Source organism: Gorilla gorilla, chromosome 15 (genome assembly GCF_029281585.2).
Source record: "Gorilla gorilla gorilla isolate KB3781 chromosome 15, NHGRI_mGorGor1-v2.1_pri, whole genome shotgun sequence".
NCBI lineage: Eukaryota > Metazoa > Chordata > Mammalia > Primates > Hominidae > Gorilla > Gorilla gorilla.
The window spans coordinates 77,155,441-77,280,000 of NC_073239.2; the positions used below are offsets into that span (position 1 = coordinate 77,155,441).

The 124,560-nt window shown below is 38.7% G+C and overlaps 1 protein-coding gene across 3 annotated transcripts; it reads left to right on the top strand.

Moving 5' to 3' along the window:
- Nucleotides 1–40,903: 40,903 nt before the first annotated feature.
- Nucleotides 40,904–87,964, top strand: PPM1A (protein phosphatase, Mg2+/Mn2+ dependent 1A). 3 transcript variants are annotated; one of them, XM_063697874.1, is made up of 7 exons: nt 44,819–44,954; nt 45,658–45,759; nt 77,631–78,484; nt 80,235–80,352; nt 84,415–84,523; nt 86,008–86,065; nt 87,063–87,964. In XM_063697874.1, the coding sequence occupies exons 3-7, from the start codon at nt 77,651–77,653 to the stop codon at nt 87,090–87,092; spliced, it is 1,149 nt and encodes a 382-aa protein (XP_063553944.1). In that variant the 5' UTR covers nt 44,819–44,954; nt 45,658–45,759; nt 77,631–77,650; the 3' UTR covers nt 87,093–87,964. The 3 variants fall into 3 exon arrangements, with proteins under 3 accessions (XP_004055302.2, XP_018865578.1, XP_063553944.1); XM_004055254.5 differs by lacking the exons at nt 44,819–44,954; nt 45,658–45,759 and adding an exon at nt 40,904–41,204; XM_019010033.3 differs by lacking the exon at nt 45,658–45,759 and having other exon boundaries at nt 44,814–44,954.
- Nucleotides 87,965–124,560: the final 36,596 nt, after the last annotated feature.

Genomic DNA, 124,560 nt, shown 5'->3' on the forward strand with positions numbered 1-124,560 from the left:
AAAAGTTCTAGTCCTTGTTGTGTTGCTAATTAGCTTCCTGCCTCCACCCCCACACCGACACATACACCCACCCAAAATATTGTCCTTATTAGTCTGTTACCCTGGCTAAATTACAATATTACAGATTCATTCCTTCAGGTTAACTCTCTTTCTGAGATGTGACTAGCCCTGGTGACGTACTACTTGTCAGAGTATTGATTATTTGCACTGTTTTGAGATTTTAATTCCTCTTAACCAGGAACATTGCCCTGACAAGATAGGAGTTGTCATGGTTCAACAGGGAGCCAGGAATAGAAAGCAATGTTATTCTGGAGGCTGAAAGGCTGTGAGAGGTATGTGTGGTGAGGGACCACAGCTGACAGAAACAGGCTATGGGGAGTAGCTTGGGTATCTCTGGTGACAGAGAGTGGTGAGAGGGGAAGCTGAGAGGAGGAAGATGGTCCTGTGGAGGGAATGTGGGTAGAGCCTCCTCTACTTGAAGTTTTCCCAGCGCTGGTGCTGGGCTCAGCCAAGGATTCTAAAAGAAGGCCTTCCTCTGGGGATCAGGAAGGGAGAGGGAACATGAAAAGAGTCTGCCCCCTTGACATTGACCCAGAGTCTCCACGAGTCATTGGAAAAGACGCATGAGAAGCTGCGTCTAAGGGCATGCAAACATATACACACAACACCATAAAAGGAGAAAGCTTTTTAGGCTTTCTTCAACTCATCAGGCTTGTGAATTTCTTCAATAAAAATCTCGGAACATCATGGCTCTACCAAACCTTTGCCTATTTGTCATTGCCACAGTGATACTGACTTTTGAATTCCAGTACCAGGGGAAAAAGATGTGTGTGTGGTGGGGGGAGGAGGGCAATAGTATCACCTTTTATGTAAATTCTTACTTGCTCACACAAATACTTTCATTTTTTTTGTTTTATGGGGGTGTGGATGGAAAAGTTCCAGTGTTTTTGCTGATTATAGAAGCAGTGAATGCTTACTCTAAAAAAAAAAATCAATGACGCAAAGAAGAGAAATTCTGTCACCCTACCACATTGTAGTGTGTCTCTTCCAGATTTTTTTTCAAATTGGATCACACTGTTCTGCAATTGGCATTTTAACTTAACATATACAATAACTGTAGCATTCCCTCTCATCTATTAATGTCCATAGTATTCCATTATATGTATGTACCATAATTTATTCAACAAACCAAGCTGATAAACATTTAGGTCATGATAATTTTTTATTATATATCATCCTTGTATTAATTATTCCCAATGTATCATAATTTCATAAGGGAAGAGGAACTAAATGACACATGTATAAAGTTTTACTATACATTTTCCTATTTCTACAGTTTGTTTATATCTTTTTTCATGTCTTTTGCTGGTATCCAGCTCTTTGTAGAAACCTCTTAAATTTGTCCTTTGTTCTTTGTTCCACTTCACAATTGGTAGAACACGGGTCAATAGGGAGCTCAAAGGTTCTCAAATTTGGGGCATCGTGTAATCTTTAGATCTTAAAGAAATCTTTCTAGGAGGAGCAGACATCAAGCTACTGGCAAATGAAAATTCTATGTGAAAAGACTACCTCAACAAAGGAGTGAAGTTCTATGTCCTCGGTGTTCTGTCATATAATTACATTTTCATTATGATTGTTCTGGTAAAAATGAGTCGGGGAGAAAAGTGTACCGTTTTAGGCTTGATTACCTAGGATCACATGAGAGTACCTGGGAAGGAGTTGCTGAGACCAATGACTACCCTTTGAACCAAACAATGTATATGAAGATCAAAGTTTGGGTGTAATCTCTTCCGGGGCCACTTGGCTGCATTTTTCTTCCTCAGCACATATTGTTCCCTGCCAGAATTAATACATGAGAGCTGAGATTATAAGAAGCCCAACCAAGACCACGTGCATGACATCAGGGCAGATCTATTGGCACCACTCAAAGATCGGAGCACAACGTCCGAGCAGATTAGAACACATTACACTTAGTTCGTAGACTGCAGGCCGCACTGAGAATCGGGCCATAGTGACTATTGGAAGATCAATAGGAGAAGAAATAAAAAGAAAGAAAGAAATAGAAAATGTGCCCAGTCAGGGCAGGAGGGTCTTTCAAATCTCCCAAACTGGGGTCATGGTCATCCATGACAAGGTTGGGGTGTTGCTGCTGAAGAAAGCACAAATTCAACTGATGGGAACTCAATAAAATACGTGCCCAGCATCAACTGAGTCTTTTCTCTTCCTCAGCTGACCTTGTGCTTATATTCTGTGGGCTTTCCACAGAATTCCTGTCAGGGACTTTCTTAAACCTCCTCCAACCCCCACTGAGGCTCCAGATCTGCGCATCTTTGTGTTCTTGTTCTCTCTCTCTCTCTCCCCTTCCCCTGTTTCTATTTTCTCTTGCTTCTTCCCTTTCCTTCCTTCATTCCCTTCATCCCAGTTGCTGGAAATCCATTGGCAAATGAGACTTATATTACTTCTTTCTTTGAATGTCTTCTCTGTTGCCTACAAACTCTCGAAGTATTTCTTCCTTCAACTATGTTCTAATTAAAACTGTCTTAGTATCTACTCACCTTATCACTCTTGTTTCTCAGTGAGGTTTCAAAGATTAGAAGGTGGCTAGAGTGTATGTGTATGAGTGTGTGTGTGAGAGAGAGAGAGAATGAATGCGTGTGTGTATAGGAACCATTGGCTTTACGCAATATAGATGGGAACTTCCCTATGACTTGAAATGGGACCTTAGGCTCTAGGGCAGGGTTTCTCAACTCTAGCTGCTCATTAGAATCACTAGAGCAGTTTTTAAAAATCCCCATGCTCAGACAGAATCCCACACCAATTAAATCAGAATCTCTGGGTGTGGGACCTGGAATCATTCCTTTTTAACAGCTCCATAGCAATTCCAAGGTGCAGGCAAGTTGAAACCCTCTTCTCTAGGAGAAGTTAATGTATTAGTTAACCTGCTAGAATTAATGACCTCTCACTCATTGTTATCATTATCAGGTGGGAGCCTTGATGGTTTATGCCAAAGCCCCCACCAATAGAAATGTGGCAAAATTCTGACACTGCTGGATCTGAACCAGTGGCTTTCTCAGCCCCAGGTAAAGCATCTTGCCAACGTAAACCTAATTCTGTTAGATAACTGGATTTTACCGCCGGTGCTGTGAACAGCTCATTCCCTGCTAAGGTGGAAAAGGTCTCGTGTCACAGAAGTTACATGGACCCCTTGGGCTATCAGGGCTCTCCACTGTCCAGATTCTTGTGTCACACTTGTGTGTGTGCACACGTGTGTGTGTGCTTGCGTGTATGTGTGTGTGTGTGTTTTCATGTCCTTTCTTTTCAAAGTGGTTATTACCAAATTTGACCCAAAAAAGAAAGAGGTGATGGAGTGTGGCCATATAGTCTTGTCTGTTTCTATTTGCCTTAATAATTTTTTGACGGCATCATGTCACTTAATAGGCACTTATTTTCTAAGCTATATAGATATTATCTTGCTCAATTTCAACACTTCTATGAGGTAAGTATCATTTCCATTCTACAGTTGAGAAAACTAAGGAGCATGGAGATTAAACTTGCCTGAAGGCAAACAGCTAAAAAGTGATAGAACCAGAATTTGAATTCAAGTTGATCTGACTTCAAAGTCCAGGCTTTTAGACACATTATATTGACTGTTAGAGTATTTTTTGTGACCATCCATATGCCCTTTATCCAATAGCAAGTATTAGTAAAATGTGCTTTTTACCTTAAGGAATTCCAGATTTATTTTTACTGATCAGACCCGTAATTATGGGTTATGGATCTCCACAAATGCACAGTGGTCAAGGTTGCTAAGGTAATGCTGTGCCCAAGTTGAGTGCCTAATAAATGTTTGCTGAAGGATAGATGGATGGATGGATGGATGGATGGATGGATGGATGGATGGATGGATGAATGAATGGATAAGTCAATGCCGGAGTGGATAAATAAATGAATGAGGTACCTAATGATAATCTACATTATCTTCCCCATTAGATTAGACTCCTTAAAGGGAGGGATAGGTCTTGTTAACTACTGCATCTGTGCCTAACATAGTGCCTGACACTTACCAGGTGTTCATGTAAGTATAGAAAGCAGTGGAAAAATAAATAGCAGTACAGACCACTGGACCAAAAATTACTCTGTTGATAGAATTTGAAGCAAATAAATTGTATCTCAATATCTTTCCATAGAGTAAGAAGGCCTAAATTCAGGAAAATAAGGATACCAAAGAGGTAGCTGAAAACTGAAAAATGTGGGAAATTCTTCATGTAGTCTCTAAAAGCAAGAATCTATACATTTCCCTATATTTGGAAAACACAAATTTTAAAATATATTTTCCAGTTTGATTGTATTTCTCAGTGTTGTGTATGCAAAGTTTCAGGGTTATACCCACCCACACATGAGAGCTATAATCACAGTGTACTTCATGTGTAGAAAGGAAAGTGGTATTTTCTCAGCACAAAGAGCTTGGAAATCTAATAAGCACCATAACCCTCAGGGTTGAGAAGTAGAACTGTTCTGTTTGTTGTTCTCCAGAGCCACTTTCAGACATTCCTCCTCATTCCATTTTCTTATAAAAACCTCTTCTCCTTTTAGGCTTGCACTGTATGGACTACACCACGCCCCACCCACCATGGAATAACAAATTGCCGATCTCCCTTTTGCTTCCTACTCAAATTCACTGAAGAGCCTGACTGACAGCCATCTTCTCTACATGGCTCCTGATATTACCCTTGAAGTTCATCCAGTAGCCTTGCATCTCAGTTCCCTACCCTCCTAATTCCTGATGATCTCCATTCCTGCACAGCTACCCATGGCCATGGTCACCCCCTTGTGCTTTTCACCCCCCAAAATTCATCACATTACAACCCAAAGACATTTTTTTTGTTAAATTTATGGAGTACAAGTGCAATATTGTTACATGCATAGATTGCATAGTGGTGAAGTCAGGGCCTTTAGGTATCCATCACCCAATTCACATAAATTGTACCCATTAGGGAATTTCTCATTATTCATCTTCCTCCCACTGCGTTTCTCTTCTGAGTCTCCATTGTCTATCATTCCACACTCTAAGTCCATGTGTAAACATTATTTAGCTCCCACATATGAGTGAGAGCAGGTGATATTTATTATTCTGTGTCTTACTTGTTTCACTGAAGATAATGGTGGCAAGAATGTACACTGGGAAAAGAACATCCTTTTCACTAAATGGTGCCGGTAAAATTGGATTCCAATATGTAGAAGAATGAAACTGAACCCCCATCTCTCACCAAATAAAAAAAAATCAGCTCAAGATAGGTTAAAAACTTAAATTAAGACCTGAAACTTTAATAATATTAGAAGAATAACTACAGGAAACTCTTCTGGACATTAGTCTAGTCAAAGAATTCATGACTAAGACCTCAAAAGCACAGGCAACAAAAACAAAAATAGGCAGATGGGACTTACACTAAAAAGTTTAAGTTTCTTCTGCACAGGAAAAGAAATAATCAACAAAGTGAACAGACAACTTGCAGAATGGGAGAAAATATTTGCAAACTATGCATCTGACAGGGGACTAATATCCAGAAATTACAAGGAACTCAAACAACTCAACAACAAAAAATACAAATAATTCCATTAAAAGGTATTAAAAGGTAGGCAAAGGGCATGGACAGACATTTTTAAAACAAATCATAAATTCGAACATCTCATTTGTCATTGTACTAGTCTGTCTTCATGCTGCTGATAAAGACATACCCGAGACTGGATAATTTATGAAGAAAAAGAAGTTTAATGGACTCACAGTTCCACAAGGCTGGGGAGGCCTCACAATCACAGCGGAAGGCAAAGAGGAGCAGTCACGTCTCACATGGCAGCAGGCAAGAGAGAATAATGAGAACCAAGCGAAAGGGTAAATCCCTTATAAAATCATCAGATCTTGTAAGAGTTATTCACTACCAGGAGAACAGTGTGGGGGAAACCACCCCCATGATTCAATGATCTCCCACAGGGTCCCTCCCACAACATGTGGGAATTATGGGAGCTACAATTCAAGATGAAATTTGGGTGTGGACACAGCCAAACCATATCAGTCATCCATTATCTCTTCCTTCCAGCTTTCCTGCTTAGCTTCATTAGATTTTTTTTTTCTTTTTTTGAGAGAGGGTCTCACTTTGTTGCCCAGGGTAGAGTGCAGTAATGTCATCATGGCTCACTGCAATCTCGAACTCCTGGGCTCAAGCTATCCTCCCCACTCAGCCTCACAAGCAACAGGTGCATGCCATCATGCCTAGCTAATTTTTTTTTTTTTTTTTTTTTGGGTAGAGATGGAGGTATTGCTATAATTCTCAAGCTGGTTTTAAACTCCTGGGCTCAAATGATCTTCCTGCCTCAGCCTCCCAAAGTGATAGGATTACAGGCATGAGCCACTGTGCCTGGGTCAGGCTTTTTGATCTATGATCCTTTCCACTTTTTTGCCATCATGCCCTTTTGCCTTCCCTTCTCCCACACCAGCTTAGATTCCTGAGCCCAGCATTACAATCATCCTATTGCAAATATGCTAGGCTTAATTGGCTTTTTCTCCTTTCACAGCATCTGCCTACAGAACCCCCAGTCCTCCCCTGTGTCAATGCCTAAGCAGCTGAGCGTGGCCATAAAAATCACAAAACCAATCCAGATTTGTATCACAATAAAATCTTAATTATAGATATCAGCAGGTGGTCTACATAGCCCAGCAATCTTACCTTTGTTCTCTAGAAAGCTTGAGCTCCCATTCTCTGCCACTGCTGTTTCTCTGACTCACTCTCAGAAGACTACCTATTGCAGATATTGTAGAATTGTCTTTGTTTACAGAATCCTAATTTTATTTGAGTGATGCAGAATGAAGTTTGGGCTAAACCAGCAGTTTTTAACCTGTGTTATGTGAACTCCCAGTGGAACACAAAGACTTTCCAAGGGAATATGGGCACAGATACTCAACTACCTCTAGCAAAATTTAAAACAATTTTGTACATTTTTATAAACCTATCCACCTGAAAATGCACCTGCCAGTTTTTGGTTCGTATCTTCCTTTTCACAATTACCCTTTTCCACCTTACAGAAGAAATTCATACATTTCTCCCTTCTTAAATCTTACTGTGGTGCATTGTACATTAAAGCTCTGATGTACTTAATCAAGGGAGTGTGTGTGTGTGTATGTGTGTGTGTGTGTGTGTATGACAGGGTCTCACTCTGTCACCCAGGCTGGAGTGCAATGACGTGATCTTGGCTCACTGCAGCCTCGACCTTCTGGGCTCAAGCAATGTTTCCACCTCAGCCTCCTGAGTAGCTGGGATCACAGGCATGTGTCGCCAGGCCTGGCTTATTGTTTGTATTTTTTGTATACATAGGGTTTCCCATGTTGCTCAGGCTGGTCTCGAACTCCTGAGTGCAGGTGATCTGCCCGCCTGAGCCTCCCAAAGTGTTGGGATGACAGACATGAGCCACTGCATTTGGCCTAAATCAAGGGATTTTTCTAACTATTGATAGCAGAGAAGAATTTTGAAAGTTAGGCAACTCCTCACATATTTTTAAATCAACATCTAACCACTTTTATCAGAAGTTTGAATGGTTAATAAAAAGGTAATTACTGATAAAATTGAAATTACTATTAAATAATAAAACTCTTGTACCACTCTTTCAAATGTAGCTAGTAGAACACAAATACTGTAGTGATTTAATACCAACTGTTATTCATTTAAAAAATAAACAGGTTCTTCTTTAATAATTGGACACTTCACTCATTATTTTTCTTCTTGAACACTTTGTTTCAGTAAGGATCATCTCGATGTGGCAGGGAGAGCTCGTGTATGAGTTAATCTGACTACGTGTTCTGTAAGTCCAGTAATGCATTTTATGTGCTTTGTTCACCTAGATATGCTCAATGACCAGAGAATCTACATCTAAACCCTTAAGCTCAGCATTACCCTCTGCACTTTTAAGCATGTGCAGCAAAAATTCAGCAAGCTTTTTCGGCCACCGACCCCATGAGCCCCACTGCTTGGCCTGGGCACACCCAACAACTCCCCCCCTGAAATGTCGGGATGGTACACCCTGCTTCTGTAAAGTGACATCTTTCAGATACTTGGTGGCTTTTTGTATATGCATACCCCTGATGGCCTGGGCAGTTTCATGAGTGTTCTGAAAGTGAACACAAAGATTTGAACCTCTTGATTTGCATAATTTTGTGGGATTTTCTGGGTCAAGTGAATAGTGAACTATTTTCACAGATCACCTCAGGTCACTTAGGGGAAGAGCAGTCTCATCATATTTAACTTCTTAGCAGTACTTGACACTGTCAACTACTAACCAATTATCAAACCACTCTCTTCCTTTGGCCCCTCTGAGACCATGCGCTCTAAGTTTCCTACCACCCCTGTGGCCTCAGGCTCCTGTCCTGATCCCTTCTTCTCAGGCCATTTCTGAATGTTGGGGCTCCTCAGGGCTCTGTACTGAGCTCAATCTGTTCCTCGTGCTCTGTTTTGTCATTCCAGGATGATCGCATTTACATAGGCTGCTGATTCAAATATATATCTCTAATCTAGTCTCCTTGCAGAGCTCCAGGTTTGCATAGCTAATTGATAACTTGAATTCTCTATTTGGAGGTCTCAGAGACATCTCAGATTTAAGATTTACAAAACCAAATTCTTAATCCTTGCCTGCTCAAATGTGCTTTCCTTTGGTCTTCTACATCGATAAATAAGATCTTCACCTACTTAGATGCTCTAGCATGAATACTGGGTGTGTCATCCTTGATATAGCCCTTACCTTCAACCTCACCTCCCTCCTTCAACCCCACCTTCAATCCTAACTAAGCCATCACTGAGTCTCATAGATGTATCTCTCTAAAATATTCCCTGTAATCCACTTATCTTTGTTTCCGCTCTCACCACAATCCAAGCCATCAGACTTTTACAATAGCTTCTTAACTGGTTTTCCTCCATGCTTTTTCTTTCTTTCTTTCTTTCTTTTTTTTTTTGACAGGGTCTTGCTCTGTCAACCAGGTTGGAATATAGTGGCATGATCATAACTCACCGTAACCTCAAACTTCTGGACTCAAACAATCCTCCTGACTCAGCATCTGGAGTAGAGGGGACTACAGGTGCATGCCACCACACCCAGGTAATATTTTAATTTTTTTGGAGAGACAGGGTCTCGCTATGTTGACCAGGCTGGTCTTGAACACCCAGGCTCAAGTGATCCTCCCACCTCAGCCTCCCAAAGTGCTGGGATTACAGGCAGAAGCCACTGTGCCTGGCCCCTTGATCCTTTTTCTAATCCATTCTTCACATAGGAACCAGGGCAATGGTTAAAAAGATAAATTTGATTGTGTTATTTCCCAGCTTAAAACCCCTCAATGACTACCCACTGCACTTAGATAAATAAAAATCCTCCATCCTCAATATTGCCTACAAAACATTGCACAATTTATCCCTACTATCCCGATCTTATGACATATCTCTCTCCTTGGCTATGGCCCTACCACGTTAGCCTTCTTCAGTTCCTGGAGGGTGCCAAGGTTTTGCTTACTCAAAGCCTGCTCAGTGTCCAATACTCTTTACCAGGCTTTACCCTCTAGTCTAAATGTAAGTGTCATTTCCTCAAAAGTCCTTTTCTAACCTCCCAATCCAAGTCATACTCCATTTTGATACACAATGTTTATCATTAGCCATACACATTTCCCTACTTATTTGCTATTTCGAACAGTGCTGCTATAAACATTTTATGTATGTGTGAGAGTTTCTGGGGCAGTGCTTTTCAAACTGTGGGTCCCAATTCGCTGGTGAGCTAGTAATATCAATTTTTAAGAAAACAAGAAGGAAAAAAGAAATTGAAGAAGATAGAATAAAAATACTACAGCTATTGCATGTAACAAGCATTAGCTTTGTTTTATGAAATTTTTATTTCAGGGTGTGTGTGTATTGGATCACAAGGTAAAATGGATTTATTACTGCAGGTCAAAGTAGAAGAAGGTTGGAAAGCCACTAATTCAGGGTATATTTTAGGAATGGATATCTTGGGTCATGGCCTTTGATTGTAATTTCAAACACAAATATAGAAAATTAGAAGATTCAGAGGATATATTATATATTTATACATACATATATTGCACTTTGCTCTTGGTTTACTCATGCTAGTTTCCATAAACTTTTGCTCACAGTAAAGGTACTTTTTTAAGGGGAAAATTCTTAGAGTAAATTATCTTACATATATTTTCTAAGGGGTGAGTTATTTATGTAGAAATCAGTGTTGTTTAAGCACACAGAGCAGTGACAGAAACCAGGAGGTCTTAAGTTTTTGGATGCATTCTCTTTTCATAACTTTCTACATCACCAATTTACATTACAGCTAGAAATAAATCCTCCATGTTTATTTAAACACTAAAAGTGCAGAACACATTTATTTTATTGTATAAAACTCTACTGGAAAAATCCTGGCTGCTTAGGATAGTAATCCCCAATCCATGGACAAAATACCATCTCCATGTGCTGTTTTCTATTCTTGTGCCATTCGGTGCTGCCCTTTAACCTACCTTTACTGCACAGCAAAGATCTGTAACAGAGCCAATCCTACCCAGCCAGAGCAGACAGCTGCCTCTGTGTAGATCTTGAAAGGAACTGCAGGGCAATCTACGCAGAAGCATCTCCCTACTGCTGACTTTTCACCATTAGAGTGACTTGTTTGATATCAACCAGATGACCCTTGTTAAAATACAAATATCTTAGGTAAAAGGAGGAAGTCACATTTTTAAACTATCATCCATTAGCTAGTGAATTGGTTTATTGGATTAGTTTTAAAACCAGGATCAGGATCTTGAATGAGTGAGATGAAAATAATTGACAGGCTAGGCCAAAGAAAACCAAGAGGCAACAACGGCACCTTTAGTGAGAGGGCAATCTGAGTTTCCCTGCTGAAACTGAAGAAAGAAGAGCTAGAGATAAACTCTCCCTGCTTTGCAGTTTGCCCTGCCTGTAAATACTAACTCCGTTATGATGGCGCCATCTTGGAAGCACCATGAATCACAGCAGTCAACGTTTCAGCTCTGTTCTATCCAACCTCAATCACATTCTCTATCCATTGTGAGGCATCAGGCATTGCTCCATTCTTGCATTCAAATACAGCTACTCAGAGTCAATGTTTGGAACACAGAAACCATCCAGGTTTGGATACCCATCTGGTTTATGTGTCGCCCTTTTATTTCTATTTTAATTATATTTGGGACTGTCCTGATCCTTCTTTTAGCCAGTTTTGTTTTTTCAATCAACTCCAAATAGAGATTCCACTTGAGCAAAACCAGTACTGCCCTGTAGCTTAAGCCAGAAATGAAAAGAGGAATGCTGGATTTAAAAAGCAATAAAAGAAAACAAATCCAGACAGGGAACAGGTCTGTTTCGTGGGACACATCAACCTTACACCACATTGTCAAAGTCACTTTTTATTGAAGAAGATAAACAGCAAATTTTTTTTTAGATGAAACCCCTCCGTGGCTGATGTAAGAAAGAGGTCTTTTGGTAAAAATAGCAGTAATGACAACTTTAGATTGCCATTTAGATTTAGGTCCAGGTTTAGATTGCTGTGCCAAGATTCAGTTGTAGGGGTGAGTTATGAACAGGCCAGCTGCTCATGTATTCAAGTGGATTTTGCTCCCGGAAGCCCAGGGGCTCTGCATTTGGGGGCAGGCTGAAGACAGGCAGAGTTCCTCGCCTTCAGAGCCTGGAACTTCTACTTCCCCATCACTTACTCTCTGGCTAAGCTTTGATTAAACTCATTCACAGTGAGGTGTAAATGACAAAGGAGGTTCCTTGTTTGGTGTTAAGCCTCCTCCCACTAGAAATTCATAATGCACATTAGCATATTAAGATGTTGAGAAGTTCTACTGAGAAGAAACCTGTCTAATTTTGTTTTGCCCGAAGTGTCCAATTTGACCATGGACCTCTTTTTGGCTTCAGAATAACTACTAATATTTTGGGGAGCACTAGCATTGTGACAACTATACTCCTTTCAGTTAAATGATTGCATTTCTCATCCATTCATTCTTTCAACAAATAGCTACTGAGACCTAGTATGTACCAGGCACTGGTGAGTAAAACAGGCACCTTCATGGAGTTTACATTGTTTAATGTTTGTCTCATCCATGGTTTGTTGTTTAATTAATTAACAAACATCTTTAAAATAATCTCACAAGTGAGAACAAAGCTGACCCAGGGGAGCCCTTAAAGGTTCTCTTCAAGGTGACTGAGGAGACCTGGAAGCTGGTGCTAACTGGATGAACAGAGTGGAGGCCTGAAGGGAACAGCATTCTAGGAAGAGGGAACAGCAGTGACAAAGATCATGGTGGTATTCAAGGAAGCAGAGTGCGGGTACCATTCCTGTTTGAGGCTAAAGAGGTACATAAAAGCCAGATCATGTCAGAAAATTGTTGAGGAAGGATTTCTTTTGGCCCAAGGGTCCTTTCTCAGTGCAGCTGAAATCGCAGCACCTCTGTGTGTTGGGCACTTGCCAGGTCCCAGGTAGGGGCTGTGTCAGGTCACCACACAGACAGGCATTAGTGCCTCTGTTTTTCAGAGGAGGAAACAAAGGTCAGAGAAGCACGTGGCCTGCCAAGACCATCGAGCTCCTCAGGGGCAGAGTCAGGATTTAAATCCAAGTCTGTCTGAGTCCAAAGCCACGTGCCAAACTAACAAGCTGCTGAAGACTGCTGTCTGACATTACCGACTCCCTCCCCAAAGCTGGCGCTTCTGTGGGATTCCAGACTCTGGTGGAGGGTGTAGCAGGGAAATGACAAATGCAAGTGTAATGTTTCATGTCAGAAAGTATAGCAGTGGACCAAAAGGTAGCCATTCTGAGTACCAAGTGTGGACACAATTTTCCTTTTCATGCTTTAAACTAGCCTGTTGTCCCAAGCACAGCAGGGAAAGCCAGAGCAGCCTTTGGAAGTCCTGGTTTCCTGGGGCTCTGAGTCCTGAGATGTGGTAGTGGATTTTAGATACCCCAGGAGCACAAGCCTGCGGCCCCCATGGGCCTCTGTGCCAGCACCCCAGACCCCAGACTCCTGAGAAGTTCCGGGACCCCCAGGGAGATGGGTTGGTGATACCAGTGAGGCCTGAGAAATTCACAGCTGCCAAAGAGTACTTGAGCTGGAGGTTGGAAGCCGGGGAGTTGGTTTCAAGGCCTTTTAGAAGCTCTTAGAGTCTGGCATCCTGTTTCATGTGCAGAGTGAAAGCATGTCCTCAAAAAGCCCTGGATCTGCCCTACTTCCTCTCTGGACTTTCTTGAATATAGAGTGGCAGACAGGGCTAGAACCCCATTCTCCTGACATTCTCTATACCATACACTTACATGTGTGTATGTACATGTCATACATACAGGCATGCACACACACACACAAAACACACACACACACACAATTCTTTCCATCTCCACACAAAACTTACTATAACTTGTGTCTGCATTTCAGAAATCCAGGAGTCTCTTATATCTGATAACGGTTGAGGGTCGCTATGTCCCAGTGAACTGTCATCTGGGGGGATGAAATAGCTCCCAGGGTACACTCTCAGTCTAACCAAGTTGATATTCACTGGCCTATACTGAGAGACTCCTAGGGGGACAACTACTCTCGATAGGTCCTCCCTGCCCTTCAGAACATCACTGTCTCCAAAACAATCCCTTTGTAGGGCACAGGCTTTGAGCACACATATACTTGAATTTGATTCATGGCCTTGCTGTATGACCCTGGCAAGACCTTCGGCCTCAGTTTCCACATCTACAAGATGAAGATCTAATTCCCTCTTCATGGGGTTGTTGCAGCAACTAAATAAGCTCTTATAAGTAAAGCAGTTCACACAGTGCTGGGCACATGGTAAACTCTCAGTAAATAATAGCAGTTATTTCTATATAGATTGCCCAGCAGAACTCAAGGGCTCAAGGTACATAAGCAGGTGGGACTAGCGGGAAAACCTGCAGCAGTGTAATCTCTGGCTCTGGCCACCCCACCCTTTCCCACCCTGATCTTCAATCAAATCTAAGGGTCCTCGAATAAACTGACAAGTGGCCTAGGCTCTCTGCCATCTCTTTGGGCCAGGGCATATCTACAGGATTGAGGACACATAGGGTAGTAGATCAGGAATTACCTTCGCGGTAGTCCTTTCTTCATCTTTTCTTGGCTGTTTGATCTTAGGCAAATCATTTACACTCTGCATCTCACTTTTCTCATTTGTAAAATGAGAATAGTAATGACATTCTCCCTACAGGAAATTTGTGCAGATTAATGAGATAATGTAGAAAGGGTGCTTAGGGTGTAGTTATGTTTTATGATGGAGAAAGAGAACTGATAGTTCAAAAGTGTAGCCTCTGCTAGAAAACTTCCAGTAACAATGAGTTCACAGAAAGGTGATTACATTGTTACTCAGTTATAATTGTTTAAGGTTTTCCCTTTACATTAAATGGGTATCTGTTCATTTCAACCTTGACACATGTGGATTTCATAGGACAAACTCCAGATCCCTAAATTAGAATTTCTGAGGGACAGGGCCTGAACTTGTAGAGTTAAAAGCCCCAGTTTTAACTGTGACAAGCCAAGACTGCCCACCACCGGACTATGGACCAAGAATGACCTGGAGTTGGGGCAGAACTCTCCAGGGCTAACACTAATATGACCAAGTTCTGTGGATGGCAGGGACAGAAACATAACCTGATTCAAACTGTACGCTTAAATAGAAGTTTGGCTGAAGTGGGAAATGTCCCACTTAGGAAAGTTTATTAGGAAAATCTCCAAATAGCTTAGACCTTCTGGATTTGTCTGACTTCTCCAAATGACCTCACTTTAATTTATTCCTCCAATTGTCACCCCCAGGTATCTCCTAAGTGACTTGAGATGAAACAGGGAGAATGGCCACAGAAAGGTTGGCTGAAGGATTAGAGAGATTGTACACCTTCAGACTCAGGGGCTGTCAAACAGTGACAAACATAGTGAAGAGTGAGTGAGGAGATTTCCCTCGTGTACCCCCACACACACCTTAATTGGTATCTGCAAGTACTTGCACTAAAATGGGCACATTTTAAAGCAGAAAGAAACTTTAACCACTATTTAGTTTGTGGGTACATAAGAGATTCAGCTTATAGGTCAAGAAAGTGTTTTGCCCTATAATGTGTTTTGTACAATAAGTTATTTAAAGCATAAAATGTAAGCAATACAATTATAAGGAAAATATACTGACTTCTATTACAACATTCTTTTTCCATGCTCTTCATCTTGGAACATATTTACACATTGCCATTTTATATAAAATTATGTTATTTCCCTAGGAGATTGAGAGCTCCTTGAGGGAAGGGATCAGTCCTGATGCAAATTTACACAGCATTCTGAGTATTTGGAAGGTACTCATCAAACACTTGATGAAATATTAAATATCGTGGAACTTGTACTTTATGTTGCTAAACCTAGATCCAAGATAGGGCTGGCCTGTTTAGAAGTTACCACCCCAGCACCTTTTGCCACACTATGACAAAACAATCCTGGGAAGCCCCCAAATTTTCTCTGGCTGCTTACCAAGTTTCTCTTTCTGCTTACCAAGGTAAGTTTCCACTCCCATTACCTAAGTGACAGGATATGTGGGTCTCTAGAGACAAGGCTCATGGGATTTAGTTTCTCTTTTCCTTTTCCTTGCAGTGCAACATGTACAACATTGGCTGAAAAAATACTTTTTATAGAGGGTGAGTTAAATTGCAGATAGGTGGTGTCTCTACTCAATCGACCAGGTATAGATCTGGGGCAGTAAGCAGTCTCTTGACGGCTACTGTTGGCAGGATCCTTCTCAGAGCAATCCTTCGAACGCAAACCTGTCTTAATCATTTATTTTGCTTCTGCCATTTTGTTTTGAGATCCCTGATTTCTGGAGGAAGAAAGTTACTTCTGCCCAAGACCTGAGTTTCTCTCCTTATAGCCCCTGGAACCCAGCATGAACCAATCCCTTAAGTGTCATTGTGGTACAAGGCCAAAAATCAAGGCACTTGATGTTGTGTGCTACCTTGACATCTTGTAAAATCTGGAGGTACTTGAATGGCCTAACTGCAAGTTCCCCTCCTCACTCTGCTCTTGTAGATGAGGTCTCCTATCTAAACAGTCTTCGTTAAAGTGGCCAAGAACCATTCCTGCTTATCCCTGAGTAGTGGGGTTCAGTCCACAGTATTCAAAAAAGCAAATCACGTCCTCCTGTGGGAATCAGGAAGCACCACATCCTCTTGATCCTAGAAAGCTTGCCTCCAACAGCCCCTCTCTGTTCACTCTGCTCCCAAGTGCAACCCCCATGCGGCCCTGCATGGCATCCAGTGTCCTCCCGGGCTGTAAGCATATGTGACTAACATACTGCTGCTGATCTCATCGGGCTGGTGTTGGGGGTTGGGTGTTTTGCATTCCCGTGATCCTAGAGCAAAAAACCTTCCCTCGTCAATGAGGTGAGGAGGAGGCGATTAAAACAGCTATGGCCACACCGTTCCTAAAGTGAATCCTGTGAGTATTAGTTCTTGTGCCCCTTCTTTAGCACCCCTAAGCTGCACCTATTCCCTGCAGATTTTTCACTGCTTCTGCTGCCCTTCTGGAGTGCTAGGTGCTGCATGTCCCACACTTTCCCACCTCCAGTTCTTCACAAGCAAGTGACCACCACCTCTTACTCTACCAACACCGACAGTGAGGGGAAGCTTCAGAAACAACTTCTTCAATGTCAGTAAATAGAAATGATCGCTTTCCTTCTCTAGCAACATTAATGTTCTCCAAGTCCTCTTTAATATTTTACTACATTTACCCTGCCACTCTGAGGGTTATCCACACATATTCTGAGAGTAAAGAGAGTTTTTGCTGTGGAGACTCAACTGTCTGTCAAAAGGATAGTCAGCTAGTAGTAGCCGTTTACAAAAAAAAAAACAAAACCCCGCTACTCTGAGAGGCCACTTACTTTTTTCACTTTCTTGCAATGCTTAAGCTGACTAAAATGTGCTCATGGTAGAGTACATTATCAACTGATTGATCTACTTCTTCTTTTTCTTTTTCTTTTTCTTTTTCTTTTTTTTTTTTTTAAGATGGAGTCTTGCTCTTGTCGCCCAGGCTGGAGTGCAGTGGTACAATCTCAGGTCACTGCAACCTCCGCCACCCAGGTTCAGGCGATTGTCCTGTCTCAGCCTCCCCAGTAGCTGGAACTACAGGCACATGCCACCACGCCCTACTAAATTTTTGTATTTTTAGTAGAGATGGGGTTTCACTGTGTTGGCCAGGCTAGTTTCAAACTCCTGACCTCAGGTGATCCGCCTGCCTCGGCTTCCCAAAGTGCTGGGATTACAGGCGTGAGCCACGGTATCTGGCCTGATCAATCTACTTCTAATGTTCGGTTTCTGCAGTAGGCCTTGACATGTCCTCAGGAGCCATGAAGGGAAAAGAACATCATTCCTGTGTTGCATCAACTGAATTGTGGTGGCTTCCTCCTATATTTTAGGATGTAGATCTTCCTTCTGCAGCTTTATGACCATTTAATCAGTTCACCTGAAGATTAGAAAATTAGATTTATTTAGATTAGTCAGAAAATCTAGGTGTTTATTTATCTAACTTCGGACTAGAGAAGGCCTAAGTTTAAAAGCAAAATAAGAAAACATAAAGTTTACCTATTTTGTAATAGGTAAACTTCTGCAGGCCAAAATTTAAAATCCCTACGTGAAGTTAAAGGTCAAATTGGGGAAAAGATGAAACATATGTATCTGTCAAAGTGTTTCTAGCCTTACTGTTAAAAGAGCTCTTACCAAAAAGATAAAGATAAATTCCCCAATAGAAAGCTCACTATTCCAGTAGAAAAGTCATTGTAATATATGATTAGGTAATTTACAAAAGAATCACAAATTGCCAATAGGCCTATGCAAAATGTTCATCCTCTCTAGCAAACAAATGCATGCAAATTAAAGTAAGAGTAAGGCACTATTTTTGCCTATCAAACCAACAGTGAGTGGGCTTTCCTATCTTGTGAGTCTTGGTGGTAAGATAGACAGGGCTCATGACCCTGGAGGGACAAACACCAGATACTTTCATTCCCACCTCCTGGGCCTGGGCACTCAGATGTGACAATCTAAGATTGTGTGTCTTTTGCTAGTCATGCCGAGAAACTGGAAGACAACAGAACTCTTTCTGGCTGCAGCAGCAACATCCAGTTTCCAGGAGCTGCCAGGGCAGAGCTGCCAGCGTGGTGTATGGTGTCCAGTGTCCAATAACCAGGCCCAGTGCCAGCAGTGGCAGGCTCTCATTAGGCCTCAGTGGCAATGGCAGAGGAGTCCTCGCTGAACTGGATCTGCAGCAAAGACTTGGCTGGGGCTCTGGCTGCACAGGCTTCCTGCATTCCTGCCCATTTTCTAAGTCTGAGGCTCTAGCTTTCCTGACAAACCTGTGGGCTGCCCAATACTTTGCATAAATAAATTCTTGTGGTGGTGTCTGTTGCTTGATTGATATAGCAATATAAAGAGAAAGCTCTCCAACCTAGTAATTTTACTTCTTGGGACATACCCTACGTAAATCATTAGAAATGTGCACATTTATTTTTATTTTTATTTCAGTAGATTTAGAAGTACAAGTGGTTTTTGGTTACATGGATGAATTGTATTGTGGTGAAGTCTGGGCTTTTAGTGTACCCGTTCCCTGAATAGTGTGAAATGTGCACGTTTAAATAAAAGGATATTTTTCAAAGCCCTGTTGAGAGTAGCAGGAACAAGGAAAAAATCTGAATGTCCTATAAGAAATTGATTAAATGGATTATAATATGGAATATTATATAGCAATTAAAATATTGTTCTTAAAGGATACTAAAAGACATGTTAAAATACTCATATGATATAAAATTAAAAAGGAAAATGTTCAACAATCATCTAATTTTTCATAAATAACCAAAATGCTAATGGTTGCTTTCTCTTGAATATGGTAAGTTTTACTTTCTTTATACTTATTTTGTATCTCCTAATCCTCCATAATGAGCATGTATATTTTCACCTTCATCAAAAAAGTAAACAAAAGCTATATTAGAAAAAATATATTTATCTGAAACTGTCAAGTGGACTAATTGGTTTTTTGTTTAGTTGCATGTTTGCTTTTCTCAGTTCGGTAATAGATCTTCAGCTGGCAAAGGAAAGGGAAGATTTGCTGTACCTTTTTCACAACAACCCAAAGAAGTGTCTCAATAAAACAACGGTTTTAACTTAGGAAACTGAATTTTTAAAAAATTAAAAGGTAACCCAAAAGTCATGTGTCCACCCAGGGCAGGATTTTTGAACTGGGGGAAAGATCAGAAGATAGGTGTGTGGACTGAGGAGAGGAGGGTGGAGGGACAAAAACTCCTAAAAACCTGGGAAGCACAAATATATTGTCATTCTCCACTGTGTATATTAATTGTCTTTGCTTTATGCTGATGTTGCTCTTAATAATATTCCTTACGATGCCAGGGCACTTTGTGGTTTATGAAGTACTTGTACTTTCTCATATATTGTTATTAGGCTCATTTTACTGGAGAGAAAATTAAGCCCTAGAGAACCTAAATGATTTGTTGAATGTCTCACATTTATTATGTGGATGAACTGGGCCTAGAAACCAGGTCTTCTGTTCTTTTGACTCTTCCTGGAGGTGGCAGAGCAAAGTGGTTGAAAGCTTGGGCTTTGGAGCCAGACAAACCTGGGTGTGCACTCAGCTCTACCACTTCTTAATTGTGCGAACTTGGAGAAATCGCTTAGCCCCTCTCAACTTCCATTTCCTCATCTGTCAGGTGGGGATAAAAACACCTACCCTGGACAGTCCCTACAAGAATAAAAGGTAACTGCTATTATTATTACCCCGCCCATGCCCTTGACAAGCCTTGCTTTTAGTCTCCAGGTCAAATTGGATCCACATTGTAGGTTAAATTGTGCCCCCCAAAATTTATTTGTTAAAGCCCTAATTCCCACCTCAGAATGTGACCTTATTTGGAAATAAGGTCTTTGCAAATGCAATTAGTTAGGTTAAAATGAGGCCTCCAGAACTGTGACACACAAATTTTTGTTGTTTATGTCACCTAGTTTGCAGTACTTTGTTATAGCTGCCCTAGGAAGCTAATACAATCCCCTACTCAGTGTGGCACTGGTGATGTCAGTGCCTACTCACAGTTCCACGGAAGTTTTACCGTTGCAATCAGCTGCCCTCTATGACCCTTTCTTTCATCCAACTTTATTGAGCAGAGAAAGGTCCTCAAAATGGAAATTCATGAGTGCTGGAGAAGTCCAAATCCTAGGTTTTAAAAAAATCAATCTGATTATAAAGATCTAATTAAAAATATACCTTAATCAGAAATGAGCTAAAAGTTGCCATTTGTGCTTTAATGGTCCATCTTTTCAGAGTGGGCTCTCCCTTCAATCGGTGCTTACTCTGGAGCAATAATTCTCAACGTAGAATGTCTAGGAATGAAGCTCAGGAAAATGTATTTTTGGAAAGCTTTTCAAGTGATTTTCATGATCAGCTGGTTTTCTAGAATAAAAATAACATTATTTAATTACATTTGAAAATATCACCTGATTGCAATAAACAGCAAACCAAGACCCTAGAGAAGTAAAGTATATGGATTCGTTTCCTATTGCTGCTGTCACAAATTACCACAAATTTAGTGGCTTAAAACAACAAAAATTTGTTATCTTACAGTTCCAGAGGACGGAAGTAGTAATATCTGTCTGCAGCACCCTGTTCCTTTGAGGCTTTAAGGAGGAATCGACTTCTTTGCTTTTTCCAGCTGCTAGAGGACTCCTGCACTCCTTGGCTTCTGACTACCCCACAACCCCTAAATTTCTCTGACCTCTGCTTCCATCATTATGCCTCCTTCTCTGACTCTGATCCTCCTGCCTTCCTCTTATAAGGACACTTGTGATTATATTGGGCCCACTCAGACAATCCATTATAATCTTCGTGTCTCAATATCCTTAACTTAATGACATGTACAAAGTTCCTTTTGCCATATAAGGTAACATATTTACTGGATCCAGGGATTAGAATGCGAACATTTGAGCAGGATCATTATTCTGTTTACCATGGTACAAGAAAGTTGCTTTTTAAATTTTTTATTTTTTTTCTGAGTTAAAGAAGGATTATTGTTGTTTTGAGGTTTACATCCTTTTTGCAATTCTGGACTCTTGGACCTTTGGTCATTTATAGGCCCATCCTCTCTACTTTTCTAATTTTCAGTTAAGAACTAGCATTTTTAAAGTAATGATTTTAGAATAAACTTACTAGTATTTGGATGTCTTTGGAAAAAAAGAGAGCAGAATCTTTTAGTCCATTTTTGTTTTCAGAATTACAGAACCTGAGTTTCGAATGCCACAGGAATTTTCTAACTATTTCAAAGGATGCTGTTAAATTTTCTAAAATATATTATGATGAAACTTATTTTTACCTATATATTTTGGGGGTAGGAAGAACTGTGTTGCAAAAAAATTTTCAAGCATCAGTATATTATAATATTGCCAAGCAAACATGTCTTACATCACAGTTTCTATGGGTCAGGAATCTGGGTGTGGATTAGCTTGCTCCTCTGCCTCCAGAGCTCTCATGAAACTACAGTCAAGGTGTTGGCCACGGCTTGCAGTCATCTCAAAGCTCGACTGGGGATGGGTCCATTTCCAAGCTCATTCAGGTGGTTGTTGGCAGGCTTCCGTTTCTCCCATGTTGTTGCACCAAGGGCCTCAGTTCCTCATTGGCTGTTAGCCAGAAGCAACCCTTAGTTCTTGCCAAATGGACCTCTCCATAGGACAGTTCACACCATGCTGGCTTGTTTCATCAGTGCAAACAAGCTAGAGGGTAGAGAGTTTCAGCAACACAGAAACCACAATCTTTTGTAACCTAATCTTGGAAGTAATGTACCATCAAGTTCACAATATTCTATCTGTTAGAAAAGAGTCACTAGGTCCAGCACACACTCAGTGGGGAGGGAAATTACACAAAGATGTGAATACCAGGAGATGAGGATGGTTGTGGCCATCTTAGAAGGCTGTCTACTACAGGCGCTAAATAGAAAGACAAGAGTCTACTCCAGACGACCTCTTGGGCCCCTCCTATTCTATTACTTCATGACACTTTCCCCTCTTTTTCCTAAATTCTAGCTGTCCATAACACTGGGTTTGTCATTATTGCTGCAGGAATGGACGCAGCTAGCTTTCTGATCCTGTCATTTCTAATAAGTTTTTAGATGCTGATATACTCTGCAATGAATTCCTACTGTGTGCAAAATGTTATGCCTCTATGACTGCTGCCTTCCAGTCCAAACTCCACATTTCCATCAGTGTAATCTTTCTAAAATGCTTAGCTAATCCTATCATTTCCTGGCTTACTCTTGAAATAACCTACTGACGGTCTTCACTAAAACCTTGACATGGCAAGCAAGAATCTCGGTTACTAAGACCCACCTATCTCCCATAATTTTTTTATTACTTTACCTCCCATTCCTACATAAAATAACAAGGGATTATTGAGTTATTTGAAGTTGCTCCGGGACTTCATAAGTTCTTTCCCAATCCTTTGTACAATATGCTGTTTCTGCTTGAAATCTATCCCCGGACACAACCACCAACTTTGTCCTCCCTGTTAACTTTGATTCAATTCATAGTCATATATGCATATTTATATCATAGGACTTTATATAATGATTGTATGCTTTGTGACTGTTTGCCTTATTCTGATCTCAGAGGAGTCTGTATGTTTATTTCACAATGCTCTTTTAGCACTCGGCTCTTTCTCATCTTATCACACTACATTGTAATTGCTCATGTATTCATCAGTTTCTCCTCTACAGAAGAGTTCTTCAAACTGTGGGTTGTGACTTGTTAGTGAGTTGTAAAATCAAACTGTAAATTATAACCAAAAGTTTTAAAAACAGTGAAATAATATGAAACAGCAGTGTGTATACCATGTAGTAAGGGTGTCTATGTAGTTTCATTTTCAACTTTGTATGTTTATAAGCCTATAAATATACAAATATTATGTATGTGTAAAGTGAAGCAATTCCCCCACCACCACCAAACATATTTGTTTGGGCTAGGTTATAGTAAAAAAAGTTTGAAAAACGCCGTATTAAATTGTAAACTCTGTTGGGCTAGAACCATGTCTGTCTTGTCCTTGATTATTTTCTGGCCTTGGCATATGGTAGGAATTCAATAAATATTTGTGACCAAATGACTGAACAAACAAATGAATAAAAACCTTATGATTCTGGTCCTTTAATCTATTAACATGGTGTCATACATTGATTGGTTTTAAGATGTTAAAACAAACTTGCATTCCTGTGATAAATTCCAAATAATTACAGCTATAATGATTATGACTCTAACCATTTTTGCATGCTGCTGGATTTGGCTTGTTAGCACAGTCATGTGTCACTCAGCAACAGGGATATGTTCTGAGAAATGCATCATTCAGCGATTTCCTAGTTGTGTGAACATCATAGAGTGTACATACACAAACCTAGATGGCATAGCCCAGTGCACACCTAGGGTATATGAAATAGTCCGTTGTTCATAGGCTTCAAACCTGTACAACATGTTACTGTACTGAATACTGTAGGCAGCTGTAACACAATTGTAAGTATCTATACATATATAAACATAGAAAAGGTATAGCAAAAATACAGTAAGAGATAAAAAAGTGTACACCTGTATAGGGCACTTGTCATGAATGGAGTTTACAGGACTGGAAGTTGCTCTAGGTGAGTCAGTGAGTGAGTGGTGAGTGAATGTGAAGGCCTAGGACATTACTATACACTACTGTAGACTACAAACACTGTACACTTAGGCTATACTAAATTTATTTAAAAATATTTCTTTCTTTAATAATAAATTAACCTTAGCTTACTGTAACATTTTTACATTATAAAATTATTTTTTTACTTTTGACCATTTTGTAATAATGCGTAGCTTAAAACACAAACACATCCTACAAACAAAAATGTTTTCTCTTTATATCCTTATTCTATAAGATTTTTCCTATTTTTAAATTCTTTTAGTTTTTACTTTTACACTTTTTTTTTTGTTAAAAACTAAGACGCAAACACACACATTAGCCTGGGCCTACACAGGATCATCAATATCACTGTCTTCTGCCTCCACCTCTTGTCCCACTGGAAGGTCTTCAGGGGCAATAACATGCACGGAGCTGTCGTCTCCTATGATAACAATGCCTTCTTCTGAAATACTTCCTGAAGGACCTGCCTGAGGCCGTTTCATATCTAACTTTGTCGTTTTTGTTTTTTATGAGTAGAAGGAGAGCACTCTAAAATAATGATAAAACATATAGTATAGTAAATACATAAACCAGTAACAATTATTGTCATTATCAATTATTATATACTGTACGTGTGGTATACTTTTATATGACTGGCTCTATATAGGTTTGTTTACACCAGCATCACCACAAACATGTGAGTAATACATTGTACTACAACATTATGATGGCTACATGGTCACTAGGCAATAACAATTTTTCAGCTAAGACCACGATCCTATATGCCATCCACTGTTGATAGAAACATTGTTAGGCGGCACATGGCTGTATTTTTTAGGGTTTTTACATCTCCATTCATAAGGAATATATATTTGTAATTTTCTTTCCTTGTGATATATTTGCCTGTTTTTGGTATCACAGTGATACTGGCTTATGGAATGACTTGGAAAGTGTTCCAAATGTTCTAGTTTTTGGAAGAGTTTGTGAATGACTGGTGTTAATTCTTCTTTAAATATTTGGTAGAAGTCAACCATGAAGCCATTTGTTCCTAGGCTTTTCTTTATAGGATGTTTTTTGGTTGCTAAATCAATATTTTTACTTGATCTAGATCTATTCAGATTTTATATTTCTCCTTAGATAAGTTTCCATAGTTTATGCTTTTCTAGAAATTGGCCCATTTCATCTAAACCATTGAATTTGTTGGCATACAGATGTTCATAGTATTCCTTTATAATCCTCTTTATTTCTGTAAAATTGCTAGTAATATCCTCTATTTCATTTCAGATTTTAGTAATTTGAGTCTTCTCTCTTTTTTTTGCCAGTCATGCTAAAGTTTTTCAATTTTGTTGATCTCTTTGATGAGCCATTTTTAGGTTTTTTAAAAAAATTTTCTCCTTTGTTCTTCTATTCCCTAGTCACTTATTTCCATTCTAGTCTTTATTATTTCCTTCCTTCTGCTTGTTTGTGGCTTCATTTACTCTTCTCATTTTAGAGTCTTAAGAGCAAAAGGAGGTTATTGATTTGAGATTTTTCTTAATTTTTAATATAGACTTCAAGCTACAAATTTCTAAGCACTGCTTGAGCTGTATCCCAAAAACTTTGGCATGTTGTATTTTTGTTTTCAATAATCTCAAAGTATTTTATAATTTCTCTTGTGATTTATTATTTGAACCATTGACTAAGAGTATGTTGTTTGAGGCCGGGCGCGTTGGCTCATGCCTGTAATCCCAGCACTTTGGGAGGCTGAGGCGGGTGGATCACGAGGTCAGGAGATCAAGACCATCCTGGCTAACACGGTGAAACCCCATCTCTACTAAAAATACAAAAAATTAGCTGGGAGTGGTGGTGGGCACCTGTAGTCCCAGCTACTCGGGAGGCTGAGGCAGGAGAATGGTGTGAACCCGGGAGTCAGAGCTTGCAGTGAGCTGAGATCACTCCACAGTGCTCCAGCCTGGGCGACAGAGCAAGACTCCTTCTCAAAAAAAAAAAAAAAAAGAGTACGTTGTTTGAGTTCTACATATTTGAGATTTTTTTATATTTTCTTCTATTATTGACTCCTAATTTCATTATATTGTGATCAGAGAACATCCTTTGCATGATTTCGATTCTTTTAAACTTATTGAGACTTGCTTTATGGCCTAACATATGTTCTATCCTGGACAATGTTTCATGTGCACTTGAGAAGAATGTCTATTTTGCCGTGTTGGGTAGAGTGTTCTATAAATATATGTTGAGTCTACTTAGTTTATCTTCTTGTTAAAGTCTTCTAGGTTTAATTTATAGTGTTATTTATGTTTATTTGAATGCTCTTCTGTCTAGTTGTTTTATGCATTGTTGGAAGTGGGGTATTGAAGTCCCCAAATATTACTGTTGAACTGTTAATTTTTCCCTTGCATTCTGTCTGTTTTTCCTTCATATATTTTATGGATTTGTTGTTAAGTGCAAATATGTTTATAACTGTTATATCCTATTGATGAATTGACTCTTTTATCCTTATAAAATGTTCCTCTTTGTCTCTAGTAATAATCTTTGTCCTAAAGTCTATTTTCTCTGATATTAATATACCCTCCCCAAGTCTAATTTCCTTACTGATTGAACAGTATACATTTTTCCATCTATTTACCTTCAACATTTTTCGTGTCTTTGAATCTTAGGTGTCTCTCTTGTTAACAGAATACAATCTGATTCTGTTGGTTTTTTACCCATGCTACTAATCTCTGCCTTATTTAATGTAATTACTGAAAAGATAGGATTTATGCCAACCATTTTGCTATTTGGTTCCTGCATGTCTTATGTCTCTTTTATTTCTCTATTCCTTCATCATTGCCTTCTTTAACATTAAAGAGATACTTTCTAGTATACTATTTTAATTCCTTTGTCATATCCTTTACTCCATATGTTATTTGAGTTATTTTCTTAGTGATTGTCTCAGAAGTTACAATTGACATCTTAATTATAACATCTAATTCACATTAATAGCATCTCACTTTTAATTGTACGGAAAAACTTTGCTTCACTGCAACAAAAGCCAAAATCGACAAATGGGATCTAGTTAAACTGGAGAGCTTCGGCACAATAAAAGAAACTATCATCAGAGTGAACAGGCAACCTACAGAATGGGAAAAAAATTTTGCAATCTACCCATCTGGCAAAGGTCTAATATCCAGAATCTACAAGGAATGTAAACAAATTTACAAGAAAAAGAACAAACAACCCCATCAAAAAGTGGGCAAAGGATATGAACAGACACTTCCCAAAAGAAGACATTTATGTGGCCAACAAACATGTGAAAAAAAAGCTCAGCATCACTGATCATTAGAGAAATGCAAATCAAAATCACAATGAGATACCATCTCACACCAGTCAAAATGGTGATTATTAAAAAGTCAAGAAGCAATAGATGCTGGTGAGGCTGTGGAGGAATAGGGATGCTTTTACAGTGTGCAAGACAGTGATTTATCCTTTCTCCTTTGCAATGTTATTATTATACAAATTAAATCATTATACATTGTATTCTGATCAGCACTGGTTCATAATTATTGCATTATGCAATTGTTATTTAAATCAGGATAAAAAGCATTATATGCAAAAAATACATTTATACTGTCTTTTATATTTACTTATGCAGTTACCTTTTACAGGTGCTTATGGCTCTTTATTCCTTCACATGGACTCAAGTTACTTTCTAGTGTCCTTTTGTTTCAGTCTGAAGAATTCCCTTTAGTATTTCTTGTAAAGATGGTTTTCTAGCAACAAATTCTCTCAAGTTTTGTTTCTTTTTATCTGAGAATGCCTTCATTTTTCCTTTATTTTTGAAGTACAGTTTTGCTGGATATAGAACTCTTGGTTAACAGTCTTTTTCTTTCAGCACTTTGAATATGCCATCCCACTGCCTTCTGGCTTGTATATTTTTAGAAAAGAAATCAGTGGTAAATCTTACTGCGCATTGCTGTATGTGGTAAGTCATTTCTCTCTTGCTGCTTTCAACATTCCCTCTTTGCTTTTGGTTTTTGGCAGTTTGATTATGTTGTGTCTATCTGAGTTTTTTCTACTTGGAGTTCATTAATCTTATTAATTGTAAACATTAAAGTTTTTCATCAAATTTTGGAGGTTTTATGCTTTTTTTCAAATGTTCTTTCACCCTTTTCTCTCATTTTTTAATGCGACTTTTATTAAGAATATACTGGTCCACTTGATGGTGTCCTATATATCTCTGAGGCTCTATTCATTTATCTTCACTCTTTTTTCTTTCTGTTCCTTAGACTGGGTGATATCAATTGATCTATCTTCAAATTCACTGATTGTCAAATATGCTACTGGAGCCCTCCAGTCAATTTTTAATTTCAGCTACTATACTTTCAACTCCAGGATTTCAATTTGTTTCTTTTTTTATAATTGCTAACTCCATTAATATTCTTTTTTTGGTGAATCATTGTTCTCATGCTTTCTTTCAGTTCTTTAGACATGAGTTTCCTTAATTCTTTGAACATATTTTAAATAGCTGATTTAAAGCCTTTGTCTAGTAAGTCCAATATCTGATCTTCCCTCAGGATGGTTTCTATCTGCTGTTCTGTTTTTTTTGTTTTTTTGTCTGATGTATGAATTATACCTTCTGGTTTTATTTCATAGGTGATGGTTAATTTTATGCATCAACTTGACTGGATCATGAGACGCTCAGGTATTTAGTAAACATTATTTCTGGGTGTGTCTGTGAGGGTATTTCTACATAAGGTTAGCATTTGAATCAGTAGACTGAGTAAAGCAGATTGCCTTCTTGATATGGGTGGGCATCCTCCAATCTGTCAAGGCCCTGAGTAGAACAAAAAGACAGCTGAAGAGAGCATTTTCTCTCTGATTGACTGCTTGAGCTAGAACATTGGTCTTCTGCTGTTTTCGGATTGGGACTTACACCATCAGCACTATTAGGCCTTTGGACTCAGACTGGAGCTACAGCATCAGCTTTCCTGTAGATGGCAGAAATCATGGGATTTCTCAGCCTGCATCATAGCATGAGCCATTTTCTTAGGCTAAACACACACACACACACACGTCCTATTGGTTGTTTCTCTGGAAAACCCGAATACACCATGTCTGGTAACTTTTTGTTGAAAATAAACATTTTAAATGATATAACATGGCAACTCTGGGAATCAGATTCTCCTCTCTTCCCAGGGGGTTGCTGCTGTTTGTTTAGCAACTTCTCTGAACAAATTCTATAAAGTCTGCATTCTTTGTCATGTGTGACCACTGAAGTCTCTGCTTAGTTAGCTTAGTAGTGCTAATCCTGGGACAGAAACTTCCTTGAATGCCCAGAAACAATAAGTCTCCTGGTGTTTGTAAAGGGGCTCTGTGTACATATTGGGACACACTCAGCCAGGCAGTATACAACTCTGCCTTAGGTTTTATTTCCTGCTTGTGTAGACCCTTAAAGTTAGCCAAAGGTGACAGCTTAGGGCTTTCTCAGGTCTTTCACGACCATGTACACATCCCTGGGCATACACACAGCTTTAAACATGCACATAGCCTTCTAGATTCTCAGGAATGTGCCTGGCACTTTTCAAAGCCCCTGTGGACACATCATTCCCCAACTTTTATTTTTAAGCTTTTTGGTTAGCCTATTGTTTGCCTCAGCTGTTATCTATTGCTTCAGGTTTCCATGACATTAAACAATCATTGAACATTTTTGATAAATATTCCCAGGATAAAGGCTGTTTGTGCTGAGCAAGCTCTGAGTCATGTCAATAAAGGCAGCCTTGAGAATGGGGTCTTCTAGGGAACCACCAGGCAGGTCAAACAATGACAGTTCTCTGGAGATGGGGCTTTGAAGGAGCCCCAGTCCTATTCCGCACCTTCCAGTGGTTGTCAGGCTGCTAATTTTTGACTTAATTGCAGGCTGTTCATTTTCAAGCATACCATGGAACTGGGAGAGGGCATGTATGGAGTGTGGAAATAAGATAAGTTAAAACACAACAAAGCTCACTGTTCTTACCATTATTCAATGATTTTTCTTGAACAAATGTTTCTGATATTGCCACAAGCCTATAGCTAATTTTCAGAGTTATGAAAAAAAACTGGTTGTGACCATTTTGCCAGTGTTCTAATTGGTTTTATGAAGAATAAGATTTTCTAAGGTCCTTAGTCTGCAATTTTCTCTGTCTTCTGTTAGTTAGCACCTTCTAACACCTAACCTCAGTTGTCCCCTAGTGCCACTTCTGCCTTATTCTATTATTAACGCAGTTACAAACACATACCTAACTTCAAGGAAAATGGGCATCTATTCCAACTCATCATGGGGAAACGGAATTGCTCTTCTAGAACACGTATGTTCTAGAACACATGTGTTCTAGGAGCATACGAGACTAGAAATATTGTTGTGGCCATTTTGGGAAAATAAGTTTGTCACAGTCTTCCCTCTAGCCATAATAATTTACAACTCTCCCATAGGCAAAATTCCCAACTCTAAAGAACCTCTAAAATCTTATCTGCTTTATATATTTTTTAAAAAAACAGCAAAAATTGGAATCAGACAGGGTTCAAATTCTATCTACTCATTTTCTCTACAAATTTGGACACGTGGCTTAACCTCTGTGAGCTTTTGTTTCTCATCTGTAAAATATAGGTGATAACACCTACCTTGAAGGGATATTGTCAGGTTGATAAAGATTCTAGCAAATGGCAATTGGTCAATAAATTATAACTATTATTTACATTTCTTGCCATGTTTAATAGAGTTTGACACACTATGTTTTCTTTGTATATGTGGTGTTTGATTAACTTGGCTATTTTCAGATGTTGTGGGTTATGATTTACATCATCTAGAGAATTTTATTGAGAAGTCAGTGAAAATTCTTGCTCTTAGAGGCTTCCAACTAACATTAAATAACCAAGAAAGATATATCCAAATGAGATAGAATTACAAGGAGTACTTCATGGGCTTTTAAACACCCTCTTGTAACATTGCCTTTGGGAATTTTAGTGTAGGACAGCAGAAATTTTATATGTTGTCAATTCAATGTGTTACTGTATTTCAGTTTTTGCTTTTCAATTTAGGCAGAACTGACATGTGATGATGATTTTAGTGATGACAGTCTAAATAGTCTGACTGCCTTTAAGCCAATATTTATGGCTACATAACCCAGATATGATACACATGACTCACCAGGCCATATAAGTCACTGGTATTTTATATCAAGCCAAGATTTTTCTTTTGGCATCGCATGTTTCAAGTACTTACATTGTTCCCTTTAACCTTTCCATGCTTTTATTGTGATTGACAACACAAAAGAGTTTTGTGTATCTTGCCTACTTGGACAAAGGTCAGTACTTTTATGTCCCCCAAGAAACATACATACAGTTCTTTAAAAGTTTGGATGCATATATTTTATTATTTCTTTTAAGAACCTAGAATTGTCATAAGTATCATTTGAACAACAAATTATTTCCAACAGATATTTATAAAAGCGTTTATATGATATATATAAGAGCCTGGTACATAGTTTGCAATATAGTAGTCCCGCCTTTGGAGTTTCATTTTCCATAGTTTCTGTTACTTATGGTCAACTGTGGTACAAAAATATTAAATAGAAAGTTCCAGACATCATTGGCTCCTGATATTCAACCATTGACATTGTCATAGCTTGATGATCTAGAATCACCCAAAACAGATGATCCTCCTTCTAATGCATCATGAGAAGGTCAATAGTAGCCTAATGCTGTGTTATTCACCTCACTTCATCTTCTCATGTAGGCATTTTATCATCTCACATCATCACAAGAGAAGGGTGAGTACAGTACAATATGATATTTTGAGAGACAGGGAGAGAGAGAGACCAAATTCATATAACGTTTATTACAGGGTGTTGTTATAAATGTTTGACTTTATTATGTTATTGTTGTTAATCTCTTACTATGCCTAATTTGTAAATTAAACTTTGTCATAGGTATGTATATATAGGTAAAAACATAGTTCATATAGGGTTCAGTACACAGTCTCAAACATCCACTGAGGGTCTTGGAACAGATCCCTGCAGATAAAGGGGGGACTACTGCCTATTTTTTACATTCCCACCTACGTTTGATGATGTTTGACACATAGTAGATTCTTTTTTATTTTTCTTTCGAGATGGAGTCTTGCTCTGTGGCCTAGGCTGGAGTGCACTGGCATGATCTCAGCTCACTGCAACCTCCACCTCCTGGATTGAAGCGATTCTCCTGCGTCAGCCTCCCAGGTATCTGGGATTACAGGTGCCCATCACCATACCCGACTAATTTTTGTATTTTTTTTTTTTTTTTTAGTAGAGATGGGGTTTCACCATGTTGGCCAGGCTGGTCTCGAACTCCTTACTTCAAGTGATCCGCCCGCCTCAGCCTCCCAAAGTGCTGGGATTACAAGCATGAGCCACCACGCCCGCTGACACATAGTAGATTCTTAACCAATGCTTGGTTTGATGGATTATTCTTTCTGGTGGCTTATGATTTACACCATCTAATGCATAGGCTGAATTTGACAGTGTCATGAAAGTTGCTGTTTTGGTTCATTCATATAGAGTCTACAGATCCTGCAGCTATAATATAATGGCCATAATAACTTTTATTATGAAATATTTATTAGGTGGCTAAAATGTACTAGTTATAAAATTAAAAATAAAATTAGTTATAGTTCTTTTCCAAAGGGCTATTCTGGGTACCTTGAAGATGACCAGTATAGACTGTGATGGTTAATACTGTCAACTTGATTGGATTGAAGGATACAAAGTATTGATCCTGGGTGTGTTTGTGAGGGTGTTGCCAAAGGAGATTAACGTTTGAGTCAGTGGGCTGTGAAAGGCAGACCCATCCTTAATCTGGGTGGGCACAGTCTAATCAGCTGCCAACACAGCTAGAATATAAGCAGGGAGAAAAATGTGAAAAGAGAGACTGAACTAGCTTCCCAGCCTACATCTTTCTGCCATGCTGGATGCTTTCTGCCCTTAAACATTGGACTCCAAGTTCTTCAATTTGAAACTCATACTGGCTCTCCTTGCTCCTCAGCCTGCAGATGGCCTATTGGGAGACTTTGTGATCATGTGAGTTAATACTTAATAAACTCCCCTTTGTGTGTATATCTATTCCATTAGTTCTGTCCCTCTAGAGAACCCAGACTAAGACCATTAAATGAAATAAAGAAAATCTAGGCTGGGAGCAGTGGCTCATGCCTGTAATCCCACTACTTTGGGAGACCAAGGCGGGTGGATCACCTGAGGTCAGGAGTTCGAGACCAGCATGGCCTACATGGTGAAACCCCGTCTCTACTAAAAATACAAAAAAATTAGCAGGGCGTGGTGGTGGGCGCCTATAATCTCAGCTACTCTGGAGGCTGAAGCAGGAGAATCGCTGGAACCCATGAGGCAGAGGTTGCAGTGAGCCAAGATCATGCCATTCCACTCCAGCGCAGGCTGACAACAGCAAGATTCCATCTCAAAAAAAAAAAAAAAGATCTAATAGCAACAAAGACTCAACACATGAAGTGTATGTATTTGTTTCATAGGTCCATGAGCAAGAACAAATCTGAGTACAGTATGTAAGAAGTTGAATTCATCTTTGGCATTATTGAGGTCTTTACTAAATCCTTTCTTAATTTATTTTACCCTATCTCATCAATACATGTTAAGGCAGCTTGCTTCCCAAGTATTAAAACTTGTCTCTGCAAAGGATCTTGAGACTTTCATATCAAGATGAAAATATCTGCCTTAGGTAAAGCCACCTTAACTATCATCCTCACTGGATAGCACAAGGCATAAATTAATTTACAGAATATTAGTCTTCAGACTTCAGATGTGTTTGGGAGAGTACTGAGAGGTTCTTGGAGACTATTTTGGGGGTAACAAGTATTGACCTGAAATCGAACCACTTAAGTGAGCTTCTATTTTACCTACACTTAACCTGGCCTTCCCACAAGATACTTCTTGCAACATTTTATGAAATTTACCAAGCAAGGTTACTTGAGTTACTGGCAAAAATATCCATATATATTAATAGTTCCCAGAAAATGGAAACATGAACCCCAGTAACAAAAGCTCTGTAAAAGACCACATTCCTACCACCAAAATGTAATCTCTCTATGTCATTTAAAGCTGAAAGCAAATTTCACCTTCTCTTTAAGGATATATTAAACTGACATGAAAGGATTTTTCTGCCTCCACTTTTGCTTTCCTAAAATCTCTTCTCTAAAGTGCAGCAAGAGCAATACATAGATCGGATCGTGTCATTACTCTGCATAAAAACCGCCAGTGGTTTTCCATCACACTTAGAATAAAATTCTTAAAAATCCTTACTGTGGCCTATAGGCACCCTGCCTATATCATACTCTCCTTCCCTCAGCATGCCGAGACATCTCAGAGTTGTCTTTCATGGACATGCCCAGCTCGCTTCCACCCCAGGGCCTCTGCCCTTTCCTGGGATATTCTTCCCCCAGATCTTCTAAGGTGGCTTCTTCCTGTCAGTCAGGTCTGCCCAGGTGCCACCTTCTCTCATAGGCTTTCCCTGAGCATCTAAAGTAACCTCTCCTTCAGCCCCTCTCTCACCTTGCCTGCCCATGTCATACTCTGCTCTGCATTCTTTACAGTACTTATCTCTCTCTGCATTGACCTTCTTTGTTTTCTGTTGACCTCGGGTAAACACCATGAACGCTGCCTCTCTTCACAGTATCTCCCTCATCTACAGCTGTGCCTGGCATATTCCGGAGGCTCAACATCTACTGAATGAATGAAATACATGGTGACTCAAGTTCTATAACATAAAATTACAAATACTATATAAAATATAGAAATAGGGCTTGCAGTCTTTCTTTTGAAGCACTATAAGAACAATCTAGAGCTTGGATTCAGAACCAAATGGTCACCTTTGGTACAGATGGCATGAAGGAGAAAACTCACACAAAAGGGGTCCAGCAATGGTAAGGGAGGCAGATCTTTCCAGCAGAGGATCCTTGTCTTCCCTTGATCCCTTGTAGGTCATAGGTACATGTTCCATTCACAAAGCTGAAGGACTAGAAGTTAAAACAAGTCTTGAAAAGAATGATTTTTGCCCTATAACCAGCAATTCTAGAGTGAATCTATAACTAAGCCCATATAAAACATGGGATGGATAATGTCAAATCATTTACAATGTATTATTAAAAATACATGGGCCAGGTGCAGTGGCTCATGTCTGTAATCCCAACATTTTGGGAGGCCAAGGCGGGCGGAGGTCAGGAGATTGAGACCATCCTGGCCAACATAGTGAAACCCCGTCTCTACTACAAAAAATACAAAAAGTAGCCAGGGCATGGTGGTGGGTGCCTGTAATCCCAGCTACTGGGGAGGCTGAGGCAGGAGAATCGCTTGAACCCGAGAGGCGGAGGTTGCAGTAAGCCGAAATCGTGCCACTGCACTCCAGCCTGGTGACAGAGGGAGACTCCATCTAAATATATATATACACACACACACACACACACACTATGTGCTTAAAAGTAAGTTATGTTTTCTTTTTGTCAACTTTTATTTTTAAGTTCCGGGGTACATGTGCAGGATGTCCAGGTTTGTTACATAGGTAAATGTGTGCCATGGTGGTTTGCCGCACAGATCAACCCATCACCCAGGTATTAAGCCCAGCACCCATTAGCTGTTCTTCTTGATGCTCTCCCCGCACCTCACAGGCCCGAGAGTGTGTTGTTCCCCTTCATATGTCCATGTGTTCTGCTCGTTCAGCTCTCACTTATAAGTGGGAACATGCAGTGCTTGGTTTTCTGTTCCTGCGTTAGTGTGCTGAGGATGACAGCTTCCAGCTCCATTCCAGAGTCTACGAAGAACTTAAACAAATATACAAGAAAAAAAAATTTTAAAGTGAGCAAAGGGCATGAACATTTTCTTATGTATGTACACATTGTTGGGTCAGGCAACGTGGTAGGTGCATTGTGTACAGGATCTCATTTATTTCTGCAAGGTAGTTGATATACCCTATTCCAGAAGAGGAAACCAAGTCTGAGAGAGGTTAAATAACTAGTCTACAGCCTAGGCAAAAGGGAGATGATCTTTGCACTCCAATTCATGCAGTGGTCAAGGGGTATCCTCTTTGATTCCAACATGTTTAGAATGTTTTAAGGTTATTATTTTTCTGAATGCCTTCAAATGTGACAAGTATGCTCTACTGATCCCTATTGTGTCAGACCCAGCCTGATCTAACATTTATATTACCAGCCTGGCCCCAGCCAAAGGAGCTGGAGTTTTCAGATTCTGGTGCTAACCTGAATTCTACCTACCACTTCTTTACAAAGAGGCCTCTGCCGTGTTTGTACCAGCGGCAGGATGACTTGAAGCTCTCCATGGACATGCGGTGGGGGTGGAGGTGTTGATGGATATTGTCTTGGCTTTTGCCTTATGTGGGATTTTTAAGAAATGTGCAGGAAAAAAAAACAAACAGGAAAGTGTATTAGGAGAAGTCAGGATAGAAGTTTTCCTCACGTGGAGAGAGCAGGAGAATGGAGGAAGTGACTGCTGGAAGCAAAACTCTAAGAAAAAAACAATTTTACTTGGAGCTTAAAAAAGATTTTGCTTTGTAATGTGCATTGTAACTCTTTTCCTATCTCCCCAAGGCATCTTTGGTAAAGATGTCATTGTTGGGCTTTTTGTTTTCCATGGCATAATGTACTGAAAGGGCCTCAAGGGGAAAGCAAGTCATCTCTGGAAAGCTTAGCCAGAATTTGCAACAGAAAGAGTGGGAATTTTGGAATCAGGTCCTAGGCTTGCAAAAGAGCTCTTTTTCACAGCCTTAGCTTCCTCCTTTGTAAAATGGAAAAAAAAATAGTTTCTTTTTTGCAAAGTTGTTGTGAGAATTAAATAACACTCATGAGGGGCATTGTATGGAGCTTGGCACATTCTAGGCCCTCTTTTTATATTGAACTAATATGATCTTCTCTGTAATTCCCATGAATTAATTCCAGTTCTATTTTGCAAAACATTGATTCTTTAACCTTTTTCATGTAATGGTGCTCCAGTTTGTCTAGATCCTTCAAGAAGAGAAAATGCATATCATCATCTTTGTATCTAGTTGCTCTCAAGCTTAAAATGATGTCATTTTTCAATTATTGCTTTTATTATACAGTAAAAACATATTTAGAAGAGACTCAAGATAAATATTAAAAGTTAAGCTAGTTACTGAACAAATTTCTTAAATATTTACGAAAGATAAGATCAGCACACATTTGACCATGGCAGCTTTTCTAAAGGCAAAGGATCTAATTTGGTGATTAACTAACCATATTGAGCACTCATTAGGTGTCAGGGATGTACCAGTTCTTCTACTGTATTTGGGTGTTTTTAATTATGAATAACCAAATACAAAAATCAAAGTAGTTTAAATAATGAGGAGCATTTATTATCACTCTTAAAAATAAATTCCCAAGGTGGGCAATTGCACGGATGGCTCAATGGCTTTACAATGTGAAAGATCCAGCCACTTGCTATCAATTCTTTTCTCTACATTACCTTGGTTCTTTGCAAGATAACCTTGAAATTCCAGGCTCACATATAGAAATAACAACATATGGCTGAGGAAGGCATTTTCTCTCCTGTGATTCTTCTTATCAGGGAAGAAAACCTCTCTACCCCCTCAAGACTTCTCAATTTCCTTTATCCAGAATTGGGCTACCTCTCTATGTCCCCAGGCAGTGCTTCTCAATTTTTTCACACCATGACACAAATACAAAGATAAAGTTTTTGTGACACAGAGGGGTACCTGGGTAATGTTGCTTGTGGCCAGTCATACTATCCCAGGGCTTCAGCAGCTCAGCCTCACTTGAATGTCCCAAGGGCTTAAGGGATCCATACCTTATCACATCTATGACCCATCTGAGACATACCAGGGTATGCTGGCACATAGATTGGTATGCTCTGCTCTAAGCTACAAGGGAGGGTGAGAGAGCATGCATCCATATACATGCTCTAGTGAGAGAAGGATCTGCCAACGAGGAGGCTCTGCCAAGTAGTAGGAAGTGGTGGGGCAACCAACCGCATCAGTCATCTTTTCAAGGGTGCCTTCATCTATTCTAATTTTCACAACACATTTTAGGAGGAAGTATTCTGTGGAGGATAAAACCAAGGCTTATAATTTAAATGACTTGCCTGAGGTCACAGAACCAGTGAGTGGTTCAATTGACACAGCAGATGCAGATCCAGGTGTGTGCTGGGAAATGTTTAACAACCACCTTTCCAAATGTAGTTCCAACATGGCTATAGGTTAATATTTTCATTTAAGATAAAACTAAAACAACAAAAATGTGTGTTAGAGCTTATTAGTCAATGATGTGACTTCATTGCTAAATTGAATGTTTTTATGCTATTCACCATGTAACAGTTATAGACACTACATGTCTTTTACATTTAATCTGCATAAAACATTTTCTCTGTCACTTAAGCCTAGACCAAGCTTGTCCAACCCTGGGCCTGTGGGCCGCATACAGCCCAGGATGGCTTTGAATGCAGCCCAACACAAATTCGTAAACTTTCTTAAAATGTGAGATTTTGTGTGTGTGTGTGATTTTGTTTCGTTTTGCTTTGTATTAGCTCATCAGCTATCGTTAGTGTTAGCGTATTTTATGTGTGGCCCAAGACTATTTTTCTTCTGCCAATGTGGCCGAGGGAAGCAAAAGATTGGACACCCCTGGTCTAGCCCACAACCAACAAAGCAATAAGTGAAGCCCTCATCTGTGGTGTCCGCTGATAAAGCTACCAAAGAAAACTCACTAAATGTGGTATTGGGAAGAGATGTACAATTACATATAGGGAATTTCCACCATGCAGACACAATGCATATAAATTGCCTAAAGAACAAAGACAATATTAAAATGTATTAACATAATTTGGAAGTGATGTTTTTATCACATACTACCTTTGTTTAAAATTTATTTCATTGGAAGTTTATATAACTTAATTTTTATTTCTATTTTTATATTTATTTATTTATTTATTTATTTTTGAGATGGAGTCTCACCTTGTCACCCAGGCTGGAGTGCAATGGCGCAATCTCAGCTCACTGCAACCTCTGCCTCCTGGGTTCAAGCAATTCTCCTGCCTCAGCCTCCCAAGTAGCTAGGATTACAGGCTCCCGACACCACACCTGGCTAATTTTTGTATTTTTAGTAGAGACGGGGTTTCACCATGTTGGCCAAGCTGATCTCAAACTCCTGATCTCAGGTGATCCACCCACCTCAGCCTCCCAAAGTGCTGGGATTATAGGCATGAGACACTGCACCCAGCCTATATCATTTAATTTTTAATAATGAGTATTTAACAAACAGCAGGCAAAATTTCTGAAAATTTAATAATCTGCTGTCATGAGCCAGTATAGGCCAGCTCTCCACACCACGGACTGGAACTAAGTTCAGCACTCTTTCCACTCCTGCTGCCTTTACTACCAGCATGTAAAAGCAATGATGCTCAGTATCGTACAGGGGAAAAACCTGGGTACCCGTCATTAATTTCTGTGACCCTGGGTAGTTACTACCAGATGCTTAGTTTTCTCTTCTATAAAGGAGGAGATTAAGAGTCCTTGCCCTGTCTACCTGCAAGGGTTTTTGAGAGGATTAAACTGGTTAGTCTGTATGATAGTGCTTTGTAAACTGCAGAGTCAGGTTCAGATAAAAGGCTTTATGATGATGACAGTTTCATCACTGTTTTCAACCAGGCCACCATTGTTAAGGATGCAGTGTGTCGCTGCTTTCAAAAGTATGGTTTAGTTTGAGATCTTCTGTAATGCCCAGGATAGACAGTAAACACCCAGAAGAATTGTTCTGAAGAAGCCCACTCAAATTTGTGCTAGTCTTTACTTAGCACAAATAGGTACCTATATTGGGATGAAAACTATTTATTTGAAGCTTATAATTCACTCTTTTCTAGCTGCTGCTGGATTGTCTGACGGGTCTTTTCTGGAGTTATGGAATACTTCTCAATTTCAATAGTTGAATAAAGGTGCTTTTTTTTCTGTCATGCAGGCTAGGGTGCAGGGGCATGATCTCGGCCCACTGCAACCTCCACCTCCTGAGTTCCAGTGATTCTCCTGCCTGCGATTCTCCTGCCTCAGCTTCCCAAGTAGCTGGGATTACAGGTGTGTGCCACCAGGCGTGGCTAATTTTGTATTTTCAGTAGAGACGGGGTTTCCCCATGTTGGCCAGGCTGGTCTTGAACTCCTGGCCTCAACTGATCCACTCGCTTTGGCCTTCCAAAGTGCTGGGATTACAGGTGTGAACCACTGCACCCAGACTATTTTTAATTTCAATTTTTTAAAAAGTTGCTTTGCTTTTTGCACCAGATCAACTCACCAAGTTATTTTTTATGGATTATACCCGTGCACATAATGTGGTTTCCTGATTATAAATTAAATATCCCTAGTGTCCACGTTGAAACACTCCAAAACTTAAATGACCATAAACTATTTGCCTTGAGTTTGCTGAACTTGTCTTTGGGCTGTAAAAAACTCTTTTCTGCCAAGCTCTTTTCCGCCAAGCTCTTTTCCACATCAGGCCCTTTGCCCATGCTGACCCCTCTACCTGGAAAGTTCTCCCCTGATTATGAAGCTGACTCCTCATCCTTTAGATCAAATGTTGCCTTCTTAGAGAGGTCTGCACTGAACACCTGTTTCAAGTCATCTCCCCTATCTGTTTCCTTATTTATTTTCTTCACAGCATGGATCACAGTATGCAATTTCCTTTCTATCTGCTGACTTATTTGTCTATGCCTCTTATTATTATGTTGGCTCTTTGTGGGCAGGGCTTGCCCATTGATGTCATTATCTACCTCCAGTGTCCCACACAGTGCTTGGTGCACAATAGCTATCTGATGAACAGATGAACTTATCTGACAAGATCCACTCTAGTATTGTAAGGCTGTGGCCATATATGGCTATCTTGAGGTGAAAGCCTACCCTAAAGACTGTCCAGGACTTGGCCTCTGGTGCTCACAGTTGCCCAGGTTTCTCTCAGGCCCCAGGATGAGCCACAGTGGTAGTATAAGACTGCTGGCTGCTCCCCTCTGCCCCTCCCTAATGGGGCTGCCCAGTGATGTCACACAGGACAGGATTCTCTAATCCTTTTGATTCTGTAACAGTCCTCTAAGCAGCTAAGTTTCTCATAACGTATTATGATGTAGGGGAGGGAGGAAGGAGGGCCAGAGTAGGGGGCACACCCTCTCCCTGAATGAAATTCATTTAGGGGCACTGTCTGCTCGCATGTTCTGCTCTGGGAGAAAATGGGTAGCAGAAGCTACAATTTGTACTAAACTAATGAAAAGAGAGAAAAGAAGAATGGGGAAGAGAAGGGCAAAGAAGGCAAAAAGAGAAGAGAAGAAAAAGGGAGGAGAGAGAAGGAGAAATGAGAAAAGAGGAAACCAAATGAAGAGGATGTGTGAGAGAAAAAAATATGAAACAGGTAGTGAGGGAGGAAGGAATTGTTGAACCTATGTTCTGGTTGGCTTTCTAACTCTTGAGTAGTGACTGGCTTCAGTGTAAAAGGATGGTGAGGGGTATTCTCAAATACTAGCCTCCTGAGGGGGTCATTTACATTACTGCATATATTTTGAGAGGCCCAGGCAAGTCTGCCTCAAGGGTGACTCTCCTGGAGAGTAATTTGGGAGCAGGAATGTAAACCTTTTTTTAAGTCACAATTGTGGTGGAAAGGGAAAGAGAGTATTGCTGACCAGATTAAGCTTTAGACTCCACACTACAGCCCCTGTCCTCACCTCGAGCCTCCCAATTACTAGGCTATCAACACACACTAAATTCAGGACTTTAAAGCCAATCTTGTAGATAATCTTTTTCTTTGTTAACTGAAATATAAACAGATTTCCAAAGCAGAGCAGGATAGTTTTATAATATACCTATAAAAATTACTAAAATGTTATCATCATGGCAATATATTCCCACTAAAATCTTACTATGAACATCCCAAATATGTGTAGGAGGCCCAGCAAAGTCTTACAGTTCAGAAGAGAACTTTCAATCCTCTTTTTTCAATGTTATTTTCCCCTTCTATCTGTCCCCCCTTCTTAGCATAAGGTTTAATAAAAGGGGATATGATGATATTAAACATATTTAATCAGACAATATTGGTATCTTTGTTTCAAATTTTAAAATATTAATCTTATAACCCATGAGTTTCCTAGTTCATACCAAAATGTCCCTGCAAGCTGTATTCAGAAATAAATAGTAGGAAGGTGCTGCTTTATCGGCAGTCTGTACAATGCGTAGACTCCTTAAAAATTTCTTTCTGTTCATATTTTCTATTTCTCTCCCTCTTCTTCTACAATTGACCCAGATTCTCCAAGTGCAGAACAGAGAGAAGAAAGGTGTGGAAGCCTAAAGGAAGGAAGCAGAAAGATAGGCAGGCTTTTCAAGTTTTCTATGGTCCACTACCGTCACTAGTGACCCAGCTTCTGCTTATGAATAAGAAAATTTGTCTTTTAAGAGCACTCCAAATGGTTGCCATATGAGCTTTTCTAGTTCAGAATGTTAATGAGTCCACCAGCATGCTACTCATGCTGTTACTTGTCTGGAGTATTAAGGATTCCAAGAAGGTAGCGTTTCAAAGATCTCTGATCTAATTTCTTTTTTTGGGGGGTGGGGGAGATATGTGGAGAATTAGGAAATGTATCCTCAGATGATACTGAGACCAAATGCATAGTGAATTTTATTTTTATTTTGTATATGTGGAAATGATCCATGTTCATCTTCTTCTAAGAAATTCTGGCCGGGAACAGTGGCTCACGACTGTAATCCCAGCACTGTGGGAGGCCGAGGCGGGTGGATCACGAGGTCAGGAAATCGAGACCATCCTGGCCAACACGGTGAAACCCTGTCTGAACTAAAAATACAAAAAAATTAGCCAGGCGTGGTGGCAGGCGCCTGTAGTCCCAGCTACTCGGGAGGCTGAGGCAGGAGAATGGCATGAACCCGGGAGGCGGAGCTTGCAGTGAGCCGAGATTGTGCCACTGCACTCCAGCCTGGACGAAAGAGCGAGACTCTGTCTCACAAAAAAAAAAAAAAAATTCTAACCCCACAGATAATGAGTAATTTTTGGATTCCTTGAAGATTTGGTTTGCCAGTGACTGGCGATTATATATTTGATCCTGTTGTTAGGTTCTAGGTCTAAAAGTGAAGGAAACAGAACCTTCCCCAAAGTCATGTTGAGAAAATTAGAGATGGCTTTTTACAACTTTAAAAGCAGCAGCTAAATATTTGCTGAATGCCAGAAAGAATAAATAGGTTGCTTTTGATCTAAGAGTTGGGGCAACAAAATGGTTTAGGAGATAGAAAGTAGTAGGGTGCAAATTGCTCTAGTGAGCTCAAGTAAAATAGAGAGGTCTTCAACATAAATTTACCTTTTTTACTGGCCAGAACTCAATTTGGCCAGTAAAAGAACCTGCCTTCTACAATGAAGTCTTTGGTTTGTGTGTGCATCAGAACATCTTTTAAAAATACGGACTTTTCTTCTAACTTCTTTTCCTGCGAATGTGGTGTAGGTCAAATTCGTGAACTGGTTAAGCCGCTGACAAGACAGGGAAGGGCACCCCAGCCAATGGGAACCCGTGCTGGTGATGTACTGCTCCTAGGCTGCGATTCATTGGCTGCCTAGGGTTTGTCATTCTATCCCCGGCGTCTGCAAGCAGCGTGGGTCGGGTTTTCCAGCTAGCTAAACTGGATTTTGGCCGCCGGCACGTGCAGTTTCTATTAACTTTAGCTCATCTCTACCTCTTAATAGAAGCAGCTGTTATGTTTCTGATTATTCTCCTGATTTTGAAAAATCCTGTTCCCTTAACCTACCTCATTGGAGGTCGTTGGAGGTCCCCTGGGACAGAACCACGTGATTATCTAACATGTGCAAATAAATACAATGTGGAATCCCCTGAACTACAGAGGGAAAACCTGCCAGAAACTCAGAGCATGTGCCCCGTGCGTGAATCAGTTGCACTCGCACATTGGTGGGCGGTGGTAGCGTGCTTGTGTCTCTGCCCTTTGGGTCGCGAGGTGTGTGGCCGTGGCACCTGCTTGGGCTTCCTGGGGTCACTGGGGGAGGAAGGCTCTGGAGGAGTGGGACTCTGGGGTAGGGGGGTCTGGCAGCTGCCTGGGACCCACCATGGGTTCGAAGGGCAGCGGCCAGACCGCGACGGCGCCCAAGAAGGGTGGACAGCTTCGGGTCTGTCCTCGGGGCTGCGTGTACACCATCTTCGCAGGGAGTGGGGTTTGTATCTGCAGGCAGGTAGAAGAGCCAGGGCTCGGGGCGCGGACGCCGTAGGGGTAGCTTCCGAGTCCCTACTTGGCCAAGGGCCGGGCACGGAGGGGCTGTCGATCTACTGGGCACCTAATAGCCGCACATTCTGTCCAGTCCCTGGCGCCGGAACGTGAAGGCCCGGGTCCTGGCTGCTATCCGGAACCCGGACGCTCCCTTCGGCTTCGGCCTGGTGCTCCAGGCCGTAAGGCAACGGCAGCGGCGGCAGCGGCGGCAGCAGCGGCAGAGAAAGAAGCTGGGTAAGGCAGTGACGTCATCTGTGGCGGCCCCTCCCCCGCCCGCCAGCCCTCACCGCAGTTCCTGCCCAACGACATCCGGGTCTCTGTAGCTGCGCGCCGCGCAGCAGCTGTAGCGGCGGCGGAGCCAGCGGGGCGGGGCGAGCGGAGGGGTGGGGGAGGGGCGACGCGGTCGTGAGCGCGCCTGCGCGGGGCCGCGCTAGAGGCGGCGGCGGCGGCGGTGGCGGCGCTAGGGACGGGAGCGCGCGCGGGAGCTAGAGAGCAGTGGTCTCGGCGCCGGTCCGGCCCGCAGCTTCGGGTCCTCAAGCGGCTGTTGCTCCGGAACGGGTGGTTGGGGAGGGGGGGGTGGGGGGACTCTAGACAGGTGAGGCGCGAAAGCGATGAGTCCTCGGCTCTTCCTCCTCCTTCTCCGGGACTCGCTCTCTGCCTCCCTCTCCAACGCCCGGATGATCTGAGCCGCGAGGGCGCCGACAGCCGGGGTCCCGGACGCAGCCCGGCTCCTCCCCTCCTCCGCCCCTTCCCCGGCCTGACCTGGCCCGCCGCTGCCGCGGTGACCCCTCCCCCGGCTGCCGCCGTCGCCGCCGCGGTGACCCCCTCCCCGGCTGCCGCCGCCGCCGCCTCGGCCGACCAGGGACCTGCCCGCCTGCGGCTGCTCCGGGTAAGTGCGGCGCTCGGGCCGACGGCGGGCTGGCGGGCGGTGCGGGCCTGCGCGGCGGCGGCGGGCAGGCAGGCCTGGGGCCTGTAAACAAGCCGGGCGTCTGCCCGGGCGCTCCCGGGAGGAGACACGACAACTCCACCCCCTGGCCGGCCTCCTCCCCCGAGCCGGGCGGCGGGCGGCGAGGGGTTAACGCTCGGCGAGGGCGGTGGCGGGGAGGCGGGGGCGGGGTGTTAGTGGCGCTGGCCCGGGGAGGGGGCGCGACCCTCTGGCCGTCCGCTGCCGAGATGGGTGTTTGTGGCGGCGACGCAGGCGACGGCCACAGGCCGGCCTGGCCGGAGAGCGGCCTGCAGAAGTTTTCCCGAGCGGGGAGGGGGCGTCCCCGCGCCCCCACCCGCTCGGGCGCGCCGCCCCGGCTGTCCTGGGCTTCAGCCCCTGGGAGGGAGGCGGGGAGACTTCCTTTGAACCGGGCTTAGCCTCGAAAAACCTAATTCTGTAGAAATTGCTTAAGGTTTTACAGGGGGCAGGGCTGAGAGACTCCTTCAGAACTCAAGTCAGTGAGTGATGTGTCTAGTTCATTCATTATTAAGGCATCGAACAAATCCATTGAAGTAAATTCCGATTTCTTATCCTTTTAACTACGTAAATCGGGTAAAACTTCTTGATGTTAGAGCTTGGTTGAGGTATGGTTCTGTTCTGCTTGTAGATTTTAAATAAACTTGGAGCCTTTTCTTGAAAGACAGCTGGCTGTGGAGAGCCTTCTACCAACTGCAGTTTTAGATACGTTTTGAAAATTTCATCACCTGAGGTATTTTTCTTCTCTCCTGAAACACCACATGGTACAAATCCACAAAAGTCATGCTTCGGTTGTCCAAGCCATGGGATCTGTGTGCTAGCCCCACCTCACCGCAAGTTTCCTGCTCATTGGAATAATGAGCTGAATGTGTTTTAAGAAGTGGTTGGAAGAGTATGAGAGATAGGTATCATTTTCTCAAAGGAAATGATTTTGACATTATTGAGAGATATTAGACATTTTAACAATTGTTTTGTAAAACAGCCTTTTCAAACTTGCACGTTGGGGTTTTAAACACAACCACTTTACATGTGTTGCGCTCCGAAAAGTGGAGGGATTTGTTGAAACACTACTCTGCTGAGACTTAGGGTTCCAGAGCACTCGGGAATTTAGCATAGCTTGGTCCCCAACTCTCTTTGAAACACTTCACTTTTATACTTTTATCTTGCTACATATTGGGCCTTTTCCAAAGATTGTATTTCTGTAACTCCTTATTTTACAAATGAGAAAATTGAAAATAAGGAGATTCTCTGTTCTTAGATGCTGCTTTTACTGACTTAATGCTTTCTTTACCAATAAATAATTTGAAGCACAAAGTAACATTTCCTAGTGTTATAGTTTTGTTCTTGTTATGTGTAACTTATATGTATCTGATTAAACTTTCAGTCATGTAAGGATGATTACTTTTAACCTGGAAGTTTACAGCAGTACCACATTATTGAAACTATAATGAACTTCCTGCACATGGCAGTTGCCTAAGACATTTTAATTTGATATCATAAAACATTTTTAGATCGGTGAAGTAATTACATTATGGGAAAGGTGTATTAAGACTGATAATGTTTGAAGTTAACTACCTCAATTATATTTGAGAAATAATAGTCATCAAATTGCTTTTTATTTGGCTTGTATCTTTTTATGTATTTTGTGTACATATTGTATCTTTTTACATGAGGGGCTGAGGTATATGACCTGTTGAAGGGAACAGTGCAGTAGGAGACAAGGATTGTTTAGTCATGGCTGTGCTCCAAAATATCTGTGTCCATGGACAAGTCCTTTAACCTTTTGAGTTTCAGCTTCCAAATCAGTAAAGCCAATTGGGCAGATTAGATTATCACATGTACTGTCCAGTTATTACATTAAAAAAAATTTTTTTTATCAATATTGTGTGTCTAGTCAACATACCGTTGCCAAATAAATGCCTGTTATGTGTCAGGCACTTAGATGTTTCAGTGTTCTAAGGCTGGATTTCTTTCTCGGTTCTGTTTTATTTAACAAATTCTAAGTTGGTGGTGGTTCTTTAGAAAAGCTGTTCTTGTATTCTTGTAAGCTATTGATTTTTCTTTTGGGATTGGGATGTGTAGGGAAACTCTTGAGAGGAAGGAGGATGGAGATTTCATGGGAGACAAAGGGTGGTTGAGACTACAGGTTTGAACAAGCACAGGACCCTTGGTAGTCTGATGTGAAGGACATTATAAAAACACATTATGAAGGTTTTTTCTGTCACTTCAAGCTGGGTCTTATCTTGTTAAACCTTTGAAAATTCTCTAATACCTCATTTGTTTTTGAAAGAAATCTATAGCAACATCATTTTGTCATGTGGTAAATATTGCTGAGCAGTTACTAAATACCTATAGTCTTTTAGTTTGTTCAGATTACATCTAGGCCATTTGTTTACTCTAATAGCTAATAGAATGTACAGCTGATTTTGGTTTAACTGTGCGTGCTTATTTGTAATTTTTAACCAAGAAGTGGCATATGTCCACAAGGAACTTGTTATCTCTGAAATACTCACCCATGAGAGCTGGATTAATTTTTTAAGATGTAAATCTTTGCTCATGTAGAAATAATATAACAAGGTGATATTTTGATGATCCTCTCAAATGATTATCTAACTCTTGCCTGGGCACCTGACTCTGAGTCAGTATACTCTTGAATACTTTCCATCCTTAATCAAATCAGGAGAAAGAGACGGCCATGTAAGAAAATTGGCCACGGCAGGGTTTTGTAAGAGTTAAGCAAGAAGATAAAACAAGGCATGGCCCTGTGAAATATATAAACCTTGGAGAAGGGGAGAAGGTATAGTGAGGCAACTGGGTAAAAGTTGTATCTTCCTCTAAGTAATTTTATGTCACAATATGTCCTGTCTTCCATCTCAAATAACAAATTTTAAAATTAAGTTGTGTTTGTTATTTTGCTATTAGCCAAGATATATAAATTAACTGACCTGGGATTATTAGCCATTTGTATATGAAATAAACTTGGGTTAACCTATATCAAAATCGAAAGACTGATTATATTCTTTACCCTTCACTCTTTCAAATGTCTTATGTTCTCCATATTATGTAACAATTTTATACTTCATTCTGAGTCTCCAGAATATATTCTTTGATGATTTTGACCTTTGAATGTCCTAGCTATCCATGTACTACCTAGATAATCTCGTTACCAGGCTTTTCTTTTGCTGAGGCAGGTCAGAGCTAGAGAAAGTAAGCAATTGAGAGAGGCAAGTTTCTGTATACCTGTATCTAAAATGTAATAGACTTTATAATTTTTGTAAGGAACTGAGGAAAGATACAGGCTTTTAATGTGTATCAATAAACTAGACTCTTATACTGTTTTTATAATATTAGAGATGTTTTAAGCTTCCTTGAGTAAATATGTGATAAAGGAGGGATCTTAAGTTTTTATAATTCTTAATATGTTTATTTGGAATCCATTGACCAAGTGTATGTAGTATCCATATTTAAGATCTGGATTAAAAGCGATTAGTTTCTGTGGCTGATACGATTTAGAATTAAGATCTTTTGAGACTAAACTACTTCTAGATACAGAAGAAAGTAATGAAAGCCGTACTTTCTTGGCCATTTATTTGTGTTAGGCTTTAATTTTTTGCCATAACCCTCTAAAATATATGATGTTATCTTCATTTTATAAATAAGGAAATACAGGGTCAGAGAACCTAAATAACATGCCAGGATCAGATCTGGGTAGATATAAAAGTATTTTTCAAGATATTACTGAGTGGATTTTTCCCAATTAGATGAACCTCCTTATTACCAGGAACCAAAATTTCAAAAGCTTAACATTAACACTTAGGATTCATAGATTCCTAGAGTTAAGCAAGTCCATGTAAGTTTATGTAAAGTCTTCCAATGCAAGACTAATGTTTTCTTCTAAAACATTCAGAAAAGATTTAAGAAATTAAGTTCATTTTCTCATTCCCAAAGTTTCAGAAGTTAACAAAGCTAAACATTTTATGTCTTCAAGTACCATTGTTTAGGTTAAGGAATGGAATCCATGTTAATTCTCAAGTGGTTGATATCCTTAATGAAGGATCTAGGGAAATGTTTCTGAACAGATGTAATCAGTAGAGCCACATTGAAGGGCCCCGTGGTGGACATGGTGATAAAACTAACCTTTGAAAGAAAGGACAGAGTTTGAGTCCCTGTTCTCCTATTTCGTAGCCAGGTGTTCCTGGGTAAGCTACTTGATTTCTTAAACCTGTTTTTTTTTTTTATGTCAAGTGGAAATACTTTTGTCGTAAGGTTATCTTGAAGATTTAATGAAATAATTATATAAAGCATTTGAGATCTTTTCTACCATGAAGAAAGTGCCAAATAAATGGTAGCTGTTATTATTGAGTATATGAAATCTTGAGATACTTAGGGGTATAGAGACTTGCTTAGTATGAGAGGGTTGTCTTTCAGTATAGCTTTTGCAGTGTGCCTGGAAGCCAAACTAGAGATTGAGTAGAGAATTTAGAAGACATTGTAAACTCTGTGCGTTTAGAGAGCTTGCATTTGAATAGACTAAAAGTTAAGACGTAATAGAAGAAAGAGAAAGTTGAGTATGAGTAGCTTTATTTGGCTCTGCAAAGCTGGCAAGATGTCAAGGGTTTGGAGTTAATGATTAGGTGGGAGTAGATGGTTAAATTGCGGATAAAGAGTAACAGTAATAAAGCAAAGGTGAATGTTCAGGCTAGAATGATCAGTCAGTAAGGAAGGACAAGGGTTGGTATTTTGAAGAGGAGTTACAGTTTATGGTTAGAAATGAGCAGGAAGATATCATTGCTACAGGAAAGGATGCAAAAGAGTAAGGAAACTAAATCATTCTGATTAACTCAGTTATTACCATTTTTTAAAAATGGAGTCTTTATAAAAGGCATTAAGGCTTTATATGTGAGTTCTAGGTTAAGTCTGAAAAATTGTCTTGGAATAGTGTGGGTCTTACTACTGCAGACCCAAACCAAGATATTAGCATTCCAACTGGTCTCTTTCCTGCTAGCATCTTGTACTGCATCTCCTCCCCGATTCTATAAACCATCAAAATTCTTTCTAAACTATGGTTTTTCATTATATCATTTCTCTCAGTATACTTCAGTGACTCCCATTTACCTCTGGAATAAAGTTCAGAATTCCTGGTTTGGCTTTTGACACTTTCCATGATTGGACCTCAAGACATTAGTCTGTTATAACCAAACTAGTACACTTGCTATCTCTGGAACACGCTCTTTTCTCTCCATGGATCTTTGCTCATGCTAGTGTGCAGTCTGGAATTTGTTTCTTTCCTTCTCCAGCTTTGGTTTTCTTTTTTAGCAAAGCTCATTTCTAATATTTCTTCTTCCACAAAGTCATCTCTGACCCCCAGAGTGTTTAATCTCTCCTTTCTCTGTACTTAAAGCAATGTCTGTGTATTATTTCTATCATATGTTTTACCTTTAGGTATTTGTGTCTAAATTATAATTGCATTCAGTTAATTCTAAAGGGAAAAATAAATTTTTACTTTACACAAAGGCTAGCGGCTAGCACAGTGCTTTATGGATAGTAGACATTCAGATATTTGGTAAGTATTAAGCAAAATCTACCTGGAGTGAAAGTGATTGTTGTAGGAGGAGGTAGTAGAAGTAGTTACAAGCTTTATTGTAGCAGACGTTTCTGACTCTCTTCCTGTATGTTATTTTTTCTGAACCTGGATATTTAAGTGTGAAGATTATACAAATCTGAAGTGTGGCAGTGTTCTTATATCGATGTAGAAGACTAGGTTGACTGATTCTGGACCTACAAGCTTCATTTTAACTTCCTACATTTTGGCTTTGAGGGTTAACAGGACATTTATAATCACATATCTCTTTTCAGAGTATTTTACATTTGCAAATATTATCATGAACTTTGTGTCCTTTTAACCAGAGAGGAATTGTGGAATCACAGGAATTAGATGATGTGTTAAAGAAGAGAGATAACTATCAGCTGATTTAATTTGAACCCAACAAGTATCTAATAATATGCATACTCTGTGTTCAAATAAACCTCTAAGCTAGACTTTCAAGCTTATCAAAATGCTAGACTATTTTCAGTGTTAGAAAATACCAGCCAGGTGTGGTGGCTTACGCCTGTAATCCCAGCACTTTGGGAGGCTGAGGCAGGCGAATCACAAGGTCAGGAGATGGAGACCATCCTGGCCAACATGGTGAAACTTTGTCTCTACTAAAATACAAAAAATTAGCCAGGCGTGGTGGCACGGGCATGGTGGCCACACGCCTGTAGTCCCAGCTACCCAGGAGGCTGAGCAGGGGAATTGCTTGAACCCGGGAGGCACAGGTTGCAGTGAGCCAAGATTGCATCACTGCATTCTAGCCTGGCAACAGAGCAAGACATCGTCTAAAAAAAAAAGAAGAAGAAAAAAGAAAATACATAGTAAAATGTATTGGCTTTTTAAATGGATAATTTCATATAGTCAGTCAGTGCCGGCTTAGATCCATTTGTTGGAGAACAATGCTAATGAGACCTCTTGATACTTTGTGTGCCTCTTATGTTTTCCTAGCCTTGACGTTAGCAACTAACAATGATAACTAACATTATTGAGCTCTTATGTGCCAGGGACTATTACAATAGATTTTCAATTATTATCTCATTTAATCTTCACAGCAGCCCTATGAGCTAGATACTGTTACTACCTATATCTTAACAGATGAGGAAATTTGAAACAGAGCAGTTATTTGCCAAGAGTTTCAGAGCTATTAACAGAAGCCTAATACATGTTCTTGGACTTTTCAGAAATAATTTGTTGATCCATGCAGTTTCATTGCTACTGTGGAAAGTAAGTCTCTTGGCCATTGTGATGGGTCAAAATCTTTGTACATGAAGGGTATGACTGTTGTTCCATTGTACCCAGAGAGTGAATCTTGTGATTGAGTTGGGATTTGAGGTGGCAGTGTATACTAAGTTTGAAAAGTATATTATCATATGTTAGCTCCCTTTAGAAATTTTCCCCAAGAAGAGCTATTACATTTTTTAATATTAAAAAAGCATAAGATATGGCCATAATACAATTAGTTCCACAAGCCATACACACTTTTGTCTTATGGCTTAAAATTTTATTCATGTTTACTACTTTGCAACCCACTCATATAAATTATTTCACAGATCCTTTATTCAAATGAAATTCTCAGTGAGTCTAAGAAGATAGTCTTAAACACAAGCTAGCTGAGTTTACAATAGAGATTATACTATAAATGGTAACTTCAATGTTTATTGAAAATAAATTCCTTAAAATAGGTCTTGTTTCATTCATTTAAAGAGATTATCAATATATGACTGTTAAATTTTTATAGTCTCCCTGTTCATTTTCTGATGAACACATGACAGAAAATTGAATGTGAGCTGGAAATACAGCAGACTATGAGAACGCATGGGTCATGTATAATCACTTTAAATTTAGGCTGGTGTTTTGTATTCATCTATGATATGACCACCTCAGGGAGGGATGTAAGTAAACATTCTTTTTTTAGTTATACTTTAGGTGGCTTAATTATTTTAAAGAATATGTTATTCAAGAATTGTCTATTGTACTGTTTTAAAGAATAAGAATATAATTCATTACCAACTTTGAATGTCTTGGATTCTTAGTACTACCTTTTTCTTTATCATGACTAGTAGGATCACATCATAATTTGGTACTGTGTGTATAAAGATGAAGTGTGCTTACCTTTATTACCAAAATTCAGAAATGAAAATGTGAATGATAAAAGATAAGGGATGGCTATATATTTTTTTGTTTTTGTTTTTCCAAACAGAATCTCATAACTTACCAGGCTTTAGAAAAACATCTTTGCAGTATGCCATCATACCTCAGAATGTTAAGTAGATAGGAAATAAAATTTTCACTTTTTGTAAAGCAGTAGGGTGTTATCCTTTCTGACAGCCTGTAAGGCTGTTTTGGTTGCCAAGGGGCCAATCTTAGAAGTGGCAGTTTTTGTTTTGTGACCAACCCACAGCTTACCTTTTGTTAGTCCATATCTGTCATCTTCATTTTCTCTTTCTGCGTAAATGCTTCTTGATACAGTAAGCAGGTGTTTCAACTAGTCAGCCATCTAGTGTGATCTTTTCTGGTTTGCTACAGTCAGTAAAATAAGTAGCTCTATAAGTGTAAATAGTATTAGTTGTTTTATGTAGTAAAACTCCAAGATTAAGTTAGAGATATTTTTGGCTAGAATACATTGAATACATTGACAATGGATTTCCCAGCTCCCAGAAATTCGTTTGTGTCTGAATTACTTTATACTTGGCTTCTTGTGTAGAGAAAACTTTAGAAAAAATTCATCCATCCATGAATGTTGAATGAATGAGCAGATTAATAAATAAATAGCTCAGGGAAAGAAAATGTGTGGGCTCTTAGTCATAACAATGTTTTTTCTCTTTTGTTCCCTTGCTTATGTGCCATTTTTCAATAATGGGAGTGTGTATCTAATGATGTTGATAAACTTTTTAAAGTCATTGATGAACAGTAATCTGAAAATCAAGTTTTGATTAAGCCGTAGATTTCTTTTAGGGTCCAATATTTTCTTTTTAGAAATCCATTATGATATTTTTGTAGGGATAAAAGACAACCATGTATTCTATAGATGGAAAATGGTAGGATACAGTTTGTTGGCCGGCCAACTTCTCTGAAAATACCTTGTCCTGCATAGAAGATAATCAGTGTTGACAAGGGAGAAGCCAAGGTATAATGGCTGTTATTCATCTGTCTCATGTATTCGTCAAGTGTCATGTGCTAAATATGAACAAAAAAGACATAATCTCTTTCCTCCTGGATCTTAAAATCTAAAGTGAGAGATAATTCACCAGATAAGTGCTGCGATAAGGGAAATAGAGGATTCTATGAGCTTATGACTAAGGATAGATCTGTTTCCTCAGACGTGGAACTAAGAAGTGGCAGTAGTTGAGAAGTTCATTTTGGGCCATGCGATTTGAGGTGTGGCTATTCAAGTATAGGAGGTAGGTGGTTACACATTTTTTAAGCTATTAAATAGAACTTTCACTTGAAAAGGTTTTTTTCTCTCTTTCCTCAGCATCTATCTCCCTACACACACAAAAAAATTGCATGTCACAATTCATGAACTCAGTGAGTGACTCTATTTTGAAAAATGTTAGATTATATCAACTGAAGTCTGTTAGAGGCAAATGCTTTTGGTCATTTTTTTCAGCAGGGACATTTCATATGTGTAAAATATTTAGAATCCTCATGTATTTATATATAAATGAATCTTTTACCATCTTAAATGTTTAATAAGTTATATTTTTCCTTTCTTTCAACTTAAGTATACAAGGTTATCAGCAAACATTTGTAGATGCTCTATGTGAGGTGTTTTGTTTATTAGTTTTAAGGAAGAGAAAAAAGGATGGATTGGATCAGGAAGTCAGTTATTGTTTTCTGGGTTAGTCTGAGTCCAAATCCTCAAATATGCGGCGATTTATAAGTAGCAAACTAGGAATTTAATCCACTTCAGTTTTGGATAACTTGGATAAGACACTTTCTGTCTATAGATCTGTCTATAGATAACTTGGATAAGGCAAGTTATCCAAAACTGATAAATCTGAATTAGTTAACAGATGAGGCAAATTGAGATTGTAAATGCTAAAACATTATTAGAAAACTTTATAAACTAAATAGTTCTATGCCATGTCTTTTTAGTATTTTGCTTGTACTATAATTGTAGTGAAAATAGGTCAGTATCTAATTTTTATAGTCACTAGAGCTCTCCAACTAAATTTAGCTTAGATGTTTTTCTAGCAATTATATACTTAAAAAGTTTACTTTTAAAAATTGTGTAATACATGCCTTTATAGAAATTTAAGAAAACGACTTATGGATTATGTACTTCAGATCACAGCACAACTAGAAGATGTTGATACATTACATAAAAAATCAGGAAACCTATGAAGAACATCAAAAGTGGCAAGGTGTGTTCACTTGCACTTTGTGAGATTGAAACTGCTGCCATTATCTGTGCAAACTATGGTTTGAGTACTTTTAAATTTTAATTTAGCAAAGACTAATTATTTTTTAAATAATTTTGGGGTAAAAAAAATGGTCTTTAGCGTAGAAGAGCTTTACCCGACTTACTTTAGTTGGTTCAATTGGTTGATTTTGGTTTGCTTTTTGAAATTTTGTATTGTCTTAATTTGGGGCACATTGAACTCAATAACAGTTCAGTTGCATTATAGTTCATTTGGGTAAAGTTTATTGTTGGAGGAGGGTAAGTAAATATTTAACTGAAAAAGTGAAGTAAATATTTATTTAAGGCTATAAGTTGAAATATTTGTCAGCTGAGAAATTTTCAGGTAACTTTTTTAACCTTTGAGAAAAATTTACTATAGCATGAGTATTTTTTATACTGCTATGTATAATCCATAGTCATGTATTTTAACCTTTTTATATAAAATACTGATACAGAAAACCATACAATCATAGTAATCTTTTAAAATTGCTTTATAATTCACATAGCGTAACATTCACCCATTTAAAGTTTACAGTTCAGTAGTCTTTAGTATATTCAGACTTATGCAACGATTAACACAATTTAATTTTAGAACATTTTCATCACCTCCAAAAGATACCCTGTACTCATTAGCAGTCACTCCCCATTCACCAGTCTCCCAGCCCTTATCAACCATTAATCCATTTTCTGTCTATAGATTTGTCTAGTTTTGGTATTTTATATAAATGGAATACAGGTAACTTTTTATTAGTGATTTTTCACTTACATGTGTCTTGCATGTCTCATGAGATAGCTATGAATAAGTTAGCCTTCTTTTACAACTTAAATAACAATTATTGTCTGACCGGGAAAAAGTATTAAGTTATTGAGAGACTGCATCCCAATTTAAACCAAGAACCAGACTCCTTACTAGTATTATAACTCAAAAGATTGTGTACCATTAGCCCTTACCTCTGGTGGTGCTTTTCACTGTGAATTGTTCAGCAGCCTCTCAACTTCCCGAAAATACCACTTAAGTCTTAAACTCAGACTTGCATGAGTTTACTGAGATATGTTTACCTTTGCAGCTGGCTTGCCTAGAGTCTACCTTCTTACTCCCCTACTAAGTCCAGAATGGGGAAGAATTAAAAGCAAGAAAGGAGATACAGAAGAAGAGATTGCTCAGGCTGAGGAGGGGCAAAGTGATAAGAGCAGGATTAGAAAGAGACATTAAAAATTCAAGGATACTGAGTTTGTTGGCATCAGAATAAATCTTGGAGGCTGTTTTAAGAGAGAATAAAACCTAGAGGGAAGGAATAAAAGGCAAAGATGTTATAAAACATAGGTAAAATATTTAAAATATTTTGTCCTGAATTTTGAATTTTAGGCATATGTCAGTGAAGCACAAAGGATAGCCCCCTTTTTTGATGAGCTTTAGTATCCTTAAGATATTTTCTTTCTGGAACCTTGTGTAGGAATTTTACAGCTGACCATAATCATGTGTTCTCGTTGGTTTGTTCCAACATCTTTGGATTGGAACCAGTACAGAGTAGGAAACCCATATCACCTTGGGATTATTTTTCAGATAAATCTTCCAGAGGATTAAATGGCACCATCCCCGTCAGGTCCAAGTAGGAGGGGAAGAATCCTATTTTGGGTGCTGTCAGATTAAGTGGGCTGTTTAGTTCACTTTTTATCCAGAAAATGGAGCTAAATGAGAAATTGCAGCTTCCAAAGAAAGTCATACCTTGATTTTATAGATCAAAGCCTTTCTGATTAGATCAGAATTGTTACTGAGATTTTAGGGGCATTCAGTTAAAGTGCCCCAAGAAGAGTGATAAATCACATATAGGTGTAAAGTCAATAAAGTCCTATAGTAAGCAGACTGGAATTTAGGGGGAGGGGAATACACACTGTTAGACTGTTGGTACCTATATTTGACTACTAGGATGATTATATATTTTAAATTCTGTATTCAGTTTCTTATCAGAAATACTGCCTACAATATCTTATACTTAATTTTTTAAGGAACAGGTGATAAAGATAGGTTATATTTTCTTCAGAATAATTGATATTCATTATTTAATAGATAAAATGTGTTATCTGAATGTTTATAGTAGTAGAAACCAAGTTTACAAAATGTCTATATATAATTTGTTTTTAATAACCAAGGATTCTTTCTTTACAAAAGATTTCCTCTATATAAATCTTCCTGTTTTATAGATGATCTGTATTATAGGAGAAACAAGAGTATTTGTTGATTTAACTGGCTAATCTACAGGACTGAGCATTATTAGAGGAGTATTTAAACATAGAAGTCTGTGAAAATATTTTTAGTGCTGAGGGAAATTGGAGGGACTTTCTAGAACCGCAAACTAATAGAAAACTTTTGGCCAGGCATGGTGGCTCAAGCCTGTAATCCAAGCATTTTGGGAAGCCGAGGCGGGAGGATTGCTGAAGCCCTGGAGTTTGAGACCAGTCAGGGCAACATAGTGATACCTTGTCTCTACAAAAAATTTTTTAAAATTAGCTGGACGTGGTGGCACACCTATACTCCCAGTTACTTGGGAGGCTGAGACGAGAGGATCACCTGAGCCCAGGAGCTCCACACTATAGTTTGAGTTGTAATTGTGCCATTGCACTATAGCCTGGGTGACAGAGCAACACCCTACCTCAAACAAACAAACAACAAAAAAAACCTTCTACCTCTGAACATGTGGGGATTTAAAGATTGCTATGATTTAAATATAAATCATAAATATAGAAAATATGAGAACAGAAGAGTATTTGTTAAACAAGACTAAGCTGTGCTGCATAAAGTAAGGCACTATCATTGTGCTGGTATTTTCTGATTCCCTTAGTGCAATAAATGTTAAACTTTACTACTACCTTAGCCATGTTGCAGGGAATTGACATGAATAGTTCCTGGGTTTTGGCTGGGTGCAGTGGCTCACGCCTGTAATCCCAGCACTTTGGGAGGCTTAGGTGGGCAGATCAGGAGTTCAAGACCAGCCCGGCCAACATGGCGAAACCCGATCTCTAATAAAAAACTTAAAAATTAGCCGAACGTGGTGGTGCACGCCTGTAGTCCCATCTACTCAGGAGGCTGAGGCAGGAGAATTGCTTGAACCTGGGAGGTGGAGGTTGCAGTAAGCCAAGATGGCACCACTGCTCCTAGCCTGGGTGACAGAGGGAGACTCCGTCTCAAAAAAAAAAAAAGTTCCTGGGCTTCAAGGGCACTCTAATGTGCACATCTTAAATTCTTAGAGCCTACTTCTATGGACGATTTATGTTACTGTTGATGGAGAATTTGATTTTCTTTTTTATCTTCACCTTTCCCTTGGCCTTTGTAGGTTTTTTGAAGTGAACATACTTTTATGTATTTACTTAATTATTGAGCAGTTCCCAAATGGCAACTTTATTATTTTATTTCTTCAACTCAGTTGTCTAGTTTACTTCATTTGTATCTAATCTATTTAACTCATCCTTTGAGTTTTTAATATCAACATTTTAAATTTTATTTTTTTAGCTTCAAAGGTGTGCATATGCTTGTTACATGGATATAGCATGTATAATGGTGGAGGCTGGGCTTTTAGTGTACCCATCACCCAAATACTGAAGGTTGGACCCAATAGGTAGTTTTTCAACCCTCACCCTCTCCCACCCAATTGTTTTTATTTCTGAAAGTAATATTTCTTTCTTGGTCTGCCTGATAATTATTTTATAGTTTCTTATTTTTCGTTAGTTTTCAAAAAATACCTTGTTGGGCATTTTGTCCATAGATATACTATCTTATATTTGCTAATTCCAATATCGGAAGTCCTTAGGAAGTTGTACTTAAGGTAGTTTGTTTCTTTCTGTATTTGGTGATTTTTTTTATGAGCTAATATTTGATTAAACTGAATATTTCTCCATCCTCTGTATGGTTGCCTACAATATAATTTCTACTTTTTTTTTAGCATAAAAGTTTCATTTTCCTTTTTATACTCAATAACTTGTTTAATTAGCCAGTATTTTTACCAGTTTCATTACTTATTGTTCCTTGCATCTTCTCTGAGTCCACTTTTCTTCTTGCTGAAGTACATCCTTTAGTAATCCTTTTAGTAAGAGGCTGGCTTGTAAATGTCCTTAGTTTTTGTGTGAAAGTATATTTTATGCATTACTTTGTTTTTCAGCTAGATAGAGAATTCTTGGTTGATAGGTTTCCTCCCATCAGCAACCTCAGTATATTATTTCATTGTCTTGTGAAACTTGGCAAACTTGGATCTCTGAGAAGTCCGATCTCTGCCTAATTGTTATGCTTCTGTATGTAATTTTTTTTTTCTGGTAGTTTTTTAAAAGATTTCTTTTCTTTATTCTGTCACCACTACTTACTGTGTGACCTTGGGCAAGTTCAAAATGGGTATAAAATTGTATCTGTGTCATAGGGTTGTAATGAGGATTAAGTTTTAAAGCACTTAGAAGAGAGCCTTGCATATTATAACTGTGACATGTTAATATTTGTTTTATTTTGCCATACTTGATATTCTAAACACATTTCTATGATATGCTTAAGTATGTTGTTTTATCCATAGCTCCTCTTTGAAATACATTGTTGATGGGAAGATTCATATCTTTCTTTGTTTCTAGAAAATTCCTTAGCCTTCATATCTTTGAATATTCATTTTCCAATATTCCTTCTTAGTCTCTGTATTATGTTCTAGGTGGTTCCTCAGTATCATTTTCTAATTTACTAATTCACACTTTGACTTTGTCCAGCTAGAGTTTATGTAGCCTCAGTTCCAGTGAATTTTTTTTAAATATTCAGGCTGTCTCTCTAATAGCCACCTATTCTGGTTTGATTTCTGCCTATTTTTAATTTTTCTTCCCTTAATGACTATTGTGGCTTCCTTTTAACATTTGAAATTATTTTCAGATTGTCATTTTTTCTTCTAGAATGAATTACAGTTGTTGATTTTATTGGCTGTCCATCTTAGTTTAGTTTTCTTTGTGTGTTTTGAGTTTGCTTTTGCAGTCTCCTATTGACAGGAAGTTTTTGTTTTGTTTTCTTCTTCACTCTTCTTATCCAGTATTTTTACACGCACCTACATCTCTGTCTAAAACCACATCTTTATATTGGAGGCTTGATTCCCTTGATTCTTGGTAACATCAGGATCAGGCTTCTCTTTCCAAGAATAAGACACAAACTAAGATCTATATTTCTTCTCACTGGACACATAATTTCATCTAAACCGTAGCCCCATGCAATGGTTAGTAGTAGCTTTTTCTGGCTCCTTTCATAGGTTGGAAGAGCCTCTCCACCCTAGGTATTGGTTTCAAGCAGTGAGCCTGAGTTCTATCCCAGCCATGCATGGGTACCTTTTTAGTCCCTGTTACTATCCCTACAGGATGTGGACTTTTGGCCATCTCTGTTACTTGAGCCCAGAAGGCTCACAGTTTTAGCTTCAAAAACTGCTTTGTATTTAAAGAGTTCAGTGGCTTGGTCTTTTTAAATATTTTGTTTGTATAGTTAATAAATATTTAACATACATTAAAATGTTTGGAACAGATACATTTCAAAAGTGAATATACAAATCCATTTGGAAGTTAGTCCATTTTGTGTTGCTATCACAGAATATCACAGACTGGGTAATTTATTAATAATAGAAGTTTATATAGCTCTTGGTTCTGAGGCTGGTAAGTCTAAGATTGAGGGGCTGCATCTGGTGAGGGCCTTCTTGCCAGATGGAAGGCAGGAATGCAAGAGAGCACAAGCGCAAACAAGGGCAAGACGGGGCCAGACTCGATTTTACCAGGAACTCACTCCTAAGATAAGGGCATTACTCAATTCATGAGGGCAGAGCCTTCATCACCCAGTTACTTTTTATGGACTCACTGGTTATTACTGTCACAATGACAATTCAATTTCAACATGAGTTTTGGAGGTGACATTCAAATCATAGCAGAAGTCAATGTTTAAAATCAATGTATATCCTACATACCCTTCAGAAAGATACTAGTTGACTCTCCTACTTATGAGAGGTATATTTTTTTATTCCTTTGCCAATATTGGGTGTAGTAATTTTTTAATTTTTGAGAAGGTAATGTATAAAAAACAAATTTGTGTTTAATAGCTAGCAGGATTGGTCATTGCTCCATATATTTATTACCCATTTATATTCTTTTATTTATTTAATTGCCTGTTCACATTCATTGCCCATTTCTTTTCCTTTAGGTGTTCATTTTTATTGTCTTTTAAAATAGCTGTTTGTATATTGTAGTAATGTTAACTTTTGTGTATATATTGCAGATGCTTAAAAGACGTTTGCTTTTCAGGTTAATGAGCTTTATCTTATAGTGTAGGAGTTTCTTTTCTCTGGAGTCACTTTTTCTTATTCCTTTGGAATCAGTCTTTTCTTGTCATCCTTAGAAAGTCCTTTCCTACCATAAGATTACAGAAATATATGCATACATCTACTGGTATCATTTTATTATTAATACTTCAGACTTCAATCTTTAATCTCTTGGTATTTATTTTAAGGTGTGATGTTGAAGGGATTCAGCTACCCACCACTGGAGGGCAGGAGTGGAAAAGATCAGCTTTCAGACACCCATTATTGAATCTCTCTGTTCCCAGAGAGCTCTTTCTGGATTCTCAGTTCTATTCCACTGATAAATTTATTCCTGCATTAGTATTGCCTCTTAAATACTATAATTTGGAATCAAGTTTAAATATCAGGTATTGCAGATTCTCATGATTTTAAGAATGTTTTGGCTATTCACATTTATTCATATATATTTTGAAATGATTTAATCAAGGTCTGGGAACAAAAGGTCCAGTTGTGACTATATTGAATTTATAGATTAAATAAAGGGAGGATAACCATCTTCACAATTTTGAATCTTCCTATCCAAGAAAAAGAAGTGTGTGTTATTCTGAAGCCCTCTTCTTAAAAAGGTTCTATTTCTTGTTATTTATTTAGATATACTTTTATTTCTGTTTTAACTTTCTAAGTGATTACTGTTAATCATTTTCATATATGGTTTTCTATAGTCAAATAATCTTATTGAGTATTTTTTTCCCTATCATTTCAGGTTTTGAGTTTGCCATCATGTCATTAACTGCAAATAATTGATCTCCTTATAATTTTATGCCTCTTTTTGTTAGCCTTGGCTTATCTCAATAACCATTATTTCTACACATTGCTGAGTTACAGGGATAAGAGTTGGTGTCCTTGTTCTTTTTTCTTTCCTGGGAATTGTTCTAGTACTGAGATTTCCTCTTTGGCTTGAAGTAAGTATTATATTAAGGAATAAATTTTATCAAATCCCTTTTAGAATATGATGAGATGATCATATGGATTGTTTTTAACTTTTAAAAAGATGACTTATATTAGTCAGCTGCCTAATGTTGGCTCATTGTTACGTTCCTAAAATGATCCCTATTTGGTGATTTGTAATATATATTTTACTGATTTTTTGGCATCTGTATTAATAAGTATGTTTGGACTATAGTTTTATTTTTTTAGTGCTGTCTTTGTCAAATTTTATAGAAGGATTATGATAGGTTTGTAAAAAGAATTGGAAATTTTTTTCCTGTAATCTATAGATAATTTAGGTAATTTGAGAGTTACATGTTTCCTTAGGGCTTGAAGGATCTTGTTTTGAAATAGTCTTGCCTGATGCACTTTTATTTTTAATAGCTTATTTTGAGAACAATCCAAATTTAAAATTTGCAAAAATAATACAGTGAACTTCCATATTTATTTAAATGGCCAGTTGTTAACATTTTTCCACATTAGTTTTACAGACTTTTTTCCCTGTGTATGTGCATATATGTATTCATATTCTCTTGGCATGCACACACACATTTTGTTATTTTTTAATTTTGCTGAACCATTTAAGACTTAGTATGGACATCATGAACCTTTACTCTTAAATATTTAAATGTGTGTCCCCTAAGAACAAGGACTATCACTTTCTCTTACATAACCATAGTTCAATTATCAAATTTAGGAAATTTAACATTCATACAATACTATTATCTAATAATATACAACCCATAGTCAGATTTTATCAGTTGTCCCAGTAATGTCCTTTATAACAATCTTCCCCTCCCCATTCCTTCACCCTTTGCCTTCATCCAAGCCAGTCCATAATCACATATTACAGTTTGTTGTGACCTCCTTGGTCTCCTTTAACCTGGAGTGGTTCTTTAGTCTTTTTGCATTTTGTTTTTCATGAGCTCTGGAGTTTTTTGAGGGATAGTTCTTTAATAACTTCCTCATATTGTTCCAGGTTTCTGGTCTTCACTCTAGCACTAATTGAAAAAAAAAATTTGTTTTCCGAGAACTGTTACTTTCCTCCATATTTTCAAATTTATTAACAGAGAATTGTACAGAGTGATTTATTTTACAACAATAAAATTCTATTTGTGAGGTGAGTATAGCCTGTTTGGCTTCTAATTTTAAATAATTTTTTTAGTTAGACTATTTAGTGGCTTACCTATTTTATTTTTTTCACATATAACATGTACTGTCATTTTACGTAATATATTCCTTCAGCTTTTATTTTATTTTGTATGTGTGTGTGGTTCATTTTTCTTTTTAGGTTGAATATTTAGTATACTGATTTTCTTTAGTATACTGATTTTTTTAACTAAGTGTGAATTTTTTTTTTTCTATTTTCAACACACTATTGCTGGCTTAAAGGTGAGGTTTCTTAATAAGGTTTGGTCACATCTCAGAATTTGATAGGAGATTTTTCTCATTGTTTCTAAATATTCTATAATTGTAGAAATATATAAACTCAATGCAAAAAACTGGTGTAGGAGCTTACTTTTTAAGCAATTTCCACATGTTTGAGGTTTTCTTCTTTCTTTACACATTATCAATATCTACTATTAATGTATAATTCAGATGTGTCATTTCATTATTTCATTTTCTTTTTTTTTTTTTTTTTTTGGTCTGTGGGGTAGGATGGGGGAGTGTGTTAGAAATCTATAACCTTTTCTTTCCAACATATAATCCAATAATTATTTGATTTTTCAATTAATGTTTTAAGTGTGTTTGAACAGAATATATAGTCTTGAAATTTTGGACCACATCTTTTACCAATTTAAAACATGGCTCTTACTTTGTTTATTGCTTTATTCCTTGTGATTTACTTTGTCTGAAATTGAAATTGCAATTCTTGGTATCTTTTTTGCCTAGTGTATTTCGACCACAACAAAGTACTTTTATACTGACATCTTTATTTTTGAGTTTCTTGGTTTTGATTAGTCTCTTGATTGCATGAATCTATCTTTAAATAGTTTATTTTTCAGAAATGAAACATGGATAACACTACTTTAGTGCTGGCATATTTGATCATGTCTTCCTATTGCCTTTACATATAAATGACAACCTTGCTGGTCATAGTATTCTTGGAATAAAACCTCTTTATCCTCAACGTTTATAGGCATTACTTTGTTGCCTATCATCTGATGTTGCAAAGAAGTCTGGGGCCAGCCTGATTTCTTTTTTCTTTTTCTTTTTTGGCATGTTTATTTTTTTTTTTAATTTGAGACAGTCTTGCTCTGTCACCCAGGCTGAAGTGCAATGGTGCGATCTAGGTTCACTGCAGCCTCCGCCTCCTGGGTTCAAGCGATTCTCCTACCTCAACCTCCCGAGTAGCTGGGATTACAGGCGTGCGTTATTATGCCGGCTAATTTTTATATTTTTAGTAGAGATGGGGTTTTGTCATGTTGGCCAGGCTGATCTCAAACTCCTGACCTCAGGTGATCCTCCTGCCTTGGCCTCCCAAAGTGCTGGGATTATAGGCGTGAGCCATCGTGCCCAGCAGATGGCATGTTTATTTTGTCTGAATTGTATTCTTAAAATTTGTAATCTTCAAATTATGCTTCGGTATTGGTCAGTTTCTACTAAATGTATCTAGTACTTGATAAACGCCATTCAATCACCAAGTTTAGTCTTTAGTTTATGATTTATTTCTTCTGCCTTTGAAATTTAATTTTTCTTCCATTATTTGGTTTTCTTATTTACAATGTGCTAATTAATTAAGCTGTTGGATCTGCATTGTTTGTATCTTTTCTCAAGTCTACTTGTTTTTGTTTCTTTATGCTTACTTGCATACTGGATGATTTTTGTCCTGTTCGTTTTTACCCCTTGCAGATTGTTTGCTGTAGTGTCTTCATTCCTCATTATTGCTTTTCATGACATTTAAAATATTGCAATGATATTTTTTCTCTGAAATATCTTTTTTTAAAAGCTCTGTTGATACTTTTTATATTCTGGTTTCTTTTCATCCCTATTTCACAAATTAGGTTTTTAAAAATTTTCTTATATGTAAGTTGTCACCTAGTTTTCTAAGGTAAATCTTTTAGACTGTGACATCATGTTCTTGAGTACTTTTTTAGTTACTTTTTTATTTCAGAATTTTTGTATGGGTTCCATAAATTTTGTTTCTGCTTTTTTACTTAAAGGGTGGCAGTTTTCTCTGTTGTTTGCCCAAAAATAACTAGATACTCCTTGCCTGTTCTGTCATTATATTAGGATACCATTACCTCTTTCCCCCTTGGAATTTAACAGGCTGAATTATATTAAATTATTTTAGTTATCGTATTTCATTATTTTTGAGAGAAATGATAGGGATTTTATCCTATTAACCTGTTACAGGTAAGAAACTTTGTCTTTCTTGATTTTTCTCTTGATGCTTGTTGAAATTACTGATTATTTTAGTTATCATATTTCATTATTTTTGAGAGAAATGATAGGGATTTTGTCCTATTAACCTGTTACAGGTAAGAAACTTTGTCTTTCTTGATTTGTCTCTTGATGCTTGTTGAAATTACTGCACATTTTCATCTTTACAAGTTTGGCAGATTTTCTTTCCCAACAGAAGAACTTGACTATTGGGCATTCTGCTAATTTCCATGGCTGCTATAACAAATTATCATGAACTTGGTGGCTTAAAACAATACAGATTTATTCTCACAGTTCTGGAGGCCACAAGTTCAATATCATTTTCACGGGGACAAAATCATGGTGTCACCAAGAATGTGCTCACTCCCGAGGCTTTAAGGAGAAATCTGTTTCTTGCTTTTTTTCACCTTCCAGTGGCTGTCAGCCTCATCACTTGCCTGGTAGCCACATCACTCCAATCTTTAAGACCAGCGTCTTCAAATCTGTGTCTGCTCTGTCTTCACATCACCTTCTCTGTGTGTGTCAGATCTTCCCCTGACTCTCTATTCTAAGGACATGTGAGTTCACTTAGAGGTCTCTGGATAATCCAGGATCCTCTCTCCATCTCAAGATTCTTAATCACATCTGCAAAGACCTTTTTTTCCAAATAAGGTAACATTTATAGGATTAGGACTGGTATCTTTGGGAGTCATTATTCAGCCTACTAGGTATCATTTTGTTTTGCTACTTTAGAGTGAGGCAGACATATTAGTCAAAAATTGGATTAGAGTAAAGCCTCATAGATTGTGCTGTTTGTTAGAATCACAGATACTGTCCTCTTTACCGAATGATGCAAACTCTGATGCCATGGTGGAAAAGTATATGAATTGAATTGGATGTGGTCAATAAGGATTGCTAGGGACTCGAGAATGCATGTTGTTCTAGGGAGAGGAAATACGTGAAGGTCAAATTCAGGTTATCAGGTTATCAGTTTGTAATCCTAGTTTGTAGCTGCTTTTTTCTTTTCATTTCTTACAAGCTGGTCTTGCTGTAGTAAAATAATTTTGTGTGTCTCTTATAATCTTGATATTGAGAATAAGAGGTTTTTTTTTTTAATGGGAATTCCATCCACGTGATTTTAAAGTATTACTTTACTAATGATATTTACCTAGGTATTCCTAGAACTTTAGTCTTCTCATGTAACGTTTTATACATTTCTCAGAACAAGGTAATTGACAAATAATCAAGGTTGCTTATTTATTGATGAGGAAAGTTAGACATTAAGCCAAAGGACTTGTCCAGCATCGCATATTGGATAGACCTATAACTTTTAACTTTAATCTTGTGGTGACAGGTATTTCCATTTTTTTTTTTTGATGTTTCATATGTGCTTTGATGTTGATGTGTCATGTGACATGAAGTGTGTCCCTGTTGTTGGATAATTGGGCAAGTCTAAGTTCTTTTTACTTTATATTCCTGATTTTGTTTTTCTAGATGTGTTATTTTTACAGATTCAGGTTACTTCTTTTTTTAAATCATGTTATTAGAGCTAAACTAATGAAAAATCATATAGAGATGAACTTGGTTTTGAAATATAATGAGTGGGTACTTGCTTGGCTGGAATTTTTTCTCACAAGTTTTTTATAAAGATGGTATGAGTGTATACTTTCTATCCAGGAATGTGTGTACACTAGGGGGAGTGTTGGGGGGATGAGGGTGGAAGACACACAGGAGGCTGGTGTGGTGGCTCATGCTTGTAATTTCAGCACTTTGAGAGGCCAAGGCAGGGGAATCACTTGAGGTCAGGAGTTTGAGACCAGCGTAGCCAACATGATGAATCCCCATCTCTACTAAAAATAACAAAAAATTAACTGGGCGTGGTGGCACATGCCTGTAATCCCAGGTACTTGGGAGGCTGAAGCACAGAATCACTTGAATCCAGGAGCCAAGATCATGCCGCCACATCCCAGCCTGGGCGACAGAGTGAGACTCTGTCTCAAAAAAAAAAAAAAAAAAAAAAAGACACAGAAGACCCTAAGTGTACACTCAGATGCTCTTTATATCCATACCCATTATCAGTTTGGTGATACGTTATTCTAGTTTCATGAACCTTTACTCTTAGAACTTGGTTTATTCTCTAATATCTTTTGGATTCAGTTTTGCAGTTGAGATGGCTAATATCAATTTGATACTCTTTCCTTTTATGATTGCTCATGTTTTTGTCTAGAACCTTGCATTATAGTATTTTTATTTCTTTTCCTTGCATTTCTATAGTTGTGAACAACTAGGAGTGGGTTTTTAGCAATTAATTCAGTGAGCTTGTTAATTTTGAAAAGGCTTCAACTGAGGAACACTTTCTTCTCATTTCTTTGATGATAGCTTCTCTGTTTCTCCTTCAGAAAGTCTTGTTTTTTATATGCATATTTACTTTTTGGGCGCACTCTCCTTGTTAATGAGTTATTTGCATCTGATTTTGAGTTTATTCAGCAAATATTTATTAATGATCTACTGTATACTCTGTGCTAGGGGAGTTGACCTAGGGAACTCAAAGGAGGCTCCTTTGAAGAATTGATGCTTGAGCTGAGATCTCAGGAATGAGTAGGAATTATCTAAGACATGAGAGAACAGCTGTTAAGGTAGGGAAAGTAGCATTTGTTTATATATTTGGAGGAAGGAAGTATGATGAGTACTAAGTACTGTAAGAAAGCCCTTGTGGTTGGAGTAGAGAATGTAGGAGAAGGGACAGTATGAAGTGAGATGAGGCTAGAGAAGGTACGTAGGGGCTTGACTACCCAGGGACTTCATGTGAGCCATATTAAGCAGTTATTTATCCACCTCCTACCCCCAGCAGTGGAAAGCCATTGAAAAACTTTTAGTACAGAAGTGATATGGTGAAATTTGTATTTTGAAAGATTTACTTAGGCTGCAGTTTGGAGAATGAATTAGAGGGATGCCAGGATCCACGTGAAGAGACTAAAGAAGCTAGTATTCTGCAGTGAGAATGATGGTAGCTTGAGACTAGGGCATTGGTAGAAAAAAGTGGACAGATTTGAGAATGCTTAGGAAGCATATAACCCATGGGATTTGATGATGGACTGATGGGAGATGAGGTAGAGAGAGGTATCAAAGATATCCTTAGTTTCTGTTTCTTTTTCTGAGTTGGGGTCTTGCTATATTGCCTAGGCTGGTCTTGAACTCCTGGATTCAAGCAATCTTACCGCCCCAGCCTCCAAGCAGTTGGGACTACAAGTATGCAACACCGCACCCAGTGAATGTTCTTGGTTTGTATTCACCTTGGTGGGTGATGGTGCCATTCACTGGTAAAAGCTGCAGATATGTGAGAGTGCTCAGGGAGGCAGCATAGAATGGGAAAAGGGCCTACATGTAACCCTTGAGGAATGCCAGTGTTTAATGGCTTGGGAGATGAAAATGAGCCTGCAGAGGAGACGACGGAAAAGCTTAGGGGTAGGAAGAAAGCTGGGAGTGTGTGTGTAGCATCTTGAAAGGCCAATGGGAAGACTGTTTCTGGAGGGAGTGTTATAGTTGAATGCTTTTGTGAGCAGTCAATTAGAGGAGGGCTAAAAAATGTCCCTTAGATTAAGTGACTTGGAGGAACTTGATTTAGTAAAATGGCCAGACAGCCTTTTGGAGCATCAACTTTTTTTTAAGAAGTTTAACTGTAAAGAGAAGAGAGGCACATGGGTAGCTTGAGGGGAATAAGTCACATGAAAAGTTATTTTTAATGGGTAACATGGGTGACACTTGTGGCTTTAAAAGTCACACTCCAACTGAGAAATGTTGATAAAAAGGAGAAAAAGGAAAATAGTGTAAGATTCCTGAAAAAACTGTCATTTAAGACTCCTTTGAAACATGGGCACCAAAGCTAGTCTAGTAGAGAATTTATTATCAGTGAGAGGACAGAGTCCTATTACAGCAGAAAAGTAGGAGGAGAGGGTTATGAAAGAATTCATTGAAATGATTCACTCATTTATTGATCTTTTTTTTTCTGTAGTATCCAATCTGCCATTCATTGTCTCTATTCAATTTTCAGTTCAGTAAATTGCTTTTCATTTCCATGAAACTATTTTCAGAGTACCTCTTTTTTAATTGACAGTCTGCAATTGTTTTATTCATTCAATGTCATTTCATATCTTGGTTAGTTTCTAATTTTGAGCTAATGAATACTGAGTCTCCCTCTTTTTAACTTCTGAATTAAAAAAAAAGTCATCTTATTTTTCTCTGTTCATTTTTACACTTTATTTAGCCTAAGTATCTGAAATTGGCTTTGCTAGAAATTACAGTTAGTTCACTGTTGTTTTCTTTCAGTCCCAGATAAAAAAGAAAAATTTTAGATTTCTTTCTTTTCTCTTCTTCCTTTTTTTTTTTTTTAAGGTAATTTATCTTTGGCAGTTTTAGAGATTTAGAAAAGAAAATATATAGACTTGTAGGCAGAAGAAGATATGGCATTGAGGGAAGTTTTAGTTTTGTTCTGTGACAGTCTTCCTTATCTTGTATGTTGTCTTTAAAAAGCCTACACATTTAGATTTTCATTACCTCATTTGCAGGGATACAGGATAGCACATGTAGGAGAATTGGAGTGTAAGTCCAGAAACCTAAGTCTTATTCTTAGCCTTATTGATGAACCAGCTTTGTAACCTTGGGCAAATTATTCTGTTTCTCTGCACCTTCTTATTTGTAAAATAGGTTTACACAAATCATTTCTGCATTTTGGCTCTGATTCATTATGCAAGTTATCAAAATCAAATTTGTAACTATAAATGAGTAATGTTTTATTATTTTTACTTTTTTAGAGACAGAGTCTTACTCTATTGCCCAGGCTGGAGTACAGTGCCACCATTATAGGTCACTGCAGCTTCAAATTCATGGGCCCAAGCAGTCCTCCTTCCTCAGCCTCCTGAGTAGCTAGGACTACAGGCATGCACCACTATGCCCCGCTAATCATTTTTACAGGGTCACGCTATTTTGCCCAGGCTGGTCTTGAACTGCTCTCAAGTGGTCCTCCCACCTCAGTCTCCCAAAGCACTGGGACTACAGGCATGTGCCACCATGTGTGGCTCTAATCATTTTTAAAGCAACAATCAGTGGGAAATTTCAGCTCCAAATGGGAGAAAAATTTCCAAAGATTAGCCTTTTTTTTTTTTTTTTTTTACAGATTTGCTACAGTTTTGTTAATGTGCATATTTCTCATTACCATAGACAACTTTGAAATGGCTGCCTTGGATTACAAACTAGAATTTATTACTATTTCACATAGCTTGGGAAATTAAGTGTAGTTTGTGTAGCCTAAATTATCCTTTATAGAGATGTAGCTGCAAGGGTTAGCATTTCTTCTTTGAACCCCAGGTATGCAGTATATTGCTTAATACTCTATTGTTCCATAAATATGCATTCCAGAAGTCAGCTGACCATTTGTCCTTATCTTTGAGGACAAAGCCCATACATATGTAAGCATTAGTGAGCAATGTAGAATATAAAGATTTGGTAGCAGTAGAGAGTTTACGCTCTACATCCCACTGCAAGTAATTTGAATATTGCCATATTATCCACTGTGACCTGTGCTGTTTGTTAACGTTCCTTTTCCCCACCTTCCCCGAGGAGCTTGTAGTCTCTCACTATATATTTTTTTCTCTTTGGATTTCCCTTCAGCCTTTAGATTTCTTACCTCTAATGCAAGTCTACTCTAGGTTTTTCTCCCAAATGTTTAAAACCAAACCTATTATCTCAGTGGTCATCAAAGGTCCTCTAGTTAGCAGTATCCACCCTTCTTGAAATGCCTGTTTAGCAGTGTTCTTTTGTTATATGAGTAAGAATAACTCTGGTATTTGCTAAGAGAATATAATTTTCTCCACATTGTGTGTATCTATGTCCTTTGTTTATAGAGCCTGGGGGGCGTTCCCTATTAGGTTAAGTGTCCCTAGGTAAATAGAAAAATATAATGTAGGGTTTTATTACTCAACTTTTTAAGGTTTCTGCTCAAATTGTCAGTTGAATAACTCTTGTTACTTTGGGGCTAACATGTTGCTTAGGGATTTTAACAATAAAATATATAGAGCATTTTAAAAATTATTCGCTATAATTCTGAGTGGATTAAACCAAATGACCGGGTTCAAGACTCTACTATGAGTTCACCTTTCCTTAATAAAAGGCAAGACTGAACATTAATTAATGACTTCTTGGCCCAGCCTTAGAATTTTTCAATTTAGGGATTAGTTTGGTTTTTAAAAGGTACAAAATGTTCATGAAATTTTCTGATTATATCAAATATTAATTCAGTCTTGTCTTTTGTCATAGTACTTTGTTTTGAAAAGTTCAGATCAACTGATAATACTAGTGCTGTGATGAGACTCAGCTTGTACTCAAGAATAGATTTATGACTAGGTGAGAACTAAAATTTCTCTCAGAAACTAAAAACTTTCATGGACAAATTGAATCCCCTTGGGATTTACTATTTATGGATATACGCCAATTTAATTATTGGACTAAATAAAATACTCTTTATTAGTCCACTTATGGAAGATGACTGTGTAAACATAGTATTTGCAAGTAAGTACTTTTTGGTATTATATTTATATAATCAGCTCTTGTATCCATGTAGCTTATAGTTGGCTGCTTCACCAGGACTCTACAAATTGCTCAGAACCCAAGGAGGTAAGATTTTTATATTGCCTATTTTCAGTATGTAAAAGTCCAGCCACAAAACTATTAATTTACCCTTCACTATATTTTTACAGTTGCTGTGGAGCTGAACCTAAAATTTTGTCAGATGGTTACTTGGTTTGTTACATTTTTATATACTAATTTATATACTATAATAATATACTATATATATTTTTTAAAGTCTGGGGTTTGTTTTTATAAAGTATATTCTATCTTCAAAGAATTATTTGGTAGTTTCATGTGTGTATCTGGAAAATAACTACTGTACTTCTTTATGAAAGTGAGAGTGAGGTCCCTGCTAGTTGAGGCTGGAATCTAGACGTGGCTGTTTATGTAGGAATTAGTAATTAAACAGTGCCTGTTTGCTGACTGCCTCATTTTTGCCAGGCTCTGTATGGGTGCCTTGGAAGGCATTGCCTCATTTAAACCTTGCAGCAGCATTCAGAGGAAAGTATTAATATGCCCACTGTACAGATGAGGAAGTTGAGGAATGCTTTATTAGTAGGTGTGAAGTGTCTTAAGCATAGTACCTCCCTCCTCAGCCTTGCTCCCTCATCCTAGTTAAGGGAATTGAGACACGGAGATAGCAATTTGCTATTGACCTTCAGCAGATGACTTAACCTCACTGTGGCTTAGTTTCTTCATGAGTAAAACAGGGTACCTATCTTTTAGGATTGGTGTGAAGATTAAAGAAGTTAATACATATACAAAACTTTAGAACAGTGCTTGGCTAGTAGTAATCTCTCCATAAATGTTAGATGTTATTATTAAGCCTGTGACTACCTGTTATCTCATGTAATTGTTCAGAGATAAAAATGTAGGCTATAGGAAAGAATAAGGAGGAAAGCCAGGCTCCTAATCTGTCTAAGATAGAAGTGAATCTTAGTTAAGTTTTAAGATAATCCTATGTGCTTTTAAAATATTTCATGGTTTGCTTTTCTTTGGCTCCCAGTTTCTTTTTTTTTTTTTTTGACTTCTTAGTACAGGTAACTTTTGAAGGAATTCAGCTTACCTTAGATGAACCAAAGGAAAGCTAAAAGCCGAGATAATTTAGAAAAACTAAAGCAGAGATTATGTTCCTAAATTCCCTCTTTCTGCTTCAAAGTCCAGGAAACACCACCTGCAGATACAGTTATATCCCATTGTTAGACCCTTTCCTGAAGCCATCTTTTCTTTGTCTTCCCAGAGAGAAACTAGTCATTCGACAAAGATTGAACTTCTTCTGTGTGTTAGGCTGTGCTCCAAGTGCTGGGAAGACACCAGTGAATAAAACAAAAAGTCCCTGCTCTCATGGAGTTTACAGCCACTATTCTAAAGTTTGTCTGTATTCTGCCTGTCCTTGTTTTTATACTTTTAGCAAATACGTGTATAGAATTGTTTTGCAGCCTTGTTCAGCATATTGTCTTCTTTTGTTTTTTAGGAATATCTGTTTATGTAATTAGATCTGTTTTTGATAAATTGTATTCTGTTATTTATCCATCCTACCTTCTAATGAGCAGTTAGGTTATTTCCAACATTGACTATTATGGTTCTCCAAAAAGATCATTGAACATGTCACCTTGGATGGATGGATGGGAGAGTTTCTTCAAGACAGCATGTTTCAAACTTTTTGTTGTGACCACAGTAAGAATTATGTGCACCTCAGCTTAGTAAATACAAATATACACTTGGGACAAAAACTTCAAGAAACAGTATTTACTTTTATCACCTGGGATGCACTCTATTTTGTTCTGTTTTGTTTTCTTGAGACGTTGTTTCGCTCTTGCTGCCCGGGCTAGAGTGCAATGGCATGATCTTGGCTCACTGCAACCTCCACCTCCCAGGTTCAAACAATTCTCCTGCCTCAGCCTCCTGAGTAGTTGGGATTACAGGCGCCAGCCACCACACCCGGCTAATTTTTTGTATTAGTAGAGACAGGGTTTCACCATGTTGGCCAGTCTGGTCTCGAACTCCTGACCTCAATTAATCCACCCACCTCAGCCTCCCAAAGTGCTGAGATTACAGGCGTGAGCCACCGCGCTCGGCCTATTTTATCTTTTTCAAATGCAGTTTACACACAACCCAGCTGATTGGGTTGTGTGTAACCCATACTGATTAAACTGATTTATCACCCGTGTTCATTATTTTTAAAACGTTGTTTTGAGATCTATAATTAGAAGTGGAATTGCTGAGTAGTTGCTTAAGTGTATCTTCAACTTCTTCAACTAGCTGTTGCCAGTTGCAATTCAGAGTGGTTGAACCAATTTAAACTCCTATCGGCACTCTAGGGGAGTTCCTGTTTCTCCACATTCTGACCAACTCTTGATATTGCCAGATGGATGAGAAATGGCATTTGTTTTAAATGTGCCTTCCCCTGTTTACTAATGAAGTGTTTAAAGTGTCTTTTAAAATATATCACATAGAAGTTTAATTTAATGGTAATCAGAGCTGGCGGCAAGGAGGAAATATTGTGATTGACTGCCTCCTCTGGCAGAAAAAATGGTGTAATAATTATATAATAATATCTATATTATATTGAGTATTTATAATTTGCTAGACACTATACTTCGTGCACTGTATACATTATTGCATTTAATCGCCATAAGAATCTTGTAAGGTTAGTGCCTTCTTATATACTTTTTTTTTTGAGACGGAGTCTCGCTCTGTCACCCAGGCTGGAATGCAGTGATGCGATCTCAGCTTGGCTCAGTGCAACCTCTGCCTCCAGGTTCAAGCCATTCTTCTGCCTCAGCCTCCCAAGTAGCCGGGATTACGGGCATGTGCCACCATGCCTGGCTAATTTTTGTATTTTTAGTAGAGACAGGGTTTCACCATATTGGCCAGGCTGGTCTAGAACTCCTGACCTCATGATCCGCCCACCTCGGCCTCCTAGAGTGCTGGGATTACAGGCGTGAGCCACCACACCTGGCTGCCTTCTTATATGCTTATACAGGAACAGATGGAGAAAGAGATTCGGAAAGTTTCAGTAGTCACACTATTACTAAGTAGTAGAGCCAGAATTTAAACCCACATTGGACTAATTTCATAACTTATTTTCTTTAGTACTTCATGCTATTGGTGAATTCTTAGAGGAAGGAAGTTTGTCATTACTATTCTTTTCTGTTGGTTTGTCTCTTAAATGTGTTTCATTTTTTGAGTTTCACTCACGTCTCTTTTTTTCTTTCCTTTTCTCAAGATAGTGGAGTCTTTCCTCTGTAAAACTTCATCTTGTTGTTTCTAGTCTAGGATAGTGGTCTTGTAACCTAGGATAGTGGTCTTGGTTACTGCAATTTTGGTTGATTATTTCTTGTTGGCCCTTAATGTGCCCCCATCTTCTGCCTTAGGCATTCCATCTAATCTTTTCCAGCAGTTTGCAACCTTACTGTGCCTCAGAATCACATATGAAAATTTAAAAATCATAGATACCTAGGTTCCAACCCTACCCTGGAAATTCTGATTTGGAAATATTTATTTTTCAAAAAGTCCACAGATAATTCTGTTGCACAGCCATGGTAGAGACCCATTTTCTTAGGGGTTAATGATGCTTTAGAGTCACGCAGACTTGAATCAGAGCCCTGATTCCTTTAAACTTATTAGTTAAGTGATCTTGGCCAAGTTCTTTAATCTTGGCTAAGGTTCTTCATCTATAAATTGGAGATAATATTATTATCTACCTTAGAGAGTTGTTGAAGAGATTAAATGAAGTAATGCTTGTAAAACACTTACCAGACGGACTTAGAATACTTCTTAAACATTGCCTGCTAATAAGGTGTCATTATTACATTATCCTTTATCCAATCAAAATACTCACCTTTGCAGTGTGTATCAACTTGATTTCAGAAAAATAATCTGATAGCTATCACCATAAGGGATGGATGATAGCTAGTTTTCATTACTTACCTTTCGTTAGTTGAACTGTACTAGGAGGCAGAGGAGTAGGCAGATGGTTTTATCATGCCAATCAGCCAGTCTTTTCTGCCTATGTATCAGTTTGGACCTATAAGGAAAATGAAGGGGAAAACAAATGTTTTTCTTTCCTTCCTAGGAGGATTTTCTTCTTGCCCTCTTTCTCCCAGTTTCCTCTCTGAGCTGAGTATCATTAGCATCATCAATACCCTAGTTTCAAAGCTGCGTAGTGATTTACCTAGATACTTTTCTCCACCATTATTCCCTACTACCTAACTCCTCTTCACCTCCATTAAATCTCTGTTCATCATGCTATCCTTCTTTTGGATTGCCTTTAGTTCAGTTGTGACTTACTTGATTACTTGAACCCAGGTGTCTACCTTTCTAAGCTATTGTTCAAGTAAGGGCCAAGGTAAATTCTAACCAGCTGTCTCTTTGCCTTGTGTGGGCCCATTCTAGACCAGCGGGTGTTAACTTTTGAGTATTGGAAAAGGATTAGATTAGCTGAGCCTTCAGGCTTGTCAGCAGGGCTGTCACTAGACCCTTTGATCTTCTTTATATACCTAATGGTCATAGAGTATAATAATAATGGTACATGTTATTACTATATGATTAATAGATTACTAGTAGTAATTTTGTTATATATGTATATAGTACACTTCGTTATGTGTATATATAATTGCTTGCAACTTGAAATTTGAGGCTACAGCATTTACAGTAATTTAATAACTGACTTTATCAAAAACTGAAAAACCTCATGGAAAAGGTAGAATGTAAGCTAGACTTAAAAGGATAGGTATACTTTTTTCTATAAATAGGATGAGGCAAGAGTTTCCAGTTAAGGAAACTGACATGAGCAAAGGCTTGAAGGAGCATGCAAATTTGGAGCATTGTGAGTAGATTATTTTTTAGTTTTTCAGAGTTCATGCAGTGGGAATAAAACTAGGGAGTTTGGGATCAAGCTTGAAAATTCCTGAATGTTCAACCAAGATAAGATATTTGAATTAGTAGATTTTTGGGGTATGTCATGAATTCATTTGGCTTTTCTTAATTGATATACATACAACTTAGTCCTGAGCTTACACATGTTCATTGTATCATTAAACACTTAGCCTGGTTCGTTTAAGTTGATGGCCACTGCCAGGTCTCCTTTCTGCCTTCTCCCCTTTATCCCAATGCTTTAGTTTTTTTCTGCCTTTTTGTCTGTTGTGATCTGTGCTTCATCAGGCTTTCCCCCAGTTCCTCCTTGTTAATCTCCAGATTCCGAGTCAGCAACACAATGAATGTCTGCTTATCGCGAGTTGTGAATTCCCGCATATCTCTTTCACTTATTAAAAAGATTGTTTGGTACATATTTTGTTTATAAGACAGTTATTGACTTTCCTGTTTCTCTTCCTTTGCAGACCTAGAGGATCAAGACATAATGGGAGCATTTTTAGACAAGCCAAAGATGGAAAAGCATAATGCCCAGGGGCAGGGTAATGGGTTGCGATATGGGCTAAGCAGCATGCAAGGCTGGCGTGTTGAAATGGAGGATGCACATACGGCTGTGATCGGTTTGCCAAGTGGACTTGAATCGTGGTCATTCTTTGCTGTGTATGATGGGCATGCTGGTTCTCAGGTTGCCAAATACTGCTGTGAGCATTTGTTAGATCACATCACCAATAACCAGGATTTTAAAGGGTCTGCAGGAGCACCTTCTGTGGAAAATGTAAAGAATGGAATCAGAACAGGTTTTCTGGAGATTGATGAACACATGAGAGTTATGTCAGAGAAGAAACATGGTGCAGATAGAAGTGGGTCAACAGCTGTAGGTGTCTTAATTTCTCCCCAACATACTTATTTCATTAACTGTGGAGACTCAAGAGGTTTACTTTGTAGGAACAGGAAAGTTCATTTCTTCACACAAGATCACAAACCAAGTAATCCGCTGGAGAAAGAACGAATTCAGAATGCAGGTGGCTCTGTAATGATTCAGCGTGTGAATGGCTCTCTGGCTGTATCGAGGGCCCTTGGGGATTTTGATTACAAATGTGTCCATGGAAAAGGTCCTACTGAGCAGCTTGTCTCACCAGAGCCTGAAGTCCATGATATTGAAAGATCTGAAGAAGATGATCAGTTCATTATCCTTGCATGTGATGGTATCTGGGATGTTATGGGAAATGAAGAGCTCTGTGATTTTGTAAGATCCAGACTTGAAGTCACTGATGACCTTGAGAAAGTTTGCAATGAAGTAGTCGACACCTGTTTGTATAAGGTAGCTAGACTTTTTTTAAAAACATAAAATGATTTTATGCCATATTAATCACTACTCTAGTATTTAATCATCTTAGACTCTGTAATTCTGAAAACAGTTTTTGGCACAATTGTAGGATACTGTTCACCAATTATGAAAATATATCATAGGACCACTATGTAGAAATAAATTACCCAATTACCATCTCTGCAAGAGTTATAAGCTGAATGTTTAGTCTTACTACTTGAGCTTTGTAATAATGTGGAAGATTATCAAAGGTAAAAAGATTTTATCAGAGTGCATGTTTTGAAAGAAAGAGGGTGGGGAGGGTTAGGCCTCAGTGTCTATAAATGAAAAGCATTTTAGAGTTTTAATATTTGACCATGTGATACCTCAGTACATTTATGATATCCTAATCCTTTGAAACTAAGGTTTAATGGTCTGTAGCACTTGAAAGAGGAATGTAGTGATCATTAGACGTGATGTAATAGAAATAGCCTTGTACATGGAGTCAGAAGAACTTGCTCTGAGACTGTGTATGGTTTTATGTAAGCTATTTAAACTCCAATCAGTTTTTTTCATCATAAAAAGGATAGGACATTATTATCTTGTCTCATGGCGTTGTCAGGAGGATCAAATGGGATAATATACACAGGTGAGCTAGCTCAGCCCCTTTATTTTACAGATGAGGAAGCTGAAGCCAGAGAAGGTTCTACAAACTTAAGAGTCAGACAGACCTGAGACCAAGGCTTACCTCTGTTAGTTTTGTACTCTACATTCCTGAACGAATTGTTCAACCTCTCTCAGCTTTAAAATGGAGATAATAGTATCTTATAAGACTGTTGAGGAATTAATGAGCATATGTATATATATATATATATAATGCCTAGTTTAGCATATAATACATGCTACACCCTTTTCTACAGATATTATAAATGACGTGTACAGGGTTTTATACATTGCTAACAGCATTAAGACTAGAAAATCAAGGCCCTTGACTTGGGTTCAGTGTTCTTTCTGCCACACTCTGTTCTGTTTTGTCAATAATGCTTATTAACTTATTCTTTGATTTTTTTTAAACAAATGTTCACTTTTTAAAATTCTTCCGAGGGTATATATTTGATACTCAAATATTTAATTATAGCATTTGAATACTTAGATGTCTTTAAAAATGAATGTAGTTCCTAAAAGTTGTCAGTTTTTAAAATTAATACAAGTTAAAAGCTGGTTTATAAACCTTAGGTAGTTTTACCTCTTATTTCATATTTCTACTTATGAAGCAAATGTATTAGCCCCACAATTTATAATTTATTTTAAATGTAATTTTATCAGGTACATATAACTACAGGTCAAATCCTATTGTAAACAATGCCACTAAAATTTTCTGTTGTGTTGTATGGAAGGAGTGTGTGTACACATGTATATTTGTATTAGGTATCACTTCAAATTAAGTCACCAGTAAATGTTTAGAAATAGTATTGTTTTATAGAATTATAAAAAATTATTACAGTGAGATTAACCTGTAATGTTTCTCTCCTGTCTTTTTGGAGTATTGGTTATACTGTATTCTCTCTATACTGTTCGGGGGAGGGGGAGTCATTGCACACACACACACGCGCGCATGCATGCGTGCACATATGTATTTTTTTCTCCCTGAAAGTAACATTTTCACTAGAACAAGTATAACTGTAATTGGCACAGCTGTAAAGGTTCTCAAGGCTTTGAAGAGCAAAAAGAAAACTAAAATATTCTCAAATTTTTTTCTTCCCAGGGAAGTCGAGACAACATGAGTGTGATTTTGATCTGTTTTCCAAATGCACCCAAAGTATCGCCAGAAGCAGTGAAGAAGGAGGCAGAGTTGGACAAGTACCTGGAATGCAGAGTAGAAGGTGGATCATTTAACAAAAAATAAGTAGCTTTATTAAAGAAAAATCTTCAACACAATCAAACTTTAACATTTTAGCTTTTAGATTTTTATGTGTCTTTGACATCTAGTGTCTAGTGTATGAAAGTGGAAAAGGACATTTCTGTAGTAGCTGTTAAGATGTATGCAGTTGTCCTATCACAGTTATATTAGAAATAACAACTAGTGTGGAAAGTAACCCACATTCTGTTCAGGATACTTTTGTTTTAAAAGGCTAAAATGTTTGTGTGCTTTAAAATTCTTAATGAATCCACTGGCATGAGTAATTTTATGCCGGGAAAATCTGATTTGTGGTCTATTTAATTACAAAGAGATTGTGATGGTGATAATTTGAATACCATCTTTCTATGAAAAGCTGTGTATATTAATTTTAATCTCTAGGGCCTTTTTTCAATAACTTGAAAATCACAGCCTCATCATTAGCAACTTTATATACACAGCTTTAAAAAATTTGCTTTAAACTGTTTCAGAGCTTCTTCCCTAAGCCATAAACGGTCTCACCTAAACAAGATAGACCTCAATAAAAGACATAATATTTCTCCACCTGGCAGAAAAGTAACTGCCAAGTAAGATTAAGAAATAAGTTGAGCATTTCTGGAGTATATTTCTCATAATTCTGCAGAGACTTCCAGTTTATTGCATATATGCAGTAAAATGTATATATTATGCAGTTTCTCTAAGCGGAAAAACTTGACATGACTTTAATAGTGTTAAAACATGAAAATGCTGGTGAGCTGAGGTAGGAAAAAAACAAGAAAAAAATTTAAAAAATAGCGTTAAAATGCATTTTAGGCTCCTAATGTCGTTAATTTGCACGTTAAAGACCTCTAATCGCATGCAAGCATTGACCTACCACACCTACATCCCACTGTGCCTGCATTATTGAAATTACTATTCACTTTAATTTTTTCCCCCTTTTTACTGTTTGATACCAATCATAATCAGTCTGATACTAGAATCATGATTGGTTTTGTTCTTTAGTACTGTCTAGAGCTACTATTTTGTTTTTATTGCTGTCCACCACTTGATAGTCATACATCTAGTATGTGTTTGTACTATTTAGTATTGCATTCATTGGACGTACTATTCAACGAATTTGTCTCCTTATTGTTACCAAGGGTCTTGGAATTTTTATATTTTAAATTAATCATTCAATATAAGTTATTTATAGGTATAGTACAATTCTAAAATATTTAGAATGCTACAATCATTGGTTCAAACTATTGATTTGTGGGAAAATTTAAATTCATAAGAATAATATGTATAGGGATAAGTTGATATTTAATGTATTGGCACTTTAACTTGGGCAGACATGTTTTCTTATTGGTTTAAAGAAGTAATAAGTATTTTAATATTTTTACTATGAAATGGGATCCAATTTTAGAAATGAATTGCTACTTTTCTCTTTAGTGTGTACACTTTAAGTTTTAGATGGAATTATGAAATATTCACTTTACGTTATTTTGTTACAATAATAAGTTTTATATTTCTTATTATCAAGCAAGAGTTGCCACCTGGACAGAGTTTACATTGATACTCAATATTTTTGATATGTTAAAGTGTTATTATACTTGTACCATTCAATTGGAGATTGTCATAAATTACATATGGTATTTTTTACTCAGATTTGATGAGACTGCAACTAGAGAATAAATATTACATTAAAATTGCTGCTATTTTAAAACATAGAATGTAACTGTTTGTATTGTAAAAGTTGTTGTGTGTCCTCAGTGAAAAATACTGCCTTCAGCTTCCAAAGCAGGCACCTGAATGCCTTTTTCTTTTCTCTCTCTCTTCTTTCTTTAAATACATGCCTTCACTAGATTGCTGTGACCTACTAAACCTCATTTTATTTGCTTGGAACATTTTTGGCTTCTCTGTCCACACCATAGAAAAGGACAAAGGCCTTCCAGCTCTCCTTTTCTCTTATTTGTTCCCTTCTAAATACTTGACTCTCTAGGGGTGTGAAAAGATTCAGCTCATAATTTATACTGCTATTAATTTTGTGGTCCTTCTTAGCCAATTTAAAATTATACTTTTGTGTATATATTTTCAAAATCTTTGCTACTGACTACCTTAGCTTTAAAGTTGCTAATTTGGAGATGACTGATAGAATCCCTGAAACTTGGTGGAGGGGAGTGGAAAGGAGCAGAATGTGTTTGTGTATATGTATGTGAAACATGGATCTTCTATACATAAATATTCTTTAGAAAAAGCGTTCAGTCTTTTTACAATTCTAAGTAAAACGTATAGGTCAACAGAAATTAAAGGAATATTTCTTAAAATTCATTTATTTTTCTTTTTTGAAAGCAGAGAGAAGCAAGGCTAGTATAGTATGAATGGTCAGGTAGTTTAAATGCGTTGTCCCACGTGGAACAGGAGATATTAACTGTTTTTAAAGCTTTACATTATTTTTTTACAAGAATTTGTTTTCCTGTAATTTTCTTCACAGTTAAAATATCCTAATTTATATTTTAACAAAAGAGATGTAAGATACATCAAATATAGATGATTCAAGGTAATGTTTTTTAGACCTGAAACTATTATTGATTCAATTTATCATCAGTGTTTATTTCTATTGTATCTAGTTATCTATCCAAATAATTGTATTGGCTTAGCGGAGACTGTATGTTAAGTGTATTAGTTTTAGATTGTGAAATTGTGCAGTTTAGGTAAACATCAAATCCCTTTATTTTTGTACAGCAGATTTCCAGCATTAGAACCATGTAGAACAAATATACTAGATGTTAAAGATTACACAATAAAGGAACTTGGCAAACCAAATCTGAGATCCTTGCTTTTTGTTCAGATTTAAGACTGTTTTTTTTTTTAAGGCAAAAAATAATAGATGGTAAAAATTTGGCCTTTATTCTAAAAGGACAGTTTGAACCATTTAAAGAAATATTATGGGTAGCCATGTCTTTAAAAATTTTGAGGCCTGATCAAAGGACGAATCTTTATACGCATTGTTATTTTCAAAGGTATTTACAAATTGAGAAGCAGAATGATGATTTCTTGCCCCACTAATGACAAATAAAATACCATTTCTTACCATAAACATTGAAAAACAAAAACTGAACAAAACTTGAACATATAACTTACAAATACTTTTGACTTGAATTTGCATGTGGAGTATGTGTGCTAAAACTGCAAGTGAAGACTTTTTATACTTAGAGGAATAGTTGTAGAGTTCTTTGTAAGGTTCTTTGTTCATAATTTTTTATATTCTGTGATGTGAATAATAGTATGCATCTGCATGACAACACTGCAGATCATATTGCTGTGCCCTTTTAATAACTGGATATTTTTAAATTATTTTAAATGCAGTTGTATGGTTTATCAAATGGTTTTTTTAAACATTTTATAAGGAAATTTAGACCTTTTCTATTCAAAGCTTTGTTGAAGTAATCAGTGAAGGAAATGGTATTATATATCTATACAGTATATTGTTTAAAGGTACTTTAGAGAAGAATTAAACTGAGACAGTGATGTTCAAGTACATGATCTGTGCATGCTATTTAAGTATCATTTTGCAAATATAAATATATACATAAAATAATTGAGTTAGTATATAATCTATAAATTCCCCTATAATTAAGGGTTGTTATTTTCAAATCTTGAAATTATTTTTTAAAATTCCACGCAGTGTATTATATAGGGCAAAGTTCAGGAAACATGTTTCCAGTCTAAAGAGAGGAGTGATGTAAGAAGAAACTAGTTGACATCTTAAGAAAGGATATTCTCACTTGTGCACACATATCCTTGATTATATAATATGCTGATTTAACATGAAATATTTTTTCACATTTTAATTTTGATTTGAAGTTAATCTTATATGTCATTTTGTGCACTTTTTGTCATAAATCTTCAAAGGTCAACCTGATTTTTTTTTTTTTGAATGATACCAGATTAGAAAAATCTCAGATGTGGTAAATGCCATCTTTAAAAAGCTAGGTTATCTTTGTTTCGGTTTTCTTTTTAATTAAATTTGGATAACACTTACAAAAAAAGTACTTCTGATTCCCAGAAATCATAAAGAAGCAGGGGGAAGGCGTCCCCGACTTAGTCCATGTGATGCGCACATTAGCGAGTGAGAACATCCCCAGCCTCCCACCAGGGGGTGAATTGGCAAGCAAGTAAGTTACATTCTGTACACTCTTATGCTTTATGTCAGTGTATGAAAATGTTAGGTATTCATTGATAAAATGTTTGCCTAATTTCTGAACTGATGCAGTTATCTGTGTTTTAACCTGTGATTTCAATTTTTTTTTTAGTATTAGAATATCTAGAGTTTGTTTAGACATAGGTATCAGTATCATTGTTTGTAACTAATTGCAGTGAGGGTTGTCTTTATTGGAAGCTTGGTTGGCATTGATTTCCTCATAGAGCATAAACGAGATAATATACTGAAAGAACTTTTTAAACTAAATTACATAGCACTACATAAAAATTTACAAAATTCTAAGTGTCATTGTTAGTAGTAGTATAATTTGATTTGGTCAATCCCTGAGTAACTTAACACCCTGAAAATTCCCTTTCCTCATATGGACCATGTTTCTATGCCTGATTTTCCCAGTATTTTTGGTTGTTGATTGCTGGTTAGTCGGTTTTAGGTGTCAGGGAAGAAGATAGAATATATTTCTTGTCTTTTCCCTTTCCACTTTAGTTCATAGAATTGGACTACTTTGTGTTAAATATTAAGCTTACATCTTTACATAATAAAGTGGAAAATTCAAGCAATTCCAAGGGTTAAAACATTTTTACCTCAAATATCCATATAATTGACTTACAAACATAAAACTTGCAAATACCTTTGGCTTGAATTTGGATGTAGAGTAAATGTGCTAAAACTACAAGTGAAGACTTCTTGTACTTTACAGTGAAGATATATTATTGACTAATTTTCTCGATTCTCTACTGTGTTTTGCAAGTTTGACCATGTTCTTTGTAATCACTAAATAGTGATTGTAAAAGTTCCTGTTTGAAGCTTTTATTTTTTGGAAACTTTTTTTTTCCATATGACTTTCTATGAAACGATCTATAAAGTTGCTTCAAGTCCATTTTGGAAGTAGGGAGACTATAACTTATAAATACATTACAGATTTTTAATAAAGTGTTACTCAAAACTAATTCCTAGACTTGTCATGGAAATGTCTTATTTGACATTTCAGTTTTAATAGAACTTTTAAAAAGGGCATTAAGAAAAGTAGAAGCTTAAATATAAAGTATAATCCGAGACTTCAAAAGTACGATGCAACTCAACTAGCTTATGTTAGTATTATATCTTAAGAATGGCATTGCCATTGATGACTCATAACCATTTAAACCAATTCAAATGGAAGTAGACTATGTAGACTTTTTTTTTAATCTGTAATTTTTAGCCTTCTATTAACTGGGTTGGTAGAGTGTTTTAACACATTTTAGAGTAGATTCACCTCTGCTTTAACATAGGAGCCCAAATATCTTAAAAGTGAGGCTCACTATTGACAGCAAGAAATAGAACTAAAATAATTTCTGAGTATAAGATTATCTTAGAAATTTTAATAAACACCTGGCTATGAGTTACTAAGCAATGTTTTGCTTTCTGAAGAATTAATTTTCTGCACTTTTTTACACTTAGGAGGAATGTTATTGAAGCCGTTTACAATAGACTGAATCCTTACAAAAATGACGACACTGTAAGTAGCATTTTAGCTCCCTCTGCTTTCCCTTCCCCTCCACTCTAAATGCATATCCTTCCTACCTGTTTTTGCAGAGCTGTTCACTGTACCCATTCTCTTACACACACCCCTGATTGATTGCTCTGAACTCTGCTTGCTCTGATCTCTGCCTGCACCACAGTTCTAGTGATTGAGGACATAATCATGGTGAGTGGCCACCTCTCTCAAAAAAGAAGAAAGTCCTTTTGAATTATTCTAGATTTTTTAAGTCTTTACAAACAGTCAACTTCAGGTTTGCCTCCACTACATGGGTTTTTTTTTTTTTTTCTGAAGTTGGGACTATCTCTACTCAGAATATTGTCTTATTCTGAGTTTTGTAAGCAGCTGCAGCAGAACTTCGGAATGTCTGTCTCCACTAAATAGTTCTTATGGTTGGAAATACCTTTGTCAGGAATCCTGAAGTATATACTTCACTTAAATATTAGAGAATTGTTTGCATAAATAGACATTAGAATGCCATACTCTCCAGTTAAGTGTTCTATTGCAATTCTGTTGTATGATGTTTATAGAAAAGTGATAACTTAAAGATCATGTGGGCACAGCTCTGAAATATTTTATGTATTGCATTATGAAGCTTCCTCACATATTACTTGAGTTCTTAATCTTTTCTGATGCATTAAAGGTTTATAAAAGTGGTATTCTAAAACTGTATTGGATTTCATTAAAAAAATTCTTTGTAGTAGATTTATTGATTTAGTAATACATTTGGACAGCCTCATCATAAAACCGCATTTCAAATATTTTCCAAAACAAAACAAAGGATTAACAATTCTTTGAACAGATTAAACATTGCTATTTCATATGTACACATATATACTTATATACTTTAAAAAACATTTATATTCTAAAAGTCATCTTTACAGAACATTATCTTTCTCCATTATCCAGAAAGTATGGTGTATTTTGGCACCGCTAAATTTTAATGTTGTTCCTTATTTTGCTTCCTTTTACAAAGGACTCTACATCAACAGATGATATGTGGTAAAACTGCTCATCTAGCCATGGAGTTTACCTTCACCTCCAAAGGAGAGTACAGCTCAACTTTGTTGAAACTTTTAACATCCATCCTCAACTTTAAGGAAGGGGATATGACATGGGTGAGAATGATTACATCAGAGAACTTCAGCAGTACAACAGCTAGCCCAGAACTGATTTTTTTTTTTTTTTTGTAAATTTGAGATTTATGTAAGCGTGATTTCAAACCATAATTCGTGTTGTAAATCAGACTCCAGCAATTTTTGTTGTATGATTTTGTTTTTTTGTAAAGTGTAATTGTCCTTGTACAAAATGCTCATATTTAATTATGAACTGCTTTAAATCACTATCAAAGTTACAAGAAATGTTTGGCTTATTGTGTGATGCAACAGATATATAGCCCTTTCAAGTCATGTTGTGTTTGGACTTGGGGTTGGAACAGGGAGAGCAGCAGCCATGTCAGCTACACGCTCAAATGTGCAGATGATTATGGAAAATAACCTCAAAATCTTACAAAGCTGAACATCCAAGGAGTTATTGAAAACTATCTTAAATGTTCTTGGTAGGGGAGTTGGCATTGTTGATAAAGCCAGTCCCTTCATTTAACTGTCTTTCAGGATGTTCCTTCGTTGTTTCCATGAGTATTGCAGGTAATAATACAGTGTATTCATAAGAATCTCAATCTTGGGGCTAAATGCCTTGTTTCTTTGCACCTCTTTTCAAGTCCTTACATTTAATTACTAATTGATAAGCAGCAGCTTCCTACATATAGTAGGAAACTGCCACATTTTTGCTATCATGATTGGCTGGGCCTGCTGCTGTTCCTAGTAAGATATTCTGAATTCCATTTTATCAATAAAGCTTGATTTAACAAACAAGAAACTTAATCATGTATGTGTAATTCCTCTTTTACCCTGGCCTTTTAAAACACTGTGCCGTTGTAATGAGACGTTTCTCATAGGGAAAGATGTTAGTCTCTTTTAATTGGACAACACTGTTACTCAAGGCATAGATGAAACTGTTTCCTTCCATTAGAAAGACTAAAAGATTTAATTCTTGGTTGTACCTTAATCTATTTTTTAAATAGGTTTCTTTCAGGCTGCTTATTTTTCATTAAGATGTGTATCAGCTTGGATTTGCCTACTGTTTAATTAAAATAATTGTCAAAGTTTGACAATCTAACACTCTATGGTAGGGGTGTGTGTGTGTGTGTTTGTGAGTGTGTGTTTGCCTGTGATTTTTAATTGGCCCATGTCTTTAGAATCCAAGTGGTTAAGATGTATTTGTGATTTGAAATATAGCATGTTGATAATATTTAGCTGTTGGCCTTTACAAATAACTTTCAAAGCTTAAGGAATTGTAGATATAAAAATAACCTAATTTAATTTAGGCTTAAATTCCTCTGATTAAGCATGTGAAAGTAAGTTTTAAAATCTGTCGCATTGAAAAGATTACTGTTCCGTGCCCTTCTGTATTTTTGTCTCTTTAGGTTGAATATTGTATTTATCACCATGTAATCATTCAGTAGGCAGATTCCCACTAGAAAACTGTTAAAATGTAAGACTAAAATACAACATTGAATACAAAATCAAAATTTTGTGTATAAAAACCAGTATAGTCCATTTTGTTATATTTGTTTTTTCCCTAACTTGGAAATATACATATTTGTATATATAGCCTTAAAATTAATGTAAAGTTAGGGGAGTAGTGGGGAAAGTAATGTGAAATGTCTCAGATTTAAGTAGTTAAATACCAGCAAAATCTTTTCATTATCCCTCTTATTTTGTGAGGTGATTAAATGTAACTTAATTGTATTTAATTTATATCTTATTCCAGCATGAATGAGGAAAAACTGAAGTACTATTTATATTTAGAAATTCATATCAGTTGAAATTACAGAACCAATTCCATACTTACAATAAATACTTAATGTCTAAATCTGTGGTAGAGTGCGAAGTATGATAATGTTCTAAGTTATGGCTTTGCAAGCATCTAAATGTGCATTTAATGAATACCAGTGCTTCTAGTGTAGACTAATTACCAGACATACTGGTACTGAAAGCTAAATCCCTATTACAACAAACCAGTTCCTTAATATTTTAAGTAGACTGACAACTTTAGTTCCAGAAATTGCAAAACTTTGAACTGGACTGTGTAATCTTTTGAGATGCAAAACTTAAGTCACAAGTAGAGTATGTGATGGAAAGCTGTATTTCAAACCATAACAGCATATTTAGAGCTTTTTTTTTTTTGAGTCTTTAAACAAGAGAAAATTAAAATATTCCTGTCAAAATTATTAGTATTGAAATTAGGCTTGGAAACGAGAGAGAACCGTATTTGAGTGATGTGAGAAGACTAAATCTTTTCCACATGAATCAGCACTGCCATACTAATAATTTTTTTACTATAAAAATACAGGAAGTAAGTATACATTATAACAGCAGACTGTGTGTGTTCCTGATTCCTGGAGGTAATAGTGGGGGGAAACCAACCATACTTTTTAAAGGCACTTTTGCACCTCTATTGTGCACTTCATTCTTGTACCACTTAAATTCTTCACCCCCATCCCCTTTTTTTGTGCTAATTAGCATCTCAGGGCAATGCCTCAAAAATGTTTGATGTGTTCTGTTCTTTGGAGGGAAAAAGTTCTTATGTGATGATAATATAGTACTCAAAATATACTTTTATCATTTAAATGTCTTATTTGCTGCTATGAATAGGAAATAACATTTTGTATAGCAGGCTCTGTTTTACCCTAACATTAAAAAATTTCACTGATCTTTCTTTCATTAACAGGGTAGAATCTCCTAATTTCCACTTTCTTGGGAATATACTTTTATAGACAATAGAAGCAGTTCTCAATATTAGCATATACTTTAAAAAATCAAAGTGATAATTCAGCTTTGGAAGTATCTCAAACATATTTTTACTTTATAGTGCATTAACTTGCTTCTAGGGTACTTAATGCAACTGCTCTAGCCACTTAATTTTTTATACTAATCTCAACATTAAGAAATTTGGATTAAGTAATAAATTAGTTATGTAATTCAAGTAATCTGAATTACAGCAGTACTTTTAGTGATCATTCATAGGACTGTATATTAACCCAGCTAATAACTCAGTTTTTTTACAAAATGTTTCGAGTATTATTGGTAAAACACTGTTCTAGGCTAAGCACATTGGGACTATAAAGAAATGAGTAGATCCTTGGCTTCAAGTTTACATCTGGACAATTTATAATCTAGTGTATGTTAGTATTATAACTGGATCACTCATCAAAAAAAATATATCTATTGCCCACCTGCTATCTACCAGGTACTTAGCTGATCAAGGCAGACCCCTGCCCTAAAGACCTTGTTTATACTTCCTTTACTCACCTGAAAACTGTTCTCCAGTTTATTTTCTTCTCTCTAAAGTTAAAGAGTAATTCAGAAGAAAATTTTGCTTAGCATGAGAATAAAATTGGACTGAAGAGGCTTAAGCCCATTCAGTATCCTTGATTGCATTTATCCAACGGCCTTTGTTCTTCCTGCTGACAGCAGTAACTCAGAGGAATAGGTAATAGATTTCTGAAAATTATCCAGCCATGGAAATGTAGGTGGGGTTTGAGTTTAAGGCATTTAAAAATGTAAATATCTCTAGCTAAATTTATCTTAAGTAGAACTCTGTGTTTTTGTAACACACTGCCAGTGTTAATATCAAATTTTAGCCAAATTATTACTATGTGTTTTAATATTTTAAAATAATTTCACTGCCCATCTTTACTGGACAAACTCATTTGGAGTTCAACTTGTGATTTCTGAAAGAACTGATGAAATTGGGTACTGCTTTTTTTCTCCATTTTTCGTTTTGTTTTAATTTTGAATTTCATGGTATATACTTTTAGTTCAAACTCGGCTGTTTGTACAGTATTGTATTAGGATTTGGTATTAGAAAAGATGTGTAAATATCTTAGTATATAATTGTTTCTCATTTGAGGTTTTTCTTCTAAGGGACCTTAAAGAGTTTTATATACTTTTGCTCACAGAAACTGCTAGTGAGATTACCATTTTTTGAGTATCTAGTCTTCTAGTTTTTCTTTTAGGCATTAGGAAGCCTTCTTTAGAGTTCAAAATTTTAGAAGCCTAATTTGCTCTTACTTCCTTCAATTATGTGCCATGTGTTTTTGTTTGTATATGTTTTAAATTGTATATTTCCTTGGAATATGCTTGAAATATTTAAGAATACATTTTCAAAATGTATAATACTGTATTGTTTTGTTGATCAGAATAATAAGTCTCAGTTAAATGTTTGTTATTACTGATAGTCAAAATGCTCAATAGAAATGATGAGAGGCATTGGTTCCAATTCATTGTCAAATGAACATTTTCTAATTTTGTTCACAGATTCTTTCCCTTTCGGTTGTTCTGTATGTTAAGATAGTGGCTTCTGCTCTCACTGTTTTCCTATTTATATTACTAGCAGGTAGGAGTGCTAATTAGAAAAACTTAGATGGTATTGAAATTACAGTTGACAACTTATATTTTTATGAGATGGAGAAAAAAGATTAAGTTGATATAACAACAAAGTTGACGTTTTTTTCTTCCTTATCCTGCACGAAATATTGCCCTTGTTTCCTCTACTTTCCTCTTGGTGTTTTCTCTTTTTTTCAAACAGAAACAGGCCAATTCCATTTTCTTGAGCAAGAAAGCTTAGTGTGTTACTTCATCAAGGCCAGCTAATACTGTGTTAAACCGGGCTGAAAATGAGAAAACTTGGGAGATGGAGGAATGGGGAAATGGCAGTGGGATAGGTAGGGAAGGATTACTCTTAATTGTTTTAAAAGCCATAGGAAAGTCTTCCTTGTACCTGGCTGTAAATTTATAAGAACTATTGTGTCACATAAACCAACAAGAATCAACCTTTGCTGCTTCAGATAATTTGGTTTTTCCAGCAAGGAAATTAATAAGTTACTGATTCTTCAGCATAGAAACAACTGAGAAGAATTAATGCAATGTTTCTTCACTAGAAAACCCAACCCTTCATTTCTTTTCATTGCTCCAAAACCCAGTTTTCAACTAATGGTTTTCTCATTAAACTAAATGTTTAGAAAAGTTGTTTAGAGTTTTTCTTTTTCTTTTACATAGTCCTCCTGATCCAGTGTAAGACTATTTAGTAACGTGCATTTGTATGGTACTATCTAAAGTAAGTTAGATTGATGTAAGAGATTGGGTAGCTGTGGAACAAAATTAGTTATATCCTAATTAGGTACAGTGAATGACACAAAATCATTTTAGCAATGCTTCTTAACCTTTTGGGGTCACAGGCGTTTTGAGACTGATGAATCCTAGGGACTTATTTACCCAGGAAAATGCGTATATAACATACATATCTCCCTAAAGTTTACAATATTGTAGTGGTTCATGGGTCCCCTGGTTAAGAGCCCATTCTAAAGTACAATAGGGCATCATCCCTTTTCCTGCAAAGCCCAAAAGTATATTTCTAGGGCATGAAAATAACTTGAGTCTATTTTAAGGAATTGTTTCACTCTAGAGGTAGATGGGCCTGGCTAGAATCTGAAATTAAAATATACTTTTTAAAAAATATTATATTTGGGGTGGGGAAAGTGATTAAAAGGTGAAAAAAAAACATAGTATTCAGAAGTTTTGGAGGTTAATGTCTTTCTCTAAGATTTGCCACTTTAGAAATTCAATAGAAAAGAGGTAAAACAGAAATGGAATGTATCTGGAACATTTTTGGCCTCCATAGTGCAGATATACTATATTAACAAGTAATACATTTATTTACCTGTCAGATCTCCAGGTTTTAAGATTTTGAGCTTTCTAGATTAGGATTCATTAAATGTTCAATTCATTTCATATTCTAAGGAATTAGGTTATTTACTTACTAATTCAGGATGTTAACATCCAAGACGGACAACCACCACCAATGCACACAGTTAATGAGATTTCTAAAATATAATAAGTACAATGTAACAAACGTATAGAATTTTGCATTTGTTGCCAAAATTAGATGTTTAATGACAGCTTATTTAATTCCCATTTGTGGGACTTCGGGAACATAGAAACAATTGTCTTACCTGGTTTTCCCTTGACTAAATAGCATATCTGCAGGAAAATATCTTGTTTGTAGTGATATGCCCCAATAGTGATTGATTTCACTCTTGAAATGAGTTATATCACTTAATTTGTATAAATGTTATGAGTGGAGAGACATGTACATGTTAAAAGCATGTTGCATTATATATTCATTTTTTAAACTCTATAAATGTTAAGAATAATATAATTGCATAAATATTTTTCTTAAATACAATGTGTAACAAAATTCTCCGTAGCAACTCACCCACTTTGCAGTTTATGTGATCCACACTTTTAAAGAAATTCCATAAATGTATATTTTGTATTATGTATTATTTCCTGGTCCAAAGAAAATATGTGAATTCAGTTCTAACTTTAAGAATGTACTGTTTGTTTTCAAGTTCATTGAAAAATTGCATTCAGCCTGCGAATGGTTGCAGATTGTATGTTAGATGAAAAGTAGAAATAATTTCTAGTTTGGAAAACTGGTGCCACTAAATAAACAGGCAATTACATAATGTGTGTGTATTTATGATTGTTTAATATTGCAAGCAGCATTTTTATTCCAAGAAACGTGGAGAATTTGAAATTAGCTGTTGGAAGACCTTAAAAGAATTGTTTTTTTCAGCTGAGAAATAAATCTGATAGGATTTGAACTAGATTTGTTCCTTCCTAATTTTAGGAAGCTTACTGAAAGCCAAAAAGTTTGAGTTGATGGTTATTGTCATGAAACATTCCAGAAATAAAGAAGCCAGAGTAGTTTCTCTTTAGTAAGAACATTCCCATTTGTCTGTCTTCTAATAGATGATTACTCCCTTGAAGAGTTGAAATTGGGAATTGGGAGTGGTCTGGGAAAGGACTTCCTCACCTAGTATCTGTGGTATAGTGCCGGCTTCAAAATGGCACTTAAATGTGTGTGTTTCTAGGATGCAGAAAGGAGGTGTTTATTTCCTCTGCCGATTCTGATCGTTGGCTATATTATATCCTGTGTTCATTCATGTCTGAAAGTGACTTACAGGTTTAATTGATTCTAGTCATGGCTTCCATAATTAGAGAATTTTTAGAGTTGAACTGTTAATAAAAGTGAAATTCTGTGAGCCGCAAGAGCTCATTTTGTTTATTGTAAAATGTGTAATAAAATAGTAATGAAGCTTCATAACCAAAGGTAAAATATCTCAGAACTGAGTAAGGTTAAGTAAGGCAAATAAGGTTTTATTTTATTTATATGTAAGTGGAACCTCTTCACTCATCAAATTGTATCATGCAGTTTTGTTCATGGGTTTTTTTGGGTTTGGGTTCCCCCTCCGCCCCGCTTTGGAGCTTTTCTTTTGAATGTTGAAGCTACTTTAAGTTGTTTTATTTCTTTTTTCTTAATTTATTACTGAGAAACTTACATTGGAGTGCCCTTCTCTTTTTCCTTTTTTATCAATTAATAGTTCAAATTAAATTTCCCATCATTTAATAGCTCAGATTAAACTTCTCATCAAGTCAAATTTTATTCTAGTTGAAAAGTGCTATATTTTTTGATAAATTACCCTGGGAAATTGGTTTGCATGCCCTCTATAGAACTTTGCTTACTTGCCACAAAACCAACAACTTACCAGATGTTGGTAAAAGATTTTGCTCTGATGGCTGCCTGTTGTTTACATGAGCATTATATGTGTTTCTTCTGATATGCTATCTAAGGTGATTCAGAGTGCCTAAATAGTGAATTAGCTAAACATTCAACATGTTTCTGTGATAGTTTAGATACAGGCTTGTGTCTTCCAGACCAAAGCACTTCTCTATAGCTGTACAAAAGTTTTTCTGGAAATCAATTTGAACTAGCAAAATTTACAATATTTTGATTTTTGACCTACAAAAATGGCAGTTTTATCTAGCTTAATTTGTTTCTGAAATTAGTTGTTATTCTTGAATGATCAGATTGCAAGTCAGTATTTGGTATTTCTCTCATTATTTATATTTTAAGTCTTTTAAGAACTGGATGAGAGGTTTAAAGAAAAGTTATACATATTTGGACAAATTTCCAAATGTGAGGCTGGATAATATACAAATGTATACAGATGCTCTAGCATTAGGTCAACATCAGTATGAGAAATGTTATTCCAGCAGTGACTGGGAAAGGAAAGGATGCTGAATTTAAGTGTTCAGGGAGGAATATAATAGAGACTAAAGATGGGGGAAATGATTTTAAGGATTTATTTTGAATTACATAATTGAGGTGAGTAGAGAGCTCCTTTCTAATATTTTATTGGGGTGTTGACATGTGGATCCAATTTAGTCTGTGACTTAGAGACATCAGTGAGTAATTCTCTGAAAATAATTGTTCTTTAAAGTGCAGTCTTTGTTAAAGGTGGCTGAGGGCTCTAACTTTGTTCTAGGTGTCAACTCAAACTCTGACTTAGGCTACGGCCATGCTGCACCTTTTCTAAATATATTTTTTGTATTTTATTTTACTATTTGTGTCTGCCTTGGTAACAGCTAAAAATTACCTAGTATTTTAAAGGCAAAGCATTTGCTAGAAGAGCGTAACTGTTCTGGGTCAATGGGATTAGATGTGTACCTTACATTAGCATACTGAAACCATTCAGGGATTGTTCTTCTAATTCTCACTGTGACAGTCTTGAATGTATATTTGATTCTATTAATATTTAATGAAAATATTTTTGTGAAGAGTCACTGTATATCATAAGAGCAGAGCTATTCTCAATTATTTTAGCCATTGAACTTTTAACTGCTTACTAACAATGCTGAAAGGGTTTTTTTTAACTAAAAGTTTCCAGAACAGTCCTAACAAAAAAATTTTCTAGTGATTGGATACAGTGGAGGCACATAAGTGACTTTTTAAACTTATTAGGCATAGCAAATAAGTCTTCATGTACTTGGTATAAATTTGACTTTTATAACTGTTCACCTTTCCTGATGTATTTTAACAGACATATCCTGTTGCAATGATCCTTAATAAAATGAAAGAGATCTTAGCATTTGGTAAGACCAGTGAAACTGCTTTTGTGCCTAGATCACAGAAAAGAAGCTCCCTGGGTATCCTTACTTAGAATTTACTTTTATGTCTGAAATCAAGATCCTTCCTTTTTGTTGTTGTCTTCTTTGTTTTTGTTTTAAACGTGTAGGTCCCCAGACCACATTCTGTTTTAGGGCTTCTGCAAATACTCTTAGGAAAGTAAGTCATGAAATTCTGCCTCCTCGAATTTCATAAAGGATTTGTTTGCCATGTGCTCTGTCCTGATTTTTGCAACATATCAAATAAGCCAGACTGTTGAATGACAATCTGGTTTTAAGTGTATTACATATGCATGTATAAATATCCTTGTTTGGGGTCAACTCTACAGTGACTTGTCAGTAGTGTTATTGGTTCAACTTGACCTTCAGAGGTTTCCCTGCTTCACGACCAAATGGATTTGGCATCTGACAGGACCGCAGTGTCAGTAAAAGCTTCATCCCAAGAGGAGCAGGGTTCCAAGAAGGAAACTTCCTGGAGGGCAAATCTCCATAATTTGAGATAAGGAAGAATACAGTAGCAATTTTTGAAGATCATGTGGTCGGTTCTCTGAATCTCTTGGAACTATCTTTGATATTTTAGTTTCTTGGACTGAATGTCACTTTTGTTCAAAAATCCTTTGGGTATAAAAATTTGGATATGTGAAAATGTACTTTTTAATCTTAGAATATGTGATTTTCTTGGACTTTAACTCAAAGTCATTTAATGAAGTTGGCATTTTTCTGTTTGGCAAGGGAGGAAGAGGAAAAGGGAAGGTGGAAGAGGGGAAGAAAAGGAGATAAATACTAAGGGCAAGAAAGGAGAGTTGTTTAAAGTGAAAAACAAGGTATGTTTTTTAAAAGGAAAATCATATTTTTATGAAATTAGGCACCTTATAAATCATCCTTATGTTTTATAGCAGTCTCTAATGCATCACTGGTTGGAAAATTAGTCATGTCTCTTCCCCACCCCCCATCCCCCCATTATGTTTTTAACTCTCCCCTCCAGAGGGGTGAGTTAGGGGGAGGAGGGAATAATGCAGCTTTGATTCTCAACTGTCACAGGTTTGATTAGGAAAGCGATTAAAACGAGGTTTAAAATAAAGGATTGCAGATTTCCCTTCTGTTATCAGTTCCCTGGCTTCTCTGAAGCAGTGGTTTTCAACCTGCCAGCAAGGTAGAGTGACCTGGGAAGCTTTAAAAATCCTTTAGCAGTGAAGGTTAAGTTGGAAGGTTCAAATGAAAGTTACCCCTCCCCTCATCCTCAGTGAATCCCTGCATCCTCCCTGTCCCTGCTCAGATCATGTCATTCCTCTCTTCAAATCCCTGCCACTCAGAGAAAGCCAGTGTCCTTATAGTGGCCTGCAAAGCCCCGTATCTTATGTGGTCCTTGTGACCTCTTGAACTCACCTTCTTCAGTCTGCTTTAGATGTTCTGGTCTTATGGCTGACCTCTGAACATGCCTGTCCCACTCAAGCCCTAGGGTCTTACAGGCACTTGCTCTAGCTGTTCCCCCTACCTGAATTATTTCACTGGCCAAAGCAAGTCACATTGCCAGTTCAGGAGGGCCTGAAAGAACAAATCGGAATATTTGTGAACAAGCCTAGTCTCTACTGTGGTGTCTAATGTGTATTTGATGACTGAAGAAGATTGTGCATCTGTGTGCATCTGTAGAAGATGAGATAGGCATTCTGTTTTTGCCAGGAGACATAGTCTTATTTGAACTGGACTATTTGAGATAAGTGCTGGTGGCAGAGAGGCTGGGACCACATGAAATGGTCTCATTATAAATACTGATAATTAGGAGGAGGTCCATGTTCCTGCATTTGTGGGGGAGTGGGAACACCCAGCTTTGAAGGTAAGGTTAAATTTGCATACGCAGAGCTAAGTATAAAGAGTTTTCCAGCAGAGGAAACAGGTGTGCATTACGTAGAGAAGGCAGCAGAGGCCAGTGATGATAGTGTTCTTGCCAGGAACTTTCTGCACTCAGGTTCCCTAAGGGGGCCAAGAGAGAAGTTTAGATAAAGTACGTCCCTAAGAAAAAGCCTGCTTTTTATCTCCTTTGCTTTTTTGAAAAGAGCTGTCACTGTTTGTAGGCATCCTAGTTATGAATAGACGCTGCTTATCTCAAATCAGCTTTACTCTCCAGTGGCATTTTAATAATACATGGAAAAGTTGTTCTCTAACCCAGTACAGTGATGCCCCAAACCTAGCAGCCTTTAAATGATTTTGGCTGATTGTCCAGTCAGGAAGATTCACCTGAGTGGAGTGTTCTGGGCTGCAGAGAGACTTGGCAGTGGTTCTGACGGACCTGTGAGTCCACAATAGGAAACGTTCTTCATGACCATAGCTAAGTACCATGTAGCTGGCCTGGCTAGCATCTGGCCAGCACGTGCCAGGAGAAGTGGTCTAATTTTAACTGTGCACTTTGAGAGCGTGCGTGGGGGCAGAGAGACTGGGGCCACATAAGGCTGTTTGAGGCTTCCTGTTTGCTTTTGCTTCAGTGCTGCTGTTGGACGCTACCATCATCCTCCCATCCTCCAATCAAAGCAAAATAACATTAATGTTCAGAAGGTGGAATTAGAGCAAAAACCATTCAAGAACTTGGTAGTTTGTCATATTCCACATTTTTCAAATTTTTCACAATGGACAAACATACATTTTATAATTTTTAAAACATTATAAAGCAATGCCTCCAATTTGTCAGTAATTTATTTCTGATGAAACTATTGTAAGATGTTTATGTGCCTATTTTTGAGCCACTTCTGAAGCTATTACACAAAGTCCATTCATTCAGAATATGGTAATTTGGACAAAAACATTGTCAAACCCTTAGTTTTATCAGAAAGCTTCCCTCCACCCCATGTGCTCTCCTTCCTTCTATTCTAAAACAGTAACCTACACCAGTTGTGGCTAGGACGTGAGGTAAAACAGTGATGTCTTCTTGGTGACTGTAAGTCTGGAGTAGAAATTCTCTGAATATAAGTGGTAAGCACCAAAAACCAAACCCATCCCAGAGGGCTCTGCTCCCTACTAGATGCTTTGTCTTGCTACCGCTCCAGCTCCGACCCAAAGCTGCTGGGGAGAATTATTAACCAATCTTAAATAAACCCCTGCTGTCACTAACCCTGAAGCTGCTCCTGTCAAGGCCTCATTGCCACCCACACCTGCAGTTCGGAGTTTCTGCCTTTAGACTTGGCAGGCAGTTCAACTGGGGAACTTGGCTGTATCTACTGCATTCTGCTGTGCATCAGCCGAGGCACAAGCTGTGGGTTCATCTCTAGATAATGACTCCTTATCTCTGAAGTGCTTCTGGTACTGCCACAGTAGACTGGATTTTATGTTTGCCACAGAGCCTATATTTTAAGTTTGACTACCTTAAACCTCCAAATTTGGTGACAGTATTTCCTGTCATTTTCTTGTGATACATGGGAAAGACAAAATCAGTAAGTGGGCCAAGCGCAGTGGCTCACGCCTCTGATCCCAGCACTTTGGGAGGCTGCGGCGGGCAGACGGCTTGAGCCCAGGCTTTTGAGACCAGCCTGGGAAACATGGCGAAACTCTGTCTCTACAAAAAATGCAAAAATGAGCCAGGCTGGTGGCACACACCTGTAGTCCCAGTTACTTGGGAAGCTGAGGTGGGTAGATTGCTTGCACCCGGAATGTTGACGCTGCAGTGAACCGTGTTCACACCACTGCACTCCAGTCTGGGTGATAAAGTGAGCCTCTGTCTCAAAATGAAAAAGTCAGTGATACGGATTGTTGTATAAAATGAAGATTAATTTAAATTTACTAGATTTATCTCCCACCATAATTGAAAATAACCTATACAAAATGTATATATATAAAAGCTGGTGGTGGGGGGGGACCTTTTTTCCAAACTGTGATCAGCATTAGCCACCCGAATTAACTTCTCAAGGAAGATCGCACCAGCTTTATTTTTTTTTTACATAATTTTTTATTGTGGTAAAGAATGCATAACAAAATTTACCATTTTAACCATGTTTAAATGTACAATTAAGTGCCATTCAGTACATTCACAATGTGTGTAACCATCACCACTATCTATAAAGAGAGCTTTTTCATCCTAAACAGAAACTGTACCCATGAAGCAACTCCCTGTTCTCCCCTATCCTCAGAACTTGGTAACCTCTATTCTGTTTTCTGTCCCAAGGAATTTCCCTAGTCTGCATATCCCCTGCAAATGGAATAATACAGCAAGTCCTCTTAACATCATCGACGGGTTCTTGGAAACTGCGACTTTAAGCAAAACAACATATAAAGAAACCAGTTATACCACAGGCTAATTGACATAAATAACAGTTAAGTTCCTATGGCATATTTCTGGTCACAAAAACATCATCAAACTTGTAAATAAAGGCCCCAAACAGTAATACTATTGCAAATTGAAATAAATGTGAGCTATTGTATTAGTCTGTTCTCACGCTGCTCATAAAGATACCTGAGACTGGGTAATTTATAAAGGAAATAGTTTTAATTGACTCGCAGTTCCACATGGCTGGGGAGGCCTCACAATCATGGCGGAAGGCGAATGAGTAGCAAAGTCATGTCCTACATGGTGGCAGGCAAGAGAACATGTGCAGGGGAACTCCCCTTTATAAAACCATCAGCTCTCATGAGACTTATTCACTATTACGAGAACAACATGGAAAAGACCTGCCCACATGATTCAGTTACTTCCCACCTGGTCCCTCCCATAACGTGGGAATTATGGAAGCTACAATTCAAGATGAGATTTGGGTGGGGACAGAGCCAAACCATATCAGCTATACATACATTTAAGATTAATAAAAACAAGTAGGGTCATGATATCCTTAGTGACTCCAGTTCAGGGCTGCAGTGGCCACAGCCTCTCCTGGCAGCTCAGGGCTCAAGGTAGGAACTGACCCTGGACAGGATGCCATCCCGTCTCAGGGCACACACACCTGCACTCAGACTGAGACCATGTAGACACGCCCATTCACCTAATGTGTGCATCTTTGGGAGGTAGGAGTAAACTGGAGCACCTGGAGACAATCCCCACAGGCAGTGGCCCCAGCCAAGGAATCAATTTTTTTCTTACCATTATAACAAAATGACATTGAAAAAGACAGTGTTATTCAAGGACCTGCTGTATACTATTTGGTCTTTTTTGTCTGGCTTATTTCACTTAGCATAATGTTTTCAAAGTTTATCCATGTTGTAGCATGTATAAGAATTTCATTACTTTTTATGGCAGAATAATATTCCATCCTATGTACCTGTTCCATCCTATGTACATCTGTTTATCTATTTGTACATTGATGAACTCTTGAATTTCTTCTGCCTTTTTGGCTATTGTGAATAATAGTGCCGTGAACACTGGTGTATAAGTTTGAGTATGTTTTCAGTTTTTTGAGGTATCTATCTAGCAGTGGAATTACCAAGTCATATGGTAATTCTATGTCCAACTTATTGAGAAACTGCCTAACTCTTTTCCACAGTGGCTGCACTGGTTTACATTTCCACCAGCAATACATGAGGATTCCAGTTTCTCCACATTCTTGTCAACACTTATTTTTTGTTTGTTTAATAATAGCCATTCTATTTCATTGGTATTTCATTGTGGTTTTGATTTGCATTTCCCAGATGACTAATGATATTGAACATCTTTTCATTATCGGCCATTTGTATATCTTCTTTGGGGGGAAATGTCTATTTAAGTTCTTTGCACATTTTTTAATTGAATTGGGGTTGTGTGTGTGTGTGTGTGTGTGTGTTATGAGTTCTTCTTATATATATTCTGAATATTAATCCCTTATCAGTTATGTGATGTGCAAATATTTTCTTTCATTCTGTGGATTGCCTTTGTACTCTTTTTTTTTTTCTTCAGACAAGGTCTTGCTCTGTTGTCCAAGCTGGAGTACAGTGGTGTAATCACAGCTCACTGTAGCCTCAACCTCCTGGGCTCAAGCCATCTTCCTGCCTCAACCTCCCAAGGAGCAGGGACTACTGGCACGTGCTACCATGCCTGGCTAATTTTTGTATTTTTTGTAGAGATGGGGTTTCACCATGTTGCCCAGGCTGGTCTCAAACTCCTGAGCTCAAGCAGTCTGCCTGCCTCTGCCTCCCAAAGTGCTAGGATTACAGGCATGAACCACCATGCCTGGCCTCCACTGTATTCTTGGTAGTATCAGTTTATGCACAAAGTTTTTAATTTTGGTAAAGTCCAATTTATCTGTTTTTTTTTCTTGCCTGTGCTTTTAGTGTCATAGTTAGGAAATCATTGCCTAATCTAAGGTCATGAAGATTTTTCAGCTATACTTTATTCTAAGAGTGATACAATTTTAGCTCTTAAATTTAGGGCTTTGATCCATTTTTTCTGATTCATTTTTTAGTTAATTTTTGTATGTGGTGAAATGTAAGGTATCAACTTTAGACTTTCACATGTGGGTGCTCGGTTTTCCGAGAACCATTTATTGAAAAGAGCTCCAGCTTTACTTATGATGATAGATTGAGTTGTTGGTTTTCTCTTTCTGCCTCACAACACTGGGCAAAGGTTTGAGGCAGCTTGCAAACTGCTTCGTTCCCCTCCCTGTTACCTGGCTGGTGAGGATCAACCCTGATTCCTACAGTAATAATAGTTCTTGCACTCCCCATTTAAAATGAGTAGCCAAGACAAAGAAGTTCTGTGGTTCTTGTTTACCAGCAATTGGCCTTTCGCATGCCTGTCTTCCCCATAAGGCTGGTAGATAGTGAGAAATGTTGAGACAAAGTATACAAGACACCTAGCACAGTGCCTACCACACAGTGGATGGATCAGTTAGGGCACTGTGTTTCCAGGCAATAGATACGGACTCTAACTAAATTAAGCAGAAAGTGAAATTTATAGCAAGCCCATTAGGAGCTCACAGATGTATAAAAAATCTTGAAAACCAGGTTGAAAATGGGAAGGAGCCAAGGTAATTAGAGGAAGAAGCTATCTTCTTAGCTTCTGTGGTGTGGCAGACACCAAAATTTAGTGATGCACCAAACACCAAGACAATACTTAATGCTGTATAAGAGACTTCCCAAAGAAAATAGAGTGCAATTAGGAAGAGGGGATGAATGCTAGGTAATGATTTCTGGCAAGTTGTCTGCTATAATTCAACTCGTTGGTTTCCCAGTATCCATATCCACATCCTTTTCACTCGTGTACTTTCCCAAATGCCCCTGCCTCACATAACATAGTTTTCGAAAATGCATTAGCCCATCCCCAGGGGAAGACAACACAAAATGTTGTCAGTTACTGTTCCCAGTCCAGTATATCTCTGTGATGTCTACTCTATTCCTGTCACAGTCCCATCTTGCCATTCAGCAACTTATATACTAAATGGTGAATTTAATCGACAACCTGCTGTAGCTTGTGGGCAAGTGGGGGTTGGGGAGGGGGATAAGATAAATTATCTGAAAATTTAGATGTGTGCACACCCCTATTTGTATCAGCAATATGATTTCCCCTTAATGGTCTGGGTCAATCATCCTAGCTATGGTATTTTGTTCAAAATAGTCCTTGGCTGTCCCCAAAGGACACTTCTATGGGACAGTTCCTTGGGAAGATTATACATCTCCATCCCACTGCTATCAGGCTGGCCATGTGGTTTGCTCTAGCCAATTGAATGTGAGTGACTTTTATGAGGCAGCTTTAATCATATGGTTCTGCCATGAGCTTGGCACTGCTCCATACAGGGTCTATATTCCATTGTCCTTGGTCCCAGAAAGAAGAGTACATGGGCAGAGCTGCACCTATTGATTCATGATTGACAAATAGTGTGAATGAAAAATAAACCTTTGTTAACCACTGAAAGTTGGGAGGCACTTGTCAAAGCACAATTAAGTCTTTACTGACTAATACATCAGCCAATAATAACACATACCCCCACCCTAGCCTTTCATTTTGCACACTGGAAGAAGGTGCTCCAAACAGGTGGCAGTGTCAACTTCCAACCTAGTGGGACTATGATATATTTACCTTGGTGTAAGCATTCCTCTTTTGATTACTAAAGCTTCTAAACCAGCAGTCATGAGAATGGAAAGCAAAATTTTTACAAGTGATCAACCACTTTGATTCTAGACCAATACTGTCCAACAGAAATTTCTGTAATACTATCCAATGTGGTAACCATTAGCCACATGTGGCTACTGAGCACTTAAAAGTGTAGCTAATGTGAGGAGCTGTATTTTTAACTTTTAGTTTTCAAATAGGTGCCTGTGGCTAGTGGCTACCATATTGGACAGCACAGTTCTAGACCCTCATATCCTTCTTTGGAAAAAAGAGCACTATATTCAGTCACTGGTTCAGAACACAAATAGAATCCTGCAAGATAGCATCCTATATTCTTAAGGTACTTCTGATGCAGGCCAGGTAAGCCGTAAAATTGGGTCTTCACCCAAGAAATAATTCAAGGGTGAGCTGGTGTTAGATAGCAATGCAGTGTACAGCAGCAGAGGCACTGCTCCTTATGAAGCAGGGCTACCCCATAGACAGTGTGCCCAGAGTAGCAGTTCAAAGGCAGTTCTATTTATACCCACTTTTAATTATATGCAAATTAAGGGGCAGATTATGCATAAATTTCTAGAAAAAGTGTGGTAACTTCTGGGTCATCAGGTTGTTGCCATGAAACAGGGCAGTAATGTCGATGTTGCCATGGCAGTGGTAACTGATATGACATGCTGGTGGGTGTGTCTTATGGAAAGCTGCTTTTGCCCTGTCCCTGTTTTAGCTTGTTCTCAATTTGGCCTTGTGTCCGAGTCCCACCTCCTGAGTCAATTACTACCTCCTACCTCACTACCTCACAGGTGCTCCTGGGACTGGTCTTCAATAAGCCAATCAACTTTTCTGTAAGGCTAGATGCTTCTGGCTGATGGATGTGTGTTAAAGCCAGTGAATCCAAGAGCATTAGCTCATCTTTATGCTGTAACATGAGAGTAGATTCTTGTCAAAGAGGCCTTGGTTTTGCTGCAAAACCCTGCAGATCTCAGATACTCCAAACCCATTAGTTCTGCTGAGTTCTGAGACCAGCTAGCAAAGTTATCGTTCTCTTAACCTAGGCCCCACTCAAAGCTAGGTGTTCTGGGGAGGGGGTTCTTGGTAAATGACTTGTATAAAAACATCCAAGTCAGGTAGATAAGGCTGTGTCTCTGATCTTAATTCTTCAGCTCTATTGAATCTTGGGGCCCCGCAAGGCCTTCTGTTGTTGCTCTACCTACCGAAGTTCATTCACCCCTTCTTGCCTCTGTTTCTCTCTGTAAAAGCGTCACTGGCATAGCAGAACACACAAATCATTAACTCAGTATAGCACATGTAGTTTTCCTCAAGGAAACTGAAAACAGCTTGGTCAAGAGATAGGGCTCTGGAGATTCCTAAAAGGCACATGAGCTTTGGTGTTGCCATCTTGACACTAAACGCTCTTATTTTTACAATTATTTTGTGCCCCCCCCCAACAAAAAAATTCAACTTTTAACTTGGGTGTAATGTATTCTTATACCTCCCTCCAAAAAAGGTGAAAGAATAGTACAGTGAATTCCCAATACCATTTACCTAGATTTACCAATTGTTTATATTTTGCCTAATTTTAAAAATTTTTCTCCCACTCTCTCTCTCTCTCTCTCACACACACACATACACACACGCGTACAATTTTCTGAACCATTGGAGAAGTTGGAAACATTATGCTTCTTTATCCCTAAATACTTCATTTATATTTCCTGAGAACAAGGGTGTTTTCTTAAATAAAAATCACAGTGTAACTACCACAATCAGTAAATATTACATTGATAAAATACTGTTACCTTATCCATAATCTGTTCAAATTTCATCAATTGCCTCAAAATGTTTATTGTAGCTATTTTTTTCCACTCCACAGTTCAATCTGGGATTATGCAAATGTATTCTGTTGTAATATCTCTATGGCTTCCTTACTCTGGAACAGTTCCTCAGCCTGCCTTTGTCTTTATTACATTTAACATTTTTGAGGCATAGAAGCCAGTTAGTCTGAGCATATCTCTCAGTTGGGGTTTGTCTAGTGCTTTCTCTGATTAGTTTCAGATTATGCAGCATTGGCAGGAACCCAATAGAACTGACGTCACATCCTTAATACATTACATCGGGAGGCACATGTTATCTATTTGTCCCATTACTGGTGATGTTATCTTTGCTCCCTCAGTTAAGGTGATGCCTACCGGTTCTCTACACTGTGAAGTCAATGTTTTTCTCTTTACAATTAACATGTAATTAATGGGGAGATTATTCAAGACTGTGTAAATAGCCTTCTTCATTAAACTCTCACCCACCAGTTTTAGCATCAGTTTATTTTCTGACTCCATTCTTTCCATATTCTACTATAAAGAAGGGCTTTCTCTTTTCTCTCCAAAGTTTAGATTTTTGGGTTTTTTATTTTGTTTTGTTTTTCGAGACAAGGTCTTGCTGTGTCAACCAGGCTGGAGTGCAGTGGCATGGTCTCTGCCCACTGCAGCCTCGACCTACTGGGCTCAAATGATCCTCCCACCTCAGTCTCCCAGGTAGCTAGCACTACAGGCATGTGCCACCACCGCTGGCTAATTTTTGTTATTTTTTGTAGAGATGGGGTCGATGTTGCCCAGGCTGATGTCAAATTCCTGAGCCCAAGTGATCCCCCTGCCTCAGCCTCAGCCTCCCAAAGTGCTGGAATTACAGGTGTGAGCCACCATGCCCTGCCCACTTTTAGCTTTTTGAAAATTAACAAATGTGCCTAACATATTTTCACTCATCCCAGGCTTCCTCTATCCTGAGCCTCAACCTGATGTTGGTCCTCATTCCAGATAATTTTGTTTATCACTAATAATGTTTATCACTGCCTTCCCATTCTGACTCCTACTCCATCTCTGAGCTTCACCCATCCTAATTTCCTGTCTCCGTCTACCCCACTCTGTCTTTGGCTTTGAGTCTGGGCAATGAGCCCTGGAGAATAGCGCGGATGTTGGTAATGTACTACTGAAAGCATTTTATCTCTGAGAGAACATTAATCTTCCTCTCCTGGTAGGTATTTTATCCTCTCTTTTACATCTTGTAGATTTTTACTATTTTTCATCAATTCTGAGAGGTTTAGACAAATTTCCATTCCTAATCTTTATCTCATTGGCTTTTCCAAAAGTCAAAACTGGAATTTCTCTTCCTAAAACGAGTCCTGATTTTACTCTTTGTTTACACCTTATTCTAGAAAGTACTTTTCAAATATATACAATCTAGTAATTTTGTTAAGAGAGAGGACCAGAATTAAGGGAAGCAAGGATAGCAAAAGTAAGATTAAGCCTGAAATAAGGGTGGAATAGAAAATGCATGTCACGCGAGCTTCGTTTGGCTTCAGTCTTTCTAGCAGCCAGTGCAAAAGAGAGTTTTATCATTAACTGGTCTTCTTTCCTCATCAAATAGAGAGTGATACTGTTTAAATTCCCCCAGTTAAACCGAAGTCACTTGAAGCATGTTTCCATCATTACCCGGCATTGGGTGGTTCTATCCCAGGCTTAAGTAGTTTCCTGTGATACTGATCGGAACTCAGCTGAAGACTTGGAGGAACCTCTGCAGATTTCCACAGTTCTTTCCCTCTTCAGCTTTCTCAGGGACTCTGTTTTGAGAACTTGAGTGGCCTTGCCTTCCCTGGACCCACAAGTCTCTCTGTTCAACAAACCACTAGGCTTTATCTGTTTCCCTCCCGCTGTGCTGTTGTCGCCTGGAACGTCTCCCCAGGCAGGAAAGCAAAGCGCTCATCAGGCTTACACTTCCTTTCTCAAAGGCATCCCTGTGCCTCGCTGCCTGATTGCGCAATGTCTTGAAAACCTGTGTTTCATAGAATTTGTGTGTTTCCTTAGTTGCTTCATGTGGAAGAGTTAATCTGGTCCCTGATACTCCATCCTGAGTGGCATCAAAAGTCCCTTGTTTCTCAACAACACCACACCTTTAAGTCCTAGCCCACCTGGGACCACCAGGGATTTCTGAAGGCTGCCCTCCAGAAGGCACCAATCTGTGATTAGAAACTTTTAGGAACCACTGTGTCTTCCAGGCAACATTTATATAAACATATAATTTTAGAAGCTCAATGACATTTTATTTTTTCTAACTGCACCCGGGATGGATGTCCTCAAATCTGCAATGATTTGGAAAAGGAAAATTTTGTACAGGCTGTTCATGTTATAAGCTGAACCTAAGACTTATTTTTTAGAATATAGTCATTATTGTTCATTGTCATGTCACATTTGTTGACAATGCCTGTCAGGTAAACACGTTTCTATGTTAGATAGCTATATATGAATATATGTGGATTCACTGAGTATACTCAACTTCCCATTAACTTGGGATAAGTAAACTATAGTGAGAATAGAAAAAGATAATGTATTTTGGAAAAAAATTAGTAGGAGTAAAAAAAAAATACTTACATATTGGAACGTATCTATCTTTTGGCACTGCATAGTAGTAGACAGACCACATGCTCCTCTCCGAGCAACTAGAGATACAACTTCTCCAAAAAGACCTTGATTTCTCAACCAACAGCCCATCTAGAAAACAAAACAGGGGCTTACAGTCTAGACATTGTGGGCCAGGCACAGTGGCTCATGCCTGTAATCCCAGCACTCTGGGAGACCAAGGTGGGAGGATCACTTGAGGCCAAGAGTTTGAGGCCAGCCTGGGCAACATAGTGATCCCCATCTCTACAAAAATGATAATTTAAAAAATTCGCCAGGCATGGTGATGCACACCTGTAGCCACAGCTATTCAGGAGGCTAAGGCAGGAGGATCACTTGAGCCCAGGAAGTCAAGGTTATAGTGAGCTATGATTGTGCCACTGCACTCCAGCCTGGGTGACAAAGCATGACCCTGTCTTAAAAAAAAAATAAGAATAAAAATAAAAAGATATAGTCATCAGAGATCCCATTCCACACTCAGCAATGGGGACCATGGAGGATGGAGGTAGATAAGGAAGAGGGGTTGGGGAGAAGGAGGATTCAGGCCATGGACATTGCTTGGTCTTATCCTGAATTTCAAAACAATGGGCTCAACTAAGAACTAGCAGTTTGGCTGTTTTTCATTTTGGTTTTGTTCTCAAACTATTTTACAGTATTTATACATTTGGATGATGGTTAGAAGAATAAATTTGTTTCTGAATATTGTATGTAATTTTAGCTAGACAAATAAAGCCTTGGGGTTATATCATTCAAGGATATAACAGCCTAGTCTCTTACACATGGGCATCTGTTGCTGCTCACTTTCAAGATTCCACTGTGTTTGTGACTTAATTCTACTATTTTGCTGCCACCAACTGATGGATTCCCTCCATGGATCTTTAACCAAATTCCCCAAGAGATGAGATCTGATCAGCTGGCTAGTCAACATCCATCAGCAAGTGCGCTTGTTGGGCCAGCCAGTGAGACGGCTACCTTAGACTCAGGTGCCAACCTGTGACGTAGGGCAGCAAGGTCATGTGGGATAAAGCAAGATCATCCATCCAGGCCACCAAAAGAGGCTATGAGTGTGGCAGGTGCTCGGTATCCCACATCCAGTACAAAAGTGGAAGATTTTACTTAACATTTTCAACAGTACACACAAGTCCCTGAGCTAATCTTTTTAGGAGATAAAGATATGGGAAAGACTTGATTTCTGTCATGTCATTGAGGAATGGTGATAGATGCTGTACAGCTAGGAGACAAGCCAGAGAATGAACGGCAGGGTGGAAGAATGGCAGAGCAAGCAGATGTGGAATGTTAGTTCCCACCTGAGTGAAGCATGCAGGTCAATTGCTTAACTCAGGGCCTGTTACACAGTGAGTGTGCAGTAAGTGATAGTTGTTACTATGGAGACAGAAGATAAACCCCCATCCCAGAGCCTCCCAGGCATATTCTTGAGTCCCACCCATTTATGCTGAATCAAGAAGGGTTGGCAAATTGCACAGCCAGTCTGTAGTGATTCAACTGCTTTTGTAAAGTTAGGGAGAGCAAGGCAGGGGAAAGGTCCAGAGGGGCTGCTGTCATTCCAAACAGTTCTTAACTATTCCCCGAAGGCTGCCCTGAGCAGCCTTGGGAAGCGCAACATGGGACTCCTCCTCTCTTCCTGGGAACAAGAACTTGGGGAAGCTTTGAGTGGTTTCATGTCTCCAGTGCCCCCAGTCTTTGGTGTGTCAGCAAAACCAGCTGGCACCATACTTTAACAGGGCCCGATTCACATGGCAGTCTTGGGATTTGTGGATTCAGATGAACTCTTGCTGGCTTCTTTCTGGCACCTTCAACTTCTTCAAAGCCATAAACCACAGTGGTTGCTTGAGCTTTTTCCTGAACAGCAAATGGCTTTGTTTTCTTTGTCCCCAGCCCCTATAGAGCTGGCCTTGTGATTACTGTGAGCAGCAGGAGGGCTCATGTTGAGGTCCCCTCCCACTGCTTTGCAGGCAGGGTGACCCTCTGTTCTTAGACATTGTGATTCCCCCCAGATACGTGTGAGTCAAGTTGAATGAATAGCAAGGAATATTTCATGCAGCACAGCAGACACTGCTCCTAAAGTTCATTTGGGTCTCAACATCCAATTGGCCAGTTAATCTTTTCACTGCAAAAAAGATCACCATGACTTTTGAAAAATCACCTTTGAAATATATCCAGGCAGGTTCTCAGCCTTTAGGGAGCACAGAAGCCAGCACTGTGATCTCCAGGCCCACCAGCAATGCTGCTTAGAGCCCTGATGGAGGCAGGAGCTAGACAGAGGTGGCCGTCCTCGGGAATTGCTTCCTACTGGCCAGGAGAGTTCACTTCAAAGGTTGTGAATATGAATTGTATCCTTGTGACTAAATTTGGTTTAATTTCTAACTTGCAAACCATGGCTGATTGTTTATTTTGTTAATGGAGGAGGGGTGCTGTTTTCAGCCATTGCAGAGGCTGGTCAGGGAAAGGGCTTGTGGCTGAGCATCATACTCCCTATCTGAGGGAAGGCATCTGATCCTCCTTCATGGCCCCTCTCCTTCCCAGGGGCCCCACATTGCCACTCCACTTTATTCCTAAATTCTTGGCTTGAGCCCCTTCTCTGAGAGAGAAAGGAACATGGCCAGGGAACTAGCATTCCCACCAGATCTTCAAAGCCAGTGGAGGCCACAGAAGAGCTGGTGGGGAGGGGTCGCAGGGAAACTTGATTTCTAAAACAGGGTTGCTAAATCCTCCAGACTTGGCTGCTTAGAAAATGCATTGACCTCAAAAGGACAGGACACCCTCCCCCGCCAGGGAAACTTGGGATTTGTTGCTGCTCCGGCTGACTTCTGTGCCCACCTGAACACACAGAGCTTAGGGCTCCCTGTGTTAGAGTCACCACAGGTAATTTGTTCATCTCTCTGTCACCCAAGATGAAAGTTATTTACTAATGACTCCCTTTTCGTCCCTTTTAATTCACCGGAGGGGCCCTTCTAACCTCTCAATTCAGGCCAGTAGGTTTCCTGAGCTTGGTAAGGATGAGAAAGGAGGAAGCAGTCTTTTTCAGCGCATGTTCCGAAGGCTAGAGACTTGCATGGAGGCCCGTAGACACAAGAGACATGTAAAACCAGCCTCAGGTGCATCATTCTCTTCAAGACTTAGAACATAACAGGCTTAGAGGAATATGCCCAGAAGAACGTGACTACTATCTCCCACAGCCACTTTGCATAGGGCTAAGCAAAGGAAATAAAACTAATACTACCACATGGCTGGCACTCTGTGTTTACCCCATGCTAGGTACCACACTAAGTGCTTCCCGTGTAGCATCTCATTTAAATCTTCAAAATAACACCATGATGTAGGCATCATCATTGTCATCAGCATTACTTAGATGAAAAACTGAGGCTCAGAAAAGGTGCATGACCTGCCCAAGGGTGTGCCATCACTAACTGGTTAAGGCAGGATTTGAACCCAGAAAGTCTGCCTTAACCACTCCATGGTCCCCAGTTACAATCTGTTGAATGGATGAATTACAGCCTTTTGCTTCCTTACCCTAATCTCTATTTGGCATATAATATATAAGCCCCACTTATGGCTACTAAACACCTACCCCATGGGCTGCTTCTGCAGGAAGCCCCTTCCCTGTTCTGGGCACGGCCTCTGTTCCCCCAGAGCCCTGCAACCAATTCTACACTGTAATCTAGGGCTACAGAGAAGTGAGCTGCAGACACTTTTGTTCCTTGGGTAAATTCCATTTCCTTTTCTATTGTCTCAGGCTTCTTAGTGATGTAACATTACACCAAGCATATCCTGCTTTTAAAAAGAAACTTCGATGGAGGTTGGCAAATTACCATTCACAGCTTGGTGAATGATAAAGTCACAAGAGAAGAGTGGAAGCAATGCACCTGGTGTCCGTAATTATAGGCTTGAATGAGGGAGGAAAGAAGGGATGAAGGCAGGCCAAATACAGCTGGGTGTGGGAGACTGGCTCAGAGGGGATTTGAGAGGACTAGGAAACGGAAGGATGTTATAGAGCAAGTACTTTTAATCTCCCTCCATCCCACCCCAGTCTTGCACTCCCACCTTCTGCTCCTTACCTTGGTTTTCTTTTTTTGATCTGTGTTTTTCCTGATCTCAAAGATCTCTTTGTCCATCTTCCCATAACAGCACCAGATGAACTGTGATGATCAAAATAAAAGCTCTTGAGGCATCCTCAAGTCAATCTCTGTTTTGCTTCTTCAGTTGGGTCCTCTGATCTGTATTATGTCTGAAAACATACCAGAACACTCCAAGAATTTACTCCAGAGACAATAACTGAGGGCACTAGAAAACAGAAGTCATGATGTCCACTATCCCTTAAACTAGACTTCTTCAGTTACTCCTTTTAATTTTGAAGTGAAATTAGTATATTTTGTACTTGGAAAATAATCTGATCTCTCAGGACTGCACTGTGGCTATTTAAATTATAATTAAAATGAATGAACATCAGATAAAATTAGAAGTTTAGGCCGGGCACGGTGGCTCACGCCTGTAATCCCAGCACTTTGGGAGGCCAAGGCGGACAGATCACGAGGTCAGGAAATCGAGATCATCCTGGCTAACAAGGTGAAACCCCGTCTCTACTAAAAATACAAAAATTAGCCAGTTGTGGTGGTGGGGGCGCCTGTAGCCCCAGCTACTTGGGAGGCTGATGCAGGAGAATGGCATGAACCTGGGAGGCAGAGCTTGCAGTGAGCCGAGATTGTGCTACTGCACTCCAGCCTGGGCAACAGAGTGAGACTCTGTCTCAAAAAAAAAAAAAAAGTTTAATTCCTCAGTTGCACTAGTTGTACTTCAGGTGCTCAGTAGTCACATGTGGCTTGCAGCCATCATACTGAACAGTGCAGATATAGACATGGTATGGTTTGGATCTGTGTCCTAGCCCAAATCTCATGTTGATCCCTTGTAATCCCCAGTGTTGGAGGTGGGACCTGGTGGGAGGTGATTGGATCTCGGGGCAGATTTCCCTCTTGGTGCTAATTTCCCTCTTGCTTCTCCTGATAATGAGTAAGTTCTCATGAGATCTGGTTGTTTAAAACTGTGTAGCACCTCCCTGGCCCCCCTACTTGTCTGGCCATGTTAAGACGTGCCTGCTTCCCCTCCACTTTCTGCCATGATTGTAAGTTTCCTGAGGCTTCCCAGAAGCAGAAGCTGCTATGCTTCCTGTAGAGCCTGCAGGAGCATGAGCCAATTAAGCCTCTTATCTTTATAAATTACCCAGTCTCAGGTATTTCTTTATAGTGATGCAAGAACAGACTAATGCAGAAAATTGGTACTGAGAGTAGGGTACTGCCATAAAGATACCCAAAAATGCAGAAGGGATTTTGGAACTGGGGAGTGGGCAGAGATTGGAAGAGTGTGGAGGGCTCAGAAGAAGACAGGAAGATGATGAAAAGTTTGGAAATTCCTAGAGACTTGTTGAATTGTTATGACTGAAATGCTGGTAGTGATATGGACAATGAAGCCCAGGCTGAGGAGGCTTCAGATGGAGATGAAGAACTTATTGGGAACTACAGTAAAGATCACTTTTGTTATGCATTAGCAAAGAACTTGGAGGCATTGTGGCCCTGGCCTAAGGATCTGTGGAACTTTGGACTTGTGAGTCGTGATTTAGGGTACCTGGCTAAAGAAATTTCTAACCAGCAAAGCATTCAAGATGTAGCCTTGCTGCTTTTAACAGCCTATGCTGTCATATGTGTGAGGAAATAAATGACCTAAAACTGGAACTTATATTTAAAGATGAAACAGAGCCTAAAAGTTTTAAAAAAAATTTGCAGCCCAGCCATGTGGTAGAAAAGAAAAGCCCATTTTCAGGGGAAGAATTCAAGCAGGCTGCAGAAATTTGTGTAAGTAATGAGGATCCAAGTGATGATAGCCAAGACTATGGGGGAAAGGCCTTGAAGGCATTTCAGATAACTTCTCAACAGCCTCTCCCATCACAAGCCCTGGCCACAACCAGGACTCTGCTGCTCTGCACAGCCTCAGTACACTGCTCCCTGCATCCCAGCCACTTCAGCTGTAGCCATGGCTAAAAGGGGCCCAGGTACAGCTCAGGCCACTGCTTCAGAGGGTGCAAGCCATAAGCCTTGGTGGCTTCCACATGGTGTTAAGCCTGCAGGTGCACAGAATGCAAGAGTTGAGGCTTGAGAGCCTCCACCTAGATTTCAGAGGATGTATGGGAAAGCCTTGATGTCCAGATAGAAGCCTGCTGCAGGGGTGGAGTCCTCATGGAGAACCTCAACTAGGGCAGTGTGGAGGGGAAATGTGGGGTTCATGCCCCCACACAGAGTCTCCACTGAGGGCACTGCCTAGTGGAACTTTGAGAAGAGGGCCACCCTCCTCCAGACCCCACAATGATAGAGCCACTGACAACTTGCACCCTCAGCCTAAAAAGTCTCTGGCACTCAACACCAGCCTGTGAGAGCAGCCATGGGGGCTGAACCCTGCAAAGCCCAAAGCTTTGGGAGCCCACCTCCTGTACCAGTGTGTCCTGGATGTGGGACATGGAGTCAAAGGAGATTCTTTTGTTGCTTTAAGGTTTAATGACTGCCCTGCTGGGTTTTATACTTGCATGGGGCCTGTAGCCCCTTTGCTTTGGCCAATTTCTCCCTTTTTGAATGGGAGTATTTACCCAATACCTATACCCCATTGTATTCTGGAAGTAACTAACTTGTTTTTGATTTTATAGGCTCATAGGCAGAAGGGCTAGCCTTGTCTTAGGTGAGACTTTGGACTTTGGACTTTGGAAATTTTAGTTAATGCTAGAATGAGTTAAGACTTTGGGGACTGTCGGGAAGGGATGATTGTATTTTGCAATGTGAGAATGACATGAGATTTGGGAGGGGCTGGGGCGGAATGATATCATTTGGATCGGTGTCCCTGCCCAAATCTCATGTTGAATTGTAATCCTCAGTGTTGGAGGTAGGGCCTGGTGGGAGGTGATTGGATTATCGGGGCAGATTTCCCCCTTGGTGCTGTTCTTCTGATAGTGAATTCTCATTAGATCTGATCACTTAAAAGTGTATAGCAGCTCCCCTTCCACTTCTCCAGCCATGTAAGATGTGCCTACTTCCCCTTTGCTTTCTGCCATGGTTGTAAGTTTCCCAAGGCCTCCCAGAAGCAGAAGCCACTATGCTTCCTATACAGCCTGCAGAACCATGGGCCAATTAAACCTCTTTTCTTTATAAATCACCCAGTCTCAGGTATTTCTTTAGAGCAATGCGGGAACAGACTAATACAAAACATTTCCATTATAGCTGAAAGTTCTACTGGACAGTGCTGTCTCAGACACCAGTATTATAGTCTTAATGCTGATGACACTTCATTGGGGCAGAACTTCTAAGGGATATTTAAAACACACAGTTAACAGTAAGATAGATATAAACCCTCCAAGCAGCTCACTCAACACTTTTTGGAAACCACTTAGTGAATGATCGTGTCTTCTATTTCCTTCTCTCTAAGGTAATCTAAGTTCTGAGGGTGAAATAGGGGCTCCAAGAATTGCCCTGGCATTGAGGGTTTAGCTTCTGGGACATGTGACATCCTCTGTTCTTGTAGGCATTTGGATGCTGGTTCTATCTCTGCTGATGTCCTTGGACCAGCTGGGATCTCTGACATGTATGGTCTAGCCTATTTGTTGATGGCATTGACATGTCATATAACTGAGAGACTTCATTCAGTCTGCTGGCCCTTTTAGTCACCTTTGGCACTTTGCAGGGAACAAAAAAAGCTTCTGGATACTCCTGCAGACTACTCTGTATTGAAGTTTCAGACTACTCTGCATTGAGGTCTCAGACCCTTCTGTCTGGTTGCCTCCAAGCTAAAGTTCCCTCACTCTCTAATTCCCTTCAAATTAATCTGTGGTTTCTATTTCCCACTCCCTCTCTTTGACTTAGCTCAGTATGGTGGTCTCTGCACCCATTCTCTAGAGCCCAGAAAACTCTAAGCTCTAGTCACCCATTCTTACATTTCTCCCTATCTGCTGCAGGTCAAATGCTTATTTCCTTTAGGGAGACAAAACATCTCCCTTCTCTTCTTGTGTTCTTCATCCTATGCAGAGGTCACAAATTCTGAAAAGTGCCAAACAGCAAATATTTTAGGCTTTGCAGGCTATATGGTCTCTGTTGCAACTACTCAGCCCACTGTTCTAGGTGCAAAAGTAACTATAGACAATAGGTAACCAAATGGATATGGCTGTGCTTCAGTAAAACTTAATTACAGAAAAACTTTACCTCCAAAGATTGTAGTTTGATGACCTCTGGTTTATATTAATAGTATAAAGTTGGGATCCAGGTTCTCTTTGCCCTTAGTATTTAGAAACAAGTTTTCAGAATTAAAAAAAAAGCTCCTGTCTGTGAAAATCAGCTTAATCTACTATAGATTTTTAAAGTCTACTGTTGAAATCAAACACCAAGAATTTTCTTCTTTCTTCTAGGCATATTAGTGGTGTCCTAAAGAGAGGGCATGTAGAAAGTCTCCATGGATGTTTGAATGGTAGCAGAAAGGATACAAATAAAAGAATTAGAAAAGAGTTAAAATCATAGTATTTCTCAACTACATTCTTATCAAACTGTGATTGTGAGAATTAATGAAAATCAGTATTTTGGAAACTGTGCCTCACACATTGTCAGGCACACGACGAACGTTCAATAAATGCCCACTCTTTCATTTCTGTACCTCTAGGATCAACACTGATGTCATTCAAGCAACAGCTAGAAGACCAACTCTGTCTCCGACTTATTGAGTTGAAATGCATTTATTTTTCCACTGTTATGAAAAAATGCAGATTTTCCCCGAAGAAGCATTTTTTAAATTCTTCGCTTTTTCTTAAAGCCACGTGACAGAAAGCCAGGGCCCAGATCCTAAGGGAAGGGACCATCATGTGTCAGTTTTTAAAATGGGAGAAAAGTGTCCCCTGTAAAAAAGTACTACTTGTCCACTTTAGAGGAGAGAATACTAAATATGAAGTGGGAGGGGCTAAAATAAAATTACACCCATTTCCTCTGTACGACTTTCTTGGTTACAAGTGATAGAAATTTAATTCAAACTAGGTTAGGTAAAGGGGGAATTTATTAGTTTGGAGTATCTAAGGCTGAACAACTAAATTGTGGCTGGTCAGGAATGTGGCTGGGCCTCAGAAACAACTGGAGCCGGGCATCTGAATGCTCTCCGTCCTCTCCCTGGCCTTCCTTTCTGCAGCACTGTCCGGATCAGCTTCTTCCACATGGGAGGGAAAATGGCTGCTGACGGCTCCCAAGCCTCAATCCCTTCACCCTTGCCACTGGTAAGACAGATTCCCTTTTTCACTTCCAGTTTTTAAAATTCCAGGGAAGGGCTCTGACTGGCTCTGCTGTAGTCATGTATATACCCAGCCAATGGGAGCCAGGCTGAGGGGTGGGATCATGGCTGTTACTGCCGTAGCCCCTTGGACAGGAGGCGGCAGGCACAGACATCAATCACTGAGTGTCCTTCGCCTCAGCATTTCCCCTGGGGTTGGTTCTGCACACCTTCATCTTTGTCTCAGCACAGGCCCTGGACGGCAATGCCTTTTTGTGTTTTTTATGTATAAAGCTATTTGTTACAGTGTTGACTCAAAGCTGATACATTTCTGTTCTCAGGCAAACTGCGATTTAGGTTGCTGCCTTGGCAGTCCTGGCTGTCCTCACGGAAGAGCATGTGAACCACGGGCCTGGCTGTCTTTTTCATTGGGTTGGCTCTGCGGTGCAGGCTGGCAGATGAGCATGTGATGAGCCCGCCCTTGCTGGCCGTGCAATTCGGCTCCTGTCATGCTCTTGGCCATTGAATCGGCCTAATGCAGCCCCTCAGCAGCCAGCCTGGTGTTCCCTGGGGCTGAGGATCTAATGTTAGCAGGGCATGATTCCATTCACATTAAAGATGGATATTAAGTCTTTTTACTCGGGGTCTTGTCAAGAAAAACAAATCTGTCTGCTATCAAAGGCATAGAAAATGCCCCTTACCATGACAGCAGTTAACTATGTTCACTGATATCAAAGAGACTGTCTGTCCCCAAGCCTTGGAGGCAGTTTTGTCAAGGTCAATTCGGCTGATCTTTTTCAACGATAACCCAAAGAGGATTAAGTTAACATCTGACCTTTAAAGAGCTTTATTGTTGGGGAACCAAGCTAATTAAAAAATTAAAAGACTGCTTTTGAAAAATATTTAGACCAAACACTAAGGAAAACATGAACACACTGCTTATAGCAGCAGGAATATTGACAGAAAATCCCCAATGGCAAACTAGCTTTGTTATCACACTGTTGAGCTTAATGTGGGGACTCTGGAATCAAACGAATGGGTTCCAGTCCTGGCTCTGCCACTTTCTAGTTTCTAGAAAGTGTTTCTAGAAACACTAGTTTCTAGTTTAGTCTAGTTTCAAACTAGGGCAAGTGTCTTGCCTTCTCTGAGCTCTGTTGTCTTATTTGTAAAATCGGGATAATAATAGTAATTATCTATAAGATTATTGCAAGGATTAAATGAGATAGTACATGTAAAGCCTTTTCATTTTGGCTAACTATAAATATTACTGTGGACATTTTCAAGTTTAAACATTTTTAAATTTTGCTTTACCGACTTGTGCCATCATGTTGACAGCTGAATGGAATCTCTTGACAAAGTGGCTGGTTCTCACTGTCAGAATTCAGAGAAACATCTAGGTTCTGAGATGGCTCAGCTTTGGACCAAATGTTACTAGCATAGATATAGCAGCTCTTACACCCCAGCTGCCACTGCACTTGATCATCTGCCCCATTACACATATGACAACTCTGTTTACTACTAAAGCTATCTTGAAGAAATGGAATTGTGAGAATAGGGATGGTAATGCAGATTATTGCAAGGATTAAATGAGATAGTACATGTAAAGCCTTTTCATTTTGGCTAACTATAAATATTACTGTGGACATTTTCAAGTTTAAACATTTTTAAATTTTGCTTTACCGACTTGTGCCATCATGTTGACAGCTGAATGGAATCTCTTGACAAAGTGGCTGGTTCTCACTGTCAGAATTCAGAGAAACATCTAGGTTCTGAGATGGCTCAGCTTTGGACCAAATGTTACTAGCATAGATATAGCAGCTCTTACACCCCAGCTGCCACTGCACTTGATCATCTGCCCCATTACACATATGACAACTCTGTTTACTACTAAAGCTATCTTGAAGAAATGGAATTGTGAGAATAGGGATGGTAATGTTGTCCAGAAAAAGTTCTCTCTGTTAAGTTCTCCTATAAATACTTTCCAATTCAAGGAGATACTGTTCATTGTTAAATGTTTTCATCCAAAGCAGTGTTCCTCACCCTGGCTTCCTGGCTTACTTTTTCTTTTTCTTTTCTTCTCTCTTCTTTTCTTCTGTCTCTTTTCTTTTCTGTCCTTTCTTTTTTCTTTTCTTTTCCTTTCTTTCTTTCTTTTATTCTTTTTTTCCTTCTTTCTTTCTTTTTTCTTTCTTCCTGCCTTCCTGCCTGCCTTCTTTCCTTCCTTCCTTTCCTTCTTTTCTTTTCTTTTTTGACAGCATCTAACTCTGTTACCCAGGCTGGAGTGCAGTGGTGCATAGCTCACTGCAGCTGCAGTCTCAAACTGCTGGGCTCAAGTGATCCTCCTGGCTCAGCCTCCCAAGTAGCTGGGACTACAGGTGCACACCACCACACCCGGCTAATTTAAACTTTTTTTTTTTTTTTTAAAGACATGAGGTCTTGCTATGATTCCCAGGCTGGTCTCAAATGCCTGTCCTCAAGGATCCTCCCACTTTGGCCTCCCAAAGTGCTGAGATTATAAGCATGAGCCACTGCACCCACACTTGGCTTGGTTTTCTTTTCATTGGCTTATGTGGTGGTTGGAGTTATCTCTTTTGCATGTTGACAGGTGTCATAAAGCCATAGGAGACTTTGAGATGGCCTGAAAATAAGATCATGGATTTTTCCTGGCAGAGAGTTTAGTTTACTTTCAAACCCTGCTAGCCTTTGCTACTCAAAGCCTGGTTCATAAAACTAGGGCTTTGACTTCACTTAGATGCTTCTTAGAATTGCAGAATCTCTTGCCCCACAGTCTTGCTCTCTCAGGCTGGAGTACAGTAGCACAATCTCAGCTCACTGCAACTTCCACCTCCTGAATTCAGGTGATTCTGGTGTCTCAGCCTCCCGAGTAGCTGGGATTACAGGCATGCACCACCATACCCAGCTACTTTTTGTATTTTTAGTAGAGACAGGTTTTTGCCATGTTGGCCAGGCTGATCTCAGACTCCTGGCCTCAAGTGATCTGCCCATCTTGGCCTCCCAGAATGCTTGGATTACAGGTGTGAGCCACTGCGCTGGCCACAATCTGCATTTGAACAAACTTCCCAGGTGGTGCCAATGACATTAAAGTTGCAGCAGCACTGCTCAGGAGCTGTGCATTGGAATCACCTGGGGTACCTGAAAAACTATTGATGCTCAGGTCCCACCCACAAAGACTCCCCCAACTTAACTGGCATTGGGGTTTTAAAAAATTTCTCCAGGTCATTGTAACTAATGCACAAGGTGAGAACTTGTGCTCAAGAGACATTCTTTCTTCTTCCTCCACTTATTTCTACAATTGTTTTTCTCTTAAAGTAAAAATCTCAAGCTACAGTCAAAGTTCATTTCATGTCCATTTTACAGATAATGCCACACAATGTGAAGATTCACTCTGAATTTAAAAAATAACCTTTACAAATATCTTCTGAACCTTTGCCAAGGTCCCCACATCCCTCTTTTATTGTGAGGTCCAGAACTAGACACAGTCCTCCAGTACAGCCCTCAACAGCACTGAACATCAGCACAAGGGATGTTTGTATTCTTCTGAATGAAAGGTACTGTTATAAAGAAAGTCAGAACATTCGAAGGGGGTGGGGGCGGCTTTGATGTCCAAGCAAAAGATTTCCTCATGCCTACACTCAGTCTGGGAGTGAATGAGCCAGTTACATAAGGAGAAAATCCTCCTTCCTAGTGTTGAGCTTTCCTAATTGGAGGACTAAATGTGTCATTATTTAACTAAATAATTAATAAGCTTTCTTGTACTTGTAATTCATGGATGACTAAACAGATAAACTCACCTGTACCAAACTTTCAGAGAGAGTTCAACTGACTTAATAAATTTGGTTCATGTCATGAGCATAAAAGTCATCTGAACCTTGAGCCTCAAAGACCAGTGACCTCCAAACTTGACAACTCAACTTATAAGAATCAACTCGGCTGCTTACTAAACATATATAGATGTCTGAGCAAAGGTATTTGTGGTTTTTAAAAAACTACATCAATTCTTCTCAAACTTTAATGGGGGTGGTGATGTGGTGAGGGCAGGTCTTGTAAAAAGTTTAGACTCCCATCAACAGGTCTGGGTAGGGCCTGAGATTCTGCATTCCTAACGATCTCAAAAGTGAAAGCGTGCCGCTACTTCATGGACCACACTTTTAGTGGCAAGGCCCTAGACAATTTTGATAATCAGCCAGTTTGGGAACCAGAACTTGAGGCATCATAAATGTTACCTGAAATATGAAAAAGCTAATCTCCGCCTCAATGTTTATCAGCAGCTCGGGGTGCATCAGTGAGTGTTACACAGACGGATACAAAATGTGGGTGGGCAAATTTAATTTCAAACGGTGGAAGAAACCTTACTGAGAATGTTTAATTATGTTCATGCTCCGCTAATAGGAGAATAGAGTGGACTCTTAAGTTCCTTTATTTCTCTAGTGATCTATTCTTTAGAGTTCACCAGCAAACACAAAGGCGGGAGGAACCGTTACTTTAAATTCATATTATTTTAGCTGATGTATCTGGAGCACAGTGATAAATTAATCATGACGTCTGGTCTGATTCACAATCATGTTCTAGCCTAATTTACACTTTGCATTTGCAGAACCGAAATGCGATGCATTAAAATGGTCACACACCACGGATTTTTCTCCTCGCTGCACCCATGGAGGGAGGCGCTGTCTCCGCCTTTTCCTGTAAGCACCTGCCCGGGGCCCAAGCCCACAGTGGATGGGTCGTCCAGCTCAGACAGCGCCCAGGACGCAGTGAGGAAGCAGAATTGGGCGCTCAAGACTCAGACCCGGCCTGATGAGCTAAGACTGCTTGCAAGAGGGAGTGGGACTCGTTAAAAAAATATCCTCGTAGCTTAATGACCAAGGCGGGTTTATTCTCAAGGAAGGGGGAGCGGCGTGGTGGTGTTACTAAACATAACAGATGGCAGCTGTCTGCGGCTATATAGGGCGCGCTGACAAATCCCTCTGGATGGCCACGCGGCGCTGGGTTGCGGGGCCTGGGTGCACTTCGCGCCTGGCTCGGAGGGCGCCGCCTGCGGGAGGACCTCCGGGAGCCGAGCTGCCTCCGCCCGCAAACCCGGCCCGGGCCCACGCGGGCTCAGGGCGCCAGGCGGGGTGCGCCGAGGTGCAGCTCCCCGGCCCCAGGCTTCGCTGGGGTGGGGGTCGAGGCCTCTCCGCGGGTGGCTCCCTCCACCCTGCCGCCCCGCCTCGCGGCTGGGAGTTGCCCGGGAGCTGTGAATTCACTAGACCAGCATTCACCCAGGGCCTGCGGGGGCTGTGAAAGGATGGGAGGACTCGGCTCCCCAGCCCACTTTTACAAAGCCGAAGTGTGGCTGGTGAGGTACCCGACACGCACACACTGCACCGTGATACTGAACCATGCCTGAGTGTGCATTTTGTGCGAAATGGGTCTTAGCCATGATTTCCGCGTGGTGAATATTTTTTCCAAACCCCGGATTGAAACACGATTATCAGTTCAATGACTTTTTTCTATGATTTGGAGATTTGATTCAGATGGGCAAAATCTTATAAAGTTAATAATCTTATAAAAATCTTACATAATAATCTTAAGTCACTTTTAGAGAGACATTTTAAAAATGTCTATTGAAAATAATAAAATTCAGTGAAATTGGACAGGACTGTGGCAGTTGGGGAAGCTTCCTGGAAGATCGGGCAGAAAGAGAGCTTGCCAGTTTGGGCTTGGGATGGGCAAAAACAGAGGGGATTGAGAGTTCTGGGGACTCAATAACGTACATCACTGTGATTTTCAAGCGGCGAAGTTCTTTAGAAAGGTAAGGCCAGACAGACTAATGGGAACTGTCCAAGGAGAGGGAACAGAGGAACCCTCTGCACTTTTGGGGCTATGGTCTCTGAATCGGCTGCAAGGACCACCACCTAGGGGTTGTGTGGTGCATGTCACGTGCTTGGCTTTCTGCAGCAGTGTTGGAGAGTTCCATGGAAAAAGCCTCCTCTCCCCACCCCTCATCATCTCCTCGACCCCTTTCTCAACAAATATCAGGGACTAAAGCTTCCTTATTTTCTCCTCAATCACCTTGCAGTGCTTTTCACTGAAGGTGAGAAAGGTTGAGGTTCATTCCTTCATTCAACAAATGTTTAAGAGCCTTCTATGTGCTAAGCCCAGGTGCTTGGAATCTGAACAAAACAGGTAAGAATCCCTGCCCGCGTGGAGCTTGCAAGAAGCAAGCTACATGGATAAAACCTGTGGACAGTGTCAGCCTGACAATGGGCTGCCTTCGTTTCCTATAAATAGAATTATTCCTTTTGACTTAACAAGAATTCTGACACACTGAGGGTCCTCCATACATGTGAAGCTATCATTGTGATTATTCAGCAATTTCCAAGAAAAAGGCATAGCTGATGGAGGAACCCTTATGTTTGAAAGAATAGAATAAAGTTTTAATTCCTTTTTTATGAATTTATCTGGTGGAGGGTGCTTTGGCCACATGCGAACCTTTCCCCAGTAATGTGGGTTTGTGTAAAGTAGGAGTTTGACTGTGAGGCATTAAGAAACATGGACTTCCTGTCTCCATTTCTGGGAACCCTTAGGTCACATGGAAAACGCAGGGCCTCTGGTACTCAACTTCCCTGGGACCATGTTCTGTTAACCCTACCA

Coding starts and splice junctions, on each gene's coding strand:
- PPM1A (XM_004055254.5), top strand. CDS start 41,006: ATGTTCTGCTCTGGGAGAAAATGGGTAGCAGAAGCTACAATTTGTACT. Junction 41,205..77,630: donor GAGAAAAAAATATGAAACAG/GTAGTGAGGGAG, acceptor CTTCCTTTGCAG/ACCTAGAGGATCAAGACATA. Junction 86,066..87,062: donor CTTACAAAAATGACGACACT/GTAAGTAGCATT, acceptor CCTTTTACAAAG/GACTCTACATCAACAGATGA.